At 42.7% G+C, this 144,179-nt stretch overlaps 2 protein-coding genes across 5 annotated transcripts; one reads left to right on the forward strand and one right to left on the reverse strand.

Moving 5' to 3' along the window:
• Positions 1-14,626: 14,626 nt before the first annotated feature.
• On the reverse strand, positions 14,627-98,749 carry LOC137255923 (uncharacterized protein YfbL-like). 4 transcript variants are annotated; one of them, XM_067793518.1, is made up of 8 exons: positions 98,634-98,749; positions 20,889-21,079; positions 20,581-20,689; positions 20,076-20,192; positions 18,868-19,034; positions 17,267-17,546; positions 15,279-15,425; positions 14,627-15,096 (listed from the first exon to the last, which is right to left on the reverse strand). In XM_067793518.1, the coding sequence occupies exons 1-8, from the start codon at positions 98,671-98,673 to the stop codon at positions 15,020-15,022; spliced, it is 1,128 nt and encodes a 375-aa protein (XP_067649619.1). In that variant the 5' UTR covers positions 98,674-98,749; the 3' UTR covers positions 14,627-15,019. The 4 variants fall into 4 exon arrangements, with proteins under 4 accessions (XP_067649619.1, XP_067649620.1, XP_067649621.1 ...); XM_067793519.1 differs by lacking the exon at positions 98,634-98,749 and adding an exon at positions 97,585-97,719; XM_067793520.1 differs by lacking the exon at positions 98,634-98,749 and adding an exon at positions 92,742-92,873.
• A 31,967-nt stretch (positions 98,750-130,716) lies between these two features.
• LOC137256411 (proline-rich AKT1 substrate 1-like) lies at positions 130,717-131,172 on the forward strand. Its single transcript, XM_067794254.1, has one exon. The coding sequence runs from the start codon at positions 130,717-130,719 to the stop codon at positions 131,170-131,172; it is 456 nt and encodes a 151-aa protein (XP_067650355.1).
• The last annotated feature ends 13,007 nt before the right edge of the window (positions 131,173-144,179 follow it).

Genomic DNA, 144,179 nt, shown 5'->3' on the forward strand with positions numbered 1-144,179 from the left:
TTTCAAACAATTCCCATGTATCTTCCTGTAACACTGCTATTGTTGAATGATCAAATCCTCTGCTCAGTCAGATTGCCGGAGGTCGTAATGCCCGTCGCTTACGACCTAGTTTTGTATACTTCCGTGACAGCAACTCGGTCTTTTGCGATTTAATAAAAACAACAAGTGCATCCCCTCGAAAGGCCTGTGTATATGCCTCGGACACACATCGGAAATGTGGACAAAAGCTTTTGATACTCGTGAGACTTATAAAATACGATATGTTCAATGACGAGTGCTTTGACGTGATTTGGTGATGCACCTTTACAGGTTATATAGTAATGGGGTTGGATAGTAAATCAGGACTTAGTTTATCGATTTTCGGACCCGCGGTGGGCGCCTGTGAGTTAGGCCGGTTATCTGCATCGGCCACACTTGGCAAAGACCTTCAAAAGCTAGTTTCTGAATACGTTGTGCATGCTCTCCTATTTTCTTTTCTTTTTTCTGTTTTCCATTGATCCTTGTTTGAGATTTTCGTGTTTTGCGTGCTTACTTTCATGTTTGCGTGTTATATAAGTTACACGTGTAGTTCGAGATAGATTTGATGCGTGACCGACAATGGTGATACATAGTACTGATCTGGCTACTTGTATGACAAGAGAGAAATGGAAAGAGAGTTTTGGGCTTTTGGGGAGAAAATAGAGGAAGACGGTTTGGTATGATATAAAAACTCCAACTGGGTGAAAACAGTTTCGGTGAGCATATCATGTTTAATTATAGATTTATATTGGGGATGGGGAGGTTTGTGCTTGCCCTGTGCTCACCGGCAAGGAGTTGGTTGGTCAAACGTAGTCGCAATAGAGTCGTCAAAACTGGAATTAAAAAGTCGGGTTAGTCGGAACCACGTCTTTTGTCAGTTTGGGAACAGTAGTATCGTCAGGACCACATTCGTCATTGTCATTGTCCGCCCTTTCTCTCTGGGTACCCGTGTCAAGTTTTGTTTGTCATGAATAAGTTACATAATCCTATAATAAATCGTGTGCAGTTGAGAGTTTTCGGGCTGTTTAGGCTGCATAAAAGTAATTAAATATTTCTCGGGCCCATATTTTTCAAAAAGTAACGAGGGCGATAGGACATTTTTAAAAAAATGATGGATCAAAATGACGAGTGAGAAACACGTTTTTATTGTTTTTTCTCTCTCAGAAATGCTGCTTGGAAAGTTTACCAAAGTGTTAATGAGTTGGACAAATCGATGATCAGGACTTAGTCATGGTCTTGCTCTTCATTCTAGTGGCAAACAAGGACAAGCTGAACCCCGACCTGACAGTTGACGCATATTAGCATGTATGAGTGCCGCCCATTGGCACCTGCCATTTATATCCGCTATCGAATGCTGTGAGATGGGTGAAGCAAGTGAGAGTCTCATGACTTCCGTGCTCTAGTCTACATCTGCTCTCCCTTTCACGCGTTGGTTTGCTCACCGCCGTGTACCGCCTACTTCTCGTAAACACGTTCACTCCACCGTATCCTTGTTTACCAGTTGTTCGTTTTATGTGTTTACTTTCCTGCTTGTCAAAACAGGTTGTAGGAAGTTCAAATGTTTTGTCGGACAACTGCTAAAATGGTCGAGGTCGGTGAGCCCATCACGACGTCATTCAAGACAGTGAGAGTCCGAAATACGTATAGAGTGTCATCTGTAACAACACCATCGTCCATCACATTGTTAAACATCTGGCAACGCCTAGGGCTTGAGTTTCGAAGCTCTCTTAGCGCCAAGATAGTTGTAACTGGCACATATTAACATTAACTTCCGACTATCTTAGCGCTAAGAGAGCTCCGAAAATCCAGGGCCTTGATTTTCGAAGCTCTCTTAGCGCTAAGATAGTCGTAAGTCAGTATTAATGTATGGCACTTACGACTATCTTAGGGCTAAGAGAGCTTCGAAAATCTGTACCCTGCACTTCAGTAGCTTCCTTGTGCAATATGTGCGGAGCTGACGATGGTCCATATGGCAATGCCAACAACGTGTAGTAAACCTTACCCTACGGCAAGTCCAAGACAAATAGTATGATAAAACAATTCAATATGGTGGATACCATGTACTCCTCCCACAAAGTTCAGCAACATAAATGTTTTGTCTCATTACATTTCCATTTACTGATGTTGCAAATCACGGAATGGTGCAATAGCAAGGTGAAACATATGCACACACTATTAACATAATGAAATGAAATGGAACTGAGCAATAATAGAAACCTTTAATCATTAAAAGCTTGTACCTGTGAAACAGACGCGCAAAATGTGCCGCATTGATGGAGCAAAATGTTAACATTAAGGTTCAAGTCAGTTTTGGAGAGTGAAGCAGTGTTCAGTAACGCTTATGGCCACCACGAACACAGATACAAGCTTCTATACTTCTTTGCATTGGCCAAATGAGCCTTTAAAGTTGTTGTTGTTGAATGTTGTGCCATTCTCTCCTCAACGCCTGCTCAAGATGATCCTGAATCTGGGGTGAACATGGACACCGTAAACACAACTTCCAGTAATGTCTTGGGCGTAGTCAAGGGGATTAAGCTCAAGATCTTGCCAGTCCATATGTGTTAGGGTTAGGGTTAGGGTTAGGGTTAACCTAACCCTAACCAGTCCATATGTGTGATGTTGTTGACCCTGATGTTGTTGACCCTGATGTTGTTGACCCTGATGTTGTTAACCCTGATGTTGTTGACCCTGATGTTGTTGACCCTGATGTTGACCCTGATGTTGTTGACCCTGATGTTGTTGACCCTGATGTTGTCAACCCTGATGTTGTTAACCCTGATGTTGTTGACCATGATGTTGTTAACCCTGATGTTGTCGACCCTGATGTTGTCGACCCTGATGTCAACCCTGATGTTGTTGACCCTCCATGGACGGGCATTATCATCCATGGACGGGCATTATCATTCATGGACGGGCATTATCATCCATGGACGGGCATTATCATCCATGGACGGGCATTATCATCCATGGACGGGCATTATCATCCATGGACGGGCATTATCATCCATGGACGGGCATTATCATCCATGGACGGGCATTATCATCCATGGACGGGCATTAGCATCCATGGACGGGCATTATCATCCATGGACGGGCATTATCATCCTTGGACGGGCATTATCATCCATGGACGGGCATTATCATCCATGGACGGGCATTAGCATCCATGGACAGGCATAATCATCCATGGACGGGCATTATCATCCATGGACGGGCATTATCATCCATGGACGGGCATTATCATCCATGGACGGGCATTATCATCCATGGACGGGCATTATCATCCATGGACAGGCATAATCATCCATGGACGGGCATTATCATCCATGGACGGGCATTATCATCCATGGACGGGCATTATCATCCATGGACGGGCATTATCATCCATGGACGGGCATTATCATCCATGGACGGGCATTAGCATCCATGGACAGGCATAATCATCCATGGACGGGCATTATCATCCATGGACGGGCATTATCATCCATGGACGGGCATTATCATCCATGGACGGGCATTATCATCCATGGACGGGCATTATCATCCATGGACGGGCATTAGCATCCATGAAAATGAAGTTAAGACCCACTTGTACAGGTGGCCGTTCGGGTGATGTCAATGTTATGAGATAAATCTTTCAGTAAAAAAATCGCTATCGAGATTGATAAAGGTATTATACTGGAAAAAACTTGTTGTTTAATGTTTTGTGTGGAGTATTTTTAACTAACCAACTAGGTTTCATATAGCTAAGACCCGTCAGCCAGTTTTCATACTTATAAGGAAGGTCAAACAAACGCCTGTTAACCACAGAATGTCTAATGTCCATCTTTCCTCCCATTTGCTTGAAACGACACAGGCAAAGGATTAACATGTGGCCTTCGTTCACACTGCACGACTGCTTCTGAACAAGATCCAAAATAGCTTCGGAAATCAGAATTTCTCACAGGTGAACGATTATTTCTAAATTCCATAGGTAATGATCAGGAATGAAAAGGTATCTTGTACCTACATTCAATAACATCTGAAACTAGAAAGCGTTTTCATTCGTAAAATTAACATTTGTCTCATTCTTCCCCCTATTCAAAGTTGAGAATTTTGATACGGTTAATAAATAACAGTGACAAAACGTATAAGAACCAGTAAAATATAACACAGACAAGTCTAAAATATTCAATAATAATGTGACCAAACAATGAGCAAGTTTCAATGAATCACAATCCCAAATTCCAGTACAGCGCAAATGAGTTACAAATCTACGGTAATTGGTTCATAAATATCAAATATTAAGTCACCAGTGGCATGGCATTTATAGTGAGACCTGGTATAATAAATGGAGCTTGTTTCCTATGAGAGCGGTCAGGCATGGAGTGTCAATCTTGAATGTAGGTGTTGTTTTGACAACTAGTTTATAAGGATGATATATTGCCTTGAACTATGCGACAACATAAAATTTGGAGGTAAAGAGCTAAATAATGTAGATACGTGTGTATTTCAAACAGTTGTGTCACGCCCAGGGAAGCCCAAGCTATTCAAAGGAGTACAGTATACCTTTGTTAAGCTATAATAAAGCTACGCGTGGCTGTATTCACTAAAGTAAACTTTGAAAGCAGGAAGGTAACATTTACGTATTGTAACATTGTATTGTTGACTTCATGGAGAGTACATCTTCTGACCGCTGTGTATCATATAAACCTAAGCTATGTTTGCTCTGATAATATTTCTCCGACAGCCATGCCCGTGGAAGGGCGGAAAGACTATTTGTCCAGCATTTACTTTGATCCCAAACATTCAGCAACCTTTTCAGGCCCATCTAAATTACAATGCATCGTGAAACAGGAGGGAAAATTTGATAAATTACGTCACATCAAGAAGCGGTTATCGTCTGAATATGTCTAGCCACTTCAACGAGCTATGGTATAAGTTCAAACGCAATAGAGTGATAGCTTCAGGCCTCAATGGTCGTTGGGACATCGATTTAGCTGACCTTTTTAATACATATCGCCTCACACAATGACGGGATGAAATACCTATTCATTGCAATTAATGTATTTATACGATTTCTACGTGTGGATCCCCTACAAAATGAAACTCCTGATGCTGTTATTAAAGAAGATAGTTTCTAAAGCTACTCTACCACTCATTATAAGATATGACAAGGGTCGTGAATTTGACTGCAAGAAAGTAAAATCAAGTTTAGCCAACAAGGGTAGTACCTATTACGTCACACAGAATAAAACCAAGGCCTCTTGTGCAGGGAGAGTAATCCGGTCTATAACTACATGTATGGCAACTATATGATATGGGATACAAGTCCATAACGTCAAGGGTATGGAAGGTGGTCCTCATCAAAGTTACCTTCTACGCAAATGAAGTTCAAAGAGTAGATAAGCAAGTTGACGCTCTATGGAGAGTGCAGAGAGTATTATAGAAAAGGAAACCGACTGGAAGGAAGGAAGTTTTTGTTAAATGGATGGCCTACCCAAAGGAATCTAACAGCTGGATCCCCGAGGCAGATCTACAGTACTTTTAGTGGGTATAAAGAGCATCCACAGCTGGAGTGAAACTGTTGACCCGACAACATGTACAGTTGTTCTCTCTGTTCCAAGACCTCATGATTTAGTCAGACATAAGCGTAATAAACACAATGAGGATGCCATGCAGCAGCAGCAATATTCCCAGCAGCAGAACCATCATCGGTCTAGTGATGTAGACAATTTCACGTTTCCCCTACAATGAGCTGGTGGTGGGTCCTGCTAGGGAGGCAAATCGATGTTTCTTTATAACCATCTACGACAGGGATGTATACAGCCAGCACCGAATCACATTATCTGGTGTTACACCCAGTGGCAGCCTCTATATCAGGAAGTCAGCGAACAGTTTCCTTATGTGAAGTTTGTAGAAGGAATCCCTTACAATCTAGAGGATGATGATTATTCTGATGATAGAAAAATCAATATGATTCTTCTGGATGACATGATGTTTCAGACCCGGGATGACAAACGAATCTCACAGCTATTTACACACATTTACACAAACTTCTCATCACAAGAATGTCATTACTGTTACAAAATCTGTTTCCACAAGGAAAAGAGGTACGTGACATTGCTCTGAATTCTCATTATGTGACGCTAGTGAATTCTCCTGTGGATAGGCTGCAGTTCCAATTGTTTCCCAGGCGCTTCTGCCCCAACAACGTTGATGGGTTTATGTCAGCATATGAGACTGCTGTTCAAAAACTCTATGGCAATCTGGCAATTGACCTATGTCTCTCAAGCTGATATACCCTCAGCGTCAAAGATAACATCAGGGCACCTATCAGATCTTTCCCCACAATAAAGACATACCCGGACGGGGATCAGCTGTATAAAAGAGAAGCATCCTGAGTCGTGCCATGTGACCATAGACACTCAAAGGATGAACATCTCTGAAGAAACTCTGGACAGTGTGAACCCATCAGAAGACGGAAACATGCCTAGCTGTGATGAATGTAGGACTTTGTTTGAAAACGGACATGACTGGCCCTCTGCCCCGAGAATGGCTGGAAACTACTACGGAAACGACCCAAAATGAATACCACTGATAACAAAGAGGGAAATATTCTACATCTAGAAGAGACATCTAAGGTTACTGACGTTGATACAGAGAGAGAAGTCAAAGGGCTGGAAAACATGTGGGACCAAAATCGTGTAAGGAGAACATGAGGAAAAGGAAGGAGGAGTATGAAGACCATGGGAAAAGTGAGAGATGGCTACAAAAGTAATTGCTAAAATGCTGGCAGACTACCTTTCTGGAAAGGCTTGTGAAAGTCGTTTGTTGTGGCAGTTATTTTGGCAAATGACCCCTCTTTAAGTCTATGTTTGAGAAAGTAAGAGGCTTGGACCCTGACATGAACACCAAAGGCATGGATACCCAAATCACTCAGTGGATGAAACCTGTCATGAAAGATATTCTGTCTTATGTGGACTTTAGAACATGATTAACAAGATTTAGAACTTTTTTACAGGTCTGAGGATGAACAGTCGGATGATGAACTGTGAACTTATTCGTTTTGTATGAGCTGATCATGTGTTTGAATGTTAATGCATTAATCTGTATGCAATTTTATTTGAGGTGCGTAATCATCAACATGTATTGGTGTATTTGTAATACAGAGTGTAAATAGCATCAAATAGTTGAGTTTTTCATCTTGGCTAGGAATGATCTCGTATACACACATACATATATAAATTGCATTGAGGTGGACACATTTGCAAAGAAATACACAACCTCAGCTTTTAAGTCAAAACCTTTATTTCATACATATCACAATGTTATAACCATGAATAAATTCACACATCCAGGCATACATCTTGCCATTGTGTAAAAAAATTATTTTTTTTCGGTCAGTCTATGAACTGATAATGTCTCAGAATTCACATATACAGTGGTTGTAACACTTTTATACAGAGTAGACGCCATTTCAACTTTATACAACATAATATGTTGAGGAACGCTTTCACTTGCTTTCTCCCGTTATAACAAAACTGCGTCATTACATTGAGTTCTAACTGAACAATGCAACCACTGTGTATAGTCCCTTGTGATATGAAAGGTATGAAATGGCTTAAACAAATACACATTTATGAAATAATTACTCCCTTGAATCTGAATTGACTTTATAATGGCCATACGCTAGTGTATGAACTTAATCTCCCAAAACATGAAAGCAACTGAAACTAATTTTGTTCACAGCTACGCTACGACTTTTGCTCCAAATGCTGTGCATAGTGTGTCTATACTGTACCTCATTGTTTGTATATGGAATGTCTAAGCTGTTTCTTCATCACGGTTCTGGATACTCCCTTAGTCCTCTGTTTTTCTTATCCATCACAAAAAAGAGAATACATTTTTTTCAGGAGCACAGTCCCCAACTTCTTCTTTGAACTTGCCCAAAACTTTGGCATTTTGTACAGAATACAGAGGGTGGGAGTAATTTCCTGTGGCAAACAAATCAGCATGTGGATATTCTAGGTCAGCCTACAAAATATATCCAGTTTTAGAATCGTCAGGGAAGCACTGTATGTTATATTAAATAAATAAATAAATAAATACATACATACATACATACATACATACATACATACATACATACATACACACACACACACACACACACACACACACACACACACACACACACACACACACACACACACACACACACACACACACACACACACACACACACACACACACACACACACATACATACATACATACAAAACCGAAATAGCAATGCATTGCTGTCTTGTCCATATCTCATGGGAATAACAGTCATCTCTGCTGTCCACCAGGTGGTATTGAAGTCAGTACCTCCTATGACCACCTCCAGCTGCTACCACTGCCCTTACCTCCCGCGTACAGATAGAATCAGTCATTAAATGTTTTGTGGTGGAATCCTTCTCCATTCCTCCTGCAGCATGTGGAACGACTGTGGTGGATTACGACGTCGACGTACCAGTCTATCCACCTGATCCCATAGGTGTTTGCTTGGGCTTAGATCCGGGGATCTGGAGGGCCAGGGGAGGGTATTGATGTTGTTCTTGGCCAGGTAGTCCACGGTGGCATGTTCTGTGTGGGGCCTAGCGTTGTCCTGTTGGAAGAGCTGCCGTTGACGGTCAACGAAGTGAAGGACGTGCGGACGGAGAATCTGGTCTACGTATCGATTGGCCGTCAGATTGCCTTGGACATACACACGTTCCGATCTGCGGGTGTATGACCTCCACCTCCATAACACTCTCTCCACCGAATCTGTATACCTGTCTGATGCAGTTAGGAGCAAAACGTTCATGACGTATCGGGCTCCAAACTGTTCTTGTGCTGTGTCCCGGGCAGTACGATGGCGGTCACGTAGGTTGGTTACCCAGATGTATCGATCTTGGGCAGGTGTGGTGACTCTACGTCTTCCTGATCTTGGACGGTCATTTGTCGAATTTGTTTGACGAAATCGATCCCATAATTGTGTTATTGTGCTAGGATGAACGTTGGAGATCCATGCCACCTCACTCTAAGATTCGCCAGCTTGCAATCATCCAATTGCCTGGCAGCGTTGAGACGTCCCATTTTTGTGTACAGTACTTGCAAAGATCGTGGATGAAATTGTGAGATTCATTTAGGTCTTTTATAGTCACATGCTGTACTCATGCTTTGCACGTGAGAAACAATCATTAGGCCTTATATTTTCTTGCTGCATGACATCCACGCACATCACGACAACCCTGATTGACAAAACCGTTCAAAATCATTTTTGGTTGCGTTTGGTCAAGCATGATCTTCTAAAACATTCCAAAAACAATGTACAACCCTAAAAAATGTAAGTATCATTTTGCGTTTCTCTTTTTGAAGAGTGTAGATTATTAGTCAGCTTTTGTCTACAACAGGGAAGAGCTTTTTACCATTGTAACCAGGATGTTGTAAAAAGAGGTTGTCGAGGTGGAAAACACAAAATACAAAACTTTTCAAATAACAGTTTGGCCCGCTCGGATAATTAACAGACAATTAACAGAAATATCACTATGTGCATAATGAATGTACGCTCAGTCAGAAACAAAACTCTGGAAATTCATGATTTTATTCTTGAACATGAGTTGGATATGTTCATACTTACGGAAACATGGTTGAAAGATCATGACACGGTTGTGGTCAATGAGTTAATAACAAACGGATACTCAACTGTCACTGCCAACAGAAGCAATAAGCAGGCCTAGGAAGGTGGAATAGTGGTCATTCACAAACTTGGACTCACTGTTGAACGTATGGTATGTATGAACACCTACAAAACGTTTGAGCTACTAGACTTAAAATTGAAAATCAGTGGAGTTGCTCTCAAATGTCTATCCACATACAGGAGCCATCATCAGGGAAACATCACCTGTCAAACACTCAGATTCTCACGGAATTTGGATGTCTATTTGACTTATCCATTATTTCAAACGAATTCTTGATTATTGCTGTGATAATGTTCTTGCTCAAAAGATTTTAGAACATCTCTATAGCTTCAGATTGCAACAATATATATCAGAATCTACGCTTAAAAGTGGCCACTGCCTTGATCTTGTCATCACCAAAAGTTCCAATTTAGTCATCAACAGTCTTTGAGCTGAGGATTATGGATTTTCAGATCATAAAGGCATATTCTGTGAACTGAAGTTAACCAAACCCCGACCACCAATGGTTAAAGTAATCTACAGAAAGAGAAGGTCGATAGATACTGCCTCTTTCAAAGAGGATATAAACAACAGCAATCTTCATTAACTCATGGAGAACATCAAGCAAGAAAGCAAGACCGAGTTGAAGACTCAAGTGTATAACAGCACACTGAAGAGACTGGACAACCACGCCCCTCTCGTGACACGCAACATCACCATGAGACCTACATCCGACTGGATGTCTGATGAAGTCTTTAAAGCCAAGCACAAACGTCGGTCTGCTGAACGTAGATGGAGATCTAGCAAACTTGAAGTAGACAGACAGATCTACCAATCTGCCAGAAATGAAGTCAACAACCTCATCAAGAACGCAAAACTAGACCACATTGCTAAAATGATCGAAGAAAGCAAGGGAAACAGCAGACAGTTATTAGCTTTATCAAAGAAACTGACGGAACCATGAGCAACGACTATCATACCTTCTCAAGAGGAATCTAGTCTACATACAGAGGAGTTTGCAGAATTCTTCAGTATTCTTCAGAACATTCGCGAAGACAAACATCAGGGCTGCAGAATCCTCTGGAGCATGACCAACCGTTTTGCAGCGAAAACTTGTCATATTCGAACCAGCAGACATCAAAGAGATTACAGATACAATAAAATCTGCGCCTTGTAAATCCTGTGAATTGGATCCAGTGCCATCTTGGCTTCTCAGAAACTGTCTAGAATCATGTCAAATTCTTATATCTTTGTCATCAATTCTTCTCTCCAAGTGGACTCGGTGCTTGCATCGTTAAAAGAAGCCATCATCAGACTACTACTGAAGAATAACAATCTTGATCCACGTGTACCCAAAATTTACAGACTGGTTTCCATCTTGCCTTTTCTATAAAAATTGTTGGAGAAAATTGTTCTCAGACGATAGAAGAGTCATATGAACTTGCATCATCTGAATGAAATCTTTCAGTCACCTTACAAGGAAAAGCACAGCACTGAAACAGCTCTTCTCCGACTCATATGGACAATCAAGAGGTTGTGATGCTAGTACTAATAAACCTTTCAGCACCGTGGACCACACTATTCTGCTGCAGACGTTAGAACACACTATGGGCATCGCAGGAACAGCACTACATTGGTTCCAGGACTACTTGTCAAATAGAACAATGAGGATCAAGGTTCATAATGCGATCTCATCCATCAGCCAACTATGGCGTACCACAAGGTTTTGTGCTCGGTCCGATTTTGTTCTCACTGTACATTCTCCCGATAGGTAATATCATCCGAAGTAACAATATTAAATTCCATGGCTATGCAGATGATAATCAACTGTACATAGGAATTAAACCAGCAAATGTTGAACAGGAAAAATATGCATTGGAGAACTGCATCACTGACATCTAGATATGGATGACCAACAACTTTTTGAAACTCAACGACAGTAAATCTGAATTCATGATCATTGGAACCAGGCAGCAGCTTTGTAAAATAGGCGACTGCAGTCTTACAGTCGGAGATCAGTCTATCTGCCCCATGCCCCAGGTGAAGAACCTTGGTGTTGTTTTTCACTCTTCAGTGTCACCAGAATCACAAGCCCCAAGAGCAGCAAGATCAGCTACTTTTCACCTCCACCGAATAGGAAAAATTCGCCGCTATCTTGACATTGACACAACCAAACTTTTAGTTCAGTCATATGTCATCTCACGCCTAGACGACTGTAACTCCCTCGTCTCAGGAGCAGCGGCAATTCAACATCTCCAGCTTGAACAAAACAGAGCTGCTAGGAACATAACCAGGACAAAATCCGGCTCACAGTAAAGAGGAGAATACAGTCACTGTACAAAATAATTTGCATCGCCTACTCAACTCTCTATGACTTCAATGCTCCAGCTTACCTGAAAGACATCACCGAAATCTATCGTCCAACTCGTGCCTTTAGGTCTGAGAAAAGAGGAATCCTGAAAATACCAGCAACAAAAACGGAGACAGGGCTTTCAGTGCTGCTGCACCAGCTCTGTGGAACTCTCTGCCAGTTGAAATGACATCAGCATCTTCCTTGGAGACATTTAGGAGCCAACTAAAACCCCATCTTTTCCTAGTTACCTAATAGTTTCTCCACTTTGTTTGCACAGCGCCGTTGAGCAAAATTGGTTGGACATTAGGTGCTTAACAAATGCATTAATATTATGTTTTACAGATTATGATTGATAAGCAGCAGAGAGGGTTCGGGTGATCCTGGCACAGTCAGGCGGGTAAAGCCCATCATCAGCTCAGGGCCCTCGCCCCCTCTACACGCAGCACAGACAGCGAATGGGACATCTCCCAGGAAACACTGCCTAGTCGAACCCACCACGAACTTTCTGGAGAATATGAAGGTTCCCCAACACTGCAGTCTTCTGCATTTCCCAGATTGTCAGAAGGGCTGTGTCCCCAGTGGAGAACCCTGGTACTCTACTCATCTGCGCCAAGAGATCACGAGGTACCAAACCAAGGGCACTGAGAACAATGGGGAGCCTGACGACAGTGTACTCGGGATGCAAGTGAGACATTTCAAACGCGAGGTCCGCATATTTATCATGCTTTTCCTGAATCTTGCCAATCACATTGCTGTCAAAAGGGACAGTAAATTCAATGATATAAATAATTTCATTGGTTTTATCAAAAAGGACAAGATCAGGTTTGTTGGCTGCATCATTTTTCAGGACGCCCTGGACAGGTTCAGGGTCGTACCATGGATGGACCTCGGGGTAAAAGCCACAGGCATGGCGGAGACGATAGTAAAAGCAGCGAGCCATGCCATCATGTCTTTTAAGATATGCTGTTTGTGCCAAGGAAGGGCATCCACTGACAAGGTGTTGGGCAGTCTCTGTAAATTCATTGCAAAGACGACATTTCATGTTCACATTTTGATTAAGAATTACATTCTGGCGATTGCGAGTGGGAAGTGGCTGGTCCTGAGCAGCAAAAAGGAAGCCCTCAGTTTCACATTTGAGACCAGCCGACTTCATCCAGGCAAGGGAGTCAGTTGGATTGCTGTTCTGTTCCACGCACTGCACGTAAACACGATGCAATGGCTTCTCAGACAACTTATCCACAAAAGACCGACTTTGGACAGATTTGGTAAAGGACTTCACCTGGTTTACTCCCATCGCTGTACCGTCCAGCAGTACATCACCATCAACAATATCAACTTCAAATTTCAGATTGTGTCCAACAACCTTGACACGCTTAAAATAGCTGTGGAATTCCTTGCTTTCATCGTGAGTCTTAACGTGCATCACCAGAGGATCATCCGGTAAATAAACATGTGCAACAGTACACAATAAAATTCTGTTATGAAGAGCCTCCACATTAATTAAACCCCGACCTCCAGAATTGATTGGCATGTATAAAGGATTAAGAGAGGAACGAGGGTGGTGTGCTCTGTTATCAGACATGATCCTTCTAGTCAGGCGGTCAAGACTCTGGATGTCTTGTTTTGTCCAATCAACTATTCCAAAGGAGTAGGACAGGACTGGCACAACAAAAGTATTGGTGGCTTTGACCTTGTTTCGTGCATTTAACTCTGAGCTCCAGATTTTCTTTAAACGAGATTTATACTCGGCCTGAAGTTTATCCGGAATTTGGGCATTCATTTGGGCAGTTGTCTCGAACTTGCATTCCAAGATTGGTGTAGGCCTGATCTTCTACAATATGTTCAATAACTCCTCCCCCTTGTAACTTAACCGATCCATCATGATCATTAGTTACCTCGCCACGTTTTAAATGAAGAGTATTACTATCCCCGTACATGATATAAGACGAGGGCTCGCTAAGTGATAGTATTCAAGGGGTATTCAAATTCACCCAGTTCATCAATCTACACTACTACTTTATGACAAAAAAATAATAAAGGATCGCTCGAACCCTCTCTGCTGGGTGTGCAAAGGCAATACTGAACCTATATCACTCACATGTACTCACATGTACCATGTACATGCTTCGTTACGGGACAGAACTGAAGTCCAAGTAACTCTCATGAGTCATGCTGCCAAATATGGTCAACCATTTCAAACTCAACCTTGCTTTACTGAGTTTAGACCTGAGCCCCATGCACAGCACTACACACCACCACATCTTTGGCCGTGAATGTCCGGGGTAGAATAGGCCTTCAGTAACCCATGGTTGCCATAAATGGCGAATATGCTTGTCGAAAGAGGCGACTAACGGGAACGGGTGGTCAGGCTCTCCGACTTGGTTGAAACATGTCACCGTTTCCCAGTGGCGCAGGTCGATGCTAATGTTGCTCGTCACTGGATTATTTACAGATCGCCGCCATATAGCTGGAATATTGCTGAGTGCGGCGTAGACTTCATGTCTTCAAACAATACTTTCACTTATGGCTGACAGTAAACATTCTAGTTTCATCAGCACAAAATGTAAGGTTGCTTCAGAGACAAATTTATTTCAGTTAGATTTGCGATTGCACTTGGAGAAAGTAAACATGGAACGGTACCGAGTAGATATAGTCCTCATTACATTTAATGACCAGCATTTACACAATCTGTTATAATATAATATATTTCACAGGATCATGTCACATCTAAATCTGGATAATGAAACGAAAACAAACAATGTGTGGATTCGGAAGAGGTTTTGCGTGCTAATTGTAAAAACAAATAAGATTACACTGGTTACACTGGGGTCTATACGGTAAAGGCGACTGGTTACACTGGGGTCTATACGGTAAAGGCGGCTGGTTACACTGGAGTCTATACGGTAAAGGCGGCTGGTTACACTTGAGTCTATACGGTAAAGGCAGCTGGTTACATTGGGGTCTATACGGTAAAGACGGCGTTGATCCACAGGAGCGTCCCAAGAAACCCAAGTAGAGACACATCTGCACGGTGGATTCCTAGAAACGATATGAGACCACACAAGGCTAGAACTGACAACTGAAACTGCATTTTCAGATGTCATTATTAACATTTCGATTTTTATATAAATAAATCGATTAAATCACAAGAAAATGAAAAAGAATATAGGCATTCTTTTTATCCAGTGTACACAGATGGTGAAGCCAAGATGTCCAATTACCTGCCCTTGACCTTGGCGCCAGTTTGTTAACAGTGTCAATGACGGCCTGGGTAGTCTTCCCGGCGAACTGGATCATCTTGTCGGTGACCCGGCTCATGTCATCACAAGAGCTGTGGAAGCAGGTTTTCATGTAACCCCGAAAGTTGGCTGTAACAAAAGATTGTATTTCATTGAGGATCGAATATGATGGGAAACGTTCAAAAGGATCTTTGTAGGTCATCCACAACAAAATGTCACAGTGACTATTATGTCAGCATGTTTATGAAAACATGAACGATATTTCACCACGTCAAGGAGTGTCTGGTTTCAAGTATTATCTATCGTACATGAACTTGGTGGGCTAGTCTAGTGGATGAAGCGTTCGCTTGTCACACCGAAGGCCCAGGTTCGAGTCACCACACGGGGACGCTTCTTGAAGACCATTTCTGGTATCCACCGCCGTAATATTGTTCGAATATTGCTACAAACGGCATAAAACCATACTCACTCACTCAGTTATGTTACTACGTGTATCAATGTAGAGATACTCAGTGGCTGGAGAGCCTGAAGTGAGTCAGTGAATTTAGTTTTATGCCGCATTCGGCAATATTCCAGCTATATGTAATTTATCGGGTCTGGATCAGATCTGCGCTGTGCGCAATTAGGAACCGATGACATGTGTTAACCAAGTCAGAGAGCCTGACCACCCGATACCGTTAGTTCCCTCTTACGACAGGCATAGTCGCCTTTTGTGGCAGGCATGGATTGCTGAAGACGGGTCAGAACCTATACCTCTAAACACAAGGTCACTGACAGCTGGGTACCACATACATCGTATGCTACAAAAATACACCCACACCATTATGGACATGGAACCGACCATTCCACCGAGTGTAACCACCCAGTCAGTGCACTCCTTCTAAGGCCGGATATAGATACCTCCGAACCTACTTGTACCTAGATTCCCAAAGCATTCATATGTACTATGTATATATATATGTCGGCCACGGGTGCGTATACACTTTAACGTCCTGACGCGAGCCTTACACGGCCACAACCTTCACTACAAGACATTTCATTGTTCCAATGCCGAACTAATTTTCCTACTAAATCACGGCGGTATACAAGTAATCGAGACTGGACCAGACATTTCAGTGAATAACTTCAAACGTACCATTTGTTTGTTTGTTTTTTAATACCAAACTCGGCAGTAGTCTTCCAATATTCTGGCGGCGGTTTGTAAATAATAGAGAGTGGACCTGACAGTCCCGTGGTCAACAACATGAGCATCGGTCAACGCGTTTTTGGGAGGCGATGACATGTGCCAATGAAATCAGCTGGTCTGACCACCAAATCCCGGCAGTCACCTCTACGACAAATATGGGTTGCTGAAGACCAGTTGTAACCCTCGTTTTAACACTATTGCCAGTGAGTAAGAAAACTCCCTATAATGAAGGCATATTCGTTGGTTTCACATTAATCTTCTGCCGGACTTCCGCTATGGTCGTATGTTTTGATGGTGTAAATACACTCACAGCAAAATGATTAAATAATAATTATTTACATGTGACGACTGTTCAAAGCTGACTAAATACATCGATTTGCATAGGCTTTTCAGTTATGAATGTCCAATTTTGGTTCCAGCTGCACCAGAAATGTTTCTTTTGTTAGTTGTGAAAAGGGAATGTGCGGGAAGGACGGTGGTGGTGAGATGTGTTTATATAAGTACTTATTGACATAAATAAAGCTATTTATTTCACTACTCCCGGTCTTTGGTTCATGAAAGAATAAGGATAAGATAAATATAAGCATATGACATAAAACTATATATTTGTTTTGATTTCGTTTTCTTTAAAGTGTGTTTACACTATCGGTAAAGCATGTGATGAAGATTACAGTACTGCAAGACAAGTTCTTACCAGTGTCTGTGATGAAGATTACAGTACTGTAAGACAAGTTCTCACCAGTGTCTGTGATGAATATTACAGTACTGCAAGACATGTTCTTACCAGTGTCTGTGATGAAGATGGACGGGATACCACGGCTCCAGAAGGTTCTGTGGTCACTTCTCATTAGGTCCGAGTACCGACTGATGTCGCTGACCGTGACGGTTGACTCAGTTAAGCTGGATATATCAATTTTCTCCACGCCAAACTCAGACTGACCCAGCGCATTGTAAGACTGGATGAATTTATTGAGTACATCTCTGTCAAAGGGGCGTCCGATGACTGCCAGGAAATCTCCCTTGTTGTTGTTTGAGGCGATACTGCTCACAACGTTTGGAAACAGCTGAAACAAATTCATTAATGAGAAACAGCTTTGATGTAGCCAGTGGTTAATGCGTTCGCTTGTGACGACAACGAAGACCCAGGTTCGATTCCCCACGTAGAGTACAATGATATGAAGCCCATTTCCGGTGTCTCGCGCTGTGATATTGCTGGAATGTTATTCACATATCGATGGCAGCACATATTACGGTCAACATTTGAGTGTGACAACAAGAAATACAATGCTGGCTACATTTAAGGAAGTGGTCATTTGTGCACATACTGGTTAGAAACAAATCATGCGAAATTTTGTTTGAGAACCGCGAGACAGAAAGTTGTTTATTTTGTCTAAAAAAGAGTAAACTGACCAAAAAGACACTGTCGTTTCACGTGTTCATTCTGGCATTAAGGCTACTCAATGGCGTACGGAAGAAACTTTTATAATAAAGGTTTTTTTATTGCAGCTTACCGCCACGGATATTGTATGTCCTACCAAAAAGCATTTTCTTTATAAGGTTCCGAAATTTTACTACCCTAGTCTGTCCTGCATGGAGCAAAGAAATGTCCACTGATTCTGAAATCGAGGTCTATCAACATCAATGCCACCTTAACTATGATAATTTCTTCCTTAATTTCGAAAGCCAATACCTGAAAACCGCAACTGTCCGATTCTGTAAAGCTCAAATACAAGTAATTGCAATTGCATGTACAGGATGCAACACAATCCCGAGGTTTTGGTTGGAAATGTAAACATGAGGACAAGGAAAAAACCGAGGGCCGGAATCATATCATATAAATCGGAGGAAAAGACGGCAAATTTATCAGAGTGGATCATATAAACCGTCTATGATCGATAATTAGATGATCAAGCAATGAAACTACATAACAGTAACCGAAGCAGTAGTGAAATCTATGTAATGACAGTTGGCCTAGCTATAACATTTAACATAAAAACCTGAAGCGTGCTACTCACTATATATTTAGTCATATCTTGCTTTTCCCAGAATAACCGCATTTGAGGGTTTTTTTTGTTTTGGAGGGACAGGTTATAGTTTAAATCTGTCTGTAAATCTGACCAAACAATCCAGTGACCAACAGCATGAACATCGATCTTGGCAACCAACTGTGCGAGCCTGACCACCTCATCCCCTTAGTCGGCTGTTACGACAAGCAAAGTCGCCTTTTATAGCAAGCATGGGTTGCTGAAGGGCTATTCTATTCCGGACCTTCACGGGTTCGCAAACATAACGTCTGAAGTTTATATGTGAAGATAATACACAACTAACTACCCAAAGTACAAGCCTGTAATTTCAAATCTACCATTTGTTGAACTAAAATATTACTGAGTCAAATCCAGCAGGTAGACTCTGCGATTCCTGGCTGTCGTTGAAGTTCATTATTGTGTCCATGACAATGACGCCGGCGGTTGTTGGTGGCGTTGACCAGTATGAGTTCACCCATTCATTCATAAAGCTCTCACTTCCGCAGCCAAGACTCGTGCAAGCCCTGTCTGTGGACGAGTATTTGCAAACAGAAGTATATTTAGCGTCACATCTTTTGGGAATTGGAAATGTTACCTTGAAAGCATGCTTAAATATTAGATGAGTGAATTGTGTCTGCCACTACTTTTAACGGTATTTAGAGTACAGTATCCTCTGAATCGTTAAATTAGAAAAGACTGGAAGTGAAGACAACACTGCGGTGAAACCAACAGTTATGGTGAAGAATCATAATTAACTTTTTGTAAAGACAGAGAATGAAGTGAAGATATGGTCAATAGCAACACTTTCTCCAATTGGTTGAAATGTTATTTTGAAATCACTATTATTTGCAAAATGAAACCATTTATTTTCCTCAATTCCATCACCCCATACGAAATAATAAATAAATTTCAACAACCCTGTTTCAAATTTGTATGGAAAGATAAAACAGATGTATTAATTTTGCTATGCAATCTGAATATTGAGGAATTGGTGTCACACTAATTAAGAACATTATTAATGCACACAAAATAACATGGATAAAGAGATCATATTCCTGTAGCTGCAAATGGAAAGCATTAGTTGAAAATTGTATAAGAAACCCTTTTTGTGATTTTATTAAATGTAATCTCTGCATGGGAACCACATTTACAAAAGCAATATAAGACACTAATCTCGAATGGTATGTTAAATCAAAGTATTAATCATATATATGCATATATGGGAATGCCCTCCAAAGCATTCAGTTTGAAACAGGAGGGAATTGGTTGTTGTCTAAGTAAGATTCACTCTCCCCGCGCGAACCGTGTTTTGATTGTTATATCATACTACTGGACACTGTTATAGCTAGGAGCAGCGTGTATTGTACGAGCTAAATCCCCGGACTACCTCATGAACCTGCAGCAACCAAGTGTATTCGTCTACATTCCTTGCCCCGTCTACTGGTCACAAACGCGTTAGTTTATTCCGCAGGCTTATCTCATATGTGTAAAGAAGTAGTTCTTCGATTTTTCTAACAACGGCTTATGCGTTGTTTTCTTTCTTTTGAAGTGTAAAACCTTCGTTCTAACCTTCGTTCAGCAAGAAGTCGAATGCAACAAACACCACAGTGAAGTCTCTTGGAATCTTTGCGAGGTGTTGGGCTGCCTGCAACATGCCCACAACACCAGCTCCGTTTGAATCCACTCCTGAAACAGTGAGTATAGGTTTACACCGCAATTTCCCCACAATATCACGGTTGGGACACAAGCAATGACCTTCGCACAATGTACCTATGGGGAATCGAACCCGGGCTTCAGCATGACGCGCCAACGCTTTAATCACTAGGTTAGCCCAGCGCCCCTCTCCTTGATGAAGAAGAAGTGGTAAAGAACAGTCTCAGTTCTCTGGGCAATACCCATCCCCAGTCTGAAAGGCGTAGTCAAAGTAAAGCAAATGAAGAATTAGGTCCGTGTGTTGTGAGGGAACTGGATATTTGACATCTTTTACTCGGCTATAATACTTCCGTACACGACAATGCAGTTACAATGGCCCTTTCACCTTACACCTTTATTTTGTACGCCAGTCCGTCCATACCTGGGGTGTCTCTCGCAGTATCGTAATGAGCAGCCACACCTACTACTCGGTCCTGGTCGGTTCTGAAATACTTTCCTTTCGAGACACCTATCACGTTCTTGCCTTTAACCTGAAATATTGAAAGTGAGTCATCAGTTACATAGGAAAACCAAGACAACTCCGGGAATAACTGTAAACTCAATGGCAAAGGCAATGAAATCGAAACTCCAGAATACTGTTTGGGCATTACTCAACAGGACATCATTCTATAATTCAACCAATTCTATAATACATTTAAGAAGTAAAGATTGGTGGCTTGAAAGACCTACCATCGAGATACCCGTAGAAAATGTGTGAGTGTGGGTCTCCAAGCCATACCCAGTGAACTGCTCCAAGATGAAATTCTTTGCCTGCTCTTTGTACTTGGAGCCTGAGACATGGTTCCGTGACTGGGAGAAGTGGCTTTGGATGGTGGTCTTCATCCAGGCCGTGTCTACATCTGTTGTTCCGTGCACTGACCCTATATGTACACAGGTAAGTCATGTACTACATCTGTTGGGTCATCCACGACCATTTCAAAGATCATAGCTTTTTGGAACGAGAGCGGAATTGATTTTCCAGTAGTTTGAGAAATGCGAGCGATCGGACATTAGATTTTAGCTAATGTTAAAATTGATTCATATAATGTACTCCTATAGGTACATGCATTTGAATATGTTGCTAATGCATTTACAACAATAACTATAAATTATGATCTACTTTCTACCTTTCAAGCGATATAAAGTTTGTGTCCTTGATTTACTTGAATAATCAGTATTTTGTTTCAGTGACTAACATTCGCATGCTTTCATTGTCACAACGTTTTGGTCTCCTAATGGCTTAGAAACACGTACGAGACTTCTTAAGATATACATGATGACATTTACATGAAAGCAGCAGATTAACTGAGACCATTACACTCCGAGTTTGTACATGTCAACTCGAGATAAATAACTTGTGATATACGCTGCCAGAAGTAGAGATTGTGTGTGTTTTGCGTGTATACTTATCATAATTGTGCGAACGTGAAGGTGAAGTAGCATCCTTGTTTCTAGAATTGTCCGTGAGAACATTAGTAGAGGTCGGAATGAAAACTCGGAGTGGAAAGTCGATGGTATAATGGTCTGCGACAGCGTCATACTACGTTACGCTAAAAGATGCTACTCTTTAACCATACAACAGCCCCTACCTGAAAGTAACAATAAACCTCATTTTACACCAATGTTCCTTTAAGCATATATTATGGGATACTGGACGCTATGGTTATCTATTCCTCTCAATGCTATTCTTGAACCCAGTCGACAGGACATCAGCATAATGACATCCACACATAAAACTTGCAAAATGTATTCAACAAGTCGGATTTATGTGTAATTTGAATTATGCAAGGGGTACATTAATTCTCAGCCTTCTCAGTAAATGGTCTTGAGTTAGTCTGTGTAACTTGAAACATTTCTATTTTTTTTTATAATTTGATCAACATTTGTCTTCTTTCGTTGATTTCGTGGTCGATGATTTTCGAATGATGTTCTGACAAGGGGCGATATTATTAAATGTCAGTATGTCAATTTCATAATATTGTTATGAGTCTATCGTCACAAAAAGGAAACGTCTCCATGATGAAACCAGCTTTAGTTGAAGAATGTTTTGTTATTGGATTTCTTTAAAAAATGGAATGACGGAATACAAAAATAGTCATCTTTGTATGATTGTATTTCACTCAAAATCGACGTTTACCGTAGACAATAAAATGGCCGTCTCTGCTTCTACAAGTAGGAGCCAAATTGAAAACAATTCTGTTGCCTCAAAAAAGAAACAGAGCTTTCTAAGTACAAATTCTACCTGCTAGTTTTTCACATTGTTTGAAATCGCCATGTCGTTTGTGTTTTTTTAAGAATTTGCACAAGTGCAACCAAATACTGCAAAATGTAACCTGATACTTATGCCTTCTTGCAGACTGTGCATGTTCATACTGTGTTCATCTGGGGAACAGACTAGCTTGGAGCAATGACAAAACTGATATTGACTTAAAGAGTGACCCTGTTTCTTCAGTTTTATGAAAGTAATATAAAATGATCATGCCAGGCCCAGAAGAAGTTTGTTGTAATGATGCTGTGAATCACCGACAGTAAAACCAAAAGTAATAGATAATTATATATTGCGTAGGAGGTGCAACCTGTTTTTGAGATAGATTTTCTTTCCCATAATTGAGCCCCGCAATATATGATTATGTGTTGTCGAGTTTGGGGGCTAATTCGTTGAGATCTGAATTTGGATTTCTTGACGACAATGTCAAGCACTTACAGTTGTTACGCATGTGCAGAAAATTGAAACTACACGTTCTTAATGGGAGATCGGGGTCGGACCATAAAGGGGAGTTTCCGTTCATAGGTTGCCGAGGGATCAGTTTAGTGGATTACTGCATAGTGTCAACCCATATCCATAATAAATCTAAAAACTAAAAAAACGGACTCTCATCATCCCCCAGTAACAAAAAGCAAAAAAAAGGACAAAAAGCAACCTGTGACAAGAGTATAAGTAACGAAATTGCTAACGCTGCGAAAAGTAAGTTGTAAAGACTTCTGGAAATCAGTATAAGAGACATTGTGAAACTAACTCTGCACCTGCACGCATTGTTTCGGTTAAGAATTCACCGTGACAAACGATGTAAGCCATCAACCTTTTGTTCATTCAAATAAGTCTTATGGTCAGCATGAACACTCTGCTTGAAATCTTCCATCAACACAAACCGTCTCAAACCATCAAAATCTGTGACCTCCTTAGACCCGCAACACCTATCAAACTCTGTTTCCTTCTCTCTAGCAAACTCTACAAAAGTCCCAGTGCCCCTTTTGTGAGCATTTCTGAATTTCTGACGATAAGCCCCAGGCACTAACTCGTAAGCTTTCAAAAGTGTACTCTTGACAAGATCATAATCTGAGATTTGTCGTACTGACAAAGCTGAATAAGCATCCTGAGCTTTACCCTTCAAAACAGTTTGCAATAGCATAGTCCATGACTCCCTAGGCCACTTGAGATATTCAGCGACTTTCTCAAAATGTAGAAAGTATTTGTCTACTTCTTTCTCATTAAAAGGGGGTACAAGTCTAGCATGCCTTGCAATCTCAAAAGTGGAAGAAGGGTTTTCTCAGGAGGATTTTCAAGTTTTTTTCAGAGCAATTTCTTTGTCAATTTGCAATTTCTTCAATTCTAATTCCTTTCTATTTCTTTTTCTATTTCCTTGTCCATCTCAAACCTTTTCATTTCCATCTTTTTCAGTTCTTCTTGTTTTCTTTTTTCTTCTTTTTGAATTTGTAACTGAATTTCAAGTTTCGCTATTTCTAATTGGTCCGAACATTCCTCCCTCACCATTTCCAAAACATCATCTTCAAAAACTCCCACATCAATTTAATGATTCAACACAATTTTCAAAATCTGAAATTGCTTCATTGCAGGTTTGGCATCAAGTTTGAGATGTGAAGAAAATTGCAATAAGTCTGACATCCTCAACGGACTAATTGTCTCAGAGTCAGGGGACAATACAAACTTCTCAAGTTCAAACACCAATTTGCTGGTTCAACAATTAACTTGTTGCAAAATTGCAAACAATTGGAATATATTTCACAAATGGTCCCAAATATCAAATGTATTCTATCCCGGACGAGCCCCCAATTTTGTTAAGAATTTACCGTGACAAACGACGTAAGAAATCCCCCTGTGAACCAGCAAAACAGAACAAAGACAAGTCATAAACGTTCAAATAATATTATTATGCAACGAGAGCAAGGTATACAAAGTCACAAGTCAATTTCACAATGCTGATTACACAAAAAGTCATACAATTTAAGAGAGACAAAATCTAAGTCAATGGGTCACAAAAATACAATATATCCAACTCGCCAAAGTCTCAGTACGAGAGGTAATCAACTATGCAGAATGTCAACACAGCGATCTGTGTGACAGCAGATAATATAGGTCAGGCATTGACGGGTTTTTAAGTGTTGGCCTTGATGTAATGCCAGCAAATATGAATGAGTGTGTGTCGCCCTCCACACAGCAACCAGCCTTTTTGTATACATGTGTTCTAAGTGATTTCCCGAAAGTTCGGGCACACATGATTATCGTCAACACTGTAGAATGCCCTCGAATAAGTCTCCCGGAAGTAAACACGTAGAAAATTAGGAGCAGATAAATTCCGGAAAACCATAATCCTAAAAGTGTTGACCAGCTATTAAAACGAAATGTGACCCATCATATTTAATATTCAAAACACTAAATGTTGTGACCCAATAATAATTATTATTGAATTAATAACAAAATATACAGAAAACACACACTCGTAACAACATATCGACCAATACATGGTTTGATTATCTTAGGGATCTCCTAAACCCCCAATTAACTGAAAATTTGCAATTTGACAAAGATGTCAAAGAGTTCTTAGACAGTCATGATGTTGGAAGCTGCAACGAGTGTAGAAACTGTGATGATCTGTTAGGTACCGAGATCTCTGACGAAGTGAGTGAGTGAGTGAGTGAGTTTAGTTTTACGCATCACTCAGCAATATTCCAGCTATATGGCGGCGGTTTGTTAATAATCGAGTCTGGACCAGACTATCCAGTGATCAACAACGTGAGCATCGATCTGCGCAATTGGGAACCGATGACATGTGTCAACCAAGTAAGCGAGTCTGACTAGCCGATCCCGTTAGTCGCCTCTTACGGCAAGCATAGTCGCCTTTTATGGCAAGCATGGATTGCTGAAGACCTTTTCTACCCCCGGGACCTTCACGAAGATATATTGAATTCAATGAAACATCTTAAGAGGGGTAAATCCCCTGCTGCGGACGGTATTCCCACAGAAGCTCTGAAAGAGTCATGTTCATTACTATTGCCATTTAACAAACGGTTCTTCAATGAAATATTGAACAAAGGAAACGTTCAGAATCATGGCATATGGGTTTGATTGTGTCCTTATATAAAACTGGAAACAGGAATGATCCGAATAACTACAGGTGGATTGCCCTTCTTGATATTCTTAGTAAGGTATTTATGTACATACTATGATCATGCATTAAAATTTGGGTCACCTCACAAGACCTGATATCCCATTCACAGGCGGCATTTAGGGAAGATTATAGCACAATTGACCAAATATTTATTTTCAACTCCTCAATACATAAATATATCAGAAAGGATCGCGGCAAATTTTATTGTATTTTCGTCGATTACCAGAAAGCTTTCGACACAGTGTATAGAAACAAATTTCTTTCAGTTCTCCTAAATAATGGCCTACATGGCAAAATGATTACGTTGCTTCGTAGTACGTATTACAAATGTTAAATGTTATTGTATGGAGCAGAAATCTTGGGGACAGTGTATCGACAAAACAATGAAAAGGTGCACTTACATTTTTGTAAATTTGTCTTTCAAACAGCGTCCTGTTGTTACTGCTCACGCACAAAAGCTAACTTAGCTGAGTGTGGCCGACATCCACTTCATGTAAATTATAAAACTAGAATATTATCGTATTGGTTTACGGCTACTGAGACAGCCTGACTGTCGAAATTAAAAAAAATCGTATCTTATGTTAAAATGTCTAGATACCAATTGGGGCTCAGCAGTGCTAGAGTTATTGTTCCAGCATGGCCTGTCTTATGCTTGGTTTAACCAAGGTAGGTAATAATGAATTGTTTCATGAGTATATTTAAACAAAGATGTAAAGATATTTATTATCAAGAGTGGACAGCTTCCGTAAATGCTTCCTATTATTTGCAGACTTATTCAACCTATAAACTTCATATAATGCCGGAAACCTACTTACGAGTATTACATTCTGTTCATTTGCGTAGAGCGCTGACGAAATTGAGTATCGCTGGTCTTATCATGCAATTATATAGAAGACTATAGGAGAAGTGCACACACCGCAACTGTGCGCTTAAAAATACTGATGGAGGGGACTGTTCCGCAATTGGCATGTGTCAACAATAAGATAGAAAGCAAATATCATGTATTACTAGAATGTCATTGTATGACGATGTACGAAAAATATATCTACCATGCTATTATTACACCAACCCAAATCCTCGTAAGTTTATAGCTCTTTTGAATTCAAAATCAGCTAGTATACTGGTACGTTTTGTTGTGAATTGTACAAAATAATGCAGTCACGTACAGATCATGTATAAATTAAATTAAGTTATAAATGTCGATGTATTATTGGCCTCATGGCCATTCATACAATAAAATCTTCTGTCTGGCTGTCTGTCTCAAATACTTACAGAGCCTGACATTTCTTTTTTTAAGTTGGCAAAGGCAATTTTTCATACTGTATGTAACAGGAACACATCACCATCAGACACTTCAGCAAACAGCAACAATCCGTGGAAGTTCAGTAGACTAATTTCATATTATGTCATTGCTCCAAACCCAGGAAAGGATATCAAAGTAAGATCTTTCTATTTACTTGAATTCTAGCAGAATATGTGGCCTGTTGAATTTCACCAGAGAACACATAATTCTTACATGTATATGGTCTCAGTTTTCATCAAATGATAACAAAGTGTTTGAGGTATTTTCAACAAAATACTGTATAGAAACAAAATGCACAAAATAGTGTGAAACGTCTATCCATATATCTTATGGTATAGTTGTGTTAGATAATTATGCAAAATTGTTAGTTTTCTACATCACTGAAAGACAGAAATTGCACAATGCTCAAAAGTTGAATACATGTGGTGACTGTTCACAGTGTAAGCCTCCTAAAATACAACACGATGCTCTTTGGTCTTGAAACACCATGACCCCTGTCGAGGCTGGAAGCGGGGACTCTTCCTGGTTGTACATAAATACGACAATGTTTATGATGATTGATTGATTGTTGTTGTTGTTGTTGGTCCACCGCAGTTTGATCCCTTTCGCGATTTTGATGCCAACGCTGTCCGTTATTTTAGCTGAGCTAGACTTATTGACCAACGTAGAATTCTCCGGCATATTTTCCAGGACGTTGACCACGCAGTCGAGTTCCGACACCACCTGCAATGCCATGTTTTGCATCCCGTGTTTACTTGAGATCGTGAGGGCTATTTTACGTGATAGTATCTGGACGACCATGCTTCGTCTATGCGTATAGACGTAAGCCAAGATCAGCGTCCTGTTGTTGACGACTTTGGTCAGATAGTGGCCTTTGTTTTCCGTGAACGTGTAGGGAGACCTGAGCTTGAGGGTGAAAATCCTGTCGATCTGAATTAGCATGAGCACACATTTGTCATTGTTGGTGTGTACGGCGTGTCTCAAACAACGACCGTCCTCTCGACTTCGTCCAGGTCGAACAGCTTGCCACCGAACGCTGCGACGGTAATCCATTCGTCCATGTCGTTGCAGATGAGGTCCTACCACGTGTTGCTGTTTGCTCCTCCAACATCTACGACACTGACTTGGGCACTGATATTGCCAGCGGGCTCTTCAACGCATTTGTTCAACGCTACCAGAACGCGAAGATGCAGCCAGGGTTTGACGTGCTCCATGATGCTGAGGTAGTCGATTTTGACCGGTTTGAGTGTTTTCATCTAACACCGAGAGTTGGAGTTTCGTGAGGGTGACCCACATTAATTTCTTGTATGCTAAGAGAACGATTCATTTATTTGTTTCTATTTTCAAGGACACTGCTATTAACAGCATGGAAGGGCGTTCATCTTGAACATTGTCTGTTGTGAGCAGCTGATTGAGATGGATGTACTGTCTGCAATACAGCACAAAGGTGGGTAGTTTCGTACCTGTAACGGTGGTTTGCAGTGGTATGTCATTCTGCGGCAACCCCTGGCCAGAGACCAACTGAATCTCAAGTTGGTTTTGTTCTTATTTGAAAGCAGGACGTCCCGTTTGAGTCGTTCATTCTTGAGGAGTGTGATCAATAACCTGTATGATCGTGCATGTGGCCATGCTGAGCTAGCAGGTGCAAACGCATTCTGGCATCATCGGTAAAATGATGGATTACGATGCACAGAAGCAGTTAGTGGTGAATGTCGAGGATGCCTTGCCAGACCGGTGGATTTACCGATGGTCATGCAGTGATACCAAGACACGTTGCAATATACCCGGTCGAAAGTGGACTTAATGTTGTGGGTGAGGTTGTACATGACTCTGAGCGACATGCAACTGACAGTGGTGGGCTATAACAATGAAATTGTCATGGCGATCTGCGATCAAAAGTTTGGGATCAATCCCAGGTTCACGACGCACCACTCATGCATACCAATGAAACAGGTATAGTAAAACCACCCCCAGCTCAGAGCCAAGCATTCGACCATCGCTGACATTGCTATCAACACAAAAACATCAAAAACACATATACCATAAAAATGGCACTCGTGGTCGGGGGAATCACCGTCGGAATGTGTCTTACTTTGTTAAAAATTCTTAGGCGGTGACGTACAACAGACGGGCCATGCTGACCATGGTCGTCCACAGGTCTAGGATGAGCCACATGAGCGTTTTCAACAAGAAGCCCAGTAACCAAATATCAGTTAACCATCAAAATGTCACTCCAAAAACCTCAGTCAAATGCTAGCACCGAGTACATCACCCAATCCGACTCTGTCCCCTAGACCATCAATACCTCGGTGCTACGCATACAAGAATCATTGGAAAAATATAGCCACATGGGCTCTGGTTGGGTTGTGAATACCACCAACACTGTTTATCTCGACACAGTGAATTACCAACCACTCAAAGGATAGTCACTCCCTGTGCCCAAACATTTCAGATAAATGCGCCGTCATTATCCAAAGGGAATGACATTAATAATTATTGCTCAGTGGTAGTGTTCATACCAGCCTTGCACGAACCAAAAGGGAATCCACAGCATTCCATCTACGACATGAGACTTCTGGAGACTTCTGCGTTTTGACTTCACAGGTGTAGAATGCCTCACACCAAAAAACATGGCACCGTCAACGTGTTTGGTCACGAATGCAGTAAAATCATTGTGCACCGAATCAGTCTCATGTCATAATGCACAATCAATCTAATTCTGATCGAAAAAGATGACAAGTATCACTACACGCCGAACCGACTGTTGTATGGTCAGTCAGTGGACGCATGGAGACAAAAAATAACTGTGAACAGTACCTACATAGCTTCATGCTAGCTGACCTACTGGGAGGATTGCCGTCACCTAGCAGAGACTGTGATCACAATTCACATGCCCAACGACAACAAGAAAAATTCATCCACCAGAAACAACAAATACCAGAGCCTTACGAGTGGGTATCAAATAGTAATGGGCAGGGAACCTATCGTATATTAGTGTTCTAGCTACATATTCCCGGTAGGATCACATAGCTGGATACATTTCTTCAGTGGCAGTGCCTTGTAGAAGAGCTATACCCCCTAGTGAATGTGAAAAATGGACAAGGTTGAATGTAGAACAGTAATAAAGTTTCTTATCCTGGAGGGCAACACGGCCAAGCAGGTTGAAGAGAGACTCATTGCTGTTTACAAGCAGTCTTCCCCTTCTGGTAAGATCAAATGTTGAGTGAAAGAGTTTCAGAGAGGAAGAGGGAGCTTAGATGATGATCAACTAGTGATAGGAAATCGTTGTATCACCCTGCATGAACAAAAGAGTAGGTTTGGTGAGATCCAAAATGTATTCCATAAAAAACACACCGTGAAAGGTGAAAGGGGTCAAGAAATATGTGGTGAAACACCACATCAAACACACACTCTTCAAAGAAGCTCTAGAGATCTGTTCCATAAAGGCACGTTTAATGAGAAGAGGCAAGCACACAATCTATGGCCTCACTCTCAAGATCTTGCTGTCACCCTTGGTTACCAAATGATGGATTTCGAAAGATGGCATATACATACATAGCTGTGGATACCAACAGGTATCGATGCATTGGGAGTTTCCAAGACTCCTGAATAAAGGACACCCCACTCGATGTGTAGAGGCCTAGGCAGACTACTGAATGAACGATAACGTGTATACATAATGGAGAAGGTTTACTACTGCCTTCGGGGTTACTGGATAGGTGTGGCTGCCATCCTGAAGCATGTCCCTGAGGATACCACCAAAGCTTGGCTCAAAATACAAGCCATCTGCCGGCTCGATCATAAATCCCAAGAAGTAAGTTTGACATTTCCATACACAATTGTGCCATCGACCCAACCTCCTGTTTCTCCAACACAACCGGATGAGGAACAAAATATATAAGTACCTCCTCTCCATCGTGGATGTGGCCAGTCGCTCCATGGGAGCAGAGCTGTTAGTGACCAAAGGTTTGAGTCAAGTCCTTAGATCTATGAAGGCGGTCACTTGACCTGGCTGACCGACTTTCAAGTTAATCCCAGATGCGAGTTGATGTGAGCTGTGTTGCAGCTGTTATCAAAGCACAACATCCAGGTGAGACGAGGCGTGTCAGGAGCTCACCGAAGCCAAGCCACTGTCAAAGGATTTAACACGACTTTAGTGTTTGTTAGGACATCAGTATGCCCAAGAGATGGTCAACCCTAAAAAACAATCGCCGGAATGGATGGCACACTTGGTATCGGCGATCAACAATGAGGTCACTCAGTTCCTCAATAAAAGATCTGGCGAAGCCATTCGAATGAAATCCATGATGACTGAATTGATTGCACCATCGCATAGTGGCAAAGAGAAAAACACTACCAGACTGGGTCATTGTGAAGTATCTACATCAGTCCTGTGAACTCGAAGGAAGGTGTAAACGTCGTGCCACAGACCACGTATGGTCTATGACAATGTTCCGCGTCAACCAAGTGAATATCAAAGATGGTGAAATGGCTTTGTATCATTTGAAAGACGGACAGGGTAATGGATTCATCCGAAAGGAGTTGATGATCATCCCTCACGACACAGTATTACCCCTTCTTATTAAAGATTTGTGTGTCTCTCATTATCAGCATGTGGAGATTGATTGAGAAATGGTTGTTCAGACATGCCTGGCTGGACGTAAATGGCCTCGATATTTACTCTCCTCTGCGTCGGTTCATCAGTCGAGCTAAATTTGCCAGCCTGTAAATAGACATTTAAACCAACGGGTCTAGGGTTGGCGAGCTCGGTGGTACAACCACGGATGTCTCTAACGCAACCCTCGCTGTTTTGTACAGGGGCTGAAGAGGCTTTGTTCCACAAAAATAGCCTTAGAAGGGGAATGGAATAGAACCCCACTATATAACTATTAAATCATGTCCAAATACATCACGAAGATGAAAGCACTTTGCAGTTTTGAATTCAGTTTGAAATTTGCTTTTCTGTTATTCTCATTGTAGGGAGGGCACATTTACTGAAAATGACATGCATCATAAATATCGCCAGTTTTGACATATTACTAAATCACCATTCAAGGCGTTTTGCAAATTAATGAACAGATGGCTATTAGCAAACAAAATCCTATTTCTGTATGTTTTACCAACTTGCTGGTTCTGACTGTTTTTTTCTGAGTGTGTAGCTTCAGAGATGCCACAATACCTTCCAGCTAAACTGTCGTTTAGCATATAAAGTATGAATCGAAACAAGAAGAAAAGAGAACAAATTAAATCAATTACTTACATTTCAGTCAATGTTAGCTGGTACCTAAAGTGCCACAAAGGCCAAATGATTGTTAGTCTTAACAAATGATATTTGCCTGGTCCAAAAAGACAGCGAATTCTGCAGCAGGCAATACCCTGTCACTAGTTGCACATTAGTTGCACACTAGTTGCACACTAGTTTGCCTAGTGTGTACTAGATTGTTTAGTCTGCACTAGTGTGCACTAGTTTTCCATATGGACAATTGTGCCAATGTAGCTATGTACTGCAACCAAAATACCTCCGAAAAGACAACTATCGGAAGACCAAGTGGAAGAGATTCACAAGATATGTGGAAAAGTACCAGCACAAGAAACAAGACAATGATTTGGTAACGGTTCCAATCGACTACGCAAAACATGGAATGCGGTCACGGAACCATCTACCAACACTACAAGAGTGAAAGCTCCAAATCCGGTGTCAATCCCAGCACGGACGCATTGCCCTCAGCCATCTTGTCTGCTAGCAAGACATCTACTGATGCGTATTGCCTGCAACCATCCTGCCTCCGAGTGAGCCATCTACTGACAGGGTATTGTCTGCTGCCTACTGCGCCCAGCATCCAGGACTTCTACAACCGCTTGGGGAGGCTCGAGGCTCGTGTGGAGCAAACTGCGGCGATGTCAGTTCATGTGGAGCAAACCACAAATACATTGCAGGCTGCTGCAAGACTGGACAAGGAAGAGCTCCAAGAGGATATGGAAAAAGTCGAGAAGAATATAGAAGACATCGAGGAGGAACAAGAAGAGACCCATCTGGATATCCAGAAGGTGCGGCAGATGCTAGAAATAGCCCAAAGGTGAACCTACCCTTCGCTATCTGCTGTTTTTCTCTGGAAGGTCTTCCACAAGACCTGGAAGCACAGCACAGCACAGCACCACACCGGTCTGTGAGATGGAGATGACACCAGCAACACCAAACATAGGAACCCCTTCCACATGGAGTAGAAAAAAAATATTGTACACACAATTCGAAATATATACTGTGCTGTGTATACATCTCGAACATGCATATTGTATACAGCAGAGGAAATCCACCTCGCTTCCCATTCGATCAGTTCCAAAACTGCCCTAGCAAACAAACCCAGTGTGGAACACAATTCCTTGCAAGATCTGGAACATATTGCAAAGAAAATAGAAACTTCTACCATACTTGGACATATTTCTCCCGAAACAGCTAGGAAGTGGAAGAACTGGTCTCTCGGTTGTTTGTATGCAAGATTTTGTTCTGTATTTCTACTGGTCATGTTGTTGTGTAGACCTTGCAATTTCTAGTGTACAGTATCTATTGTTCTTTTTTTGTGGGCGGTTCTTTTCAGTCTGCTGATGGAGCAGAGAATTGGAGTTTTGCTGTTTTGAAGAGTATCGTATTCTCCAAGCCGTTCGATTTCTTTTTCTAGATAGAATCCACATACGGGTACATGTACGTCTGTTGTTTCTTCTCCATCTACAGTTGGAACCAGCCACAGTATGGTTCTCTGGTTTCCACTTTGGTTGGATTTGTTTCTTCTATTGCATTTTGGCGTGGTCTTTCGAGATCTTGTATTGCAGATTATGTAGCAAGTGCTAGATGAACAGATTCTTCCATAGCATCTGGCAATGATATGAGAGACACTGGATTCCAACAGATCGAAATACCATTTTCTGTTTTGAAACTTCTGCTAGGCTCTATGCGGAAAGAAATTACTCCATTGGGAGTCCAGTGCGTAGTTCGCCCCACCTATCGCATGTCTCAAATTGGTTGCATGCTAAAAGAATTCGTTCTAAACCTTTGTTTGCCCAAATTGCTATTGGTTCACCATTGTTTTCCACAAGCAGTCTGTAGGAAGTCTTGCTGGAGTCCCATTTGGATTTCTGTATGTGCCATCCGAGAATGGAATAGGTTTTCTTTTCCAAAAGACAAGACAGGCGGATTGTGCTAGAGAGGGAGAGATCGTTTGCGACTATTTCCAGCACATTTTTCAAAATCTCTGCATAGCGTTTTGGTAGCGACGATCTCTTCGAGGCAATGGACTTCCTCCGTACATTTATCTTCATTCTGTTTGTATTCCTCTCTCATCGACTCCAGGCATCTCTACGCCATTCTTCTGCATTGGCAGAATCTCTTCCAATCGTCTTTCACGATCTCTTGTCAACCCGCATAGTATAGTACGACCAACCACGATTTCCGGTATCCCTCTATCTCGTATTTCGAAGTTTCTACACCAATGGCATTTTTGGTCTTTTTTTTTCATTCGAAAGCAACATGTTTGTTTGGAGGTAGCATTGTATCTGGATTTGGACTTTGGGGATGTAGCTGTGTCGGCCTACGACTTTGAGATAGTATAGTTCTTGTATGGGGACCTTTCATGTAGCATCGTAGTGGTCCTATTTCTACTCCTGTAGCTGTCTGCAAGCATCATCCAACGGTCTAGACATTTCGATAGATTCTCCCACTGTTTTGCTGGTGGTTGTACAACGAATAGGTTTTCCCCCGAGAACAGCTCTAGTGCTTCGTCCACCAAATTGTTTGCCTTTGCGGTGTTGGTTCTATGTGCGTACAAAGAGACCTCTATGCGGTGTTGGTTCTATGTGCATACAAAGAGACCTCTATGCGGTGTTGGTTCTATGTGCATACAAAGAGACCTCTATGCGGTGTTGGTTCTATGTGCGTACAAAGAGACCTCTATGCGGTGTTGGTTCTATGCGCGTATAAAGAGACCTCTATGCGAGTACAACCCCTAGTCTGGACATCTGGATGGAGAAAGGATTTCCGCAGGTGTTAATTGGAACAATCTGCATAGGCAGCCAAATGGCCACTGATGTGTTCTCGTACTTCTCTGGCTTCGATATTGGAAACGACCTTGTTGCAGATTTTTGTTTGCATGGTATAGCCATTCCAGGTTTCAACTCAAGTAAAGACGTGATTGCCTACACTCCTTATATTGTCCAGGATGGTGGGTCCCTCGCAGTCCATGCCTGTTGCAAAATCTCTTTGGTTTCGAAAGTCATGTATCCTTTGGAGGTATTCCATGAGACACTTTCTATCTAGGGTGCCAGAGAAATCCCTTGTATAGTTGACAGAATACAGACCATAGCCATGTGTCCAAAACAAATCGTTCGAATTTGGAAATATTGGCTTGTATTCGCTCTATAGGTATTTCTGAGACATCCACTTTTGCTATGAATATTCTGAATATTGGGTGGTCCACATGTAGAGATTCCCATTGTGTCTTTGTTGCACTGTTGGTTTCTTTCTCGATCCTTCGTACAGTGCTCTGTATTGCAGAGGGCGCACCTATGGCATATTGTAGTGTATATACGATTTTGGTTTGCATATAGCCCTCCTCTTGCTTGAGAACCGTGAAGGTCCCGGGGTAGAATAGGCCTTCAGCAACCCATGCTTGCCATAAAAGGTGACTATGCTTGTCGTAAGAGGCGTCTGACGGGATTGGGTGGTCAGACTAGCTGACTTGGTTGACACATGTCATCGGTTCCCCATTGCGCAGATCGATGCTCATGTTGTTGATCACTGGATTGTCTGGTCCAGGCTCGATTATTTACAGACCGTCGCCATATAGCTGGAATATTGCTAAGTGCGACGTAAAACTAAACTCACTCACTCACTCCTCTTGCTTGAAACATTCCCGTACTGCAATCGTTATATTGGAAACTACAATAGATGTCTTTTCGCCGACAATAGCCAAATACGTATATATCATCCACAAATGTAGGTAGGCCTTCCAGTGGTTGGAGGTTTGTTTTCCTATATTGCCATTGAGATAGCCTACATGGGCAATGTCTGGTAGAAGATTGCTTCCCACAGTAGTTTCCAGTAGGGGGTGGTATGCCACCGCTTTTTCAACTCACAAGCCCATATTTTTAAAAGTTGCTTCGATTGCCATATAAATGTAGATAGGTTGCTGTATACCTACTTGGGCACCAAATATCTAATTGAAAAATCTCGAAATGTTGGGCTCTTTTTTCCATTGCATTGGGGTTGCAGAAACTCATAGTACCCTACACATTTTAAGACTCCAATAAAGTTAGTAACTCAGACTTCCTCATAGGAGAATACCCCCGCATACCACGTTCACATGCTCGCTTTTTCAACTCACTTACTGTAGCCATGTCACAGGGTTCATACTATATGTGAATCATTTCTCTAATTGATTGTCACTTTATTGATCGCGTGCGCATTGTGTGACCCGGCTGTCAGCCAGTATCGATCGATTCACATTTAGACATTTTTTGTTTAGTCTAGTGAATAGGCCAGCCCACAGCAGTCAGCTGTGGGTTTGTGTGAAGGAAGACGGATGGTGTCTGTATTTTCAGAGTTTGTGAAGAAAGGGGTCTAGATTGTGTTAGTGATATTATATAGGTTATATATTGGAAGTGATTTAGAACCCCCATTACTTATGCTACTCGAAACAATTGGGCACATCCAAAAGTATGTTTTATCATGAAATTCCCTAACACTGTCCAAGGTCTTCTGCAATAATCCAGGGGAAGAGAGTGGAAGGGTGTCAAACATGTTCGAGTGAAAAATCTTCTATTTTGTGCAACCATCTTGAATTTTTCGGACAGTGACTCTAAAATGGGACACCCTCCAAAAAAGCTATTCCCCAGCATGTGCACTTTGCAAAGATACATGCTTAGGTCCGGCATGTAACAATCAATCTCAAAATTGGACCTAAGTCGCTGCACTAAACATATCTTTTTTGTATAGTCGGTTTCTCCGATAAACAAACCAGTGTCAGCAGCATGGGGGATTGTCAGCCTTCTCGGAGATAAAGGTGTACATGAGAAATATAATGTTCGTACATGTGCACAAAATACCACGCTTGCCGTGACGTTTAGGTCACAGGGTTGACACAACTGCAGTAATAGACTGCAGTAATAAATCACCTGAACGGCTTAATGAGTTACACCTGTGAAAATTTGAGTGCGCCCGTACTCATCTACCTAGGGCGTGGGTGTTCCAGAAATCGGTTATTTACAGATATGACGGAGATGAATATTGCAGATATGAAGGACCAGAGAGTGTCATATGTCAGAAGATGTACAACCTGTAAAATATCATGAAACGTTTTAAACAAACATGTCTCCTCTAGATGTCAGGGCCAAATTCTCCGAGTTCACCGAAGGCCGGTTATTGCAACGCTAAATATGTAAAATACTCTTCATGAATATGTCAGCCAGTTATGACTGTCTCAACTGTTACATTGTTCTTCACATTCAGATACACGCCGTTCATATATTAGCATGCTTGTATGAACAACAGACTGTCGGAGTGCTTCCACGGTTTGGCGTACTTTAGTAATGTTGATACTGGCAATAGAGTGGTATTGTTGAGTTATGTCATATGCTACCTGAACACCCGCAGTATGGAATTAGGGTACTGAAAGGTTTCTAAGTTTTGCACCAGGAAAAGAGTACAACTACCAATTTCAGATACAGAAAAACGTTGCCATGAAAAATGCAAGATATAGTTTATTTAGAAATCTAAAACTACCGAAAGGCACCGTTTTTCACCACCCGACCTAACTATGTGCCCTGTTTAGTGAGAAACCATTAAACGGTTTCAGAGTTCTGCTACTGAAAAATTGCGTTCGGAAATCCACAGAAGACTAAACTCAACATATAATTTTGATTGTAGACAGATAACTCATTCAATATGAAAATGAGCGCCGGGTGGACCTGAGATCCCTGAAGCTGGGAAAATTTAGACTTCCTCCATTAAGACTTTAGGGATTGCAGAGAGGGCTCGGCAGTATGGAAAATAATGGTTGAAGGACTGGGAGACAGACCAGGGAATTTATTGATGAAAAAATACCGAGCCACATTTCATGAAATAGTCTGAAACAAATGTGCCAATTGTCTCCTCTGAGTGATCGACTGTTTATATGTATGTGGAGAAACACATTTTGTCATATGAATATGAAATATTCGTTTTTTCCAGAAACTACACAACAAGAGGCAAAGTGACACCATCCATTTCCGTCTGTCTGTCCCATAGACCATTCGAAATGGACCAGGACACGCACATTTCACCTGAACCAGGCCACGTACATTTCATCTCCACCCCCTAGGACACATACATTCTACATCGACCATCCTACAGCCAAAGTATTTCGCTTTTAACCATTTTCCCGACCCATGCAGATTATCACTGTGGCGTGTTTCAAACGCATACAGATTGGTCGTGTCTGTCACTTTCACAAACTGAATCAAAGATATTTTGCCCCATTAAACTTTTATTAAGAAAGTCAGCGTTTATAATAGTGACCACTCGCCATTTGTCAGGCGACTTACTGGCTGTAATTGACCACTAGCCATCTGTTCATTGGCACAGGACACGTACATTACACCTGACCCCCAGGACACTTACATTTCACCTCACTCACTCACCCCCCATCTCTGCAGCAACTGACTGGCTGCAATTGACCACTAGCCATCTGTTCGGCGGCTGACCGAGAATACATCTTTAACTTTTTGTCTCTAAGACCCATAAATTGTATTTGACAGTTCGTGTGAGTTAGACATGGTAGCTAACGTCACTGACCAAGGTTACTGGTTTCGGGATGGCTTATAACTGGCAACAGTGGTACCACTTGTAATTCTTTTAAGTCGTGACTGTGACACAATGACATTAAAAAGTAAAGTATATAACACCTGCGATGGAGAATTCAACACAGTAAGGCAGGATAAGCTTGACCTTGACTCTATCATCACAAGGGATACAGAAGGGAGGATCTTCACCTTTTACCAAGTATTTGTGAGTAGGTCAGTTTGTGACTGAAAGGAATGTAGGGTTTTATTTCCTCAATTCATTGAAACCTATTTGAGTGTCTCACTTCTTCTGCATCAGATTACAGATGTAAGTTCTAAGCTTTATAATCAGAGTTAGAATAAAGAAGTGGTGTCACAGATTTGTTGAGTGCTGCCGTAGCAGCAAAATAGGTATTGATGTTAGCAGACATGCATGCGTGGTTGGGTAACCAACAAAGACCGATATCGAATTGGCCAGTAGAAAGGTCATTAATGTCTATTAAAAGTGGAAATTAAAAACGGGTGTTTATTAGATACGTTTCAATAGCCGGAAGACAAGAAAGAGAATCAGAATAGATTATATATTGTTCATGGTTAGAATGTTTGCGAACGTATGTATTAGCTGAAAAATAGAGCTGCTATCCGGTGTCCATAAGATATGGTTCTGGATCCAAGGACTGTGACACAAGCTATTGCGCCACCGTCCTACTTCAGAGGATGGGCATCACTTAAATAAAAGAAAATAACCATTGGATTTTCAACAATGATGGGATTTCACAGAAAGGTACACAGGGTACAAACGGGAAGATTAGAGAAAGAAATTTACATAATAGGGAGGAAACTAGTGTGGAAATATGTTTGGGGAATCGATTGATTTGTTTTACAATTCAAAACGCGTATGGCCAGCCTCAATGTCTCTGATCAAACATATTTGGTGAACATGTTTAAATATGCTACGAGAACACTGGGAAAAAAAGTTCACATTTACAAGCTTGTAAATCTTTTGTAAAGATGGTGTTTATAAGACATTTACAATTTTGGAAAGATGATGTTTACAAGACATTTACAATTTGTAAAGATCCACAAGGGGAGATAACTGGTGGGCGATGGTAAAACGGTCTGCAAGGCCTCAAATTCACACCTAATAAATCCCAAAGGCTAATAACAGTTTGACCCCTCGACATAAATAATGAGGTAATTGGGGCGTGAAATAAGAGTGGGACAGACCACTGTTCAGTGGACAGGGGTCACTCTGTTAGGGGTAGGATGCTGATGCTCGTACTACAGTGTTCGGTGGAGTGAAGATGCGTGGGTGTTCCTTTCACTATGCGCAAGCTGTTTAGAAAAGAATTCCGACTGTGTCCCACTTATTTTGAGTTTGGGAACAGTGAATAACAATAACCATAAACAATATCACCTTGTCACCTTTGATAAAATGCTGAATGATAGAGATTGTGTTGTGATAACATAACACATGACAGTATATGTTGCTATGAATCATGTGGTCAATCCAACCTTTACCAATAGAACCAGTGATACAGATGGGATAGATCGATCACCTTTTGAAATATTTCACAATCATATTTGATTTTTTGTTGTTTCTGTTGATTCTTCCTTCCTGTGGTCAGCCCAGCAACAATCCACCATAATGCCATAAAAGCATTGAGGCATGAAGTCCCATAAGCCGAATGAACTGTACCTAACTGACTAATTTTAGGCTTCGTGGGACTACACCTGTTGTACATGGGCTAGTTAACACATACTGCTATATTTAACATAATAAACAATAACCTTCAGGAATGGAACCCCATGACAGAAATGTGCCCTGGACATATAACAGGTTGGAGGTTGGCATGGGAGGTTAAAGTAACTTGTTCGAAAAGCCCATCCCAACGTTTTCGAGATGATAAATTTCACGTTGGACACAAATTAATAAACTGAACACGGTGCAGCATAGTGCTGGCCAGACACTGCTCCCAAAGAAAGAAACATCAAGACCTCCAGAGAGAACTGCCCACCCAGGAACATAGGGCATTATTGATATAATGGGGCATGGTGGGCGAGCTAAGGCGCCAGGCTACTGATCCAGCGAGGTTCAGGTTTCGGGATCGAGCCAACCTGTGACCGGGTGTAAAACACCTTGGAGTCAACTTTGTGTGCAGACTCTCTGAGTGTTGTGACAACCCCTATTGTACACTACACAACCCTGTGCACTTAAAAGAACCCACGAATGCGTTGGTATATGATGGTGGCCACATGAACACGTACATACACCTAGTTGAGGGTACAGCAACGTGTAGTAAACTTGGACAAAGTGCTGTGACTATGTGTCCCAGTCCACCCAGCTGTCAACTGGGTACCTCGTTAGGATGAGAGAGCCACAATAAACTCGGTGCGCCTAGTGGCAGCAAGAGTTGTATACTCCCCAGGGAGTTGAGATTAAAATACGATGTGCTGTTGAGATTGACATCCGTGGATCTAGGGAAAATATTTTAGCGCCTAGAGAAATTGCCTTGCAGTTTGATTTGTGCGCTATACAAGAAGACTTATAATAATAATAATATGTTGTATTATTTTGATAGGTATCTCATGGAACGAAACTTTCTAAAAGGTCACATAAAAAAGGAAAACACTGCAGATTCTGATACCTTTCGGTATGCAGTTACCGAAACAAATCATAACAATGCCAATTCAACCTATAAAGAAAAAAAACGCGATGAAAAAAACCTGCGAATTCGGAGTTCAAACGATTTGCTTAATTTCCCCCAGCGCTGGGGGAAGTAGTTGTTTCAACAGTTGTGCTGCGCTGCGCCCATAACGCATGCGCAGTGAACAGGGTCGCGGAGCTTGAAACAGTATGCATGCCCGGAGTATGAGTTTAATCTTGGTTGTGTACACAAACAAGTAAATAATCTACTCGTTACATAAAAAACATGTTGATTGTAAGAAGCAGCCTCTGTCACAGAGAAAGCTTAATGTCTAGTTTATTGACACCTATATGTATGGCTACCTGTCTGCAAAAGACAATATGCAACACACAGCTTCAATCATTGACCACATGCAATTTAAACTTAACACCTATCAGGCTATACGCCATAAACAAAATAAATTGATTGATGACTCATGCACCCGAGTCCTGTCTCTGCCACATTATGTAATTAAGCAGGTGTGATACTGGTACATATGACATGTTTTTGTATGAAATATAATCTTCCTCTTTCTTGTTGCAATCTGATAATTCCTTCCCGAAGGTTAATAGTATCTAGTCTAAGTTTGACACTGTCTACTTGTTTTGGGATAATTTAATTCGCATGAAAGACGGGAGTATTATAAAAGTGAAACAAATTCCGCATTATAGAATACCATTTTCATCAACAGTGCAGTATTGACAATGGAGCACTATCAAGTGATCATCAACTTTATTTCAATGTTATGATATGCTAAATTCCTTGTTCAAGCCTCATAAACCAAATTCAGCACATTACAACTTTCACCACCTAAACAACCCATTCCTCGGCGCATTATCGCGATGATGACACAGCAAGATGTCAAACCAGCCTACAACTCAGCAGAAACAATTTCAAAATGTTTTTTAATCCAATAAAGATGCAGCAGAGTACTAACTATAGCGAGGGAAATGGAAGCAGTGTGACTCGCCACACCTCAAATATTGTTCCAATGCTATGTGAATAAAATGACAATGCACAAAGTCGAACGAAGGCCATTCTGTGTTTGTTTATAGACTTTCTCATTAATGCCAATGTTTGTATTGTTAATGGGCGCAACGATTCTGCTACCTCTGATTTTACGTATATCTCCTCTAGTGGTTCGTCTGTGGTCGATTACTGTTTAACTTGTTATGAACAGTTAGATAACATTTCCGATTTTCAAGTAATCAGACCCACGGAGCTGATTGATTGGGCTAAACTGGCCAGTGTTGTGGACACTCAATGTGTGTTGAAATTAGACCACTCAGTATTAGTATGGAAGTCATCGTTACAGGCCTGTTGTGATTATCCCGATACATTCGATCACCTGACGACTGGGGTTGGAACTCTGAAATGTGACACAACGTGTGTGCCTGATAATTTCCTAGCCGGAGCCGAGGTGCGACATGCTATCAAAGTTGTCGTGGACAAGCTCGAAATGTCAGCCTCTAACCAATGCGACGTGGATGAAGCGTGTACTTCTTTTACAAACTCTGTAATGCAGGAAATGTTTGACAAACTACCTACAAAACGTGTCTGTTTCGACTCTAGGAATGGTAACAAGAAAAGAAGAACTAAAAAGCCTTGGTGGAATGAGGAACTTTCTCAAAAGTGGAATGAGATGTGTGCTGCGGAAAGAGAATGGTGTAAAAATCATGGGTCCAGTAGAAGGAATCTTAAGTGTATTTATGTGATGAAACGTAAAGTGTTTGACGCTGGTGTGAAGAAAGCCAAACGGGCATATACTCGGGAGTCTTTGGCGGAGCTAGAGACAATGTGTGATGCTAACAGTAAAGATTTCTGGAAGAAGATCGGGAAGGTGGGAGTTGGTTTTAATAGGAACAAAACCATTCCAATGGAAGTTAGACTTGAAGATGGTTCTGTTTCGAAGGATAGAGCGGTTGTCATGGAAACGTGGAGGAAATCCTACTCAACTCTGTTAAACGTCAATGCAAGTGCCACGCCCACAGAGACACAGCCCGAGAGTGATGACTCCCAAGCTAACGCAATACTTAACACGGATATCACTCTGGAGGAAGTCTACTCTGCTCTCTTACATGCAAAGACTGGGAAGGCTGTTGGCTATGATGGAATACCGGTTGAAGTACTGCGGAACGAGCAAAGTCTATTGTTTTTATATAACCTATTTTATACGTGTTTTAAAACGGCACAGATTCCGAGTGACTGGGGTAAAGGAATTATTAATCCGATACCAACATCAAGTTCTAATGACCCCCGTGACCCATTATCTTATCGAGGAATAACTATCACTAGCTCCCTTTACAAGCTCTATTGTTATATCTTAAATAATAGACTAAGTTCGTTTGTTGAATCCAGCGACCTGTTGATGGATGAGCAGAACGGGTTCAGGAGGAAGAGGTCTACCACTGAGCACATATATACTCTTACCTCTCTGATAGAAACAAGGAAATCACTTGGGAAACAAACTTTTGTTGCTTTTATTGATTTCAGCAAAGCTTATGACAGCATTGACAGAGGTCTACTGTGGAATAGGTTGAAAGACTACAATATCAGCGGTAAAATGTATAATGCTTTAGTTTCACTGTACGAGAATGTGCAATCGTGTGTGCGGATAAATGGTTGTAGCACTGACTGGTTCAATGTCACCTGTGGACTGAGACAGGGCTGTCTTCTTTCTCCCCTACTATTCAACCTCTTTGTGAACAATCTTATCAGTGTTATGAAGGAACTTGGAATCGGCGTTTCCATTGATGGTCAGCAACTTTCTGTTTTAGCCTACGCCGATGACATTGTTCTTTTAGCGGAGACTGAAAGTGATCTCAATGTACTTCTGGATGTACTTGATAAATGGTGTGTGAGGAATAGACTGTCAGTCAATCCAGCTAAATCAAAAGTTGTGCATTTTAGAAGTCAATCTATGGAAAGAAGTGATGCTGTCTTTAGATGTGGTGCCACTGATCTGGAAATTGTAGATTGTTACACTTACCTGGGATTGCTGTTGACGGAGTTTTTAGACTACAATAGGATGGGAAGGGCAGTTACAAGTTCAGCTAGCAGAGCACTCGGACTGTTAATCTCTAAATCTAAAATCTTAGGGGGTATGCTGTATGACACATACACCAAACTGTATGATGCTATGGTCTGGTCATCTATTGACTACGGTTCGGCAATCTGGGGTCCGTATACAATCCCAGGAGTGAATGCTGTTCACAACAGAGCCATGCGGTTTTTCCTTGGAGTGCCTAAGTTCACACCTAACAGTGCGGTAATTGGGGAAATGGGCTGGACCCCCCCCGTGTGTTCGCCAATGGTCAAGTGCTACCCGTTTTTATAAACATCTGTGCAATACTTCCCCGGATAGGCTGACACATAGAGTTTTCGAGTGGGCCAATGACAACGCGGGGAAGAAGAAAACGAACTGGAACCTGCGAGTTCAGAAACATTTTAAGAAGTTTGACCTGGAACATTTTATTCCGCCCGACAATAGCTTCCACACAAATTTTATCGTCTCTGAAGTTTCAAAGTGCAACATGAATGTTTTTATAGAGCAATGGAAAGCTGATTTACAACGGCCTACAAGTAAGAGTGGATCAGGGGGTAACAAGCTCAGACTATATCACTCCTTTAAAACAGAGTTCCGAACAGAGTCCTATGTTAAAAGTTCGATGGCTAAGCACCAGAGGAGCGCCCTGGCTAGAATGAGATGTGGTGTAGCCCCTCTAAAGCTAGAGACAGGAAGATACGAAAACCGTCCTCTTGAGATGAGAACATGCTTCCACTGCAACGACACCGTGGAAGATGAGAAGCACGTACTACTTCATTGTCCACTCTATAGTCATCTACAACAAAACCTTTTAACAAAATCTATAGAAACGCATCCTAGTTTTAGTTCTTTAAGCGATAATGAAAAACTGTCTTTCATCCTCTCCTGCCCTAATATCATGTTTGTAACTGCCAGAACCTGCTCTATTTTACTCAAAGAGAGAAGAAATTTTATTTATAATAATTAGTCGTTTATGCTTGATGTAATGACGCATGTTATGCCTCTTTTCTATGTGTGTTTTGCTTTGTATATTGATATTTTAGTAAGTCTCTCATAACCCTTTTGGGTGGCTCGTAAATTTTAATCCTGTTTTTTAACATTGTAAAATTTATTGTAATATATGAGGTGAGACTGGAATAAACTATCTGTCTGTCTGTCTGTCTGTGTTTTTTTACAGGCACAAGGTGGATAAGAACTTACTAGTATTTGGCGTTACCACTATTGATCACGATATAAAAAAGCCAAACAAACATAGGAAATATCAATATGCCAAATACTCCACCACTATAAGTACTAGTAATATATATTCGATTATTTCAGGTCTGCTGTTTGTAAGAAAATAAATAAAATTACAAACGTTCTGTTTTATGTTTTAAGAGATCAAAAACAACAATGACGGAGCAATACAGATTAATCCCAGCATTCATGCATATACGTATTTAGGGTTCCCATATCAAACGTCATTATATGGATGGAATAGTGAATTTGATAAATATCAACCCATTTACTCACAAAAAACATCCTTTTCAAAATTGCTAAGGCATTTCAAAATCAAATTTAACACAAATATATTTTAAAGACTAAATTGATTGTTTATTTCTTTGTAAATGTTTTTAACGTTTTCAGACAAGGTATTCTTATACGATGTTGTATTTGCAGTAATTCGACTTTATTTAAGACTTTAGTTGCAATACCTGCTAGTCATTTTGTTAGGTTCTTCAAAATGCTAATTGTATTTTCCCCATGAATCTACTTTCACAGACAACTGTGAGGCAGGCTCTACGGAATGCTGAGTCTGTAAGAGGAATGACCCTAAATCCACAACAGACGTAAGAATATGCTTTAATGTGATTTAAATACAGTAACTGCAAGAGTTTCAGTGCATTCAACAAGAGTTTCAATGCATTCAACAAGTAAAACTTCAGGTGTTACATCCAAAATCAGTCTTATACTAATTATACATTATAATTGAAATTACATGCAACAGGTAATCCTTCAGTTCAACAACAACAACAACAACAACAACAACAACAACAACAACAACAACAAAAACAGCTGGTGTTACCTGGGGAATATATTCCAACCCATAGCCTGATTAAGTCCCAGGAAGGATATTTATGACATGTAGCAAACCTTTGATCAGCCAATTAGTCGGGCTGTTGTTCTCATATCGTGATTCAATATACTAAACACTTACTGAATGGCAGGGATACTCTACGACTCTGTGTATTGAGCTCCCTGCTAAATGGTATGGTAGTCTTGAGTGTAAGATTTCAGTGCACGTGTACACAACGGTTTGTGAAACATGTAAATAAAGGTATGTCACTTTAATACGAATTTTACCAATTGACCATGTAATTGAAATAGACTATTGTTCATCAAGACTAAGCGTTATCAAAACATTAACCCAAATCAGCCAAATAATCCCACTAGTGGTATCCTCTTTGGACTGAACTTGTTTATTTTAAGAGTAAGAGGATTATAAGGCATGCTCAACTGGGTTTGGTCGTTTAACTAATCCCACACAGCCATCAAAAGCAGAGGGAATGATTTACACATCTAATTTTTTGTGCTTATTTATTGTGTTTGTGTTTTATTGATGAAAAATGAAATGGGATTGTGAACAGCTTTACAGTTAATATCGACACCGGTACCATACAACATACAATACAAAATTTAAATGCAGGATGTGTTGTCGCATATGTATATAAATTTGAATTACAAACATGGGTAAAGGACAATCTTATACGGAAATAGTGAATTATCTGATCTTAATAATCTGTCCATCTTAAGACCTGCCTACCTCTTCGTCACTGCTTCTTTTAGATTTGATACTAAATATGATTGAAGAATTAACCTCGTGGTTTGTCATATGATAATCTTGTATTAGAACTTTGGTTTATTTACCTTTGTAAAGTGCATTAGAGAGGTATTAACATAAGCTTCTAGCTTGTTTGCCAATCCATTCGACTTCTTATTTTTGGTGTCTTGATGGTAAAATTGTGGATGCTCACCGAAGTAACTATAGACTTAAGACAAAATACATCTTGAAGCAGAGAGGAAGACCATGACAGAGTATGGAAAATTTTTTTCCCATTTTGTTGAGTCAGTTGTGTATGAAGTGAACTATCACTGTTGACACTGATGATGTATGATTGTGTAGGACTTTAAGAATTTCGTATGTTTACGCAGTTACCAGATGCAAAGCAGAATGTACAGTTATGTAAGTTATGTTTTATGTATGAATGATAAATTAAAAATTTATGTACGCCGAACATAAACAAGCAAATGATAGACCGGCACGCACCATTTAAATATTCTGTAACATACGTCTTGTAAATGATTATATAAATCTTGTTACACAATGATTTGTATTAATTCATTTGAGTATTTGCTTCAATCCAAACGTACTTACATCACAACCAATTATCTATTGACATGTTTATGAGATTTCTTGAATACGCCAATTGCATAACACCGTTAATGAGCACCAACATATATGGTCTAGTGAGCGGTGTTATTTAGAGAATGCATATAACACGTCACAATTTAATTCTGGACTCACAAAAGTCCAGAAACTCTAAGCACTGTGGCCACTCTCTCACAAGGGATTTGGCAAAATTAAACATGCAGTTGTTATGTATATGTGCTAAGGATGAAAAAATGAAAAAAAGTTTTTTCGAAAACTCAAAATTTAAACTCGCTCGCCCATGGGCATTCCCATGGGCCAACAGTGGCCTATGGGCAGGCCCATGGGCGAGAGGGTTTAATTTCGTCCAGAATAAATGTTTCGGAGGTTGTAAATGAATGAAAAAATGTTAATAAGTATCATGACACCAATTTCAGCTTGTTGTGACTTGAATCTGCTAACTGACAGCGATTTTTAAAAATCTCGCCCATGGGTGAAAAACATATTGGCCCATGGACGAGAATAATTACTTTCATTGAAAATACATGTTTTTTCCATGCTTTGCAGTTTTTAAATACTAGTAAATGAACGTGTATTTATTAGTGCCGCGACACGAAATAAGCTTATTTTGACTTAATTCGGCTAATTTAGAGTGATTTTGTAAAAGGTCTCGCCCATGGGCGAAAAACATTTGGCCCATGGGTGAGAATATTTACTCTTACTCAAAATAAATCTTTTTCCATGTTTTGGAGGTTGTGAATGGATGAAAGTATGTTCATGCGTACTATGGCACAAATTTCAGCTCATTTTGAATTAATGCCGTTAATTTAGAGCAATTTAACAAAATTTTACCAATGGGCGAAAAACTATTTTGCCCATGGGCGAGAATATTTCCTTTTATCCTAAATACATCTTTTCCAATGTTTTGGAGGATGTAAATGAATGAAAGTGCCATTATGAGTATCATGACACAAAATTCAACTGATTTTGACATAATTTTGCGAATTCAGGGCGATTTTTAAAAAATATGCCAGAATAATTACTTTTACTCAAAAATACATCTTTTCCTGTGTTTCGGAGGTTGTAAATGAATGAGGATACATTTATAAGTATCATGGCACAAAATTCAGCTCATTTTGACTTAATACCGCTAATTTCTGACAAGTACAAGAATCTGGACTTCCACTTAAATTTTCATTGTTTTATTTTATTGTCTTGGAAGTTGTAAATTTATGAATGAAAGTGTGTTTATAAGTATCATGACAAAAAAAAGATGAAATCATTCCGGTCTTAATTCGACTAATCTCGCTCGTGGACGAAAATATTTTCGTTTGCTTGTTTTCCTTATTTTGCAAACATATGGTTTAAAAATAGGTGAAATTCTAATGACAATTCAGTTTAATTTCGTGAGTTTAGTTTTATGTCGCACTCAGTAATATCCCAGCAATATGGCGGCGGTTTGTAGATAATCGAGTTTGGACCAGACAATCCAGTGATCAACAGCATGAGCATCGATCTGCACAATTGGGAACTGATGACATGTGTCAACCATGTCAGCGAGCCTGACCACCCGATCCCGTTAGTCACCTCTTACGACAAGTATAGTCGCCTTTTATGGCAAGCATGGGTTGCTGAAGCCCTCTTCTACACCAGATCTTCACGGGTCCCAAACACAGACCTTTACTTCCAGCAACATATACAGTACACTTAGAATATTAAGCCTTGAGATTCTTTTGAATTTAAGTATTCTATAAATATAACAAAATTTAAGCTATATCTAGGAAGTTGAACTTATTTGTGAAAGCCCTAATCAAGAATGACCGAACTTAAGTGACTATGCTGGGACACATTAATAAACAGTGTTGTGAGATCTTTAAACTGTATTGAAATATGTCTTGTCAACCCCACTGACATTCGCCAAATATACTTACCTAGTAGTTTTAAGTGTACCTACCCAGTTTAGCATGTTTCGTATTAATAGTGTGGTCTCCATTTTTAGTACTTCCCGTTTGCCCGTCCCGGGTTTTCTTCGTCTGAGGTTTTATGGGGTATTCTCCTATTTGTCAGATCAGAAATAATCTACAACAGGGATAGGTCACTCGCTTGTTTTCTTTACCATTTGTACTAATTAGTATGTGCCTCGTCATGCTTCAATGCACACAGTGACCTGGTTCGTTTCCATCGCAACTTCGGCTGCGTTTAACAGTACTTCAGCCAGTTTACTGTATCAGTCGAAATCATACAATGAATGAATGAATGAATGAATGAATGAATGAAGAGCAAGAAATATATGTGAATGAATGAAAGAAATAATAAAAGACAGAAGTGCATATGTGAATGAATGAAAGAATAAATGATACACCACGGCCACCCCTTCCAAAACATGCTAAAGAACGCAAAACTATCGTTAGATCACATGTGTTAACATCAGCTTGTTATCGTCTCCCTGGTCAGACATAACAATTGTCAGACAGGTTAAAACAACAAACTATCTGGTTGACTGCACAGCTGCCTGACGTAGTATACCCACATCACCTGCTTTTCCTCTACATCACCATCCTTAATATATTGAGCAGAGAGCACAGAAGGCCGTATAGCTGTAACCACTGAACCGTGGCGTCTCTCTGCTCCCAACTTCACAAGTGGGGGTGTCCTTTTCTACCTCTTCCATTAATCTTTAAAACATCTAACAAGCTCAACGCATACAACTTTTTACTAAAATGTGATGTTATACATACTCATGAGAGTAATTTTAGGTATTATTCAGTTGATAAATTATCATTTTATGATACATATATGTACAATATTTTGCTTTGATTCTGTAACTACTCACATTATGACATTGAGACCATTCTGACTTATCGGGTAAAATACGATTGTATAGTTCTGAGTTTGAATCTTGGCATATTTTACCGGTTTGCACTCTACCTTTTTAAAGGGGGCGTGTATATTTTGGTGGTTTTTAGTATTCCATCTATTCGTTTAGATTTATTGATTTATTTGTTTTTGTTTTGTTTTTCGCTGCTAGTGGTCCTGCTAGTCTGCTTTGATAACTGTAAAAGAATTCTGACGTTTGACGAGCGGAACATGAAGTGTTGTTATCATGTATGTTATGTAATTATATTATTGGTATGGAGTGTGGCATTGATGTACATGTTTATGCTTGACAATCCAGTCACGATTACTTGAGGAGATTCGTTTAAACTATAGATTAAAGTATCCATACTATTAATGTGTAATCTTTACATTGGGCTATGAGGAATACGTAATATAATCAAGATTGATTTTGCGCGTACTTTTCTATTTTTAAATAGATTTTCACCATTTTGGCTACAGTCGAAAAGATTTACTTTGGCTTTCGTGATTGTGGTCTCTAAGTATTTTAGAAATTATGTTGTTGAGACAGCTGGGAACTGTTGATCTGCAGTCTTTCAAAATTCATTTTCACGAGATACATTCTCCCTTTTTACCATTTCTCAAAATGAACATATAACCGTTTACACAAAGGTATCTTCCCGTAAAATAAGTAGGACGAAACTTGAAGTATAGCAGCGCATTTGCCATAACTGAAGTTGTTAAAATGATAATGAAAACTGTCATTTCCATCATTCACTTTGCAAGCAATTTTATCAAGAAACTAAATAACTCATTACTAATGGAAGGAGTGAACTGAAAGTCCAATTTATAAACTGAAGTCACTGGTTGAACTCGCTAACATCGATTCACTTACATTCTGGTACACGTGTCTTATTTCGTTTCCGGAGGATACACATTTTACTTTTTTTTAAGAAAACCCGTACACCAAACGATTTTGACCTTGACCTAAAACAAAGGTTTAAATTAACTTACAGATTTACCCCGTAGACATCCCTTTCTGAATAACAAGTTTAACAGCTGCGCCGAAATGCTGCTTACCTTATAAGAAGTTGTATATCCATAGAACTTTCTCTGTTTTTTTATCAAATGATCATGACCTGAACAGATATTACTTTGTCAGAGACTTCATGGGTGATTTTCAAGTTCTAATCCACAAACTGATTTCCACTTTTTCATCATTCTGACTTTTATCTCAGTTTGTTGAATATCTCAGCATAACTCGCAAAGACAATGAAAACTGAGCGGAACGATGACGCTTTCTGTTTCTTCCGCATTCACTTACGTAATTTCTGCAAAGCGCCTACGACAATTTGCGCCGAAAAAGTCGTGTCTCGTCCGCTGGTCTTGTTTATTGGAGTAAAACAGCTGCCGCTTTCAAGTGTATTTTACTTGTCATATACACAATTCATCCATGGGTCACATTAGGTCATTATGTGACACCAGATTTGAAATGAACAGGTGTTCGTGAATGTATATGGATGAATAAGACTGATTGCACAAGATGCACAGCCAAATATCTCTCATTCAACGGAAATCTCGAATTGATTATTTTATAAGGCGTCGAGCTGACCAGTTGGTTTTGGTGTTGTGTATAAACCTCCTTTGCAAGAACTTTGTCAAGCATACCTGCTTTGCCCTTTTGCAAGACCTGCACATATTAGTCTTTGAAAGACATTGACATTTATGTGCATGTGCTCTGGAAAACCTTGTCCGACACGATATTCCTTCCAATTTAGTTATTGTGTGCATGCTGTATTTCAATTTTGGAAATGTGCTTAAAACATATTTATTTTGATTCTCAAAGAATCTGTTTGTCAGGTTCAGTCCGTCCAACACATTCTTATTACATAAGACGCTCGTGCATCCTGAGCAGCATGCAGAGGCGAGATTACGACGAATCACCATGCTGGTTTAGTAGATGATATTCGATGTTGTTTTGTTTTCCACTATTGCCTTTCTTGTTGCAGATGAAAGATTCCACCTGTAACATGATTTTATTTTTTGTTCATTCCTGTTTTCTCATCTTTGTGAGATTATCTACTTGCACTTCTGTCAGAGAGATACATTGTTCACATTATCTACCCATTAGCATACAGATATGTTTGCCTTTTTCTCTTAACATATCAATAGCTTTACATACACAGTTATATTGCATTTCAGTCGCACGTCGGAAATTAAATACGATTTGTTTTCTCACAAGTGAACCCACCCAAGTTATGATGATTAAACTATTCGATAATGATTGATATTGTACAGTATAGACACGTGGTGGGCGCCTTTGTTTGTCACATTCAAAACAAATCTGCCAACAAGCTTAAACATACTTCTTATTCTTTACTACTCCTTTGCCTATACAATGCCAAAGTCTCCCTGGTAGTGTCTCTTATTCTCTTGGTCTGCGGCGATATTCATCCTAACCCAGGTCCAACTAATAGTCGTGAACTAAACATTATTCATTTAAATGTGCGTAGTCTTAAAGATAAAATTGACATACTTGAGGCAGAGTTTGGCTCATACGACGTCATATGTCTTACTGAAACATGGTTACATGATGGTATCAGTAGTAATGATATCCTAATTCCTGGCTTTCATTCACCTCTCAGAAATGATAGACAGAGTAGAGGCGGGGGAGTTGTAGCGTACGTTAAAAGTAAAATAAATGCCGAATATATGGAGAATTTAACTATACCCGGGCTTGAGGCGATATGGATAAAAATAAGATGTAGAAAAAGGAACTACCTAATAGGAACGTTTTATCGCGCAGACAAAACAGAAGCTTATTGGGATTTAGTCGAAGATTCTATCAATAACGCTACTGATCTTAATATGGATACAGTTGTAGTTGGCGATTTTAATATTGATCTTTTTACAGATACAAGTTATAAAATCAACCAATTACAACTGCTATTTGGACTAACACAACGCATAACCGAACCTACAAGGATTACACCCAGTTCTAGTACATTAATCGATCTCATCTTCGTCTCAAGCGTTAGCACTCTACTAAAATCGGGTGTTTTAGATCCTGTGTGTAGCGATCATTGCCCTGTATATGTTACTATTAACGAGTCGATTGCACAATCGATCAATTACAAGAGAAAAATATATAATTATACGCTAGTTGATTTTGATGGGATTAAAAATGCCCTATGTACTCTTGACTGGCATGCTATCTTCGCCTCTGAAAATATTAACCGTATCGCAGACGACTTTACATGTACAATTCTTGACGTATGCGATAGTTATATTCCAAATAAAGTCGTTACGATAAGGCCCCGGGATGCCCCCTGGATGAGTAGTGAGGTACGTAAATTGATTCGTAGACGCAATCGCCATCATAAAATCGCAAAAAGGCGTAACTCATCATCTGACTGGGCACTTTTTAGATCGAGTAGAAATAAAGTTATATCCGCGGTAAGAAATGCAAAGAGGAAGTACACGAATAAAATTGATGAAAAGATAAACGAAGAACACGGTACAAAAACATGGTGGCATCTAGTTAAGAATTATGTAAAAAGTAAACATATCACCAATATTAACACTTTTCCTTCGATAATCCATAACGACAAACAATACGATGACAGTGCTGAAACAGCAAACATTATGAATGATTTCTTTGCAGATCAGGCAAGAGTAGATGCTCCAAATAGGGATATTCCCGAAATTCACTCAGCGGTAGATAATCCATTATGTGACCTAACATTTAGTTCGCAAGAAATCTACGATATTCTCTTCTCTGTTGACACCACTAAAGCAACAGGCCCAGATGGTATTGGCAACAAATTTCTGAAAATGAATGCAAGAGAATTAGCAGTTCCCTTATCTGAAGTTTGTAATATATCGTTAAAGAACAAAGTGTTCCCCGATATTTGGAAGGACGCATTAGTTGTTCCTATTCACAAAAAAGGCAGTATAAATGAATGCTGTAACTATCGACCAGTCGCACTAACAAGCTGTGTAGCAAAGACTTTTGAACGATGCATTTTCAAACACGTATCCAATCATTTTAGGGATAATGAAATACTTACAAACTTACAATCCGGTTTCGTGACAGGTGATTCAACAGTAAATCAACTAACGTACCTGTATGACTTTATAGCGAGTGCAGTCGATAGAGGTAAGGAAATTAGGGCTGTATTTTGTGACGTGAGTAAGGCCTTTGACAAGGTCTGGCATAAAGGTATTATACACAAGCTAAGACGTTATGGTATCGGGGGTAATTTGTTGAAATGGTTTGAGAGTTATCTAGACAACAGAGTTCAAAGAGTTGTTATAAATGGTTATACGTCTAACCAAAGATCACTCTTAGCCGGCGTTCCACAAGGCTCTGTCCTAGGACCCCTACTGTTTATAGTTTATGTCAACGACATTGTTGAAGGAATTAACAGCAATATCCGTCTCTTCGCAGATGACACGTCACTTTATACTATAATAGACGATCCTGCCGAAAATGCTCTGTGTCTTAATAATGATCTTCGTAAAATTTCTGATTGGGCCGACAAATGACAAGTTACATTTAATCCCAATAAAACAGATTCTATACAATTTTCTCGTAAAGTGCGGCCGAGCCCAAAACTAAATTTAACAATGAAGGGTTATAACATTAATGGTGTTAATAGCCATAAACATTTGGGACTTACTTTACAGCATGACTGCTCCTGGACAGACCATGTTAACTGCATCGCTAAAAAGGTCGCACCCATGGTAAACTGTCTTAGAGGTTTTAAATATCGTCTTTCACGGAAAACTTTGCAAACAATGTACATACAATTTATTTTGCCTATTTTCGACTACTGTTCCAAACAGCAAGCATTAACACTTGAAAAACTTAATCTTGATGCACTCAGAACTATTTGCGGTGCTGTACGCGGTACGAGTCATAAGAAAATTTATGATGAGACAAATTTCCAACCACTATGTACTCGTAGACACATCCAAAAACTAACATTTTTCTATAAGATGGTTAACAATTTCACTCCAAAATATTTGAGCAATCTCGTCCCTCCTAAGGTATCTGACACAGCAAACTACAGTTTTCGAGATCGTTTGAAGCTCCAAACTATCGATAGCAAAAGTGCAATTTATGCTAAGTCATTTCTCCCAGATACTGTAAGATTGTTGAATTCTTTGTCTACTGATCATAGAGAACCGGCTACTCTGGGTAGTTTTAAGAAAAAAATTAGTGTGTCATATAAATATCAAACCTACTTTAATTTAAACTCAGGATCAAGATTCTGTCAGATTATTCATTCGCGGCTCAGGCTCGGTTGCAGTGATTTAAACGCACACAAATATGAACGATTTTTATCTTCAAATTCGTCTTGTTCTTGTGGCTACTCTTACGAAGATCCAATTCACTATTTTCTTTCGTGCATAAATTACTCTGACATAAGACACAAAATGCACTTCTATACCAAAGGATATGATATCAAATCAATACTATACGGCCACCCTAGTGGATCTGCTAACGATAATCAGGAACTATTAGAATCTATCCATTCTTTCATTGTACTCTCAGGCAGATTTGTGTTGTAATAGTAAAGTGAAACTGCACTTCCGACATTAATGATCTTAATGTTATAAGTGGCTATGTTATCACGTTTTGATTGTTACATTCACAGAAAGCTATTGTTTATTGTTTGATATTTACATGCTTTTCTCCTCACAACTGCTTTATATAAGTTACTTGTATCCTGGAGCGGTATTAACATAAGCAATATATTGCTTGTTTACCAATCCAAATCCCCTTCTGGAAATAAATATGTTTAAACCAATCTGGTTCGTTTAGCAAGCAAAATATTGCTTCGATTAACACTTCACCAGTACTATGCAATTTTACAGAATACACAAAACCGGATACACAAAAACGACAAATTATAGCATTGTGATTAGGGGTATATGGGGTTATAGGAGTCCCTTTTAATCCACCGAGCCAAGTCCTACACGCCCTGGTGGGGTGTGGATTCACGGGAGGGGAAGGGAGGAGATGACCAAGCCAAGGAAGACACAACTACTCCATACGCTATCATGGTCTTCCTTACTGCTTGAAGATTGACCTTTTCTCACTGTGGTCTATGATGACTTCGGTGAACGGAAAAAACTTATTCACCGTGAAAACCAGAAAATAGTTGAATCCGTCCACGATTTTATCATACAACACAAAGCTTGATTTTTATTTTTTTAACAGGAAACTAATTAACTTGTCAAAAACCTTCTCACAAATGTTCAGTGTTTCTACAAAGAGCTAGTCAGACACAACAAACCGTAACTTTATTTTTCATGTTTACTTATATGATAGTTGTATTTGATGTAATGATATGTATGCATATGTTATTATATAATAGTTCATATGGATGACGACATATGCTTCATTTATATTTTGTATTATATGTTGTATGGGTGAGGTACTGTAAAGCTTGTTCACTAGTCCCAGTCACAGTTTCAAAACACACAAAAATACAACATAGAGATGTGTGGAGACAACAGAGACAGTAGTATAGGGAATGGGGTTTTTAAAACACTTTCAAGAAAAGTCTCTACAAAGCCTTATTTACTAAATAAGGCTTTGGTTGGGCCCTTAGCTCTTGCTACTATTACCCCTACTACATAACGTGTGTTGGAGGTAACACTGTGCCGTACGGTACGATCAATAATTCTTCTCTTACAAACCCCCTACCCGGCCCATCCCTCAAGTAGTATAAGTTAGGTTCGTCGGCTTTCATATCCACTTTATCTATGTTGTAAGTTTTGACTGACCATATAGGATCGGTGGCTCGCTTACGGCTATCACCCTCGTGTTCCCCCGGCTGGTATAGATACCTCACTAGGGCCCTATCTGGTATCTGTTTCTCCTTCCCACGCAATGGAGCGGCCGACTCTGCAACTATTGATTTTAGTTTGATAGCGTCTGCCGGTTTCTTACCGGTGAGACGGGTGACTTCATGGTTGATTGCCGACACCACCTTGGGTAACCTCGTGACCCATTCAGTCGATCGTTTTCCAGGGGTGACCATCTCCCTAGCATACTGATGGCCGAACAAGCGCTCAGCCAAAGTCCTATTAAATCTCTCAACTATGGCTTGGCTGCGATGGGCTCCGGCCGTGCCACGCCTGACCTTTGTATCGTGTTTGGCTAGCAGTTGTGACAAGTCACCCATGAACTCCTGTCCGGGGTCAACTTGCAGCTCTGTTGGCCACGTCAGCGGGCTGCGTTTGTATATGCGTTCGAATCCTCTGGCTACCTGGGCCGAATCTTTCGTGGTCAAGGGTTCGGCTTCCTTGTAACGACTGGCTACGTCCACTACGGTTAAGGCATACTTATACCTCTTGTCGTGGGGTAGGAACAGTAGGTCTGCCTGGTGAACGCTATTAGGTATGTTAATACCGAACCTCCTTCTAGGCACGTAGCGTGGTGCCGGCAAATAGATCTGCCACAGGGCTTGTTTTTCAAGCCACGCTTTGGCTTCCTCCGGGGGTACTCGCGCTATTTTAGCTAGCTTATCTACTGCGCTAGCTCCTTTCCAGTACCCACGCGGGCTGTAGTAAATAGCCTCAAATTTTTTCATGTCCATACGCGTATGTGTTTATCCCATCAATAGCTATCCAACGTTTCGTGTCCATAGGCGACAGGGACGTCTTGTTTATAGTCAGTCCGTATATCTTATGTCCATCACTTCTAAGTGTGTTCATTTTATGCCTAAAGGTACGGGTCTTGAACAGGGCTTCCTTGAATCTGGCGTGTTTGATGTGTTGTTTCACCACATACTTCTTAACCCCCTTAGCCTTCCGGATCTCACTATTGTCGGCTTTCAGTATGGAGTACATCTTAGGTCTCAAACCTATGTACTCGGCTATGGGCGTGCCAGCACACTCGTCCTTCATCTTACCTAGGACCTTTTTATTTACCGTACTGTGTAGGGCATGGGTCTTAGGGTAGTCGCTGGTGTCGTATAAATCGAGGTGTTTTTTCATGTCCTCGTACACGTCCTCGGTTCGAATTTCTAACAGCAGGGAATCCGTGTCAGTGTACAGCACTTCACACCTGTCACCGTACTGTTTCTTGAGCTCGTTGTAGTAAAAGTCGTACATCAGGTGTTTGGATAAATCGAGGATGCTCATCCCCACGTAAACAGGCCGGTTGAATTTTATGTGGCTTTTCTTCATGTGTAGGGCAACCAGGTTGTCTGTGAATATCTTACTACGGTTGAATGCCGGACTGGCTATCAATCTCCTGAGCTTGTCTTCCTCACTCGACCGAACCAGCTTCACGGTCACGCGTTTCCTCAAGTTCTCCATAGTCTTACCAAACACCGAGTTGTTCATGAGCTTGTAGAGATTTTTCTCAAAATCACTGGTGGCTTTTTTTCGTAGGTCTGTGTTCATTCTGATGTAGGGCTCCATCCATGGGCTCTGGTCGAACATGAGCACCCTGTGTATTTTGGTCAGCCTCATACCCAACGACAGGTACAGCTGTAGGTTGCGATAGTGAACGATGTACTTGGTCTTATTCATTAAGTTAGGCACGAGTTTTTCAACGTCTGTCACACGCCCACCTAACAAGTTATGTTGGTACTCAGACATCCAGTCTGGGTTAACCCTCATACGTTCGGGGGCCAGGGGGTAGCTGTTGTGTGATGTGTGTAATTCCTTGGGATACTCTAAGTCAACCTCGAGGATATACCCTTTGTTCGAATCTGGTGCAACCCCCATAACATCAACGTGGGGTACCCATTCGAATCCCCCTGTAGGTAGATACTGACTCATGGCCCAGCCGTACAGGTTGTTTGCGTCGAGGTAGAGAATGTGATTGGTTGGCTTGTTAGGATCGTAACCTTTCACGTATTGATTATTTGCTTTCGCGTATCGTTTGGATGCCATGGAAATCCCACCTCGCAAGCCTTTCTCAATGAATAGGTGCATGTCGTAATCTGTGAGCAATTCCAAATTAACTCCGGTCTTTTTAAGCAAGGCGTCCCACGACAGACCTGGGCTGGTGTAATACCATGCGGGGTCGAGTTTATACTGCTTTAAACACGTCCGCCTAAACGTCTCAAACACGTCGGCTAACAGCAGTACATCTGTCCTCAAGTACAGGTCGTGATAATCACCCAGGTTCTTACAACCCAGTTTATTCCATACATTAGTCGCGTGCGAGTAATCATCTCGTGAGACGGACGCCTCATTCAGCTTGCTATAAAAGCAGTCAATAGGGGGTAGTCTGGTCTCGGTGAACTTGACCCAACTATCCATGTACTCATAGGGGTACACACCCTTCCTCATAAGCAGGGGTCTAGTCTCGGCGTCTGTGTATCGATCGGTGATAGGGAAGGTATTGTTGGCCTTGACCAGACTGTCGAGTGACGACAGGAGGAACTGAAACGAGTCAATGAACCTAAGTCCGTTTAAGCTGAAGGAGATGTATCTCTCCATGTTGTTGGGGATGCACGTTATATTACCATCGATTTTCGCGATGGCCTGCATGATCAAGTGTGAGTCGTACCCTCTCAAGTTGTGAAAGACAACGGGGATGTTTATTGTCTTAGGGTTGATTTTAAGCTTAAGGTTGCACGCGCTGTGAGCGGCGCCTCTATACTTACCAGTTATGTGGCAGTGATCTCTCACCGAATCACCGTTAAGTGGTGAGTCACACACGTGACAGTTAGTGCTACTAGCGTGAGCTAGCCTGTCGACTCGGGTCATACGCATGGGAGCGATTCTATACAATGTATTCCTAATAATTTTTTCTTCCTCCTGCAAACACTTTAGAAACCTTTCAGCCGCGTCAGGGCCCCTATACACTACCGGAGCTTTCGTTTCCCCGTCACAACGGACGACAATGTATCCAAACCCACAGGCTTTATGCTCTTGTGTTTTGTGGGTGAAGCTACCACTGGGAGCCTCGCCGGCGGCACCACTGGGGGAATCCCCCTCCACCAAGGCTTCGAAGTCGGCGTATATGATATAAGGCACAGACATTTGGTTCTTGTGGTTACTGAATTTTAGGATATTATCACCTTCCTTAGGCATGTCGACTCGTATGGCCGTCTGCCCCACACCTTGACAATCATCCCGGTGGGATTCTAATAAATCAGCTCGTGTGAAGCCATGTAGGCATCGTTCACAGAAGTGGGTCTTTTCTCTGTGTGCCGATTGGTCATACAACAGCCTGCTAAAGTGTTTTATCCATGTGTAGTGATACTTGTCACCTCGCTGGATCATGAATATATTGATAACTTGGCGATCCTTCACCGGGCTGACCCTGTGTACTATTGTTGTGTTACCTTCGTGCCCAAAGACATTTATAGCCAGATTATTCTGTTTTTCTACTTTAGTGATCTGGGATATGGGGGTGGGTTCATCTATACCATCCCAGCTGAGCCCATCATCCTGAGGATAATTAGAAGGCCTGTTCGGATTAGTGTCAGCTGGAAATAAGGCTGACCTGATAGCTAACCTCAGGCAATCGTTTCCTCTATTCTTAACGTTTACTATGGCATGTTTGTTCCTATAGTAGGGGGGCAAGGCTAGGTATGATCCGCCTCTGAACGGCACGTAGTTAGCTATGTCTAGATAGACATTATCGATTTTATCTACAGCCCACCCGGACCCCAAGTGTGTGTAGCGTTCTAGGTATTCTCGTATCTGCTGAAAACTGGTATCGATTGATGTGTCAATGGTCTCTGTATGTGTGACGACCTCTTGTTGACCTCGGAAGTAAGGCTGAACATACTCATCCTGCTTATCGAGCGACATTTTCACTGTGATCTGAAACTTGATACTTCCTAGGTTATTTAGTTCCTGGTTGACCTTATCAGCTATCAGAGGCTTGATATCTGTAATGTCTATGTTTCTATCAACGTGCATGCGCCAACCTCTCAAATAGTTGCCTACAGCGCGCTCAGTGCGCACGAACTGTAGGTCAATAGCTCTATTCTGTCGTAATAATTCTACAAGCTGTGGTTTTCTCATACGGGAATACCCGCCTAAACCCAAATCGTGTGCCTCGGCTTTCAGTTGTTTTACAGTGGGAGGTTTTGCTACGGGGGTATGTGATAACAATGCGGTTAACCCGGCTCTCCCCAGGTTTGAATAACCCATGTATCCAAGCTGTTTTGCTTGAGCTTTTAATTGTTTTACCGTAGGAGGGGCTTCTAAACCTAGTAATCTCAACAATGCTGACTTCCGCATTCGAGAATACCCGATCACACCTCTCTGTTTTGCGACCCGCTTAAGCTCACGTACAGTAGTCATAGTGTTTACACCTAACATAACCAATGTCTATTTGGAGTCTATCTTGAGCAGTCGCCTACGTTCTTTTATGTAGCCCTTTTTATTCTCGTAGATGAGTTGATGTCTGACTACGTTCGCTCCGTGAGCTTTACATAGACAGTAGTGCCCTTTAACCCCGATACCACACACAGAAGTTAGGACTTCCCATATGGAAACAACAGAACCCCTGATTCCTGCATTTCCTACCACAGGCCTCGGTCTTCCCCATAAGTATGTATTCGCATCGGTATGGAGCGGGTCTCATGTTTACTTATATAGGTATTTAATTTAATTGCTTCGCAACCAACGCAGTAGCTGCTATACCCAACACTATGAAGCCCAGTTCAGGATTCATTTGTCCCTTGGATGGTGTGTAGTACTGAGCGAGTGTGGGTTTATTGAGCGGTTCCAATCGTTTACCAGTTAGTAGGTAGTATTCTTTCATTGCTTCATCGACATCGTTGAATGTTTGAACGGCATGGTTTTCACGCTGGAGTTGTTCGTTAATAAAATCGATCCTCTGGAGGCGTTTTTTAGCGTACTCGGCCTGTGCCCTTTGTAATTTCTCAGTAGCGAGATCGTGCCGCTTCCTTTCTTCCTGTATTTCAGCCGAGTGGTCATCTCGTAGTTTCGAGAAGAGGAAATTACTCCCGGAAAATGCCAGGGCATTCACTAACGCCCCACCGACCATCATAGCTATCGTGGCCATCCTATATTTATTTCATTATATTTTCAGGTATTATCCCTTGTTTTACTAGGATGTCTTTTGTGGCCATCGCCATACCAAGGTTCATTATGAGCATACCCATATCCTGCAGGTTGAAATCTAGCTTGATAGTTGGTTGTTTAAGCACCATTTTAGTCAACCGAGCGTACCCTACGGCTAGACTGGCGACCACTGTGGCGTGGTATGCGTCGTTGACGAACGTTTTCCCCTCAGACATTATGTATATGATATAAAAATATTAAAATTATAACATGATATGCGGGTCGACAGTGGGGGTTACCTCGATCCTATTGTCTTTGTCATTTCTGCTCCGAGCCGGGACTCGTATCTAGCGTACAGCTTATCGATTTCTTCGGCTGACATTTTGTGAATTTTGTCCGGAGTGTAGTCTCCAAAGTAATGTTTGGCTTTGCCGCCAACAGCCAACGCCACCAGTTTCTCTCGCTTATCATCATCCCCAGACAATTGTTCGAGCAATTCCTCACACTCCATCTTATAATATAACAAGTAAGATTTAGTTTTAACTATATAATACCCGATGCAGACAAAACACAGAGAAATGAAGGTTAAGTTGCACACGACAAACACTTCAAATATCATAGCTATACTTAGCATTTGCTTAGCTTTAGCTTAGCTTTGCTTAGCTTTGCTTAGCTTTGCTTAGCTTTGCTTAGCTTTGCTTAGCTTAGCACACTCTATATGCTACTGGTTGGTCGGTCTTGAGCACGAGCTTAGCGTGTTTAGTTTCAGCGAGCTGTTTCTTCACCTGTTCCCGTCCTAATTTACTCATCACATCGTTCTCTCTCAAACACTCCTCGAACGAATCCCTGTCCTTGCAGTGAAATAAGGCCACCCATCGCGTCTGCTCCCTGAGGTCTTTCAACACCGAGTTGAACTTCTGCGCTAGCACCCAGACGCTGTGATTTGCATGCCGGCCGGAGAAGGCCAGGTACGATAGCATGTCTCTCTTTTTTGTTATCTCGCGATTAGCGCTGCAGTCGTCCAGTATGAACAGCGTCGGTTCCTCTTTAAATTTCTCGTGAAGAGCTTTCAACCAGCCCTGCAGGCGTGTTCCAGGGTCGATTTTGTGTACGTCCGGGTCCGTCATCACCCAAGGTCGCGCGTACGTTTTATTCATGCTCAGAGTAGGGCACATGATAACGATGTTATCGAACACATCCTTGTAGTAACCCTCCAACATATCCAACACGAAAACGGTCTTCCCACAGCCAGTCTGCCCGCACACTATGGCGCAGTGTGGGTCAGTGGGGAGGTCAATAGATGGCTTGCATGAATCTCCCATTGTCTATATTAAGTTGCGCGTCCATAATAACGTACAGATATAATTTCAACTTACCAGCGGTTTGAGCCTTCTTAGTAATCTGGATGGTTATCCCTTCGCTGCCGTTATCTATACGGCGCCCGCTACCGTGCAGTTTATCATCATCCGTGGATCGCATGTCCAACCATAGGGCGTACTTGGTGGTCAGGTATTCACCGATCTGCACGGAGCCGAGGTCCAGGTCCTTTGTTATGTAATCCCCCACTGGTAGCTTTTTTATCTCATCCCACTGCTGGTGTGGTCTCATGCCATGACTGAACAGCTGGTTGGGCACGCCCTCGATGGTCACTTCCACCTTTTCAATCTCGCGGTTGAAAAACTTCTCGCTGTCCCTCCGGAATGGATCGTAATCCTCCACGGGGACGACCAGGATACCTTTCATCGATCGCGCCGGCACGTTCAGGTTGATATTCCACACAGTGTCGCTCTTATCTCGCACGACTGATCTATGCCTCAGTACGCGATCGTACAGGATAGCCATCTTCCCAGAGTAGTGGCTTCGAACCTGCCTGGCCAGCTCCGGGCTAGTGACCATGTCGAACTCCAGAGAGATGTTGTCTATGGCATAACTGGCCTCATCACCGTTCGGCGTACGCACTACTTTGCTAGAGTCGTTAAACGTGAGCTCGTATTCGAGCCTATCACCCAGCGCGGCCTGGTAAAACGGCGCGTGTCCCGTGAGCAACTCGAAGTCGAGCGGCACGCAGAATCGATTCCCGTATGCTCGAGCGATGGCCTTTTCACCGTCCGATATCTTGTCTAGCTGGTCTGGCGTGAAGGCATACCCTTTGCGCGACCGGGTTGATTTGCTGATGCCCTGGTACACATCATTGACTCGTTCTCCCTCGCTTTTCCAGAGATCCCCGTAGCAGTGAAACACGTCGCTGTCGTCGATGCTCAGCACCTCGTTACCGCTGATCTTGACGGTCGTTTTCTTGATGATAGCTCGACCCACGTTCCGCACTAGCTCGCGTTTGTCGTTGTCAGAGGTCAACGTGATATTGAACGCCAGTCGAACAGTGCCTGGTACAATGAGGTCATTCTCACCAAGGTTTGGAAATCTAACCAGCAGAGTTTGATTCTGGTCTATCTTGCTGGGATTGTTGGTGATGGTCACCGACTGACGCACGGCTCTGGCTCCTAATGGCTCTCTCAATCTTCTGAAAGGATCTAATTTTCTGCCGTACATTGTTATATATAAACGAAATATATTTTTAATACTAAATAATGGATGAAGACATACCTATGGATGATATGCGGGGCGATAGTGCCCAGGCATCCGATGAGCAGGAGAGCTCATTCAGTACTGGCCTTCTACAGCAGGCTGTCAACGATTATTACAACGAAGTTGAAAATAAATCCAAACTCAAGCCGTTGGGAAGGGAATATTTCAGGTTTACCCTCGATAGCAATGGCACGCTGCGTTTGAAGACTCACCCGGAGATCGATCTCGTGAATAAACGCACGAGAGAACCGCTTGCCTTATCAACATTGGGCAGTCGACATGGGAGTAACTTTATCTGCGATGAACTAGGTTTCATAGAGTACGGTGGCTCGCAACCTAAGCAGTATCCTCCGAAGTTAGTTCAAAGTCTGGAAGACATCAGGGACGCCACATCGGTTCAAAACATCACTTATGATATTGAAAAGGTGTTGGACGACTACAAGAACAAGCCCTTCCCGGGTTTCGCACTTACCTTTCGGGAACTGCGGGGGTTGGACCTGTTGATGCAAACCATTCGTGGACAGATCGCGAAAAGCACGGCCAAAATGAGTGAGATAGACGACCACATCGACTATGAAAAGGGCAAACTCGGTGAAACTGAGGACGAGTCTATGAAAGCCACCATCGAGGAACGAATACGTAATTTGGAAGATGAAAGGCAGGTCTGGTTGGAGACAGCGTCCGGCCACAAAGAAAAGCTTCGATCCCAGGTCAACCGTGTGCGGGAAACCATCAATCAAGTCCTCTACCGAGACACCACGTTAGCAGACAGGATTCGGATATTGTTCCGGGAGCAAGGGATCACCATCGCCAGCATTCTGACTGCATTGGGTTTCATCATATCAACCTTGGTGTTGTCACTGACAGGGGGTACCCCTGTGGGGCCTGCCGGTGGCGGAACCCCAAGTGGCGGTGGTGTTAAAGACTGGATAAAAAAACTCGGGGAAGGTCTAGCTAAACTGGCTGGTAAAGCCGCCGAAGCCCTTCCCGGCATCCTGGGTAGCATCGTCTCGTGGTTGTTGGGCGCTCTGGCTAAAACTGCCACGTGGCTCAGTCAAAACCTGTGGGCAGCCATCGTCGCCGTGGTGGGTCCGGTGTACGTAGCGGCTAAGAAATTTTTAACCAAATAAGTCCCAAAGCTACCCCACCAACCACCAGGGCCGTTTTACTATCAATATGCTGCTGATAGGAGGCCTGAATATGAGGGTGTGTGGGGGGTACCCCCACATGAACTTTAGGCTCCGGGGGCGGCGCCACTATACCCGTTTCACGTGGTGGGATGTGTGGGATATAGGGGGTGTTAATATCGGGGTTGATACCCAACTTTTGATCCTTCGTGGCTATGACTATTTTGTTGTTATAACCCACCACTTTTTTTACTCTCAGTTGCATATCACTCGGAGCCATGTACAGCCCCACGCCGAACACGTAATTGACTTTCGATCTGGCGTATTCTAACACGTTTTGGTAACGGTCGATGGCCCCCGGGAGATCAACTGGAGAATTGATAGCATCCTCAACGTTGGCAACGAACTGTTTCTGAGCGTCGTAAGCAGTTCCCTTACCGATGATGTTGGAACGCGTCATCGACTGCGCACCCAACAGCGCCCACACGTACGTTCGAATCGAGTCGTTCAAGCGTATTGTACCAGCACGAGTGAATCCTTTCGATGTTTTTGAGATCATTTTAGTCCAGGCTGTGGCTGCATCAGGATTGGTTTGCTTTATGCAGCTGACATGGATCTTTTCATTCGTTGTGGGACCTGTAAATGTATGACGGTTTGGGTTGTATGTACCATCTTTAGAACCGGCCATATATGTTCCGGACCTGTAGAAGTACACGAGAACTATACCGAGACCATGGTTCACACCAGGAAGGCGAAAGTCTTTATTCGTTGGAATCTCAAACTCCCCACAAACACGTTCATAAGCGCGTTTATCATAGGGGTTATTCGTCATACTCCACGCTTTATCTTGGGGAAGAGGAACTCTTATTTCCTTCAATATTCGTCTTGTTTGATAATAAATATGAAACAAAATGACTGCTTTACTCAGTTCGTCTATACCGTAGTCTAATGTCACACCCGACCCTGTCGTCGCACACCACACAGCAAAGTTGAGTTGGTTCTGCCAAAACTGCATTGGGTTTTGATTCCAGTTTACCACCGCCTGCGCGTTATTAACGGACACGATATAGTTTTCAAAGATATTAATAAAGGTTGTTTTAAACCCCGTACTACCTACCACCACGATTTTCAAGTGTGCTAAGTCCATATTATAATATATAAATTATATATTATAATATGTACATAACACTTCCAGGAATAACGAGCGGTGAGGCCGTTCAGCTGACGCACGCGATCGATAACACGTCAGGCCAACTCGAAGTCGCACTCTGCGATATCACCTACCTACCGCAATGGACTAACATCAACGCCAGCAACAATAAGCTGTTCGTCAGTGGAACTCGCAGCCAGATAACTGACGGCTACTACAGCGTGTGCTCTCTAAACGACGAGGTCTTCAAACCCCTGGGAGCCGAACTCAAGATGAACGACTCAAACGGTACAGTGGTGTTAATCAACAACGGAAGAAACCCCTTGAGGCTCGGCCGACCATTAGCGAGGATACTCGGTATGTCTCCTGACGAGATAAAACCAACAACAACCGTCACAGGCACGAAGTTACCCGATCTAGTACCGTACCGAGAGCTGTACATTCATCTCGGTCAGGTGAGCACAACGTACAACATTCAAGGAGGTCACCCTTCCACTAGCAGTGCCGGTGAAAACTGAGAAATACAACGACGGTAGAACCGAGTCGTTTTCACCACGGCAGTATAAGAGATTAACCCAGGGCAACATACCTGAGCTGACAATATCGGTGTTAGATATAAATCATAATCCTGTAAATATAGGATACCTCAGCTTAACGCTTCATGTAAAATGACCAGCGCACAAGGGCCCGGAGTGAAAAAATGCGTCAATATCGGGATCTCCGACCTCGGAGACACGCGCGGTTTCGACGCTCCCGGAGTAGATGGTAAAACGTACGCCTTGCAACTGAAAAACAACATTTACAAACGCGTTGAAGTCACCTCCGGTGGAGCCCTAAGTGATATAGTAGATACCACAAGAGCAACGGTCAACACTAAGTACGCCCTTGTCAACACCGGTAATAACTGGATAATATACCCATCGTATATATGCTCGTCTTCACCGAAGATGACAAGTGGGTGTTGTTACCCGATAACGACTGGTTTCTCAATATTAGACTCGGCTCCCCCTACGTGTTCACGGATAACAAAGACAACCACCTAAACAAAGTCGTGAACAATGGAACCCTGCTCGTGGCTTACGTCCCAACTCAGAGACGTAGCGTAGTCGTCAGCCCACTCGACACTATGGCAGCCCACATGCTATCGAGTAAACCGGCCATACAAAACGTGAAATTGCAGTTGGTGTCTGAATTCGAAGGCGTGGTCAGTATACTAGAGAGTCTACCGGCAAACTCAACACTGATCATCAAAGTCTACCTAGGGGAACCATCGGGGAATGATGTCGAGATCGTGAAGGGGATCAAACTCGGGTGGGGGAAACGACACCAGTATCAAGTTTGCAACGTTTACGTGCGGGTGGGTGTCGGCTCCAACACCAGTCTGCAGGGGGTCAACGTGATCGTGGAAAACAAGATATCACTAACCAATATCTTCCTGCCTGACAACATACACTTCATGGGTATGAAGTTCACCCCTGAACTATTATCAGAAAACCAGTTGGAAATTATATCGTAATAGTATAACAATGACCAGTCATCGCCCCAACACTACGCTTAACGACCTAGGAGATACGGAGGGATTCGATCAGCCTGGTGAGGAAGACGCCTTATATATCCTGCACTTCAAAGACAACGTGTACAGACTGGTGTCGTTATCAGATTTAAAAGAGCCCAAATGGCTGATCAACTTAACACTCGCCTCACCTTATATCACAATAGACGCAGCTACGGGGTATATCTCTAAGATTAGGAACAACGGTATCTGGGCCGGGGATTTCATTCCGGAGAGGGTATTCATAGCAACTACTGATACCGAACAAAATAGGTTAAAGACTGCAGTAAAAAATAAATTAGCATTTATCAATTATTCTTTTAACATAAGTCTTGATATATACTCCCCTTTCACACTCATCATAGAAGTCTTCTTTAGTAATTTAGACAATGAAAACACCTCAAGAGTACACCAAATTTTACCCGGGGTGTCAATACACTGGTTTGACGAACACCAAGGCCAATATTGACGTATTGTTATGCAACGGGATACCCACGGGGGTTCTATATACCGCTTAATAAACCTCAGTGGGGTTTTTATTACAACAGGAAAGTCTATTAGATTATCACCTATTACCCTGAGTAGTAGTCTAGAACTTATAGACTTCAAATTAATTTATAGAATATTAACTGAAACCCAATTAAAATATCTTTCAAAATATATATTATAGGATGGGCCTGTACCCAGTCGTAGAGGAAGTAGCGAAGACGCTGGAAACCGTAGATGGGTTCCGCTTGAGACAGTTATGTGATGTGAAACGCCAACTAGAACAAGACCGTGACACGCGGAAAGCACTATGTAAAAAGTACCATAGAGCTTTCAATATCGTGGACGGGGCTGACACTACCCTTATGGTAACCAGCATGGGACTAGGGGCGGCAGGTGTTGGGTTGTTAGCTACCATCGTGGCTGCACCTATAGTGCTAGGTATTGAAATAACAGCTGGGGTGGCAGGGGTGTTAGGGTTGGCGCTTAAGTTAGTATCACGCAGACTGCATCGTAAGGCATTGAAACACGACGAGATCAGGGTTCTGGCCGAAGCAAAGCTGAACACAGTGAGTGAGCGTATTTCCACGGCACTCTCTGACAGTAAGATCTCAGAAGAGGAGTTTCGTTCAATCCTCTCTGAACTCACAAAATATAACGGAATGAAACAAGATATTCGATCCAAGTCTCGTAAGTCTGCTATCAGCGAGGACGAGAAAAAAAAGTACATAGAACAGGGGATACAAAAAGCCCAGCAAGCCTTTATTACCAACACCAAAGTGATCATAGGCGGTTCACGTTAAACTGTTTCATCGAGGTAAACGTGACATAGACCGCCAACTTTTTTGTAGTAGGGGTAATAGTAGCAAGAGCTAAGGGGCCAACCAACGCCTTAGTTGTAGAGACTTTTTTTTTAAAGTGGTCCAGGAGTTCATTGGTGCCGTGTCACAACTGCTAGCCAAACACGATACAAAGGTCAGAAACCGGCAGACGCTATCAAACTAAAATCAATAGTTGCAGAGTCGGCCGCTCCATTGCGTGGGAAGGAGAAACAGATACCAGATAGGGCCCTAGTGAGGTATCTATACCAGCCGGGAACACGAGGGTGATAGCCGTAAGCGGGCCACCGATCCTATATGGTCAGTCAAAACTTACAACATAGATAAAGTGGATATGAAAGCCGACGAACCTAACTTATACTACTTGAGGGATGGGCCGGGTAGGGGGTTTGTAAGAGAAGAATTATTGATCGTACCGTACGGCACAGTGTTACCTCCAACACACGTTATGTAGTAGGGGTAATAGTAGCAAGAGCTAAGGGCCCAACCAAAGCCTTATTTAGTAAATAAGGCTTTGTAGAGACTTTTCTTGAAAGTGTTTTAAAACCCCCATTCCCTATACTACTGAGACATATGGAGAACAGCAATGTCATAACTGAACAGAAATCATTCCCTCTATTGGTGAAGGCCGTGTGGGATTAGTTAAACAAAGAAATCTAGTCGACCATACCGCCTAATCCTCTTACTCCTTAAACAAACAACTTGCCTGGGTATTACGTAAGGAGGTAATCAGACGTCAACACTATGGCGTTCGATGCTCCGGACATGAAGGAAAACAAAATACGTTATACAGTACAGTAATGTGGTCACTATGAGCGAGGTAGACAGTCTGATGAGCACAACTCATTACGGAAATCTCTTGTCTTTGAAGCTGGTCGTTGAGACGCTGAAGCCTTCTGTCAAGTTCTCCTTTACTCTTTATTGTGGCCACTGTTACAATATGCAGTTTACATTGCTCACAGACCCTCGATTCACGATGATGCCAACTTTCTCGACTACTGTTCGTGCGGCGACTATCATTCAGGAATTGGTTCCACAGCTAATTCTTTCACCGATGCCTTTGTGTATGTGTTTTAGCTCGTTAATAAAGTAGAGACGAGTCTTCTGCTATTCTCGGGCACAAGTTCTCCAAGGCAGTCGACGCTCCGGGTGTCATTAGAACAGTGTTGAGCACTGTCACACTCCACTGCTTTTCGACAGTCCTGTTGTGTATCTGAGGACACCACCATTCTCATCGGTGGATGAAATGGGGTGAAGAAACCCCGCATAATCATCACATTGCTACACCGCATTTACCATAACGAATGTTTAAATATCACTTTATGTAAATAGAGCATCAAAACAAGCTGAAATCATGTATTATATTAAGATGGTACAAACTATAGTCGATTCGAACCACTGCTTTACAGTTCACTGACTGCCGTGGATGCATGCTTTTCCCACGTGGCGAGTTAAAACTTAATGACCTATTCTCCCCCGCAAGGCCACGAGTAGTATAGGGAATGACAGTTCTGGCTCACTTTCAAGAAATGTCTCTACAAAGCCTTATTTACTAAATAAGGCTTTGGTTGGGACCTTAGCTCTTGCTACTATTACCCCTACTACAAACGTGACTTGCTACTATTACCGTGTGTTGGTAGGAGGTAACACTGTACCGTACGGTACGATCAATAATTCTTCTCTTACAAACCCCCAACCCGGCCCATCCCTCAAGTAGTATAAGTTAGGTTCGTCGGCTTTCATATCCACTTTATCTATGTTGTAAGTTTTGACTGACCATATAGGATCGGTGGCCCGCTTACGGCTATCACCCTCGTGTTCCCCCGGCTGGTATAGATACCTCACTAGGGCCCTATCTGGTATCTGTTTCTCCTTCCCATGCAATGGAGCGGCCGACTCTGCAACTATTGATTTTAGTTTGATAGCGTCTGCCGGTTTCTTACCGGTGAGACGGGTGACTTCATGGTTGATTGCCGACACCACCTTGGGTAACCTCGTGACCCATTCAGTCGATCGTTTTCCAGGGGTGGCCATCTCCCTAGCATACTGATGGCCGAACAAGCGCTCAGCCAAAGTCCTATTAAATCTCTCAACTATGGCTTGGCTGCGATGGGCTCCGGCCGTGCCACGCCCATGAACCCATGAACTCCCGTCCGGGGTCAACTTGCAGCTCTGTTGGCCACGTCAGCGGGCTGCGTTTGTATATGCGTTCGAATCCTCTGGCTACCTGGGCCGAATCTTTCGTGGTCAAGGGTTCGGCTTCCTTGTAACGACTGGCTACGTCCACTACGGTTAAGGCATACTTGTACCTCTTGTCGTGGGGTAGGAACAGTAGGTCTGCCTGGTGAACGCTATTAGGTATGTTAATACCGAACCTCCTTCTAGGCACGTAGCGTGGTGCCGGCAAATAGATCTGCCACAGGGCTTGTTTTTCAAGCCACGCTTTGGCTTCCTCCGGGGGTACTCGCGCTATTTTAGCTAGCTTATCTACTGCGCTAGCTCCTTTCCAGTACCCACGCGGGCTGTAGTAAATAGCCTCAAATTTTTTCATGTCCATACGCGTATGTGTTTATCCCATCAATAGCTATCCAACGTTTCGTGTCCATAGGCGACAGGGACGTCTTGTTTATAGTCAGTCCGTATATCTTATGTCCATCACTTCTAAGTGTGTTCATTTTATGCCTAAAGGTACGGGTCTTGAACAGGGCTTCCTTGAATCTGGCGTGTTTGATGTGTTGTTTCACCACATACTTCTTAACCCCCTTAGCCTTCCGGATCTCACTATTGTCGGCTTTCAGTATGGAGTACATCTTAGGTCTCAAACCTATGTACTCGGCTATGGGCGTGCCAGCACACTCGTCCTTCATCTTACCTAGGACCTTTTTATTTACCGTACTGTGTAGGGCATGGGTCTTAGGGTAGTCGCTGGTGTCGTATAAATCGAGGTGTTTTTTCATGTCCTCGTACACGTCCTCGGTTCGAATCTCCATCAGCAGGGAATCCGTGTCAGTGTACAGCACTTCACACCTGTCGCCGTACTGTTTCTTGAGCTCGTTGTAGTAAAAGTCGTACATCAGGTGTTTGGATAAATCGAGGATGCTCATCCCCACGTAAACAGGCCGGTTGAATTTTATGTGGCTTTTCTTCATGTGTAGGGCAACCAGGTTGTCTGTGAATATCTTACTACGGTTGAATACCCGACTGGCTATCAATCTCCTGAGCTTGTCTTCCTCACTCGACCGAACCAGCTTCATGGTCACGCGTTTCCTCAGGTTCTCCATAGTCTTACCAAACACCGAGTTGTTCATGAGCTTGTAGAGATTTTTCTCAAAATCACTGGTGGCTTTTTTTCGTAGGTCTGTGTTCATTCTGATGTAGGGCTCCATCCATGGGCTCTGGTCGAACATGAGCACCCTGTGTATTTTGGTCAGCCTCATACCCAACGACAGGTACAGCTGTAGGTTGCGATAGTGAACGATGTACTTGGTCTTATTCATTAAGTTAGGCACGAGTTTTTCAACGTCTGTCACACGACCACCTGACAAGTTATGTTGGTACTCAGACATCCAGTCTGGGTTAACCCTCATACGTTCGGGGGCCAGGGGGTAGCTGTTGTGCGATGTGTGTAATTCCTTGGGATACTCTAAGTCAACCTCGAGGATATACCCTTTGTTCGAATCTGGTGCAACCTCCATAACATCAACGTGGGGTACCCATTCGAATCCCCCTGTAGGTAGATACTGACTCATGGCCCAGCCGTACAGGTTGTTTGTGTCGAGGTAGAGAATGTGATTGCTTGGTTTGTTAGGATCGTAACCTTTCACGTATTGATTATTTGCTTTCGCGTATCGTTTGGATGCCATGGAAATCCCACCTCGCAAGCCTTTCTCAATGAATAGGTGCATGTCGTAATCTGTGAGCAATTCCAAATTAACTCCGGTCTTTTTAAGCAAGGCGTCCCACGACAGACCTGGGCTGGTGTAATACCATGCGGGGTCGAGTTTATACTGCTTTAAACACGTCCGCCTAAACGTTTCAAACACGTCGGCTAACAGCAGTACATCTGTCCTCAAGTACAGGTCGTGATAATCACCCAGGTTCTTACAACCCAGTTTATTCCATACGTTAGTCGCGTGTGAGTAATCATCTCGTGAGACGGACGCCTCATTCAGCTTGCTATAAAAGCAGTCAATAGGGGGTAGTCTGGTCTCGGTGAACTTGGCCCAACTATCCATGTACTCATAGGGGTACACACCCTTCCTCATAAGCAGGGGTCTAGTCTCGGCGTCTGTGTATTGATCGGTGATAGGGAAGGTATTGTTGGCCTTGACCAGACTGTCGAGTGACGACAGGAGGAACTGAAACGAGTCAATGAACCTAAGTCCGTTTAAGCTGAAGGAGATGTATCTCTCCATGTTGTTGGGGATGCACGTTATATTACCATCGATTTTCGCGATGGCCTGCATGATCAAGTGTGAGTCGTACCCTCTCAAGTTGTGAAAGACAACGGGGATGTTTATTGTCTTAGGGTTGATTTTAAGCTTGAGGTTGCACGCGCTGTGAGCGGCGCCTCTATACTTACCAGTTATGTGGCAGTGATCTCTCACCGAATCACCGTTAAGTGGTGAGTCACACACGTGACAGTTAGTGCTACTAGCGTGAGCTAGCCTGTCGACTCGGGTCATACGCATGGGAGCGATTCTATACAATGCATTCCTAATAATTTTTTCTTCCTCCTGCAAACACTTTAGAAACCTTTCAGCCGCGTCAGGGCCCCTATACACTACCGGAGCTTTCGTTTCCCCGTCACAACGGACGACAATGTATCCAAACGAACAGGCTTTATGCTCTTGTGTTTTGTGGGTGAAGCTACCACTGGTGGAATCCCCACCCACAACTAAGGCTTCGAAGTCGGCGTATATGATATAAGGCACAGACATTTGGTTCTTGTGGTTACTGAATTTTAGGATATTATCACCTTCCTTAGGCATGTCGACTCGTATGGCCGTCTGCCCAACACCTTGACAATCATCCCGGTGGGATTCTAATAAATCAGCTCGACTGAAACCGTGTAGGCATCGTACACAAAAGTGTTTTTCCCCATCGTGTTTCGACTGGTCGTGCAACAACCGGCTGAGATGTTTTATCCACGTGTAGTGATACTTTTCACCTCGTTGGATCATGAATATATTGATAACTTGGCGATCCTTCACCGGGCTGACCCTGTGTACTATTGTTGTGTTACCTTCGTGCCCAAAGATATTTATAGCCAGATTATTCTGTTTTTCTACTTTAGTGATCTGGGATATGGGGGTGGTTTCATCTATACCATCCCAGTTGAGCCCATCGTCTTGGGGATAGCTAGAAAGCCTATCTGAATTCTTGCCAGCTGGAAATAAGGCTAACCTCAGGCAATCGTTTCCTCTATTCTTAACGTTTATTATGGCATGTTTGTTCCTATAGTAGGGAGGCAAGGCTAGGTATGACCCGCCTCTGAACGGCACGTAGTTAGCTATGTCTAGATAGACATTATCGATTTTATCTACAGCCCACCCGGACCCCAAGTGTGTATAGCGTTCTAGGTATTCTCGTATCTGCTGAAAACTGGTATCGATTGATGCGTCAATGGTCTCTGTATGTGTGACGACCTCTTGTTGACCTCGGAAGTAAGGCTGAACATATTCAGTGGTACTCCCAACCTGCTTATCGAGCGACATTTTCACTGTGATCTGAAACTTGATACTTCCTAGGTTATTTAGTTCCTGGTTGACCTTATCAGCTATCAGAGGCTTGATATCTGTAATGTCTATGTTTCTATCAACGTGCATGCGCCAACCTCTCAAATAGTTGCCTACAGCGCGCTCAGTGCGCACGAACTGTAGGTCAATAGCTCTATTCTGTCGTAATAATTCTACAAGCTGTGGTTTTCTCATACGGGAATACCCGCCTAAACCCAAATCGTGTGCCTCGGCTTTCAGTTGTTTTACAGTGGGAGGTTTTGCTACGGGGGCATGTGATAACAATGCGGTTAACCCGGCTCTCCCCAGGTTTGAATAACCCGTGTATCCAAGCTGTTTTGCTTGAGCTTTTAATTGTGTTACCGTAGGAGGGGCTTCTAAACCTAGTAATCTCAACAATGCTGACTTCCGCATTCGAGAATACCCGATCACACCTCTCTGTTTTGCAACCCGCTTCAGCTCGCGTACAGTAGACATAGTGTTTACACCTAAGAGAACCAATGTCTAATTGCTTCACAGTAAAGGGAGGTAACCCTTTCACGCATTGGAGTCTATCTTGAGCAGTCGCCTACGTTCTTTTATGTAGCCTTTTTTATTCTCGTAGATGAGTTGATGTCTGACTACGTTCGCTCCGTGAGCTTTACATAGACAGTAGTGCCCTTTAACCCCGATACCACACACAGAACACGTGTAGTTAGGACTTCCCATATGGAAACAACAGAACCCCTGATTCCTGCATTTCCTACCACAGGCCTTGGTCTTCCCCATAAGTATGTATTCGCATCGGTATGGAGCGGGTCTCATGTTTACTTATATAGGTATTTTAATTTAATTGCTTCGCAACCAACGCAGTAGCTGCTATACCCAACACTATGAAGCCCAGTTCACGATTCATTTGCCCCTTGGATGGTGTGTAGTACTGAGCGAGTGTGGGTTTATTGAGCGGTTCCAATTGTTTACCAGTTAGTAGGTAGTATTCTTTCATTGCTTCATCGACATCGTTGAATGTTTGAACGGCATGGTTTTCACGCGTGAGTTGTTCGTTAATAAAATCGATCCTCTGGAGACGTTTTTTAGCGTACTCGGCCTGTGCCCTTTGTAATTTCTCAGTAGCGAGATCGTGCCGCTTCCTTTCTTCCTGTATTTCAGCCGCGTGATCATCTCGTAGTTTCGAGAAGAGGAAATTACTCCTGGAAAATGCCAGGGCATTCACTAACGCCCCACCGACCATCATAGCTATCGTGGCCATCCCTATATTTAATTCATTATATTATCAGGTATTATTCCTTGTTTTACTAGGATGTCTTTTGTGGCCATCGCCATACCAAGGTTCATTATGAGCATACCCATATCCTGCAGGTTGAAATCTAGCTTGATAGTTTGTTGTTTAAGCACCATTTTAGTCAACCGAGCGTACCCTACGGCTAGACTGGCGACCACTGTGGCGTGGTATGCGTCGTTGACGAATGTTTTCCCCTCAGACATTATGTATATGATATAAAATATTAAAATTATAACATGATATGCGGGTCTACCGTGGGGGTGGGGGGCTCACTGTTGGGTGGTGGCTCACTGTGGGAGGGTACCCCCACGTATAACCATGTTATAACCACGGCAGCAGTTACGCCTACAGCCAACAACAGTCGGGTTGGGTTGGCCACTTTATGTTGGTTACACCACCGTTTTTTACCGGCAGCTACTCTCTTAGGATTCTTCTGCCTGGTTACTGTAGGGGGTGTGGGGGGTACCCCCACTGAAGGGGTTTCCACCGTCACTGTTGGGGGTGGGGTCTCCACCGTCACCTCGGGACTCACTGTTTCCACTGGTTCCTGTGCAGCATCCATCTATACTATTATTATTATTCTTTCTCTCAAATTGACAATGCTTTGCTGTGATAATCGCCGCCGTCACTGGAGCCAACAACATACCATATTTGTGGTACAGCTCGCAGCTGATAGAGCTCACGGCGTGTTCGATAAAAGGGTCTTTATCTAGGTCCTCCCACAGGTAAAGTCGGCGCTCTGGTGGAATGGGAAGGAAGTATGCCACAATACCGGTGTATATCTGGGTCATAGCCGATCCTATTGTCTTTGTCATTTCTGCTCCGAGCCGGGACTCGTATCTAGCGTACAGCTTATCGATTTCTTCGGCTGACATTTTGTGAATTTTATCCGGAGTGTAGTCTCCAAAGTAATGTTTGGCTTTGCCACCAACAGCCAACGCCACCAGTTTCTCTCGCTTGGGGGTACACCCCACAGTGGGACCTGCCGGCGGCGTGGGGGAGACCCCCAACTGTTCGAGCAATTCCTCACACTCCATCTTATAATATAACAAGTAAGATTTAGTTTTAACTATATAATACCCGATGCAGACAAAACACAGAGAAATGAAGGTTAAGTTGCACACGACAAACACTTCAAATATCATAGCTATATGCTTAGCTTTGCTTAGCTTTGCTTAGCTTTGCTTAGCTTTAGCTTAGCTTTGCTTAGCTTTGCTTAGCATACTATATATGCTACTGGTTGGTCGGTCTTTAGTACGAGCTTAGCGTGTTTAGTTTCAGCGAGCTGTTTCTTCACCCGTTCCCATTCTAATTTACTCATCACATCGTTCTCTCTCAAACACTCCTCGAACGAATCCCTGTCCTTGCAGTGAAATAAGGCCACCCATCGCGTCTGCTCCCTGAGGTCTTTCAACACCGAGTTGAACTTCTGCGTTAGCACCCAGACGCTGTGATTTGCATGCCGGCCGGAGAAGGCCAGGTACGATAGCATGTCTCTCTTTTTTGTTATCTCGCGATTAGCGCTGCAGTCGTCCAGTATGAACAGCGTCGGTTCCCCTTTAAATTTCTCGTGAAGAGCTTTCAACCAGTCCTGCAGGCGTGTTCCAGGGTCGATTTTGTGTACGTCCGGGTCCGTCATCACCCAAGGTCGCGCATACGTTTTATTCATACTCAGAGTAGGGCACATGATAACGATGTTATCGAACACATCCTTGTAGTAACCCTCCAACATATCCAACACGAAAACGGTCTTCCCACAGCCAGTCTGCCCGCATATGATAGCGCAGTGTGGGTCAGTGGGCAGTTGTGGGTACCCCCCACTAGTAGATGGCTTGCACGAATCTCCCATTGTCTATATTAAGTTGCGCGTCCATAATAACGTACAGATATAATTTCAACTTACCAGCGGTTTGAGCCTTCTTAGTAATCTGGATGGTTATCCCTTCGCTGCCGTTATCTATACGACGCCCGCTACCGTGCAGTTTATCATCATCCGTGGATCGCATGTCCAACCATAGGGCGTACTTGGTGGTCAGGTATTCACCGATCTGCACGGAGCCGAGGTCCAGGTCCTTTGTTATATAATCCCCCACTGGTAGCTTTTTTATCTCATCCCACTGCTGGTGTGGTCTCATGCCATGACTGAACAGCTGGTTGGGCACGCCCTCGATGGTCACTTCCACCTTTTCAATCTCGCGGTTGAAAAACTTCTCGCTGTCCCTCCGGAATGGATCGTAATCCTCCACGGGGACGACCAGGATACCTTTCATCGATCGCGCCGGCATGTTCAGGTTGATATTCCACACAGTGTCGCTCTTATCTCGCACGACTGATCTATGCCTCAGTACGCGATCGTACAGTATAGCCATCTTCCCAGAGTAGTGGCTTCGAACCTGCCTGGCCAGCTCCGGGCTAGTGACCATGTCGAACTCCAGAGAGATGTTGTCTATGGCATAACTGGCCTCATCACCGTTCGGCGTATGCACTACTTTGCTAGAGTCGTTAAACGTGAGCTCGTATTCGAGCCTATCACCCAGCGCGGCCTGGTAAAACGGCGCGTGTCCCGTGAGCAACTCGAAGTCTAGCGGCACGCAGAATCGATTCCCGTATGCTCGAGCGATGGCCTTTTCACCGTCCGATAGCTTGTCTTGCTGGTCTTGCGTGAAGACATACCCTATGCGCGCCCGGGTTGATTTGCTGATGCCCTGGTACACATCATTGACTCGTTCTCTCTCGCTTTTCCAGAGATCCCTGTAGCAGTGAAACACGTCGCTGTCGTCGATGCTCAGCACCTCTTTACCACTGATCTTGACGGTCGTTTTCTTGATGATGGCTCGCCCCACGTTCCGCACTAGCTCGCGTTTGTCGTTGTCGGAGGTCAACGTGATATTGAACGCCAGTCGAACAGTGCCTGGTACAATGAGGTCATTCTCACCAAGGTTTGGAAATCTAACCAGCAGAGTTTGATTCTGGTCTATCTTGCTGGGATTGTTGGTGATGGTCACCGACTGACGCACGGCTCTGGCTCCTAATGGCTCTCTCAATCTTCTGAAAGGATCTAATTTTCTGCCGTACATTGTTGTATATAAATAAAATATATTTTAATACTAAATAATGGATGAAGACATACCTATGGATGATATACGGGGTGATAGTGCCCAGGCATCCGATGAGCAGGAGACCTCATTTACTAGTTTACCATTGAACCAAGAACTTTTGGAAACAACGGTAAATGATTATTACGAAGGATTAAAAAGCTCTAAAAACTACGTTGAACCACAGGGTCGATACCATAATAATTTTTTTATTGATAAAAAGGGTGTTCTACGCCTTACATCTAAACCAGAGGTTTACCTCTTTGACAAGCGCACTAAAAAACCACTGGCCTTGTCAACTCTAGCCAGCCGCTATGGTACCGAATTTATCCGTAAAAATCTAAACATGCATGATTACGGTGGTGCAAAACCTAAGGCCGTTGTTGAAGATCTGCAAGCTACCAGATCCCACCTCACCACTAGAGATGAAATGACACCACAACGTGCTACAGAAGCCTCGGACAGCATAGAAAAACTGTTGAGCACCTACTGGGACAAACCGTTACCGGGGTTTGACTTTCCGGTAAGGGAACTGCGCGGCTTAGACGAAGCCGTGAAACGCGTGCGTGGAGAACTCGTGAACAACATGGGGAAACTGAACGAAATCGACGAGCACATCGCTAGGGAAAAAACCAAACTCAACGAAACTGAAAACGATGATATGAAGCGTCGTATCAAAACACGACTACTCAACTTAGAAGACGAGAGACGTACACGATTGGAATCCGCTTCCTCGAATCGTGAACAGCTTCGATCCCAGATCAGTCGCATTCGGGAAACAATCGATAGAATACTGAACGAGGATACAACTTTAGCCAACAGGATTCGGATATTGTTCCGGGAGCAAGGGATCACCATCGCCAGCATTCTGACTGCATTGGGTTTCATCATATCAACCCTGGTGGTGTCACTGACAGGGGGAACCCCGACACCTGCCGGCGGCGGAACCCCAAGTGGTGGTGGTGTTAAAGACTGGATAAAAAAACTCGGGGAAGGCCTAGCTAAACTGGCTGGTAAAGCCGCCGAAGCCCTTCCCGGCATCCTGGGTAGCATCGTCTCGTGGTTGTTGAGCGCTCTGTCTAAAACTGCCATGTGGCTCAGTCAAAACCTGTGGGCAGCCATCGTCGCCGTGGCGGGTCTGGTGTACGTAGCGGCTAAAAAATCTTTAACCAAATAAATCCCAAAGCTACCCCACCAACCACCAGGGCCGTTTTATTATCAATATGCTGCTGATAGGAGGCCTGAATATGGGGGGCCACCTCCTGTGGTTGAACTTTAGACTCCGGGGGTGGCGCCACTATACCCGTTTCACGTGGTGGGATGTGTGGGATATAGGTGGTGTTAATATCGGGGTTGATACCCAACTTTTGATCCTTCGTGGCTATGACTATTTTGTTGTTATAACCCACCACTTTTTTTACTCTCAATTGCATATCACTCGGAGCCATGTACAACCCCACGCCGAACACGTAATTGACTTTCGATCTGGCGTATTCTAACACGTTTTGATGAGAATTGATAGCATCCTCAACGTTGGAAACGAACTGTTTCTGAGCGTCGTAAGCAGTTCCCTTACCGAGGATGTTGGAATGCGTCATAGACTGCGCACCCAACAGCGCCCACACGTACGTTCGAATCGAGTCGTTCAACCTGACTACCCCGGCACGAGTGAATCCTTTCGACGTGTCCAGCATGAACATTTTCCACCCGTCTGCGGTTGACTGCTCCACTTTCTGGACTGTGAAAGCAACACCACCTTTAAAGTTCATACGATCATCCCTCCATTCATTACTCGACAAAGCAAAGTCCTGGCGTAGTATATCTCGTTTTAGTAAATCATCACTGACTTCTTTCACTGATCGCGCGCCATCATAAGGTATACCGAACCCGTGGTTCGGCCCCGGCAAACGCCAATCCGTCTTCGGGTTTATTTCGAATTCATTGCAAATACGTTCGTAGGCCCGTCTACCGTACGGGTTGTTTGTTGCGTCCCACGCTTTGTCCTGTGGGAGGGGGGCGCTGATCTCTTTAAGGATACGTCTGACCTGGTAGTACACGTGGAACTTGAACACAGACTGACTCAGCGGTCCACGCCGAGTGTCGGCCAATGTCACACCACACCCCGTTGTAGCGCACCACACGGCAAAGTTGAATTGATTCTGCCAGAACTGCATAGGGTTGTTGAACCAAGCGTGGACTGCCTTGATGTTAGTCACCGAAAGCTTATACTTATCGAACACATCTAAAAGCTGGGCATTGAAATACAACTCAGGAGCAACCACGATCTTCATGGGGGAGAAATCTACGTCCAGTTTAGGGGAAAATAACATTTTAAAACTCTTATATAATGAGTATATATACTCTAACATGTACATAACACTTCCAGGAATAACGAGCGGTGAGGCCGTTCAGCTGACGCACGCGATCGATAACACGTCAGGCCAACTCGAAGTCGCACTCTGCGATATCACCTACCTACCGCAATGGACTAACATCAACGTCAGCAACAATAAGCTGTTCGTCAGTGGAACTCGCAGTCAGATAACTGACGGCTACTACAGCGTGTGCTCTCTAAACGACGAGGTCTTCAAACCCCTGGGAGCCGAACTCAAGATGAACGACTCAAACGGTACAGTGGTGTTAATCAACAACGGAAGAAACCCCTTGAGGCTCGGCCGACCATTAGCGAGGATACTCGGTATGTCTCCTGATGAGATAAAACCAACAACAACCGTCACAGGCACGAAGTTACCCGACCTAGTACCGTACCGAGAGCTGTACATTCATCTCGGTCAGGTGAGCACAACGTACAACATTCAAGGAGGTCACCCTTCCACTATATTGAGAGCAGTGCCGGTGAAAACTGAGAAATACAACGACGGTAGAACCGAGTCGTTTTCACCACGGCAGTATAAGAGATTAACCCAGGGCAACATACCTGAGCTGACAATATCGGTGTTAGATATAAACCATAATCCTGTAAATATAGGATACCTCAGCTTAACGCTTCATGTAAAATGACCAGCGCACAAGGACCCGGAGTGAAAAAATGCGTCAATATCGGGATCTCCGACCTCGGAGACACGCGCGGTTTCGACGCTCCCGGAGTAGATGGTACATCGTACGCCTTGCAACTGAAAAACAACATTTACAAACGCGTTGAAATCCCCTCCGGTGGAGCCCTAAGTGATATGATAGATACCACAAGAGCAACAGTCAACACTAAGTACGCCCTTGTCAACACCGGTGATAATAACTGGATAATATACCCATCGTTCGGAGGTAAACTGTTCGACTTAGACGATGTTGAGAGCACTACCGTCGTCCAAAACAAACCATGTATGCTCGTCTTCACCGAAGATGACAAGTGGGTGTTGTTACCCGATAACGACGACTGGTTTCTCAATATTAGACTCGTCTCTCCCTACGTGTTCACGGATAACAAAGACAACCACCTAAACAAAGTCGTGAACAATGGAACCCTGCTCGTGGCTTACGTCCCAACTCAGAGACGTAGCATAGTCGTAAGCCCACTCGACACTATGGCAGCCCACATGCTATCGAGTAAACCGGCCATACAAAACGTGAAATTGCAGTTGGTGTCTGAATTCGAAGGCGTGGTCAGTATACTAGAGAGTCTGCCGGCAAACTCAACACTGATCATCAAAGTCTACCTAGGGGAACCATCGGGGAATAATATCGAGATCGTGAAGGGGATCAAACTCGGGTGGGTGAAACGACACCAGTATCAAGTTTGCAACGTTTACGTGCGGGTGGGTTCCAACTCCAACACCAGTCTGCAGGGGGTCAACGTGATCGTGGAAAACAAGATATCACTAACCAATATCTTCCTGCCTGACAACATACACTTCATGGGTATGAAGTTCACCCCTGAACTATTATCAAAAAACCAGTTGGAAATTATATCGTAATAGTATAATAATGACCAGTCATCATCCCAACACTACGCTTAACGACCTGGGAGATACGGAGGGATTCGATCAGCCTGGTGAGGAAGATGAATTATACATCCTACACTTCAAAGACAACATGTACAGACGGGTGTCGTTATCAGATTTTAAAGAGCCCAAATGGCTGATCAACTTAACACTCGCCTCACCTTATATCACAATAGACGAAAATGAGTTTATCTCTAAGATTAGGAACAACGGTGTCTGGATCGGGGATTTCATTCCGGAGAGGGGATTCCTAGGAACTACTAATACCGAAAAAAATAGGTTAAGGACTGTAGTAAAAAAGTAAATTAACATTTATCAATTATTCTTTAAACATAAATCTTGATATATACTCCCCTTTCACACTCATCATAGAAGTCTTCTTTAGTTTAGACAATGAAAACACCTCAAGAGTACACCAATTTTTACCCGGGGTGTCAATACACTGGTATGACGAACACACAAGAAAATATTGTCGTATTGTTATACAACAGGATACCCCCACGGGTCCTATAAAACGCTTAATAAGCCTCAGTGGGGTTTTTATTACAACAGGAAAATCTATTAACCTCTCACCTATTACCCTGAATAGTAGTCTAGATCTTGTAGACTTCAAATACATTGATAGAGTATTAACTGAAACCCAATTAAAATATCTTTCATAATATATATTATAGGATGGGTCTGTACCCAGTCGTAGAGGAAGTAGCAAAGACGTTGGAAACCGTAGATGGGTTCCGCTTGAGGCAGTTATGTGATGTGAAACGTCAACTAGAACATGACCGTGACACGCGGAAAGCACTATGTAAGAAGTACAATAGAGCTTTCAATATCGTGGACGGGGCTGACACTACCCTTATGGCAACCAGCATGGGACTAGGGGCTGCAGGTGTTGGGTTGTTAACCACCATCGTGGCTGCACCTATAGTGCTAGGTTTTGAAATAACAGCTGGGATAGCGGGGGTGTTAGGGTTGGCGCTTAAGTTGGTATCACGCAGACTGCATCGTAAGGCATTGAAACACGACGAGATCAGGGTTCTGGCCGAAGCAAAGCTGAACACAGTGAGTGAGCGTATTTCCACGGCACTCTCTGATAGTAAGATCTCAGAAGAGGAGTTTCGTTCAATCCTCTCTGAACTAAAAAAATATAACGGAATGAAACAAGATATTCGATCCAAGTCTCGTAAGTCTGCTATCAGCGAGGACGAGAAAAAAAAGTACATAGCACAGGGGATACAAAAAGCCCAGCAAGCCTTTATTATGAACACCAAAGAGATCGTAGGCGGTTCACGTTAAACTGTTTCATCGATATAAACGTGACATAGGCACCCAACCTTTTTGTAGTAGGGGTAATAGTAGCAAGAACTAAGGGCCCAACCAAAGCCTTATTTAGTAAATAAGGCTTTTGTAGAGACATTTCTTGAAAGTGAGCCAGAACTGTCATTCCCTATACTACTCCACGTGAATCAATCAGAAATGGGCATTCTTAAATGGGGTAGGAGAAATGTGCCCTGTACGTTCTTATGAACCTTGAACTTTCAGAACTTTCAGGTCCTCACTCGCTGGGCCACTAGCAGTAAAAAAACCCAAACAAAGCAAAAACAAATAAATCAATTAATTTAAACAAATAAGTGGAATACTAAAAACCACCAAATTATGCACGTCCCATTTAAAAAGATAGAGTGCTAAAGTGGCAAACCGGTAAAATATGCCAAGATTCAAACTCAAAACTATACAATCATATTTTACTCGATAAGTCAGAATGGTCTCAATGTCATAATGTGGGTAGTTAAAGAATCAAAGCAAAATATTTTACATGTTTATGTACGATTTATTTAGCAAAGCCAGAAGAATCCCCGACAAACACGGCCGCTTCTCAATATGTGGGTTTGTGAGAGTGAGGGTACTTCCTACAATGCTCACTCCCTTTAGTTAAGAGGGTGTCCTCCCAATTTATGTATTTTTTACTCGATAGGTACGGAAAATTAATTAGGCGATGTGGGTATGTCATGCCTGGTTGATTTCTCAGGATTAGGTGAATTGGGTATGGGAGAGTCCATATACTATGATCATAGGGGATTTAGCGACCATGTTGGAGTGAAAGAATGACAAAACTCTGTGATAGATTAATGAGTGTCTTTCTTAAGCATTATGAAAATGGGAATGTTAATTAACACAATAATGCCCTAGACCTGTCCAGCATGTCATAGATACATACATACATATAGAATCATAATTTGTATTAATAAAATGATAATTTATCAACTGAATAATACCTAAAAATACTCTTGTGATTATGTATAACATCACATTTTAGTAAAAAGTTGTATGCGTTGAGCTTGTTAGATGTTTTAAAGATTAATGGAAGAGGTAGAAAAGGACATCCCCACTTGTGAAGTTGGGAGCGGAGAGACGCCACGGTTCAGTGGTTACAGCTATACGGCCTTCTGTGCTCTCTGCTCAATATATTAAGGATAGTGATGTAGATGAAGGTTACGCAGGAAAAGCAGGTGATGTGGGTATACTACGTCAGGCAGCTATGCAGTCAACCAGATAGTTTGTTGTTTTAACCTGTCTGACAATTGTTATGTCTGACGAGGGAGACGATAACAAGCTGATGTTAACACATGTGATCTAACGATAGTTTTGCGTTCTTTAGCATGTTTTGGAAGGGGTGGCCGTGGTGTATCATTTATTCTTTCATTCATTCACATATGTACTTCTTTCTTTTAATATTGCTTTCTCATTCATTCACATATGAACTTCTGTCTTTTATTATTTCTTTCATTCATTCACATATATTTTTGCTCTTCATTCATTCATTCATTCATTGTAAGATTTCGACTGATACAGTAAACTGGCTGAAGTACTGTTAAACGCAGCCGAAGTTGCGATGGAAACGAACCAGGTCACTGTGTGCATTGAAGCATGACGAGGCACATACTAATTAGTACAAATGGTAAAGAAAACAAGCGAGTGACCTATCCCTGTTGTAGATTATTTCTGATCTGACAAATAGGAGAATACCCCATAAAACCTCAGACGAAGAAAACCCGGGACGGGCAAACGGGAAGTACTAAAAATGGAGACCACACTATTAATACGAAACATGCTAAACTGGGTAGGTACACTTAAAACTACTAGGTAAGTATATTTGGCGAATGTCAGTGGGGTTGACAAGACATATTTCAATACAGTTTAAAGATCTCACAACACTGTTTATTAATGTGTCCCAGCATAGTCACTGAAGTTCGGTCACTCTTGATTAGGGCTTTCACAAATAAGTGCAACTTCATAGATATAGCTTGAATTTTGTTATATTTATAGAATACCTAAATTCAAAAGAATCTCAAGGCTTAATATTCTAAGTGTACTGTATATGTTGCTGGAAGTAAAGGTCTGTGTTTGGGACCCGTGAAGATCTGGTGTAGAAGAGGGCTTCAGCAACCCATGCTTGCCATAAAAGGCGACTATGCTTGTCGTAAGAGGTGACTAACGGGATTGGGTGGTCAGGCTCGCTGACTTGGTTGACACATGTCATCAGTTCCCAATTGTGCAGATCGATGCTCATGCTGTTGATCACTGGATTGTCTGGTCCAGGCTCGATTATTTACAGACCGCCGCCATATAGCTGGAAAATTGCTGAGTGGGGCGTAAAACTAAACTCACTCACTCACTCACTCACTCACTAATTTTCTTGACCAGAAAGACACAACACAAGGGTAACGAACAAAAGTTTCTGTAAACATCTTCTGTATTTCTTTATATTCACAGAACGTATTAATGCTGAACTGATAATTTAGTGTCATGTGGAATTAATGCCAGCAAGGGTTTGCTATATGTGTAAGTGTGCATGAGTGAGATGTGAAGTAATATCGAAGTTACGAATGGCGTTAAGAATTGACTTCTCACTATCACCTGTTTCTACATATCTTCGTTATGCACTGCACCATCAAGGTGACAGGGAAGTTTTGCACTCCCGGCACTGTGGGCGAGTGATTCAACATATAAAATAATCCATGCACAATAAGATAAAAGGCATTCGTGAGATCCCGTCATGTGCATATATAACCACAAAGAAAAGATCAACATGCTCAGACACGGACGACATGGGACGACAGTTTTTGAATTGGTTATCGTTACAACATGTAAACAGTGAGTGTTCGACAGCAATAACAGTCAGCAGTTGACAAACTGAATTCAAATAGTCAATGGTTCTCTATTCCGCTATTATGTTACAGTTAGCATGTATTATGTTGTAGAAACGGTACATTTCGAAGAGTGAAAAAGATTTTTTTCCTTTGTTCCATCACACAATGTCAATGTGATCCCTGGGCGTGGGACAGGATGTGACTGAAAAGCAGATCAGCTCGGAATACATTCTGTGTTTCAAAGACAGCTTTTTACCATGAAATACATGCTAATTTGACAGTAGTTACTTTTCTAAATACGATCGATACGGTTTGTCAAGTATGAGAGGTTAGGTTAAACAGGGATTACCGTCGTACCTAAGATTATGTAGCTCATTTGACGACGTGCATGTGTGTGTATGTGTGGTCCAGATTCTTGTACTTGTTACAAATTAGCGGTATTAAGTCAAAATGAGTTGAATTTTGTGCCATGATACTTATAAATGTATCCTCATTCATTTACAACCTCCAAAACAGGAAAAGATGTATTTTGTAAAAATCGCCCTGAATTCGCAAAATTATGTCAAAATCAGTTGAATTTTGTGTCATGATACTCATAATGGCACTTTCATTCATTTACATCCTCCAAAACATTAGAAAAGATGTATTTGGAGTGAAAAGGAAATATTCTCGTCCATGGGCCAAATGTTTTTCGCCCATAGGCGAGATGTTTTTGAACTCGGTCTCATTTAGCAGAATTAAGTAAAAATGAGTTGGATTTTGTGCCAAGATACTCATAAATATATCCTCATTCATTTACAACCTCCAAAACACAGGAAAAGATGTATTTTGAGTGAAGGCAAATATTCTCGCCCATGGGCCAAATGTATTTCTCCCATGGGCGAGAGTTTTTAAAATGGCTCTCATTTAGAGGAATTAAGTCAAAATGAGTTGAAATTTCTGTCATGATTCTCATAGATGTACTTTCATTCATTTACATCCTCCAAAACATTGGAAAAGATGTATTTAGGATAAAAGGAAATATTCTCGCCCATGGGCAAAATAGTTTTCGGACATGGGTAAAATTTTGTTAAATTGCTCTAAATTAACGGCATTAATTCAAAATGAGCTGAAATTTGTGCCACGGTACTTATGAACATACTTTCATCCATTCACAACCTCCAAAACATGGAAAAAGATTTATTTTGAGTAAGAGTAAATATTCTCACCCATGGGCCAAATGTTTTTCGCCCATGGGCGAGACCTTTTACAAAATCACTCTGAATTAGCCGAATTAAGTCAAAATAAGCTTATTTCGTGTCACGACACTAATAAATACACGTTCATTTACTAGTATCTAAAAACTGCAAAGCATGGAAAAAAAAAGATGTATTTAGGATAAAAGGAAATATTCTCGCCCATGGGCAAAATAGTTTTCGGACATGGGTAAAATTTTGTTAAATTGCTCTAAATTAACGGCATTAATTCAAAATGAGCTGAAATTTGTGCCACGGTACTTATGAACATACTTTCATCCATTCACAACCTCCAAAACATGGAAAAAGATTTATTTTGAGTAAGAGTAAATATTCTCACCCATGGGCCAAATGTTTTTCGCCCATGGGCGAGACCTTTTACAAAATCACTCTGAATTAGCCGAATTAAGTCAAAATAAGCTTATTTCGTGTCACGACACTAATAAATACACGTTCATTTACTAGTATCTAAAAACTGCAAAGCATGGAAAAAAAACATGTATTTTCAATGAATGTAATTATCCTCGTCCTTGGGCCAATATGTTTTTCACCCATGGGCGAGATTTTTTAAAATCGCTGTCAGTTAGCAGATTCAAGTCACAACAAGCTGAAATTGGTGTCATGATACTTATTAACATTTTTTCATTCATTTACAACCTCCGAAACATTTATTCTGGACGAAATTAAACCCTCTCGCCCATGGGCCTGCCCATAGGCCACTGTTGGCCCATGGGAATGCCCATGGGCGAGCGAGTTTAAATTTTGAGTTTTCGAAAAAACTTTTTTTCATTTTTTCATCCTTAGCACATGTACATAACAACTGCATGTTTAATTTTGCCAAATCCCTTGTGAGAGAGTGGCCACAGTGCTTAGAGTTTCTGGACTTTTGTGAGTCCAGAATTAAATTGTGACGTGTTATATGGTTCCCATGGAGTAGAGTGGTAAAATCACTGGAATGAGCTTGGGATGATGATCTCTAGCAAAAAGCAAGACATCTGTTTCAACAGGCACAAGTATTTGGTGTATAGATCAATGCTGGCCGTACACATCAACTTTCATGTTTTCACGCACCAGACACAGTTGCATTGATATAAAGCACAAATGGACTATACAAAATATGGCTTATTCCTTCAGTTTTCATGAATAAATATGTCACATGCAAGATCCATTATGCATATCAACAGTAAGCACTCTAACAGAACAAAATAAATAATAAATTAGTAAGTTTACAGAGTAATGGGGATTCTTGAGAAATGGCAAAATTGAAAGAAGTAGTGGTAAAATCCTTCCTAAATTTACAAAAATTTACAAGCCTTGTAAACGTCACCTTTACAATCGTTGTAAATGTTTGTAAATATGATATTTACACTTTGTGAATTTTTGTAAATCACCCTTTTTTTCTTGTGGAAGTTCTTTGTTAGATTTCGTCTACAGCAACCCATGCTCCTCGTAAGAGGCGACCAATGGGACAGGGTGGTCAGGTTCGCTTGATTGGTTAACACACGTCATCGTATCCCAATTTCGTAGATGACTAGATTGTCCTGTCCAGACTCGGTTATTTACGGACCAGAATTTAGCTGGAGTATTGCTGGCTGGGGTGTAAAACAACAAACCACACCAGCTCAAACATCGACCTAGTTCAGTTAAATAGAAAACGTCAGCAAAAGAAAAAAGATTACATGGTCTTATCTATCTTGAGAAACATATTCTATTTGGTGTTTAGGTAGAAACAGTTGTGTAAATCCAAATATTCCATAAAACTGTCATTCATACTTATACATACCGATCATGAAAATCGCAATGAAGACTGAGAAAACGTCCATTTTTGTTATGTGTCTTCGTCAACGCTTTGAGTAGCGTGCTTCTGCCTCGCCAACTCAAGGTGACACTATATCATCTCGTTATCGACCCAACTAAATGGTCCATTTCCAAGAATTGTGTTGTTCATACAAATACAGGTTTCCGAGAAACACAACATGCTTCAAACCTTGAGTTGCTTTGTTAAAACTACAAGGAAAACTGCTATTATCGAGTGGTCGTCTCAAGTTGAACTTAATCTCCAAGAATTGTTATGATGTTAGGAATACAGGCTTCCGAGAAAAGGAAAGAAACATATGCACATGTCATCGGACTTTTCATACGCTTACCTATGCTATCAGTTCTCATCCAATGACGTTTGGGTGACAGTGTTAACACAACTGCAGTGATAGACTTATAATTCACCCGAACGGCTTAACGACTTACACCTGTGACAATTGGGAGTATGCCCTTTTACTCATCCACCAAGGGCGTGCGTGTTCCAGAGGTTGAGGTGTATATACCTACGGTATTACCACGCGGGTCAATCATCTCTTTCTTAAGATGTGGAACAAGAGGACAAAATCACCAGTGTCATGTTTAAATATGCTACCCGAGAAGATCTTGGTTAGAAATGGTCTTCAGTAACCCATATGCTTGTCGACCAATGGGTTAGTGTGGTCAGGGTCGCTTGTCTGGTTACCACTCGTCATCATATCCCAATTTCGTAGATGACTAGACTGTCCTGCCCAAACACGGTTATTTACACACCAGGAATTAGCTGGAGTATTGCTGACTGCGATGTGAAACAACAAACCACACCAGCTTAAATATGTTTCTGAGCGTAGGATGAATCTTGAGGAGTTTGGCCCACCAGCTAAAACATCGACCTAGTTTACTTAAATATGAAACGTCAGCAAAAAAACATTACCTGGTCTTAACTATCTTAAGAAACATATTCCATTTGATGTTTAGGTAGAAACAGTTGTGAAATACAAAATATTCCATAAAACTGTCATTCATACTTATACATACCGATCATAAAAATCGCAATGAAGACTGAGAAAACGTCCATTTTTGTTATGTGTCTTCGTCAACGCTTTGAGTAGCGTGCTTCTGCCTCGCCAACTCAAGGTGACACTATATCATCTCGTTATCGACCCAACTAAATGGTCCATTTCCAAGAATTGTGTTGTTCATACAAATACAGGTTTCCGAGAAACACAACATGCTTCAAACCTTGAGTTGCTTTGTTAAAACTACAAGGAAAACTGCTATTATCGAGTGGTCGTCTCAAGTTGAACTTAATCTCCAAGAATTGTTATGATGTTAGGAATACAGGCTTCCGAGAAAAGGAAAGAAACATATGCACATGTCATCGGACTTTTCATACGCTTACCTATGCTATCAGTTCTCATCCAATGACGTTTGGGTGACAGTGTTAACACAACTGCAGTGATAGACTTATAATTCACCTGAACGGCTTAACGACTTACACCTGTGACAATTGGGAGTATGCCCTTATACTCATCCACCAAGGGCGTGCGTGTTCCAGAGGTTGAGGTGTATATACCTACGGTATTACCACGCGGGTCATTCATCTCTTTCTTAAGATGTGGAACAAGAGGACAAAATCACCAGTATCCCCCAAAATAGTAAAATACTCTTCATGAATATGTCAGCCAGTTATGACTATGTCAACTGTTACATTGTTCTTCACATTCAGATACACGCCGTTCATATACTAGCATGCTTGAATGAACAACAGACTGTCAGAGTGCTTCCACGGTTTGGTGTACCTTAGTAATGTTGATACTGGCAATAGAGTGGTACTGTTGAGTTATGTCATATGCTACTTGAACAGGCAGAGTATGGAATTAGAGTATTGAAAGGTTTCTAAGTTCTGCTCCAGGAAAAGGGCACAACTACCTATTTCAGATACAGAAAAATGTGTTGCCATGAAAAAGCAAAACTTATTTTATTCAGAAATCTAAAACTACCGAAAGGCACCGGTTTTCACCACCCGACCTATCTATGTGCCATGTTTAGTGAGAAACCATTAAACGGTTTCAGAGTTCTGTTACTGAAAAATTGCGTTCGGAAATCCACAGAAGACTAAACTCAACATATAATTTTGATTGTAAACAGATAACTCATTCAATATGAAAATGAGCGCTGGGTGGACCTGAGATCCCTGAAGCTGGGAAAATTTAGACTTCCTCCATTAAGACTTTAGTATTGCAGAGAGGGCTCGACAGTATGGAAAATAATGGCTGAAGAACTGGGAGACAGACCAGGGAATTTATTGATGAAAAAATACCGAGCCACATTTCATGAAATAGTCTGAAACAAATGTGCCAATTTCTTGTCTCTTCTGAGTGATCCACTGTTCATATCCTTAAAGAAAGGAACTGACATGATAGGAAGGAACCTCCATGAACTACTCCTCCTCTTTGTCCTAGATAAATGTGGACTCGTACAAGAAATTTAGAAATGAGGCACCTAATCGCCAACACCCACACTCAGCGATCTAACCCATTCAGTCACCTCGGCTTCCAAGGTTGTATAGATACATACGTTCCCATCGCATAAATATACAAATGAATGTTTGGGGAATGATTGATTTGTTTTACAATTCAAAACGCGCACGGACAGCCTTAACGTCTCTGAGTGAACATTTTCTGTGAACATGTTTAAATATGCTACCCGAGAAGATATAAAATAATCCATGCACAATAAGATAAAAGGCATTCGTGAGATCCCGTCATGTGCATATATAACCACAAAGAAAAGATCAACATGCTCAGACACGGACGACATGGGACGACAGTTTTTGAATTGGTTATCGTTACAACATGTAAACAGTGAGTGTTCGACAGCAATAACAGTCAGCAGTTGACAAACTGAATTCAAATAGTCAATGGTTCTCTATTCCGCTATTATGTTACAGTTAGCATGTATTATGTTGTAGAAACGGTACATTTCGAAGAGTGAAAAAGATTTTTTTCCTTTGTTCCATCACACAATGTCAATGTGATCCCTGGGCGTGGGACAGGATGTGACTGAAAAGCAGATCAGCTCGGAATACATTCTGTGTTTCAAAGACAGCTTTTTACCATGAAATACATGCTAATTTGACAGTAGTTACTTTTCTAAATACGATCGATACGGTTTGTCAAGTATGAGAGGTTAGGTTAAACAGGGATTACCGTCGTACCTAAGATTATGTAGCTCATTTGACGACGTGCATGTGTGTGTATGTGTGGTCCAGATTCTTGTACTTGTTACAAATTAGCGGTATTAAGTCAAAATGAGTTGAATTTTGTACCATGATACTTATAAATGTATCCTCATTCATTTACAACCTCCAAAACAGGAAAAGATGTATTTTGTAAAAATCGCCCTGAATTCGCAAAATTATGTCAAAATCAGTTGAATTTTGTGTCATGATACTCATAATGGCACTTTCATTCATTTACATCCTCCAAAACATTAGAAAAGATGTATTTGGAGTGAAAAGGAAATATTCTCGTCCATGGGCCAAATGTTTTTCGCCCATAGGCGAGATGTTTTTGAACTCGGTCTCATTTAGCAGAATTAAGTAAAAATGAGTTGGATTTTGTGCCAAGATACTCATAAATATATCCTCATTCATTTACAACCTCCAAAACACAGGAAAAGATGTATTTTGAGTGAAGGCAAATATTCTCGCCCATGGGCCAAATGTCTTTCTCCCATGGGCGAGAGTTTTTAAAATGGCTCCCATTTAGAGGAATTAAGTCAAAATGAGTTGAAATTTCTGTCATGATTCTCATAGATGTACTTTCATTCATTTACATCCTCCAAAACATTGGAAAAGATGTATTTAGGATAAAAGGAAATATTCTCGCCCATGGGCAAAATAGTTTTCGGACATGGGTAAAATGTTGTTAAATTGCTCTAAATTAACGGCATTAATTCAAAATGAGCTGAAATTTGTGCCACGGTACTTATGAACATACTTTCATCCATTCACAACCTCCAAAACATGGAAAAAGATTTATTTTGAGTAAGAGTAAATATTCTCACCCATGGGCCAAATGTTTTTCGCCCATGGGCGAGACCTTTTACAAAATCACTCTGAATTAGCCGAATTAAGTCAAAATAAGCTTATTTCGTGTCACGACACTAATAAATACACGTTCATTTACTAGTATCTAAAAACTGCAAAGCATGGAAAAAAAAAGATGTATTTAGGATAAAAGGAAATATTCTCGCCCATGGGCAAAATAGTTTTCGGACATGGGTAAAATTTTGTTAAATTGCTCTAAATTAACGGCATTAATTCAAAATGAGCTGAAATTTGTGCCACGGTACTTATGAACATACTTTCATCCATTCACAACCTCCAAAACATGGAAAAAGATTTATTTTGAGTAAGAGTAAATATTCTCACCCATGGGCCAAATGTTTTTCGCCCATGGGCGAGACCTTTTACAAAATCACTCTGAATTAGCCGAATTAAGTCAAAATAAGCTTATTTCGTGTCACGACACTAATAAATACACGTTCATTTACTAGTATCTAAAAACTGCAAAGCATGGAAAAAAAACATGTATTTTCAATGAATGTAATTATCCTCGTCCTTGGGCCAATATGTTTTTCACCCATGGGCGAGATTTTTTAAAATCGCTGTCAGTTAGCAGATTCAAGTCACAACAAGCTGAAATTGGTGTCATGATACTTATTAACATTTTTTCATTCATTTACAACCTCCGAAACATTTATTCTGGACGAAATTAAACCCTCTCGCCCATGGGCCTGCCCATAGGCCACTGTTGGCCCATGGGAATGCCCATGGGCGAGCGAGTTTAAATTTTGAGTTTTCGAAAAAACTTTTTTTCATTTTTTCATCCTTAGCACATGTACATAACAACTGCATGTTTAATTTTGCCAAATCCCTTGTGAGAGAGTGGCCACAGTGCTTAGAGTTTCTGGACTTTTGTGAGTCCAGAATTAAATTGTGACGTGTTATATGGTTCCCATGGAGTAGAGTGGTAAAATCACTGGAATGAGCTTGGGATGATGATCTCTAGCAAAAAGCAAGACATCTGTTTCAACAGGCACAAGTATTTGGTGTATAGATCAATGCTGGCCGTACGCATCAACTTTCATGTTTTCACGCACCAGACGCAGTTGCATTGATATAAAGCACAAATGGACTATACAAAATATGGCTTATTCCTTCAGTTTTCATGAATAAATATGTCACATGCAAGATCCATTATGCATATCAACAGTAAGCACTCTAACAGAACAAAATAAATAATAAATTAGTAAGTTTACAGAGTAATGGGGATTCTTGAGAAATGGCAAAATTGAAAGAAGTAGTGGTAAAATCCTTCCTAAATTTACAAAAATTTACAAGCCTTGTAAACGTCACCTTTACAATCGTTGTAAATGTTTGTAAATATGATATTTACACTTTGTGAATTTTTGTAAATCACCCTTTTTTTCTTGTGGAAGTTCTTTGTTAGATTTCGTCTACAGCAACCCATGCTCCTCGTAAGAGGCGACCAATGGGACAGGGTGGTCAGGTTCGCTTGATTGGTTAACACACGTCATCGTATCCCAATTTCGTAGATGACTAGATTGTCCTGTCCAGACTCGGTTATTTACGGACCAGAATTTAGCTGGAGTATTGCTGGCTGGGGTGTAAAACAACAAACCACACCAGCTCAAACATCGACCTAGTTCAGTTAAATAGAAAACGTCAGCAAAAGAAAAAAGATTACATGGTCTTATCTATCTTGAGAAACATATTCTATTTGGTGTTTAGGTAGAAACAGTTGTGTAAATCCAAATATTCCATAAAACTGTCATTCATACTTATACATACCGATCATGAAAATCGCAATGAAGACTGAGAAAACGTCCATTTTTGTTATGTGTCTTCGTCAACGCTTTGAGTAGCGTGCTTCTGCCTCGCCAACTCAAGGTGACACTATATCATCTCGTTATCGACCCAACTAAATGGTCCATTTCCAAGAATTGTGTTGTTCATACAAATACAGGTTTCCGAGAAACACAACATGCTTCAAACCTTGAGTTGCTTTGTTAAAACTACAAGGAAAACTGCTATTATCGAGTGGTCGTCTCAAGTTGAACTTAATCTCCAAGAATTGTTATGATGTTAGGAATACAGGCTTCCGAGAAAAGGAAAGAAACATATGCACATGTCATCGGACTTTTCATACGCTTACCTATGCTATCAGTTCTCATCCAATGACGTTTGGGTGACAGTGTTAACACAACTGCAGTGATAGACTTATAATTCACCCGAACGGCTTAACGACTTACACCTGTGACAATTGGGAGTATGCCCTTTTACTCATCCACCAAGGGCGTGCGTGTTCCAGAGGTTGAGGTGTATATACCTACGGTATTACCACGCGGGTCAATCATCTCTTTCTTAAGATGTGGAACAAGAGGACAAAATCACCAGTGTCATGTTTAAATATGCTACCCGAGAAGATCTTGGTTAGAAATGGTCTTCAGTAACCCATATGCTTGTCGACCAATGGGTTAGTGTGGTCAGGGTCGCTTGTCTGGTTACCACTCGTCATCATATCCCAATTTCGTAGATGACTAGACTGTCCTGCCCAAACACGGTTATTTACACACCAGGAATTAGCTGGAGTATTGCTGACTGCGATGTGAAACAACAAACCACACCAGCTTAAATATGTTTCTGAGCGTAGGATGAATCTTGAGGAGTTTGGCCCACCAGCTAAAACATCGACCTAGTTTACTTAAATATGAAACGTCAGCAAAAAAACATTACCTGGTCTTAACTATCTTAAGAAACATATTCCATTTGATGTTTAGGTAGAAACAGTTGTGAAATACAAAATATTCCATAAAACTGTCATTCATACTTATACATACCGATCATAAAAATCGCAATGAAGACTGAGAAAACGTCCATTTTTGTTATGTGTCTTCGTCAACGCTTTGAGTAGCGTGCTTCTGCCTCGCCAACTCAAGGTGACACTATATCATCTCGTTATCGACCCAACTAAATGGTCCATTTCCAAGAATTGTGTTGTTCATACAAATACAGGTTTCCGAGAAACACAACATGCTTCAAACCTTGAGTTGCTTTGTTAAAACTACAAGGAAAACTGCTATTATCGAGTGGTCGTCTCAAGTTGAACTTAATCTCCAAGAATTGTTATGATGTTAGGAATACAGGCTTCCGAGAAAAGGAAAGAAACATATGCACATGTCATCGGACTTTTCATACGCTTACCTATGCTATCAGTTCTCATCCAATGACGTTTGGGTGACAGTGTTAACACAACTGCAGTGATAGACTTATAATTCACCTGAACGGCTTAACGACTTACACCTGTGACAATTGGGAGTATGCCCTTATACTCATCCACCAAGGGCGTGCGTGTTCCAGAGGTTGAGGTGTATATACCTACGGTATTACCACGCGGGTCATTCATCTCTTTCTTAAGATGTGGAACAAGAGGACAAAATCACCAGTATCCCCCAAAATAGTAAAATACTCTTCATGAATATGTCAGCCAGTTATGACTATGTCAACTGTTACATTGTTCTTCACATTCAGATACACGCCGTTCATATACTAGCATGCTTGAATGAACAACAGACTGTCAGAGTGCTTCCACGGTTTGGTGTACCTTAGTAATGTTGATACTGGCAATAGAGTGGTACTGTTGAGTTATGTCATATGCTACTTGAACAGGCAGAGTATGGAATTAGAGTATTGAAAGGTTTCTAAGTTCTGCTCCAGGAAAAGGGCACAACTACCTATTTCAGATACAGAAAAATGTGTTGCCATGAAAAAGCAAAACTTATTTTATTCAGAAATCTAAAACTACCGAAAGGCACCGGTTTTCACCACCCGACCTATCTATGTGCCATGTTTAGTGAGAAACCATTAAACGGTTTCAGAGTTCTGCTACTGAAAAATTGCGTTCGGAAATCCACAGAAGACTAAACTCAACATATAATTTTGATTGTAAACAGATAACTCATTCAATATGAAAATGAGCGCTGGGTGGACCTGAGATCCCTGAAGCTGGGAAAATTTAGACTTCCTCCATTAAGACTTTAGTATTGCAGAGAGGGCTCGACAGTATGGAAAATAATGGCTGAAGAACTGGGAGACAGACCAGGGAATTTATTGATGAAAAAATACCGAGCCACATTTCATGAAATAGTCTGAAACAAATGTGCCAATTTCTTGTCTCTTCTGAGTGATCCACTGTTCATATCCTTAAAGAAAGGAACTGACATGATAGGAAGGAACCTCCATGAACTACTCCTCCTCTTTGTCCTAGATAAATGTGGACTCGTACAAGAAATTTAGAAATGAGGCACCTAATCGCCAACACCCACACTCAGCGATCTAACCCATTCAGTCACCTCGGCTTCCAAGGTTGTATAGATACATACGTTCCCATCGCATAAATATACAAATGAATGTTTGGGGAATGATTGATTTGTTTTACAATTCAAAACGCGCACGGACAGCCTTAACGTCTCTGAGTGAACATTTTCTGTGAACATGTTTAAATATGCTACCCGAGAAGATCTTGGTTAGAAATGGTCTTCAGTAACCCACATGCTTGTCGACCAATAGGTTAGGGTGGTCATGGTCGCTTGTCTGGTTAACACTCGTCATCATATCCCAATTTCGTAGATGACTAGATTGTCCTCTCCAGACACGGTTATTTACACACCAGGAATTAGCTGGAGTATTGCTGACTGCGATGTGAAACAACAAACCACACCAGCTTAAATATGTTTCTGAGCGTAGGATGAATCTTGAGGAGTTTGGCCCACCAGCTAAAACATCGACCTAGTTTACTTAAATATGAAACGTCAGCAAAAAAACATTACCTGGTCTTAACTATCTTAAGAAACATATTCCATTTGATGTTTAGGTAGAAACAGTTGTGAAATACAAAATATTCCATAAAACTGTCATTCATACTTATACATACAGTAGTATAGGGAATGACAGTTCTGGCTCACTTTCAAGAAATGTCTCTACAAAGCCTTATTTACTAAATAAGGCTTTGGTTGGGCCATTAGCTCTTGCTACTATTACCCCTACTATAAAAAAGTTGGCGGTAATTACTGTGCCTTGGTTGGAGGTAACACTGTGCCGTACGGTACGATCAATAATTCTTCTCTTACAAATCCCCTACCCGGCCCATCCCTCAAGTAGTACAAGTTAGGTTCGTCGGCTTTCATATCCACTTTATCTATGTTGTAAGTTTTGACTGACCATATAGGATCGGTGGCTCGCTTACGGCTATCGCCCTCGTGTTCCCCTATGTTATGTTTATATCGATGAAACAGTTTAACGTGAACCGCCTACGATCTCTTTGGTGTTCATAATAAAGGCTTGCTGGGCTTTTTGTATTCCCTGTGCTATGTACTTTTTTTTCTCGTCCTCGCTGATAGCAGACTTACGAGACTTGGATCGAATATCTTGTTTCATTCCGTTATATTTTTTGAGTTCAGAGAGGATTGAACGAAACTCCTCTTCTGAGATCTTACTATCAGAGAGTGCCGTGGAAATTCGCTCACTCACTGTGTTCAGCTTTGCTTCGGCCAGAACCCTGATCTCGTCGTGTTTCAATGCCTTACGATTAAGTCTGCGTGATACTAACTTAAGCGCCACCCCTACCAACCCTGTCACCCCAGCCGTTATTTCAATACCTAGCACTATAGGTGCAGCCACGATGGTGGTTAACAACCCAACGCCTGCCGCCCCTAGTCCCATGCTGGTTGTCATAAGGGCAGTGTCAGCCCCGTCCACGATATTGAAAGCTCTATTGTACTTTTTACATAATGCTTTTCGCGTGTCACGGTCTTGTTCTAGTTGACGTTTCACATCACATAACTGCCTCAAGCGGAACCCATCTACGGTTTCCAACGTCTTCGCTACTTCCTCTACGACTGGGTACAGACCCATCCTATAATATATATTTTGAAAGATATTTTAATTGGGGTTCAGTTAAAAATCTATCAATGTATTTGAAGTCTACAAGTTCTAGACTTCTACTCAGGGTAATAGGTGAGAGGCTAATAGACTTTCCTGTTGTAATAAAAACCCCACTGAGGCTTATTAAGCGGTTTATAGGACCCGTGGGGGTATCCTGTTGTATAACAATACGACAATATTGGTCTAGGTGTTCGTCAAACCAGTGTATTGACACCCCGGGTAAAAATTGGTGTACTCTTGAGGAGTTTTCCTGGTCAAAATACGTAAACATGACTTCTATGATGAGTGTGAAAGGGGAGGATATCTCAAGCTGCCTTTCGTGTAAATACATACTGCTAAATGTTAATTTACTTTCTATTCCAGAACCTAATCCAATTTTTCCTTCATTAAAATATACCGTGTCTGTTGCTTCATTCCCCGTAATGAAACCCCCGGGCCAGATACCGTTATTCGTAATCTTAGAGATAAACCTCCACCCCCCTTTTGTTGTGATATAAGGTGAGGTGAATATTAAATTGATCAGCCATTTGGGTTCTTTTAAATCTGATAACGACACCCGTCTGCACACGTTGTCTTTGAAGTGCAGGATGTAAAATTCATCTTCCTCACCAGGCTGATCGAATCCCTCCGTGTCTCCCAGGTCGTTAAGTGTAGTGTTGGGATGATGACTGGTCATTATTATACTATTACGATATAATTTCCAACTGGTTTTCTGATAATAATTCAGGGGTTAACTTCATACCCATGAAGTGTATGTTGTCAGGTAGGAAGATATTGATTAGTGATATCTTGTTTTCCACGATCACGTTGACCCCCTACAGACTGGTCTTGGAGTCGACACCCACCCGCACGTAAACGTTGCAAACTTGATACTGGTGTCGTTTCACCCACCCGAGTTTGATCCCCTTCACGATCTCGACCTCATTCACCGATGGTTCAGTAGTATAGGGAATGACAGTTCTGGCTCACTTTCAAGAAATGTCTCTACAAAGCCTTATTTACTAAATAAGGCTTTGGTTGGGTCATTAGCTCTTGCTACTATTACCCCTACTACAAAAAAGTTGGCGGTAATTACTGTGCCTTGGTAGGAGGTAACACTGTGCCGTACGGTACGATCAATAATTCTTCTCTTACAAACCCCCTACCCGGCCCATCCCTCAAGTAGTATAAGTTAGGTTCGTCGGCTTTCATATCCACTTTATCTATGTTGTAAGTTTTGACTGACCATATAGGATCGGTGGCTCGCTTACGGCTATCGCCCTCGTGTTCCCCCGGCTGGTATAGATACCTCACAAGGGCCCTATCTGGTATCTGTTTCTCCTTCCCACGCAATGGAGCGGCCGACTCTGCAACTATTGATTTTAGTTTGATAGCGTCTGCCGGTTTCTTACCGGTGAGACGGGTGACTTCATGGTTGATTGCCGACACCACCTTGGGTAACCTCGTGACCCATTCAGTCGATCGTTTTCCAGGGGTGGCCATCTCCCTAGCATACTGATAGCCGAACAAGCGCTCAGCCAAAGTCCTATTAAATCTCTCAACTATGGCTTGGCTGCGATGGGCTCCGGCCGTGCCACGCCTGACCTTTGTATCGTGTTTGGCTAGCAGTTGTGACACGGCACCCATGAACTCCCGTCCGGGGTCAACTTGCAGCTCTGTTGGCCACGTCAGCGGGCTGCGTTTGTATATGCGTTCAAATCCTCTGGCTACCTGGGCCGAATCTTTCGTGGTCAAGGGTTCGGCTTCCTTGTAACGACTAGCTACATCCACTACGGTTAAGGCATATTTGTACCTCTTATCGTGGGGTAGGAACAGTAGGTCTGCCTGGTGAACGCTATTAGGTATGTTAATACCGAACCTCCTTCTAGGCACGTAGCGTGGTGCCGGCAAATAGATCTGCCACAGGGCTTGTTTTTCAAGCCACGCTTTGGCTTCCTCCGGGGGTACTCGCGCTATTTTAGCTAGCTTATCTACTGCGTTAGCTCCTTTCCAGTACCCACGCGGGCTGTAGTAAATAGCCTCAAATTTTTTCATGTCCATACGCGTATGTGTTTATCCCATCAATAGCTATCCAACGTTTCGTGTCCATAGGCGACAGGGACGTCTTGTTTATAGTCAGTCCGTATATCTTATGTCCATCACTTCTAAGTGTGTTCATTTTATGTCTAAAGGTACGGGTCTTGAACAGGGCTTCCTTGAATCTGGCGTGTTTGATGTGTTGTTTCACCACATACTTCTTAACCCCCTTAGCCTTCCGGATCTCACTATTGTCGGCTTTCAGTATGGAGTACATCTTAGGTCTCAAACCTATGTACTCGGCTATGGGCGTGCCAGCACACTCGTCCTTCATCTTACCTAGGACCTTTTTATTTACCGTGCTGTGTAGGGTATGGGTCTTAGGGTAGTCGCTGGTGTCGTATAAATCGAGGTGTTTTTTCATGTCCTCGTACACGTCCTCGGTTCGAATCTCCATCAGCAGGGAATCCGTGTCAGTGTACAGCACTTCACACCTGTCGCCGTACTGTTTCTTGAGCTCGTTGTAGTAAAAGTCGTACATCAGGTGTTTGGATAAATCGAGGATGCTCATCCCCACGTAAACAGGCCGGTTGAATTTTATGTGGCTTTTCTTCATGTGTATGGCAACCAGGTTGTCTGTAAATATTTTATTACGGTTGAATGCCGGACTGGCTATCAATTTCCTGAGCTTGTCTTCCTCACTAGATCTAACCAGCTTCACGGTTACGCGTTTCCTCAGGTTTTCCATAGTCTTACCAAACACCGAGTTATTCATGAGCTTATAGAGATTTTTCTCAAAATCACTGGTGGCTTTTTTTCGTAGGTCTGTGTTCATTCTGATGTAGGGCTCCATCCATGGGCTCTGGTCGAACATGAGCACCCTGTGTATTTTGGTCAGCCTCATACCCAACGACAGGTACAGCTGTAGGTTGCGATAGTGAACGATGTACTTGGTCTTATTCATTAAGTTAGGCACGAGTTTTTCAACGTCTGTCACACGACCACCTGACAAGTTATGTTGGTACTCAGACATCCAGTCTGTGTTAACCCTCATACGTTCGGGGGCCAGGGGGTAGCTGTTGTGCGATGTGTGTAATTCCTTGGGATACTCTAAGTCAACTTCGAGGATATACCCTTTGTTCGAATCTGGTGCGACCCCCATAACATCAACGTGGGGTACCCATTCGAATCCCCCTGTAGGTAGATACTGGCTCATGGCCCAGCCGTACAGGTTGTTTGCGTCGAGGTAGAGAATGTGATTGGTTGGTTTGTTAGGATCGTAACCTTTCACGTATTGATTATTTGCTTTCGCGTATCGTTTGGATGCCATGGAAATCCCACCTCGCAAGCCTTTCTCAATGAATAGGTGCATGTCGTAATCTGTGAGCAATTCCAAATTAAGCAAGGCGTCCCACGACAGACCTGGGCTGGTGTAATACCATGCGGGGTCGAGTTTATACTGCTTTAAACAAGTCCGCCTGAACGTTTCAAACACGTCGGCTAACAGCAGTACATCTGTCCTCAAGTACAGGTTGTGATAATCACCCAGGTTCTTACAACCCAGTTTATTCCATACGTTAGTCGCGTGCGAGTAATCATCTCGTGAGACGGACGCCTCATTCAGCTTGCTATAAAAGCAGTCAATAGGGGGTAGTCTGGTCTCGGTGAACTTGGCCCAACTATCCATGTACTCATAGGGGTACACACCCTTCCTCATAAGCAGGGGTCTAGTCTCGGCGTCTGTGTATCGATCGGTGATAGGGAAGGTATTGTTGGCCTTGACCAGACTGTCGAGTGACGACAGGAGGAACTGAAACGAGTCAATGAACCTAAGTCCGTTTAAGCTGAAGGAGATGTATCTCTCCATGTTGTTGGGGATGCACGTTATATTACCATCGATTTTCGCGATGGCCTGCATGATCAAGTGTGAGTCGTACCCTCTCAAGTTGTGAAAGACAACGGGGATGTTTATTGTCTTAGGGTTGATTTTAAGCTTGAGGTTGCACGCGTTGTGAGCGGCGCCTCTATACTTACCAGTTATGTGGCAGTGATCTCTCACCGAATCACCGTTAAGTGGTGAGTCGCACACGTGACAGTTAGTGCTACTAGCGTGAGCTAGCCTGTCGGCTCGGGTCATACGCATGGGAGCGATTCTATACAATGCATTCCTAATAATTTTTTCTTCCTCCTGCAAACACTTTAGAAACCTTTCAGCCGCGTCAGGGCCCCTATACACTACCGGAGCTTTCGTTTCCCCGTCACAACGGACGACAATGTATCCAAACGAACAGGCTTTATGCTCTTGTGTTTTGTGGGTGAAGCTACCCCCACTAGGGGGTGTGGGGGAATCCCCACCCACAACTAAGGCTTCGAGGTCGGCGTATATAATATAAGGTACAGACATTTGGTTCTTGTGGTTACTGAATTTTAGGATATTTTCACCTTCCTTAGGCATGTCGACTCGTATGGCCGTCTGCCCCACACCTTGGCAATCATCCCGGTGGGATTCTAATAAATCAGCTCGACTGAAACCGTGTAGGCATCGTACACAAAAGTGTTTTTCCCCATCGTGTTTCGACTGGTCGTGCAACAACCGGCTGAGATGTTTTATCCACGTGTAGTGATACTTTTCACCTAGTTGGATCATGAATATATTGATAACTTGGCGATCCTTCACCGGGCTGACCCTGTGTACTATTGTTGTGTTACCTTCGTGCCCAAAGACATTTATAGCCAGATTATTCTGTTTTTCTACTTTAGTGATCTGGGATATGGGGGTGGGTTCATCTATACCATCCCAATTAAGCCCATCGTCTTGGGGATAACTAGAAAGCCTATCTGAATTCTTGCCAGCTGGAAATAAGGCTGACCTGATAGCTAACCTAAGGCAATCGTTTCCTCTATTCTTAACGTTTACTATGGCATGTTTGTTCCTATAATAGGGAGGCAAGGCTAGGTATGACCCGCCTCTGAACGGCACGTAGTTAGCTATGTCTAGATAGACATTATCGATTTTATCTACAGCCCACCCGGACCCCAAGTGTGTATAGCGTTCTAGGTATTCTCGTATCTGCTGAAAACTTGTATCGATTGATGTGTCAATGGTCTCTGCATGTGTGACGACCTCTTGTTGACCTCGGAAGTAAGGCTGAACATACTCAGTGGCCCCTGTGGGGCCCCCAACCTGCTTATCGAGCGACATTTTCACTGTGATCTGAAACTTGATACTTCCTAGGTTATTTAGTTCCTGGTTGACCTTATCAGCTATCAGAGGCTTGATATCTGTAATGTCTATGTTTCTATCAACGTGCATGCGCCAACCTCTCAAATAGTTACCTACAGCGCGCTCAGTGCTCACGAACTGTAGGTCAATAGCTCTATTCTGTCGTAATAATTCTAAAAGCTGTGGTTTTCTCATACGGGAATACCCGCCTAAACCCAAATCGTGTGCCTCGGCTTTCAGTTGTTTTACAGTGGGACGTGCTACGGGGGCATGTGATAACAATGCGGTTAACCCGGCTCTCCCCAGGTTTGAATAACCCGTGTGTCCAAGCTGTTTTGCTTGAGCTTTTAATTGTTTTACCGTAGGAGGGGCTTCTAAACCTAGTAATCTCAACAATGCTGACTTCCGCATTCTAGAATACCCGATAACACCTCTCTGTTTTGCGACCCTCTTGAGCTCGCTTACAGTAGACATCGTGTTTACACCTAAGAGAACCAATGTCTAATTGGTTCACAGTAAGGGGAGGTAACTCTTAAGTGGCTATCTTGAGCAGTCGCCTACGTTCTTTTATGTAGCCTTTTTTATTCTCGTAGATGAGTTGATGTCTGACTACGTTCGCTCCGTGAGCTTTACATAGACAGTAGTGTCCTTTAACCCCGATACCACACACAGAACACGTGTAGTTAGGACTTCCCATATGGAAACAACAGAACCCCTGATTCCTGCATTTCCTACCACAGGCCTCGGTCTTCCCCATAAGTATGTATTCGCATCGGTATGGAGCGGGTCTCATGTTTACTTATATAGGTGTTTTAGTTTAATTGCTTCGCAACCAACGCAGTAGCTGCTATACCCAACACTATGAAGCCCAATTCACGATTTATTTGTCCCTTGGATGGTGTGTAGTACTGAGCGAGTGTGGGTTTATTGAGCGGTTCCAATTGTTTACCAGTTAGTAAATAGTATTCTTTCATTGCTTCATCGACATCGTTGAATGTTTTAATGGCATGGTTTTCACGCTTGAGTTGTTCGTTAATAAAATCGATCCTCTGGAGGCGTTTTTTAACGTACTCGTCCTGTGCTCTTTGTAATTTCTCAGTAGCGAGATCGTGTCGCTTCCTTTCTTCCTGTATTTCAGCCGCGTGATCATCTCGTAGTTTCGAGAAGAGGAAATTACTCCCGGAAAATGCCAGGGCATTCACTAACGCCCCACCGACCATCATAGCTATCGTGGCCATCCCTATATTTATTTCATTATATTATCAGGTATTATTCCTTGTTTTACTAGGATGTCTTTTGTGGCCATCGCCATACCAAGGTTCATTATGAGCATACCCATATCCTGCAGGTTGAAATCTAGCTTGATAGTTGGTTGTTTAAGCACCATTTTAGTCAACCGAGCGTACCCTACGGCTAGACTGGCGACCACTGTGGCGTGGTATGCGTCGTTGACGAACGTTTTCCCCTCAGACATTATGTATATGATATAAAAATATTAAAATTATAACATGATATGCGGGTCTACCGTGGGGGTGGGGGGCTCACTGTTGGGTGGTGGCTCACTGTGGGAGGGTACCCCCACGTATAACCACGAGATAGCCAAGGCAGCAGTTACACCTACAGCCAACAACAGTCGGGTTGGGTTGGTTACTTTATGTTGGTTACACCACCGTTTTTTACCGGCAGCTACTCTCTTAGGATTCTTCTGTCTGGTTACTGTTTGTGAAGGGGTCACTTCCCTCACTGTTGGGGGTATCACCTCGGGAGGGGTTTCCCTCACTGGTTCCTGTGAAGGGGTCTCCACCGTCACCTCGGGACTCACTGGTTCCTGTGCAGCATCCATCTATACTATTATTATTATTTTTTCTCTCAAATTGACAATGTTTTGCCGTGATAATCGCCGCCGTCACTGGAGCCAACAACATACCATATTTGTGGTACAGCCCGCAGCTGATAGAGCTCACGGCGTGTTCAATAAAAGGGTCTTTCTCGAAGTCTTCCCACAGGTAAAGTCGGCGCTCTGGTGGAATGGGAAAGAAGTATGACACAATACCGGTGTATATCTGGGTCATAGCCGATCCTATTGTTTTTGTCATTTCTGCTCCGAGCCGGGACTCGTATCTAGCGTACAGCTTATCGATTTCTTCGGCTGACATTTTGTTAATTTTATCCGGAGTGTAGTCTCCAAAGTAATGTTTGGCTTTGCCGCCAACAGCCAACGCCACCAGTTTCTCTCGCTTGTCATCAGTGGGGCCTGCCGGCGGACCCTCCACAGATAATTGTTCGAGCAATTCCTCACACTCCATCTTATAATATAACAAGTAAGATTTAGTTTTAACTATATAATACCCGATACAGGCAAAACACAGAGAAATGAAGGTTAAGTTGCACACGACAAATACTTCAAATATCATAGCTTTGCTTAGCTTTGCTTAGCTTTAGCTTAGCTTTGCTTAGCTTTAGCATACTATATATGCTACTGGTTGGTCGGTTTTTAGAACGAGCTTAGCGTGTTTAGTTTCAGCGAGCTGTTTCTTCACCCGTTCCCGTTCTAATTTACTCATCACATCGTTCTCTCTCAAACACTCCTCGAACGAATCCCTGTCCTTGCAGTGAAATAAGGCCACCCATCGCGTCTGCTCCCTGAGGTCTTTCAACACCGAGTTGAACTTCTGCGTTAGCACCCAGACGCTGTGATTTGCATGCCGGCCGGAGAAGGCCAGGTACGATAGCATGTCTCTCTTTTTTGTTATCTCGCGATTAGCGCTGCAGTCGTCCAGTATGAACAGCGTCGGTTCCCCTTTAAATTTCTCGTGAAGAGCTTTCAACCAGTCCTGCAGGCGTGTTCCAGGGTCGATTTTGTGTACGTCCGGGTCCGTCATCACCCAAGGTCGCGCGTACGTTTTATTCATGCTCAGAGTAGGGCACATGATAACGATGTTATCGAACACATCCTTGTAGTAACCCTCCAACATATCCAACACGAAAACGGTCTTCCCACAGCCAGTCTGCCCGCACACTATGGCGCAGTGTGGGTCAGTGGGTAGTGGGGGGTACCCCCCATCAGTAGATGGCTTGCACGAATCTCCCATTGTCTATATTAAGTTGCGCGTCCATAATAACGTACAGATATAATTTCAACTTACCAGCGGTTTGAGCCTTCTTAGTAATCTGGATGGTTATCCCTTCGCTGCCGTTATCTATACGGCGCCCGCTACCGTGCAGTTTATCATCATCCGTGGATCGCATGTCCAACCATAGGGCGTACTTGGTGGTCAGGTATTCACCGATCTGCACGGATCCGAGGTCCAGGTCCTTTGTTATATAATCCCCCACTGGTAGCTTTTTTATCTCATCCCACTGCTGGTGTGGCCTCATACCATGACTGAACAGCTGGTTGGGCACGCCCTCGATGGTAACTTCCACCTTTTCAATCTCGGGGTTGAAAAACTTCTCGCTGTCCCTCCGGAATGGCTCGTAATCCTCCACGGGGACGACCAGGATTCCTTTCATCGATCGCGCCGGCACGTTCAGGTTGATATTCCACACAGTGTCGCTCTTATCTCGCACGACTGATCTATGTCTCAGTACGCGATCGTACAGGATAGCCATCTTCCCAGAGTACTGGTTTCGAACCTGCCTGGCCAGCTCCGGGCTAGTGACCATGTCGAACTCTAGAGAGATGTTGTCTATGGCATAACTAGCCTCATCACCGTTCGGCGTACGCACTACTTTGCTATAGTCGTTAAACGTGAGCTCGTATTCGAGCCTATCACCCAGCGCGGCCTGGTAAAACGGCGCGTGTCCCGTGAGCAACTCGAAGTCGAGCGGCACGCAGAATCGATTCCCGTATGCTAGAGCGATGGCCTTTTCACCGTCCGATAGCTTGTCTTGCTGGTCTGTCGTGAAGACGTATCCTATGCGCGCCCGGGTTGATTTGCTGATGCCCTGGTACACATCATTGACTCGTTCTCCCTCGCTTTTCCAGAGATCCCTGTAGCAGTGAAACCCGTCGCTGTCGTCGATGCTCAGCACCTCGTTACCGCTGATCTTGACGGTCGTTTTCTTGATGATGGCTCGACCCACGTTCCGCACTAGCTCGCGTTTGTCGTTGTCGGAGGTCAACGTGATATTGAACGCCAGTCGAACAGTGCCTGGTACAATGAGGTCATTCTCACCAAGGTTTGGAAATCTAACCAGCAGAGTTTGATTCTGGTCTATCTTGCTGGGATTGTTGGTGATAGTCACCGACTGGCGCACGGCTCTGGCACCTAATGGCTCTCTCAATTTTCTGAAAGGATCTAATTTTCTGCCGTACATTGTTATATATAAATAAAATATATTTAAATACTAATGGATGAAGACATACCTATGGATGAGATGCCGGGCGCTAGTGCCCAGGCATTCGATGATGAGCAGGAGACCTCATTTACTAGTTCATCATTGAACCAAGAACTTTTGGCAACAACGGTAGATGATTATTACGAAAGTTTAAGAAGTGATAAAAACTACGTTGATCCACAGGGCCGATACCTTGATAATTTTTTTATTGATACAAAGGGTGTTCTACGCCTTAAGTCTGACCCAGGGGTTGACCTCGTTAACAAGCGCAATAAAAAACCACTGGCCTTGTCAACTCTAGCCAGCCGCCATGGTGTCGAATTTATCCGTAAAAATCTAAACATGAATGATTACGGTGGTGCAATACCTAAGGCCGTTAAAGAAGATCTGCAAGCTACCAGATCCCACCTCACCACTAGAGATGAAATGACACCACAGCGTGCCACAGAAGCCTCAGACAGCATAGAAAAACTGTTGAGCACCTACTGGGACAAACCGTTACCGGGGTTTGACTTTCCGGTAAGGGAACTGCGCGGCTTAGATGAAGCCGTGAAACGCGTGCGTGGAGAACTCGTGAACAACATGGGGAAACTGAACGAAATCGACGAGCACATCGCTAGGGAAAAAACCGAACTCAACGAAACTGAAAACGATGATATGAAGCGTCGTATCAATGAACGAATACGTGATTTAGAAGACGAGAGACGTACACGATTGGAAGCCGCTTCCTCGAATCGTGAACAGCTTCGATCCCAGATCAGTCGTATTCGGGAAACAATCGATAGAATACTGAACGAGGAAACAACTTTAGCCAACAGGATTCGGATATTGTTCCGGGAGCAAGGGATCACCATCGCCAGTATTCTGACTGCATTGGGTTTCATCATATCAACCCTGGTGGTGTCACTGACAGGGGGAACCCCTGTGGGGCCTGCCGGCGGTGGGGGAACTCCAAGTGGCGGTGGTGTTAAAGACTGGATCAAAAAACTCGGGGAAGGCCTAGCTAAACTGGCTGGTAAAGCCGCCGAAGCCCTTCCCGGCATCCTGGGTAGCATCGTCTCGTGGTTGTTAAGCGCTCTGTCTAAAACTGCCATGTGGCTCAGTCAAAACATGTGGGCAGCCATCGTCGCCATGGCGGGTCTGGTGTACGTAGCGGCTAAGAAATCTTTAACCAAATAAGTCCCAAAGTTACCCCACCAACCACCAGGGCCGTTTTATTATCAATATGCTGCTGATAGGGGGGTACCCCCACATGTATATGGGGGTGTGTGGGGGACACATGAACTTTAGGCTCCGGGGGTGGCGCCACTATACCCTTTTCACGTGGTTGGGTGTGTGGGATATAGGTGGTGTTAATATCGGGGTTGATACCCAATTTTTGATCCTTCGTGGCTATGACTATTTTGTTGTTATAACCCACCACTTTTTTTACTCCCAGTTGCATATCACTCGGAGCCATGTACAACCCCACACCAAACACGTAATTGACTTTCGATCTGGCGTTTTCTAACGCTTTTTGGTAACGGTAGATGGCCCCCGGGAGATCAACTGGAGAATTGATAGCATCCTCAACGTTGTCAACGAACTGTTCCTGAGCTTCGAAAGCAGCTCCCTTACCGATGATGTTGGAACGCGTTTGCGACTGCGCACCCAACAGCGCCCACACGTACGTTCGAATCGAGTCGTTCAAGCGTATTGTACCAGCACGAGTGAATCCTTTCGACGTGTCCAGCATGAACATTTTCCACCCGTCTGCGGTTGACTGCTCCACTTTCTGGACTGTGAAAGCAACACCACCTTTAAAGTTCATACGATCATCCCTCCATTCATTACTCGACAAAGCAAAGTCCGGGCGCAGTTTACCTTGTTTCAGTACAAGATCACTGAGTTCTTTCACTGATCGCACGCCATCAGAAGGAATACCCAACCCGTGGTTCGGCCCCGGCAAACGCCAATCCGTCTTCGGGTTTATTTCGAATTCATTGCAAATACGTTCGTAGGCCCGTCTATCGTACGGGTTGTTTGTTACATCCCACGCTTTGTCCTGTGGGAGGGGGGCGCTGATCTCTTTAAGGATACGTCTGACCTGGTAGTACACGTGGAACTTGAACACAGACTGACTCAGCGGTCCACGCTGAGAGTCGGCCAATGCCACACCACACCCCGTTGTAGCGCACCACACAGCAAAGTTGAATTGATTCTGCCAGAACTGCATAGGGTTGTTGAACCAAGCGTGGACTGCCTCAATGTTAGTCACCGTAAGCTTATACTTATCGAACACATCTAAAAGCTGGGCATTGAAATACAACCCAGGAGCAACCACGATCTTCATGGGGGAGAAATCTACATCCAGTTTAGGGTAAAACACACCAGGGGAATACATTTTAAAACTATTATATAAATAAATATATATGTAATATGTACATAACACTTCCAGGAATAACGAGCGGTGAAGCCGTTCAGCTAACGCACGCGATCGATAACACGTCAGGTCAACTCGAAGTCGCACTCTGCGATATCACCTACCTACCACAATGGACTAACATTAATATCAGCAACAATAAGCTGTTCGTCAGTGGAACTCGCAGTCAGATAACTGACGGCTACTACAGCGTGTGCTCTCTAAACGACGAGGTCTTCAAACCCCTGGGAGCCGAACTCAAGATGAACGAGGCTAGGCCGACCATTAGCGAGGATACTCGGTATGTCTCCTGACGAGATAAAACCAACAACAACCGTCACAGGCACGAAGTTACCCGATCTAGTACCGTACCGAGAGCTGTACATTCATCTCGGTCAGGTGAGCACAACGTACAACATTCAAGGAGGCCACCCTTCCACTATACTGAGAGCAGTGCCGGTGAAAACTGCGAAATTCAACGACGGTAGAACCGAGTCGTTTTCACCACGGCAGTATAAGAGATTAACCCAGGGCAACATACCTGAGCTGACAATATCGGTGTTAGATATAAATCATAATCCTGTAAATATAGGATACCTCAGCTTAACACTTCATGTAACATGACCAGCGCACAAGGGCCCGGAGTGAAAAAATGCGTCAATATCGGGATCTCCGACCTTGGAGACACGCGCGGTTTCGACGCTCCCGGAGTAGATGGTAAATCGTACGCCTTGCAACTGAAAAACAACATTTACAAACGCGTTGAAATCCCCTCCGGTGGAACCCTAAGTGATATAGTAGATACCACAAGAGCAACAGTCAACACTAAGTACACCCTTGTCAACACCAGTGATAATAATTGGGTAATATACCCATCGTTCGGAGGTAAACTGTTCGACTTAGACGATGTTGAGAGCACTACCGTCGTCAAAAACAAACCATATATGCTCGTCTTCACCGAAGATGACAAGTGGGTGTTGTTACCCGAGAACGACTGGTTTCTCAATATTAGACTCGTCTCCCCCTACGTGTTCACTGATAACAAAGACAACCACCTAAACAAAGTCGTGAACAATGGAATTCTGCTCGTGGCTTATGTCCCAACTCAGAGACGTAGCATAGTCGTCAGCCCAGTCAACACTATAGCAGCCCACATGCTATCGAGTAAACCAGCCATACAAAACGTGAAATTGCAGTTGGTGTCTGAATTCGAAGGCGTGGTCAAGATACTAGAGAGTCTACCGGCAAACTCAACATTGATCATCAAAGTCTACCTAGGGGAACCATCGGTGAATGAGGTCGAGATCGTGAAGGGAATCAAACTCGGGTGGGTGAAACGACACCAGTATCAAGTTTGCAACGTTTACGTGCGGGTGGGTGTCGACTCCAAGACCAGTCTGCAGGGGGTCAACGTGATCGTGGAAAACAAGATATCACTAATCAATATCTTCCTGCCTGACAACATACACTTCATGGGTATGAAGTTAACCCCTGAATTATTATCAGAAAACCAGTTGGAAATTATATCGTAATAGTATAATAATGGCCAGTCATCATCCCAACACTACGCTTAACGACCTAGGAGATACGGAGGGATTCGATCAGCCTGGTGAGGAAGATGAATTATATATCCTACAATTCAAAGACAACGTGTACAGACGGGTGTTGTTATCAGATTTTAAAGAGCCCAAATGGCTGATCAACTTAACACTCACCTCACCTTATATCATATTAAACGAAAATACGTTTGTCTCTAAGATTAGGAACAACGGTATCTGGGTCGGGGATTTCATTCCGGAGGTATTATTATCCATAAGAAGTAACGGGAAAAATAGGTTAAGGTCTGTATTAAAAACTAAAATAACATTTAGCAATAATCCTTATGGTAAAGATCTTGTTGATAGAATATACTCCTCTTTCACACTCATCATAGAAGTCTTCTTTAACCAGGAAAACATCGCAATAGTACACCAAATTTTACCCGGGGTGTCAATACGCTGGCATGCCGTACACGCACACAAATATTGTCGTATTGTTATACAACGGGATACCCCCACGGGTCCTATAAACCACTTAATAAGCCTCCATAAGGGAGTTTATATTACAACAGAAAAGTCTATTAGCCTCTTACCTATTACCATAACTGATGGTCTAGAACTTGTAGACTTCAAATTCATTGATAGATTTTTAACTGAAACCCAATTAAAATATCTTTCAAAATATACATGGGTCTGTACCCAGTCGTAGAGGAAGTAGCGAAAACGCTGGAAACCGTAGATGGATTCCGCTTGAGGCAGTTATGTGATGTGAAACGTCAACTAGAACAAGACCGTGACACGCGGAAAGCACTATGTAAAAAGTATAATAGAGCTTTCAATATCGTGAATGGGGCTGACACTACCCTTATGGCAACCAGCATGGGACTAGGGGCGGCAGGCGTTGGGTTGTTAACCACCATCGTGGCTGCACCTATAGTGCTAGGTATTGAAATAACAGCTGGGGTGACAGGGTTGGTAGGGTTGGCGCTTAAGTTAGTATCACGCAGACTTAATCGTAAGGCATTGAAACACGACGAGATCAGGGTTCTGGCCGAAGCAAAGCTGAACACAGTGAGTGAGCGAATTTCCACGGCACTCTCTGACAGTAAGATCTCAGAAGAGGAGTTTTGTTCAATCCTATCTGAACTCAAAAAATATAACGGAATGAAACAAGATATTCGGTCCAAGTCTCTTAAGTCTGCTATCAGCGAGGACGAGAAAAAAAAGTACATAGAACAGGGGATACAAAAAGCCCAGCAAGCCTTTATTATGAACACCAAAGAGATCGTAGGCGGTTCACGTTAAACTGTTTCATCGATATAAACATAACATAGGGGAACACGAGGGCGATAACCGTAAGCGAGCCACCGATCCTATATGGTCAGTCAAAACTTACAACATAGATAAAGTGGATATGAAAGCCGACGAACCCAACTTGTACTACTTGAGGGATGGGCCGGGTAGGGGATTTGTAAGAGAAGAATTATTGATCGTACCGTACGGCACAGTGTTACCTCCTACCAAGGCACAGTAATTACCGCCAACTTTTTTGTAGTAGGGGTAATAGTAGCAAGAGCTAATGGCCCAACCAAAGCCTTATTTAGTAAATAAGGCTTTGTAGAGACATTTCTTGAAAGTGAGCCAGAACTGTCATTCCCTATACTACTGGTTCCCCTAGGTAGACTTTGATGATCAATGTTGAGTTTGCCGGTAGACTCTCTAGTATCTTGACCACGCCTTCGAATTCAGACACCAACTGCAATTTCACGTTTTGTATGGCTGGTTTACTCGATAGCATGTGGGCTGCTATAGTGTTGACTGGGCTGACGACTATGCTACGTCTCTGAGTTGGGACGTAAGCCACGAGCAGGGTTCCATTGTTCACGACTTTGTTTAGGTGGTTGTCTTTGTTATCCGTGAACACGTAAGGGGAGACGAGTCTAATATTGAGAAACCATTTGTTATCGGGTAACAACACCCACTTGTCATCTTCGGTGAAGACGAGCATATATGGTTTGTTTTTGACGACGGTAGTGCTCTCAACATCGTCTAAGTCGAACAGTTTACCTCCGAACGATGGGTATATTACCCAATTATTATCACCGGTGTTGACAAGGGTGTACTTAGTGTTGACTGTTGCTCTTGTGGTATCTATCATATCACTTAGGGTTCCACCGGAGGGGATTTCAACGCGTTTGTAAATGTTGTTTTTCAGTTGCAAGGCGTATGATTTACCATCTACTCCGGGAGCGTCGAAACCGCGTGTGTCTCCGAGGTCGGAGATCCCGATATTGACGCATTTTTTCACTCCGGGCCCTTGTGCGCTGGTCATGTTACATGAAGCGTTAAGCTGAGGTATCCTATATTTACAGGATTATGATTTATATCTAACACCGATATTGTCAGCTCAGGTATGTTGCCCTGGGTTAATCTCTTATACTGCCGTGGTGAAAACGACTCGGTTCTACCGTCGTTGAATTTCTCAGTTTTCACCGGCACTGCTCTCAGTATAGTGGAAGGGTGACCTCCTTGAATGTTATACGTTGTGCTCACCTGACCGAGATGAATGTACAGCTCTCGGTACGGTACTAGGTCGGGTAACTTCGTGCCTGTGACGGTTGTTGTTGGTTTTATCTCGTCAGGAGACATACCGAGTATCCTCGCTAATGGTCGGCCTAGCCTCAATGAGGTTCTTCCGTTGTTGATTAACACCACTGTGCCGTTTGAGTCGTTCATCTTGAGTTCGGCTCCCAGGGGTTTGAAGACCTCGTCGTTTAGAGAGCACACGCTGTAGTAGCCGTCAGTTATCTGGCTGCGAGCCCCACTGACGAACAGCTTATTGTTGCTGATATTGATGTTAGTCCATTGCGGTAGGTAGGTGATATCGCAGAGTGCGACTTCGAGTTGACCTGACGTGTTATCGATCGCGTGCGTCAGCTGAACGGCCTCACCGCTCGTTATTCCTGGAAGTGTTATGTACATTTTAGAGTATATATACTCATTATATAATAGTTTTAAAATGTATTCCCATAGTGTGTATTACTCTAAACTGGATGTAGATTTCTCCCCCATGAAGATCGTGGTTGCTCCTGGGTTGGCGTTTGCCGGGGCCGAACTACGGGTTGGGTATTCCTTATGATGGCGCGCGACCAGTGAAAGAAGTCAGTGATGATTTAATGAAACGAGGTATACTTAGGCAGGACTTTGCTTTGTCGAGTAATGAATGGAGGGATGATCGTATGAACTTTAAAGGTGGTGTTGCTTTCACAGTCCAGAAAGTGGAGCAGTCAACCGCAGACTGGACTAAAATGATCTCAAAAACATCGAAAGAATTCACTCGTCCTGGTACAATACGCTTGAACGACTCGATTCGAACGTACGTGTGGGCGCTGTTGGGTGCGCAGGCGCAAACGCGTTCCAACATCATCGGTAATGGAACTGCTTACGACGCTCAGAAACAGTTCGTTGCCAACGTTGAGGATGCTATCAATTCTCCAGTTGATCTCCCGCGAGCCATCGAACGCTACCAAAACGTGTTAGAATACGCCAGATCGAAAGTCAATTACGTGTTCGCCGTGGGGCTGTACATGGCGCCGAGTGATATGCAACTGAGAATAAAAAAAGTGGTGGGTTATAACAACAAAATAGTCGTAGCCACGGCGGACCAAAAGTTGGGTATCAACCCCGATATTAACACCCCCTATATCCCACACATCCCACCACGTGAAACGGGTATAGTGGCGCCACCCCCGGAGTCTAAAGTTCATGTGCCCCCCACACACCCTCATGTGCATGTGGGGGTACCCCCCTATCAGCAGCATATTAATAGTAAAACGACCCTAGTGGTTGGTGGGGTAGCTTTGGGACTTATTTGGTTAAAGATTTCTTAGCCGCTACGTACACCAGACCCGCCACGGCGACGATGGCTGCCCACAGGTTTTGACTGAGCCACATGGCAGTTTTAGACAGAGCGCTCAACAACCACGAGACGATGCTACCCAGTATGCCGGGAAGGGCTTCGGCGGCTTTACCAGCCAGTTTAGCTAGGCCTTCCCCGAGTTTTTTAATCCAGTCTTTAACACCCCCACCACCGCTGGGAGTTCCCCCTCCGCCGGCAGGCCCCACAGGGGTTCCCCCTGTCAGTGACACCATCAGGGTTGATATGATGAAACCCAATGCAGTCAGAATACTGGCGATGGTGATCCCTTGCTCCCGGAACAATATCCGAATCCTGTTGGCTAAAGTTGTATCCTCGTTCAGTATTCTATCGATTGTTTCCCGAATGCGACTGATCTGGGATCGAAGCTGTTCACGATTCGAGGAAGCGGATTCCAATCGTGTACGTCTCTCGTCTTCTAAATCGCGTAGTCGTTCATTGATACGACGCTTCATATCATCGTTTTCAGTTTCGTTGAGTTTGGTTTTTTCCCTAGCGATGTGCTCGTCTATTTCGTTCAGTTTCCCCATATTGTTCACGAGTTCTCCACGCACGCGTTTCACGGCTTCGTCTAAGCCGCGCAGTTCCCTTACCGGAAAGTCAAACCCCGGTAACGGTTTGTCCCAGTAGGTGCTCAATAGTTTTTCTATGCTGTCTGAGGCTTCTGTAGCACGCTGTGGTGTCATTTCATCTCTAGTGGTGAGGTGGGATCTGGTAGCTTGCAGATCTTCTTTAACGACCTTAGGTATTGCACCACCGTAATCATTCATGTTTAGATGTTCACGGATAAATTCAACACCATGGCGGCTGGCTAGAGTTGACAAGGCCAGTGGTTTTTTATTGCTCTTGTTAAAGAGGTCAACCCCTGGGTCAGACTTAAGACGTAGAACACCCTTTGTATCAATAAAAAAATTCTTATGGTATCGACCCTGTGGTTCAACGTAGTTTTTATCTCTTCTTAAACTTTCGTAATAATCATTTACCGTTGTTTCCAAGAGTTCTTGGTTCAATGGTGAACTAGTAAATGAGGTCTCCTGCTCATCATCGAATGCCTGGGCACTAGCGCCCGGCATCTCCGTCATATCTATATCTTCATCCATTAGTATTAAAAATATATTTCTTTTATATAACAATGTACGGCAGAAAATTAGATCCTTTCAGAAGATTGAGAGAGCCATTAGGAGCCAGAGCCGTGCGCCAGTCGGTGACCATCACCAACAATCCCAGCAAGATAGACCAGAATCAAACTCTGCTGGTTAGATTTCCAAACCTTGGTGAGAATGACCTCATTGTACCAGGCACTGTTCGACTGGCGTTCAATATCACGTTGACCTCCGACAACGACAAACGCGAGCTAGTGCGGAACGTGGGTCGAGCTATCATCAAGAAAACGACCGTCAAGATAAGCGGTAACGAGGTGCTGAGCATCGACGACAGCGACGTGTTTCACTGCTACAAGGATCTCTGGAAAAGCGAGGGAGAACGAGTCAATGATGTGTACCAGGGTATCAGCAAATCAACCCGGGCGCGCATAGGATACGTCTTCACGACAGACCAGCAAGACAAGCTATCGGACGGTGAAAAGGCCATCGCTCTAGCATACGGGAATCGATTCTGCGTGCCGCTCGACTTCGAGTTGCTCACGGGACACGCGCCGTTTTACCAGGCCGCGCTGGGTGATAGGCTCGAATACGAGCTCACGTTTAACGACTATAGCAAAGTAGTGCGTACGCCGAACGGTGATGAGGCCAGTTAAACCATAGACAACATCTCTCTGGAGTTCGACATGGTCACTAGCCCGGAGCTGGCCAGGCAGGTTCGAAGCCAGTACTCTGGGAAGATGGCTATCCTGTACGATCGCGTACTGAGGCATAGATCAGTCATGCGAGATAAGAGCGACACTGTGTGGAATATCAACCTGAACGTGCCGGCGCGATCGATGAAAGGTATACTGGTCGTCCCCGTGGAGGATCACGATCCATTCCGGAGGGACAGCGAGAAGTTTTTCAACCCCGAGATTGAAAAGGTGGAAGTGACCATCGAGGGCGTGCCCAACCAGCTGTTCAGTCATGGTATGAGACCACACCAGCAGTGGGATGAGATAAAAAAGCTACCAGTGGGGGATTACATAACAAAGGACCTGGACCTCGGCTCCGTGCAGATCGGTGAATACCTGACCACCAAGTACGCCCTATGGTTGGACATGCGATCCACGGATGATGATAAACTGCACGGTAGCGGGCGTCGTATAGATAACGGCAGCGAAGGGATAACCATCCAGATTACTAAGAAGGCTCAAACCGCTGGTAAGTTGAAATTATATCTGTACGTTATTATGGACGCGCAACTTAATATAGACAATGGGAGATTCGTGCAAGCCATCTACTGATGGGGGGGTACCCCCCACACCCCCCAACAATAAACTGCCACAACTACCCACTGACCCACACTGCGCCATAGTGTGCGGGCAGACTGGCTGTGGGAAGACCGTTTTCGTGTTGGATATGTTGGAGGGTTACTACAAGGATGTGTTCGATAACATCGTTATCATGTGCCCTACTCTGAGCATGAATAAAACGTACGCGCGACCTTGGGTGATGACGGACCCGGACGTACACAAAATCGACCCTGGAACACGCCTGCAGGACTGGTTGAAAGCTCTTCACGAGAAATTTAAAGGGGAACCGACGCTGTTCATACTGGACGACTGCAGCGCTAATCGCGAGATAACAAAAAAGAGAGACATGTTATCGTACCTGGCCTTCTCCGGCCGGCATGCAAATCACAGCGTCTGGGTGCTAACGCAGAAGTTCAACTCGGTGTTGAAAGACCTCAGGGAGCAGACGCGATGGGTGGCCTTATTTCACTGCAAGGACAGGGATTCGTTTGAGGAGTGTTTGAGAGAGAACGATGTGATGAGTAAATTAGAACGGGAACGGGTGAAGAAACAGCTCGCTGAAACTAAACACGCTAAGCTCGTTCTAAAAACCGACCAACCAGTAGCATATATAGTATGCTAAAGCTAAGCAAAGCTAAGCAAAGCTAAGCTAAAGCTAAGCAAAAGCTATGATATTTGAAGTATTTGTCGTGTGCAACTTAACCTTCATTTCTCTGTGTTTTGCCTGTATCGGGTATTATATAGTTAAAACTAAATCTTACTTGTTATATTATAAGATGGAGTGTGAGGAATTGCTCGAACAATTGTCGTTGGAGGGTTCCCCCACTGGGGGTGTGGGGGATTCCCCCAAGCGAGAGAAACTGGTGGCGTTGGCTGTTGGCGGCAAAGCCAAACATTACTTTGGAGACTACACTCCGGATAAAATTAACAAAATGTCAGCCGAAGAAATCGATAAGCTGTACGCTAGATACGAGTCTAGGCTCGGAGCAGAAATGACAAAGACAATAGGATCGGCTATGACCCAGATATACACCGGTATTGTGTCATACTTCTTTCCCATTCCACCAGAGCGCCGACTTTACCTGTGGGAGGACCTCGAGAAAGACCCTTTTATTGAACACGCCGTGAGCTCTATCAGCTGCGGGCTGTACCACAAATATGGTATGTTGTTGGCTCCAGTGACGGCGGCGATTATCACGGCAAAACATTGTCAATTTGATAGAAAGAATAATAATAATAGTATAGATGGATACTGCACAGGAACCAGTGAGTCCCGAGGTGATACCCCCCACACCCCAAACAGTGAGTTCACAGGAACCAGTGACGGTGGAGACCACTTCAACAGTAACCAGACAGAAGAATCCTAAGAGAGTAGCTGCCGGTAAAAAACGGTGGTGTAACCAACATAAAGTGACCAACCCAACCCGACTGTTGTTGGCTGTAGGTGTAACTGCTGCCGTGGTTATAACATGGTTATACGTGGGGGTACCCTCCCACAGTGAGCCACCACCCAACAGTGAGCCCCCCACCCCCACTATTGACCCGCATATCATGTTATAATTTTAATATTTTATATCATATACATAATGTCTGAGGGGAAAACGTTCGTCAACGACGCATACCACGCCACAGTGGTCGCCAGTCTAGCCGTAGGGTACGCTCGGTTGACTAAAATGGTGCTTAAACAACCAACTATCAAGCTAGATTTCAACCTGCAGGATATGGGTATGCTCATAATGAACCTTGGTATGGCGATGGCCACAAAAGACATCCTAGTAAAACAAGGAATAATACCTGATAATATAATGAAATAAATATAGGGATGGCCACGATAGCTATGATGGTCGGTGGGGCGTTAGTGAATGCCCTGGCATTTTCCGGGAGTAATTTCCTCTTCTCGAAACTACGAGATGATCACGCGGCTGAAATACAGGAAGAAAGGAAGCGGCACGATCTCGCTACTGAGAAATTACAAAGAGCACAGGCTGAGTACGCTAAAAAACGTCTCCAGAGGATCGATTTTATTAACAAACAACTACAGCGTGAAAACCATGCCGTTCAAACATTCAACGATGTTGATGAAGCAATGAAAGAATACTATCTAATAACTGGTAAACAATTGGAACCGCTCAATAAACCCACACTCGCTCAGTACTACACACCATCCAAGGGACAAATGAATCGTGAACTGGGCTTCATAGTGTTGGGTATAGCAGCTACTGCGTTGGTTGCGAAGCAATTAAACTAAAACACCTATATAAGTAAACATGAGACCCGCTCCATACCGATGCGAATACATACTTATGGGGAAGACCGAGGCCTGTGGTAGGAAATGCAGGAATCAGGGGTTCTGTTGTTTCCATATGGGAAGTCCTAACTACACGTATTCTGTGTGTGGTATCGGGGTTAAAGGACACTACTGTCTATGTAAAGCTCACGGAGCGAACGTAGTCAGACATCAACTCATCTACGAGAATAAAAAAGGCTATATAAAAGAACGTAGGCGACTGCTCAAGATAGCCACTTAAGAGTTACCTCCCCTTACTGTGAACCAATTAGACATTAGTTCTCTTAGGTGTAAACACGATGTCTACTGTAAGCGAGCTCAAGCGGGTCGCAAAACAGAGAGGTGTCATCGGGTATTCTCGAATGCGGAAGTCAGCATTGTTGAGATTACTAGGTTTAGAAGCCCCTCCTACAGTAAAACAATTAAAAGCTCAAGCAAAACAGCTTGGGCACACGGGTTATTCAAACCTGGGGAGAGCCGGGTTAACCGCATTGTTATCACATGCCCCCGTAGCACGTCCCACTGTAAAACAACTGAAAGCCGAGGCACACGATTTGGGTTTAGGCGGGTATTCCCGTATGAGAAAACCACAGCTTTTAGAATTATTACGGCAGAATAGAGCTATTGACCTACAGTTCGTGAGCACTGAGCGCGCTGTAGGTAACTATTTGAGAGGTTGGCGCATGCACGTTGATAGAAACATAGACATTATAGATATCAAGCCTCTGATAGCTGATAAGGTCAACCAGGAACTAAATAATCTAGGAAGTATCAAGTTTCAGATCACAGTGAAAATGTCGCTCGATAAGCAGGTTGGGGGCCCCACAGGGGCCACTGAGTATGTTCAGCCTTACTTCCGAGGTCAACAAGAGGTCGTCACACATGCAGAGACCATTGACGCATCAATCGATACAAGTTTTCAGCAGATACGAGAATACCTAGAACGCTATACACACTTGGGGTCCGGGTGGGCTGTAGATAAAATCGATAATGTCTATCTAGACATAGCTAACTACGTGCCGTTCAGAGGCGGGTCATACCTAGCCTTGCCTCCCTACTATAGGAACAAACATGCCATAGTAAACGTTAAGAATAGAGGAAACGATTGCCTTAGGTTAGCTATCAGGTCAGCCTTATTTCCAGCTGGCAAGAATTCAGATAGGCTTTCTAGTTATCCCCAAGACGATGGGCTTAATTGGGATGGTATAGATGAACCCACCCCCATATCCCAGATCACTAAAGTAGAAAAACAGAATAATCTGGCTATAAATGTCTTTGGGCACGAAGGTAACACAACAATAGTACACAGGGTCAGCCCGGTGAAGGATCGCCAAGTTATCAATATATTCATGATCCAACTAGGTGAAAAGTATCACTACACGTGGATAAAACATCTCAGCCGGTTGTTGCACGACCAGTCGAAACACGATGGGGAAAAACACTTTTGTGTACGATGCCTACACGGTTTCAGTCGAGCTGATTTATTAGAATCCCACCGGGATGATTGCCAAGGTGTGGGGCAGACGGCCATACGAGTCGACATGCCTAAGGAAGGTGAAAATATCCTAAAATTCAGTAACCACAAGAACCAAATGTCTGTACCTTATATCATATACGCCGACTTCGAAGCCTTAGTTGTGGGTGGGGATTCCCCCACACCCCCTAGTGGGGGTAGCTTCACCCACAAGACACAAGAGCATAAAGCCTGTTCGTTTGGATACATTGTCGTCCGTTGTGACGGGGAAACGAAAGCTCCGGTAGTGTATAGGGGCCCTGACGCGGCTGAAAGGTTTCTAAAGTGTTTGCAGGAGGAAGAAAAAATTATTAGGAATGCATTGTATAGAATCGCTCCCATGCGTATGACCCGAGCCGACAGGCTAGCTCACGCTAGTAGCACTAACTGTCACGTGTGCGCCTCTATACTTAACGGTGATTCGGTGAGAGATCACTGCCACATAACTGGTAAGTATAGAGGCGCCGCTCACAACGCGTGCAACCTCAAGCTTAAAATCAACCCTAAGACAATAAACATCCCCGTTGTCTTTCACAACTTGAGAGGGTACGACTCACACTTGATCATGCAGGCCATCGCGAAAATCGATGGTAATATAACGTGCATCCCCAACAACATGGAGAGATACATCTCCTTCAGCTTAAACGGACTTAGGTTCATTGACTCGTTTCAGTTCCTCCTGTCGTCACTCGACAGTCTGGTCAAGGCCAACAATACCTTCCCTATCACCGATCGATACACAGACGCCGAGACTAGACCCCTGCTTATGAGGAAGGGTGTGTACCCCTATGAGTACATGGATAGTTGGGCTAAGTTCACCGAGACCAGATTACCCCCTATTGACTGCTTTTATAGCAAGCTGAATGAGGCGTCCGTCTCACGAGATGATTACTCGCACGCGACTAACGTATGGAATAAACTGGGTTGTAAGAACCTGGGTGATTATCACGACCTGTACTTGAGGACAGATGTACTGCTGTTAGCCGACGTGTTTGAAACGTTCAGGCGGACCTGTTTAAAGCAGTATAAACTCGACCCCGCATGGTATTACACCAGCCCAGGTCTGTCGTGGGACGCCTTGCTTAAAAAGACCGGAGTTAATTTGGAATTGCTCACAGATTACGACATGCACCTATTCATTGAGAAAGGCTTGCGAGGTGGGATTTCCATGGCATCCAAACGATACGCGAAAGCAAATAATCAATACGTGAAAGGTTACGATCCTAACAAACCAACCAATCACATTCTATACCTCGACGCAAACAACCTGTACGGCTGGGCCATGAGTCAGTATCTACCTACAGGGGGATTCGAATGGGTACCCCACGTTGATGTTATGGGGGTTGCACCAGATTCGAACAAAGGTTATATCCTCGAGGTTGACTTAGAGTATCCCAAGGAATTACACACATCACACAACAGCTACCCCCTGGCCCCCGAACGTATGAGGGTTAACACAGACTGGATGTCTGAGTACCAACATAACTTGTCAGGTGGGCGTGTGACAGACGTTGAAAAACTCGTGCCTAACTTAATGAATAAGACCAAGTACATCGTTCACTATCGCAACCTACAGCTGTACCTGTCGTTGGGTATGAGGCTGACCAAAATACACAGGGTGCTCATGTTCGACCAGAGCCCATGGATGGAGCCCTACATCAGAATGAACACAGACCTTCGAAAAAAAGCCACCAGTGATTTTGAGAAAAATCTCTACAAGCTCATGAATAACTCGGTGTTTGGTAAGACTATGGAAAACCTGAGGAAACGCGTAACCGTGAAGCTGGTTAGATCTAGTGAGGAAGACAAGCTCAGGAAATTGATAGCCAGTCCGGCATTCAACCGTAATAAAATATTTACAGACAACCTGGTTGCCATACACATGAAGAAAAGCCACATAAAATTCAACCGGCCTGTTTACGTGGGGATGAGCATCCTCGATTTATCCAAACACCTGATGTACGACTTTTACTACAACGAGCTCAAGAAACAGTACGGCGACAGGTGTGAAGTACTGTACACTGACACGGATTCCCTGCTGATGGAGATTCGAACTGAGGACGTGTACGAGGACATGAAAAAACACCTCGATTTATACGACACCAGCGACTACCCTAAGACCCATGCCCTACACAGTACAGTAAATAAAAAGGTCCTAGGTAAGATGAAGGACGAGTGTGCTGGCACGCCCATAGCCGAGTACATAGGTTTGAGACCTAAGATGTACTCCATACTGAAAGCCGACAATAGTGAGATCCGGAAGGCTAAGGGGGTTAAGAAGTATGTGGTGAAACAACACATCAAACACGCTAGATTCAAGGAAGCCCTGTTCAAGACCCGTACCTTTAGACATAAAATGAACACACTTAGAAGTGATGGGCATAAGATATACGGACTGACTATAAACAAGACGTCCCTATCGCCTATGGACACGAAACGTTGGATAGCTATTGATGGAATAAACACATATGCGTATGGACATGAAAAAATTTGAGGCTATTTACTACAGCCCGCGTGGGTACTGGAAAGGAGCTAACGCAGTAGATAAGCTAGCTAAACTAGCGCGAGTACCCCCGGAGGAAGCCAAAGCGTGGCTTGAAAAACAAGCCCTGTGGCAGATCTATTTGCCGGCACCACGCTACGTGCCTAGAAGGAGGTTCGGTATTAACATACCTAATAGCATTCACCAGGCAGACCTACTGTTCCTACCCCACGACAAGAGGTACAAGTATGCCTTAACCGTAGTGGATGTAGCCAGTCGTTACAAGGAAGCAGAACCCTTGACCACGAAAGATTCGGCCCAGGTAGCCAGAGGATTCGAACGCATATACAAACGCAGCCCACTGACGTGGCCAACAGAGCTGCAAGTTGACCCCGGACGGGAGTTCATGGGTGCCGTGTCACAACTGCTAGCCAAACACGATACAAAGGTCAGGCGTGGCACGGCCGGAGCCCATCGCAGCCAAGCCATAGTTGAGAGATTTAATAGGACTTTGGCTGAGCGCTTGTTCGGCTATCAGTATGCTAGGGAGATGGCCACCCCTGGAAAACGATCGACTGAATGGGTCACGAGGTTACCCAAGGTGGTGTCGGCAATCAACCATGAAGTCACCCGTCTCACCGGTAAGAAACCGGCAGACGCTATCAAACTAAAATCAATAGTTGCAGAGTCGGCCGCTCCATTGCGTGGGAAGGAGAAACAGATACCAGATAGGGCCCTAGTGAGGTATCTATACCAGCCGGGGGAACACGAGGGCGATAGCCGTAAGCGAGCCACCGATCCTATATGGTCAGTCAAAACTTACAACATAGATAAAGTGGATATGAAAGCCGACGAACCTAACTTGTACTACTTGAGGGGTGGGCCGGGTAGGGGGTTTGTAAGAGAAGAATTATTGATCGTACCGTACGGCACAGTGTTACCTCCAACCAAGGCACAGTAATTACCGCCAACTTTTTTATAGTAGGGGTAATAGTAGCAAGAGCTAATGGCCCAACCAAAGCCTTATTTAGTAAATAAGGCTTTGTAGAGACATTTCTTGAAAGTGAGCCAGAACTGTCATTCCCTATACTACTCATACCGATCATGAAAATCGCAATGAAGACTGAGAAAACGTCCATTTTTGTTATGTGTCTTCGTCGCTTTGAGTAGCGTGCTTCTGCCTCGCCAACTCAAGGTGACACTATATCATCTCGTTATCGACCCAACTAAATGGTATATTTCCAAGAATTGTTTTGTTCATACAAATACAGGTTTCCGAGAAACACAACATGCTTCAAACCTTGAGTTGCTTTGTTAAAACTACAAAGAAAACTGCTATTATCGAGTGGTCGTCTCAAGTTGAACTTAACCTCCAAGAATTGTTATGATGTTAGGAATACAGGCTTCCGAGAAAAGGAAAGAAACATACGCACATGTCATCGGACTTTTCATACGCTTACCTATGCTATCAGTTCTCATCCAATGACGTTTGGGTGACAGTGTTAACACAACTGCAGTGATAGATTTATAATTCACCTGAACGGCTTAACGACTTACACCTGTGACAATTGGGAGTATGCCCTTATACTCATCCACCAAGGGCGTGCGTGTTCCAGAGGTTGAGGTGTATATACCTACGGTACTACCACGCGGGTCATTCATCTCTTTCTTAAGATGTGGAACAGGAGGACAAAATCACCAGTATCCCCCAAAATAGTAAAATACTCTTCATGAATATGTCAGCCAGTTATGACTATGTCAACTGTTACATTGTTCTTCACATTCAGGTACACGCCGTTCATATACTAGCATGCTTGAATGAACAACAGACTGTCAGAGTGCTTCCACGGTTTGGTGTACCTTAGTAATGTTGATACTGGCAATAGAGTGGTACTGTTGAGTTATGTCATATGCTACTTGAACAGGCAGAGTATGGAATTAGAGTATTGAAAGGTTTCTAAGTTCTGCTCCAGGAAAAGGGCACAAGTACCAATTTCAGATACAGAAAAATGTGTTGCCATGAAAAAGCAAAAATTATTTTATTCAGAAATCTAAAATAATTAGATATCACTTGTTTTTGTGGATATTGATTGATACATTCCTCGAACAAGGTAATAGCCTGACATTGCTCCTGTAATTTTAATTCTAATATTTTCATTTTTGTTTTAATAAGTTGTCGTAGCTTTCAACAGAATCATTGTTTTCGTCGTTAAGTGTAATGATGCAGACGACGTACACTAGGGCGTGGGTGCGAATTATGATTCATATAGGAAAACTATGAAATGTCTACATGTTACATTCCTGTTATACATTCGTAGATCGCTTCTTTTTATTAAGTTTCAAAATGCATACAAGTATGATTATAAAGTAATTAGGATTATGAGACCAAGTATAAAGACGTATATTGAGAAGTGTCCAAAAAGAAAATCCAAATATTCCATAAAACTGTCATTCATAGTTATACATACCGATCATGAAAATTGCAATGAAGACTGAGAAAACGCCCACTTTTTGTTATGTGTCTTCGTCAACGGTTTGAGTAGCGTGCTGCTGCCTCGACAACTAGCCAACTTTTCTGTGCTGTATTGCTTTAATCTTGCTTGAAAATGGTATAAGAAGCTATGCCGAAACGTCGCACCATAGAAATAAAGAAGTTGTTATCCATAAAGTGTTTTACTTTTCTATTATCATCTGTTATTATGAAGATTGAGAAATCCTTTTGGTTATGATTCAAATGCATATTTAACTACCAGTAAAAGTAGTTTTGATTTCCTTATTATTATTATCTTATTGTTGAAGATTTCCGCCTTCCCGCCATTCACAACTACCATTGATTCAAAGACTATGTCCCACATTCCAGGCCAGGACTATGTCCCACACGGCCGCCCAGCCAGGGCCTTCCAGGCCAGGACCATGTCCCACACGGCCGCTGAGCCAGAGCCTTCCAGGCCAGGACCATGTCCCACATGGCCGCCGAGCCAGGGCCTTCCAGGCCAGGACTATGTCCCACACGGCCGCCGAGCCAGGGATTTCCAGGCCAGGACCATGTCCCACACGGCCGCTGAGCCAGGGCCTTCCAGGCCAGGACCATGTCCCACACGGCCGCCGAGCCAGGGCCTTCCAGGCCAGGACTATGTCCCACACGGCCGCCGAGCCAGGGCCTTCCAGGCCAGGACTATGTCCCACACGGCCGCCGAGCCAGGGCCTTCCAGGCCAGGACTATGTCCCACACGGCCGCCGAGCCAGGGCCTTCCAGGCCAGGACTACACTAGACTACCCATATCTATCATATTGGAGTAAGCATCGGATTCTATCTCAACACCCTATCGCCCTTTTCCCGCTATTTTGCCTGTGTATATATGTTATCTTTTCATTATTTGTGATAATATCCATTACCAGCTACTGAAACACTTGGCTCAACCATTTCTCAGGACACCTTCGGATATCTTGGAGCAAATATATGGAGGTCTAGAAACTTTCCTCCCCAACGGCGTAACGCCATTGTAATCCTTGTACCCAAACCTGGCCGAGGCCATACAGATCTCACACCAGTTATGTTTGTAAAAGCATGGAGCGACTGGTAAATAACAGATTAATTTGGTATCGTTAAACCAGTAACCGTATTCCAAACATTCAGTTTTCAGAGGAACACAACTACTATTGGTCATTAGTACGCATAACTCCTTCGTCAAAAATGCTATTGTTCCTAAACAACATGCAGTATCTGTATGTTTTGATATTGAGAAAGCATATGATACTACTTGGAAGAATGCTATTTTAACGGATTTACATGACTTTGGATTACGAGGTTGTTTCCCCTTTTTATATCAGAGTTTTTAACAGGCAGGCAGTTGCAAGTCCGAGGGGGTCAGCCATGTCTGACCATTACAATCAGGATAAGGGTGTCGCACAAGGAAGTATTTTAATATTTAGTACCAAGATCAACAGTTTGTCCCAGGTTTTAAAGATTCAATTGAGGATCACTTTTTGTGGATGATTTTGATACTTCCCATCGTTGTTAAACTATGCATGCAGTCGAACGACAACTACAGTTGTGTTTAAACAAAATAAATAAAAGATGTCTTGAAAACGGCTTTAAATTTTCTAAAGTAATTGTATCCATTTTTGTCGTAAATACAAATCGCGTAAAGACCCAGAACTATTTCTAAATGGCACGCCCATCAAAGTTAAAAAGAAGACAAAGTTCTAGGGTCTACATTTTGACTCACAATTAATGTGTTTACCACACATTCAAGTCCTAAAACCCAATACCTGAAGTCTCTTGGCTTGTTAAAAGTTGTTTCTAATTCTTAGTGGCGAGGGGATCAAGCTACATCTATATCGATCACTGGTTCGTTTCAAACTTGATTATGGCTCCATCGTCTATGGTGGAGCTTGCAACGGCAACCACACACTATTAGATTATGTCCACCATCAAGGTCTGAGACTTTGTCTTGCGTCCTTCATAACTTCTCCTGTTGACAGTCTCCACGTTGAGGCCCATGACCCATCTTTTACACAACGTCGTATAAAATTATCATTAAATATATTACAATTTTATGTTCTAACAAATATAACCCGACATATAACTATTTCTTCAATCCCCTCTATGGGGTTTTATAGAAAAAGAAATCAATGCATGGAATCACCTTATCCTCAGTGACTAATCTTTATCCAAACATCTTTACCTGTAACTTGTTAACCTAATCAACACAAGCCTGCACACCAATCAGTTGAAGCCTGTACATAAGTTGAAGCCTGTACATCAATCAATTTAAGCCTGTACATCAATCAATACAAACCTGCATATCTTGTTACCCACTGTTGTCGGTCTGCTGTTATGTGTATATATACTACAACCCTTTAGTTTTAGTACCAAGTCCCCTCTCGCCCACCCAAACCCTCCCGCCAAACCCGCCCCCCCTCCCCAACCATCACCCCAAACCTTTCCCCCATCCGCCTCACCCAACCCCCCAACAAACACCATAACCCAACCCACCCCCAACAACCAAAACCCCCCCAACCCAAACCAAACCCCAAGCCCCAACCACCCTGCCAACCCAAACCACCCAAACGCCCCCTACTCCCCACCCCAACCACCACCTCCCCCAAACCCCACCCCAAAACCGCCCCTCCCCCCCAAAACCCGTCCCCAAAACCAACCCTCGCCCAACCTCTGTCAAACCCACATTCCCAGCAAACATTAAACACCGCACACTCAAACACAAAACCCCCACCACCCCCGCATCCAACTCAAACATCACACTCACCCCCCAAAAACTCAACCAAAACTTAAACATACTAATAGAGTTCATCACTACCATCCCAGCTAACAAACGTACGTTGTGAGGACGTTGTCTCAACGTTACGTTTACGTCCCCAGAACGTCAGCATATAACGTCCCACTTACGTCTTTTTTGTGGAGTCGAAAACACGTCCTCACAACGTTATTTTCTACGTTCATACGACCCACAAATAACGTCCTCGTGACGTCATAAAGATAACGTTGTAACAACGTTATGTATAGTTTTTGGGGTATATACGTACTCAGAACGTACAGTAGTCTGAGGATAAGGGTTCAGGGTTGTTGTCACCATGATCATAACAATAGCCAGGGCTAAAAGTCATAGTTTACGTTGTCTTTGTTAGATTTAAATTACGAATGCTGGAAAAAAAGGTCAAGTGATCAACAGTTCGAAAACTTATTTCGGCAATTATAAATGTGTGGTTTGGGTTTTTCGAAACTGTTTACTTTGAGCCCTGGTAACAAATAACAGAGATTCTTCTTTTGTTTACACTGAACCATTTATTCCAGTATAATACATTGCTAAGAAACGTTTCTTTCTAGAGTTGCACTTCCTCATCTTCCCCGGTGGCAGCGTGCATCTGAAACAAGAATAGTTTATCTTTAAGACCTAATATTATTCAAAAGCACAAGATTAGAACATGCCGTTACATTTTTAACACCCTGAATGCGAGGGGTTTTTATTTGTTGTCTGCATACAGCTATAAAACTACACAGAAAATGTACAAATCATTTTCATTAATATTATCAGTTTTACTTATAACTTTGAATTAAATCGCTGTTTATTAGTCTGTTCATATGAAACTGCAATATTTGTCCCAGCATATTGAATATTGTACATCACAGGAACTAAAGCACATGTTGCAGTAATGGCTACGTGTGATCCTCCAATAGTTGTGTGGAGGCATAGACTGTGATAGATCCTATAGTACACTGAGTCAACTTCCCGTGTAAATATTCAAACAATCAAGAGCTTTCAATGAATGAAAACTCATACCCTATATCCACATATGATATGAGGATGAACAAGGATATTTGAAGATACTGAAATTATTTTCATGAAAAAGTATCTGAACGGAAAATATAAATCTAATTGCTGAAAGTGCAGTCGGAATGATATGGCCATTGTGTTTACTCTTGTTCAACCGACCTTCACCTCCAAGAAATTGCCTAACATGTGCAACGTTGTTTAGGTGTGACATCACTATCGAGGGCCGATTTCTTTCAAAATAGCGACCTCGCTGACATGGGTACACAAGATTTTGCGAGCACTCTTTCCTTGATTTAGGGATGTTTTGTCCATGAAAGTGAGATGTAAGTAATCAGAATTATTCTGACTATCTGTGTATTGTTATATGTTTTTATCGTATACATTGTAAATGACGGAAGAAGCCAGAAATGCTGTGGTGATTTTGCGTCAGTCATGGTGTCACGCTGCACTGACACGACAGTTTTTTTCACGAATGATCAAATGATTGCATCGTATCAATTTTTAATTTGCTATTTCCTGCTACGATACTCTTCCCCTGAATATTCAAAGCGTATTGCGCCATTGTAAGCAATGATTAGACGTTTAGATGTCTGAAATTTTCCGAAAATGCTACGTGGTGTAAAATCGGATTTTTTCTTTGTTTTCATTTCAAACAAGCGTAGTCTTTCGAGCACAGCGTTCCTTTTCATGCCCAGTATCTTTCGTTTCGTTTTATCCAGACCCTTGGTATTGGTAACAAAGCCCATTTGTAATTTGATTCTAAGATATATGGGGAAATCAACGATGCATTTGTCGCAGCTGACAATGGAATATACATGATGAAATAGGCGTCTCAATACCAGCCTTAGCGGAACTAGATCTATCCAATACGGTGGAAAGGGGATTTTGGCGTTTCTGTAAGTGTGTTTTCGAAAACATCCCAACTGATTCTGGGTTCAGCGGCGACGTTTCAGAATTATCATTACTGATATTAGTGATATGTTATTTTTGAAATTCAATACTCCCAGTAATTATCCGATTTTCGCATTTCAAAACATACAGCAAATAACGAATCGCGAAAAGCGACATTAACGATGAATCCAGTTTTGAGGGGTTAAGCAATAGTGCGTGGTATCAAGAAATGTCTTTACCGTAGATAGATTATTTCCCTAATAAATATCGATATTTCAGTGTTAGTGATAATATATTCATCTATCAACCTTCATCATAACATAACCCTAGTAAATCTTCGGACAACTATGGCATGAGAAGCGTATGAGAAAAGATAACCACGTGGGTGGGGAGAGGGAAGGGGAATGGTATTTCACAAGGCAGAAATGTCCTCTTATCTGGACTTGCCTCTTTGAAGGATAGAATTACATCCATGGGCCTAGCCCTCCGTACAGCCTTGGAGTTTGCGACAGTTATGCCTAAGTTTAATAACACTTGTGTAACAAGTAACGGTTTCAGATGTGGTATACTGCACTCAATATTACAATATTTATGTAAACATTATTCAAACAGAAACACTCAAAGAATAAAATCGCTTACCCTGAATCCACGTACGATATGGTAGATAAACACTACTCAGTATCCAAAATGGTGGAAATTTTAAACGCACTTAGTGTTAGCGTGTATTTTCGAAAACATCCCAGCCTAATCTAGGTTCATCGGCCAAGTTACAGAATTATCATTGGTGATTTCATGCAAAACTGATCTCAGTGAGCATTAATATGCTATTTAGAAATTCAGAACTCCGAGTAATTACCCGCGTTTTAACAGTTCAAAAAATATATCAAATGACACTGTGAATTTCGAATTTGAGTAAAACGTAGGACAAGTAAATAGATCTAATCAAGAGTCAGTTTCATTATTCTTAATGAGTACGTTCTGAATTAATACATACAAATTACTAATCTAAACAAAACAATAAACAAAATACTCACTGTTATGGTGATGAGCCCGTTTTAAAAGTGAGGAACAGACACAGAACCCTGTACATGAAGGACTGGCAGCCGCGCGAGAAGTGTGATGTCAGCGAGCGGGGAAGTGCTCGCACAGGCAATGACGTCACATGAAGAAGTCATGTGTAATGTGCCTCAATCTGGATCTTGTGGGTTAAAAGATCTAGAAGGAAACGTGTTTCATAACTTCCCTGAAATGAGTGAAGTCAAGAGCACTACAATAAGTGTATAGTATAATAATAAATTGCATGAAACAAAAATAAGGTAAATACTATGAATAAACTTCATTATATACTGAAGAGATAGATCTATATGGTAATTTAAAAAGAAAATATCACATGCTTCGATCCTGTTAAATATGATTTTCCATCAAGTAAGCTCCGGGATGAGGAGAATAAGATGTAACGATTTTCCAACGGGTCAGCGCTGGCAAGCCGTGGACAGAACGTCCTCACAACGTTATACGAACGTTGCACCTTGGTCGCTGTTAGGACGTCCTGGTTACGTGAAGTGTAACGTTGTGACAACGTCTGTAAATGACATTCTCATAACCTTCAAACGTGAAGTTATATATTTGCTTCAGTTGAACGCATTTAACAAAGCAAACAAAACAAATTTATTCAAAAGTTGTTCTAGATTCAATATCGTCTTGATAACTAATCAGATGGTCAGCTGCAAATACAAACATCTTCCAACAGATCAAGTGAACAAAATATATGAAACGAACGTCCTCACAACGTTACAAGTACGTTACACCAAAGTATGAAAAATACGTTGCAAGGACGTAGCGAGAACGTAATGTGTAACGTTGTGGCAAGGTTGTGATATGACGTTATCCTAGGACGTTCTAATAACGTCCTAGTTACGTCATTTTCCGACGTAACCAAACCCTGACGTAAACATAACGTTGTGGGAACGTCACGTGTTAGCTGGGATAGCCCTCCTACCCAACCCAACTGCCAAAAAAATACATACTGTAGCCCGCAAACTCAACCAAAACTTAAACATACTAATAGAGTTCATCACTACCATAGCCCTCCTACCCAACCCAACTGCCAAAAAAATACATACTGTAGCCCGCAAACTCAACCAAAACTTAAACATACTAATAGAGTTCATCACTACCATAGCCCTCCTACCCAACCCAACTGCCAAAAAAATACATACTGTAGCCCGCAAACTCAACCAAAACTTAAACATACTATTAGAGTTCATCACTACCATAGCCCTCCTACCCAACCCAACTGCCAAAAAAATACATACTGTAGCCCGCAAACTCAACCAAAACTTAAACATACTAATAGAGTTCATCACTACCATAGCCCTCCTACCCAACCCAACTGCCAAAACAATACATACTGTAGCCCGCAAACTCAACCAAAACTTAAACATACTAATAGAGTTCATCACTACCATAGCCCTCCTACCCAACCCAACTGCCAAAAAAATACATACTGTAGCCCGCAAACTCAACCAAAACTTAAACATACTAATAGAGTTCATCACTACCATAGCCCTCCTACCCAACCCAACAGCCAAAAAAATACATACTGTAGCCCGCAAACTCAACCAAAACTTAAACATACTAATAGAGTTCATCACTACCATAGCCCTCCTACCCAACCCAACAGCCAAAAAAATACATACCCGCAAACTCAACCTATACCACAAACCCCTAGCCAGTCTTCTCATAGCTGTTAAATCCCTTTCTTAACCTAACCCAACTAAGCTGCTCTAGCCAACCCATCCCATCTATCAAAATTATGTGCCCCATCCATGACCTATTATAAATTTCTATTCCAAATTACCGCAGTCATGGCTCTGATGCAGTGGAATTGCAATAGTCTCCGAGCAAATGGGCATGAGCTTAAGGCACTCATTGCCCCAAACAAAATTGCCCCCGAATTAATCTTTCTTCAAGAAACCAAATTATCCCCCAGAAATGCCTTCAAAATACCAGGCTATGTTTACATTCGGAAAGACCGCCCTCGGCCCGTAAATAACCCCGGTCCCCCTGCAGGAGGACTGGGCATATTCATATCTGATAAATTAAACTTCACGGAATTAAATATACCAACTTTAGACCTTGAAGTCCTGGCTATCAAAACCACTATTAAAAATAAAGAACTCACATTTATAAATGTATACAGACGACCATCAGTTAAATTAAACATAATAGATTTAGACACTATCACCAAATTTATCACCCCAAACACCTTTATCCTCGGAGACCTCAATGCTCACCACCCATCATGGGGCACCAAACCTTTCACTTGTAGAAATGGACTCATTCTATCAGACTGGCTTGACAAAAATAATCTCATCACACTAAACGACAATCAGCCCACTAGAATTCCACTATCTCATTTCCAACTCCCGTCCGCAATAGACCTAACAATCACCACCCCAACACTAGCAAAAGCTTGCCTATGGGAGGCGCACCAAGACACCTGGGGCAGTGACCACTGCCCCATCAAAATAACAATAAATCACCTACAGACACAGCAACAACCTGACACCACTACACACGCACCCACAGAACTAAAATACAACATCAAAAAAGCAGACTGGAATAAATTCCATAACCTATGCACCCAGCTGAACATAACAGACATATACAACCATGATATAGACACCTTTAGCAACAACTACACAACCACCATAATAGACATCACAAACAAATGCATCCCCACCTTTCGGTCCACCCCTGCACTAAAAACAGTCCCCTGGTGGAGCAACGAAATCATCAATGCCAGAAAGGCTAGAAAAAAGGCCCTCAACCAAGCAAAGAGGGACCGTTCCAAAATACATTTGGCTAAAAAACTTAGAAATAATACCAAAAAAGTAATCAGGGCTGCCAAAATAAACCATTGGAGAAAATTTTGCTCATCCCTCAGGCTCGATCCATCAAATTCAGGGAAATTGTGGAACAAATTTAAAGCCATACAGGGAAATTCAAAAAAACTCATTCAACCCCACCTTTCGGACCACCCCACAAACAAAGATAAGGCAAACGCGATGGCAGCCCACTTTTCGGAAACAAGCAGCTCCACCAACTACCCACCCACATTCCAACAACAAATTGCAAACCACAACACCTACACCCCCGAACCACCCCACTCACACCTACCTTTCAACAAACCCATTAACATCCACGAACTCAAGGCATCACTTAGACATAAGAAAACAGCCTCAGCCCCGGGTCCAGATCACATCACCTATACAATCATCAACAAACTCCCCCCCAACATGCTCTCTCTCACCCTCACACTATTTAACAAAATCTGGACCCAAGGATCACTACCCCAGTCCTGGAAAATAGCAAAGGTGGTGCCAATCCTGAAACCAGGGAAACCCGCCAACTCCCCAGACTCATTTCGACCCATTTCATTAACGTCGCACCTTTGCAAAACGCTGGAAACTATAGTAAACAATAGATTAAAACACCATATCCAAGCCCACAATCTCATAAAACAGGACCAGAGCGGCTTCACTCCAAATCGACAAACTTTAGACCATATATTGCATTTGGAACATGATGTTAGAATCGCACAAGCACAGAAACAATACACACTGGCCATTTTCATAGATTTTAGTAAAGCATTTGACATGGTTTGGCACAACGGCCTCATTAAAAAACTACAACAAAATGCCATACACGGTAATATTCTAAATTTCATCCACCATTTCCTAAAAGACAGACAAATAATAGTCAAAAGTCACAACACCATCTCGGACCCTTATCCTCTAGAAAATGGTACCCCCCAGGGCAGCATCCTATCGCCAACCCTTTTCAATTTCATGATCAATGACATCTTTCCTGAAAAATGGCCTGAAATTACCACAGCTAAATTCGCAGACGACATTTCCTTTTGGATCTCCTCCACCTCAATAATGCAAGCCACTTCCAAAGCTCAACGAATGCTAAATCACCTCCAAAACTGGGCCCACAAATGGGGGTTCCATATAAATGTCAACAAAACCGTGGGCATACTCTTCAAAAAACAGCATATGCAAAATTATACACCCAAACTACACCTAAACAACCAAAAAATCAAGTTCGAAAAAGAAGCAAAATTTCTAGGAGTAACTTTCGACCAACACCTAACATGGACTCCCCATATTAATAACCTGGTCAACAATTGTCAAAAAGATCTGAATTTAATGAAATGTATTCGAGGCACCACATGGGGAGCCGACAAACAAACACTTATCAACATCTATCATTGCCTTATTCAGTCGAAACTGGACTACGCCGCTCCGGTCCTGCACTCCCTTTCCCCCACCAACCTCCAGAAACTAACCTCCCTACAATACAAGGCCCTAAAACTAGCCCTAGGGGTCAGGACTGGCACCCCATTATCCACACTCCTCCTACTTACAGGCATCTCTTCAGTCAGTACACGAATAAATCAAACCGCACTCAATTACTGGGCTGGGGCCCAACACAACCCAATCTACAACACCATAAAAACAAAATTCACCAACACTAAGAAATCCACCCTAAAAAAATTCAAAAACAATAAAAATATTGCTCCTTTCTACTTCCACCTATCCAGTCTGCTACATGCACAACACCTCAATACTATACAACACTCACCTCCCATAGCAAGCTACATTCATCACCTCCCCCCACCCAAAACAGATACCACACTACAACACGACATACTAAACACAACCCCCACACCTGACACTCACACTAAGACAACCATCATTCAAACTCATCTAAACACCCATTACCCCAACCACACTCACATATACACAGACGCATCTATCTCACCAAACAAAAAAACAGGAATAGGTATACATGTTCAAACAACCCCACCCATCACCACTAACTTCCATCTCACAAACCACATTAAATAACACCACAGCAGAACTACTAGCAATCCTTACAGCCCTCCATACTATCCCTACCCTCCCGGCCTACCACCTCCTCATCATAACCGACTCCCTCCCCGCCATAAAACAACTTCAAAACAAATCCTCTAAATCCCGTCCTGACCTTATCCACCAAATCACCCTACAAATCAACCAACTACAGCAACACAACAAAAACACAACACTTCTCTGGATACCTGCACACACACACAATACAGGCAACCACACAGCAGACTTAACAGCCAAACTAGCAACTACCCACCCATCCCCACATATACCCTTTCACACTTCTAAAACAGAAACAAAACAACTCATCAAATCATACACATCTACACTTAACTACAATCTCAACATAAACTCAAGCAAGTCCATCTGGGTCAAATCTATCATTACAAAACCCATCACCAAAACACCCACATTCTCAGACACCCCCTACCTAGACACACTCATCACACGACTTATCACCGGCAACACCAACCTAAACTACAATCTATACAGACAAAACAGACACCCAGATGGACTCTGCCCACATTGCAAAACAAAAGAAACAATAACACACATACTCACCGAATGTAAACAACAACACACCAACATCACACAACTTCACAACTCAATCCCACCTAAATAATACTACGACACGCATCAACTACTCAACCCGGCTAATCCAAAATCCATCTTCAGAGCAATAGCAACCTTCATCCTCAACTCCTCCATAGCACACAAAATTTAAAACCAAAAACCCTTCTCTACTATATCCTCCACCAACGACCGCCATTTTACATCTCGCCTATAACGTGAGCCACCTAACGGTCCCATAAGCCGGTGCGCGGTCGTCTCCTCCGACGTCCGCGCCCGGCCACACGCTCTCTGCCTCACTCAAGTCCTCTACCGTTAATCTGCCTTCCCCTCCCGCAGCCTCCCAAACCTCCAGCTCAGTTTTTAACCTCTTACCCAACCAAAACTCTAAGTTTTAAACTATTTTATTATATACATACAATATAATTATACCAAAACAACATTTTTTCTTTTAAATAAATTATCTATACCAAAAACACATTTTAGTACACACCATAAATGTTCACAATCTCACCATCCCCCACCCCCACCACCAACCACTGTACATATACCACCCTAAACTCCAACCCCTCCCCCCCTATACCTTATCTTATTATATACACCTATTTATATACCCAAAATATTTTAATTCCCACACCACAAAATTTTTAGCCTGGTCACCAACCCTATCGCCACAACCACCAACACCACAGGCCCAGGCCTTACCGTCCTTCTTACGCACCACCCCCACCCCCTTATTACCAATGCTTTTTTTTTCTTTATACCCCTTATCTAACTTCTTACAGCTTAACTGTATAATTCAACTCTCCCCCTATGCTATACCACTGCCACCCCCCATCCCCTATACGGCTCCTCCCTCCCCCCCCCAACTTTATAACCCGCTATCTACTCTCCATACTTTCTCAACCTATACCAACATATAAATACCCTCCCCCCCTTTCCTCATTTCGGCAACCCACCAATACGGTCTACCAAATTCACTAGGTTTACTCCCTATATTTATCATTTTTTAGGGTAGGTGGTTTAAACTTATTCCCACTTTTCATTATTTAATTACCCCTACCTACCCAGTCGGCGACATTGGCTAGGAGTTAAAAGCCGACGTTAAATCCATCCAAACTTACTTACTTTTTATCCTCACCTCACCTGAAGAAGAGACTAGAATCTGTCTCGAAACGTTGTGACCTTGTATAATAAAGAAGTTGAACCATAAAACACTTTTAGTTTAGTTTCTCGTATTCTGTCTTTTGGTTTAAGAGTACCTTTAGCCATTTATTTCTGCTGCCGGCATCGAGCTGGTAAATATAGTTCCTTCCTGCTTGCCTTCGTCTCCTCCTTGACAATTGGTTAGGCTAGAACCTGACCTATCATTCACTACATTTAAAAAATCAGAAACAAGTAACTTACACTATAAACAACAATGCCATCAATAAGTTAATATAGAAATTACAAATCCATATTTACAGATGGGTCCAAGGCCGGTGGCGCAGTAGCTTGTGCCACTGTCATCTGTTTTTGGCGCAGATGAGGAGAGTGCCCGGGTTCTCCACCGGGAGTACAGCCCCTCTGACAATCTGGGTAATGCAGAAGGCTGCAGTGTTGGGGAGCCTCCATATTCTCCAGAAAGTTCTTGGTGGGTTCGACTAGGCAGTGTTTACTGGGAGAAGTCCCATTCGCTGTCTGGGCTGCGTGTAGAGGAGCATGGGCCCTGAGCTGATGATGAGCTTTACCAGCCTGACTGTGCCAGGATCACCCAAACCCTCTCTGCTGCATTTCAATTCTAATCTGTAAAACATATGATAATAATATCATACAGAATATTTACAATGGAGTATTTACAGCTGAAATAATTAGTAGTATGCTGTGAAAAAGTGAGTTTTAAGTCTGGACTTAAAAATGTCAATTGTGTTCGAGCTTGTAATGGCACAAGGGAGAGAGTTCCAAAGCACAGGTGCAGAGTACGAGAATGACCGGTAGCCAAAGGATTTCAGTTTGTAGGATGGGATGACCAGTAGATTATGAGTGTTTGCGCGCAAGTTGCGTGCGGGGACATACGAATGTAATTGTTCAGACAGGTAGGAGGGAGCCAATCCATGGAGGTGCTTGTATGTCAAACAAAGGATCTTAAAGTCAATTCTGGCCTTAACTGGTAGCCAATGCAATTCTTTCAACACAGATGTTATATGAGAACGTTTAGAAGTCTTGCTGGTGATGCGGGCAGAAGTGTCTTGTATCTTTTGAAGTTTTTCAAGGAGGGTAGAACTGAGGCTTGAAAGGATGCTGTTGCAGTAATCAAGCCTTATGTAACAGGAGCTCGAACAAGGGCTTCAGTTGCAGCAGTTGTTAGATATTGCCGAATGTTACCAATGGATTTCAGGTGAAAGTAGCAGATCCTTCTCAAACAATTAACATGAGCATCCATAGTCAAGGAAGAGTCAATGTGGACATCCATCTTTAGTTTTAAGGAAATCGGTTTTGACTTTGTTGAGTTGTTGCTTTGTACCAACAAGAACTGTTGCTGTTTTAGTGTCACTGAGTTTAAGAATATTTGTTGTCATCCAGCACTTGATGTCCTGTGTGCATTTAGCTATGCAGTGAAAAGGTGTGGAGA

Source organism: Haliotis asinina, chromosome 11 (assembly GCF_037392515.1).
Source record: "Haliotis asinina isolate JCU_RB_2024 chromosome 11, JCU_Hal_asi_v2, whole genome shotgun sequence".
Classification (NCBI taxonomy): Eukaryota; Metazoa; Mollusca; class Gastropoda; order Lepetellida; family Haliotidae; genus Haliotis; species Haliotis asinina.

What these genes read in the sequence shown, in the direction of transcription:
- LOC137255923 (XM_067793518.1), bottom strand. Translation starts at nt 98,673, where the DNA reads ATGGACGTTTTCTCAGTCTTCATTGCGATTTTTATGATCG. An exon ending in TTTCTACGGGTATCTCGATG is followed by an intron (nt 20,690 to 20,888) that starts GTAGGTCTTTCA and finishes TCAATATTTCAG; the next exon opens with GTTAAAGGCAAGAACGTGAT. An exon ending in GGCGCCAAGGTCAAGGGCAG is followed by an intron (nt 15,097 to 15,278) that starts GTAATTGGACAT and finishes TATCGTTTCTAG; the next exon opens with GAATCCACCGTGCAGATGTG.
- LOC137256411 (XM_067794254.1), top strand. Translation starts at nt 130,717, where the DNA reads ATGTCCCACATTCCAGGCCAGGACTATGTCCCACACGGCCGCCCAGCC.